The sequence below is a fragment of the Prorops nasuta genome, unplaced genomic scaffold (assembly GCF_024137725.1).
Source record: "Prorops nasuta isolate Cenicafe-Biocafe unplaced genomic scaffold, Cenicafe_Pnas_1.2 PNAS00004, whole genome shotgun sequence".
Taxonomy (NCBI): domain Eukaryota; kingdom Metazoa; phylum Arthropoda; class Insecta; order Hymenoptera; family Bethylidae; genus Prorops; species Prorops nasuta.
The window spans coordinates 4,259,569-4,400,716 of record NW_027116801.1 but is presented as its reverse complement, the minus strand read 5'-3'; the positions used below and the strand labels follow the sequence as shown (position 1 = coordinate 4,400,716).

Genomic DNA, 141,148 nt, shown 5'->3' with positions numbered 1-141,148 from the left:
GTAAAATCTTTAGCACTAATAATGTTAACATAATTTATTTTTAAAAACTTATAGAGTATAATGTACTTTTTTTAACTAAATATTATAATAATTTAATGCTTAAAATGTTCGTAGATCATCACGAAAAAACGGCATATGAAATTGTCAAACACCCACATCACAGTTACGTGCAATCGCATAGTACGAGCGTGGATTATGATTCTGGACACGGTGGCTGGGAAGGGCATCACAGGCGAAAAAGACGCAGTATAAAGCGAAAACTGTAACAATTATTGCTTGAATTATTTGTACAAAAAAAATCGATAAATGCGCTATACTCATAGTACAATTATACTTAGGATTGTTATTTATGTTTAAAGATAAAGACTGCACTTTGATACAACGTATAATTCTATATTTGTTTGAATTTAGCTGCTGCATAAGAAATAAAATCAATGCAAATAAGTCATGTACTAGATCACTGTTACCTAGCATAGAAGAAGTAACCTTGAAACGTGTCAATGCACCTGACTCCTAACAAAAAAAGGAGATTGATTTTAACAAGTTCTAGTTACACATTTAACCGTAGCAAATTCTGCATAGTTTGCATTCTGTTACAGCAGCATGCAGTATCTTCCTTCACTGTGATATTTTAGCAATAATGATCAAACAAAAGAATTAATCTCTAAAAAAAATCCTATACTAATATACAGTTACTAGTGTCCATTATATTTAATAGAAAATTATAATAATTTCATTTATTTATATTTTATTGGTAAATTACAAGTTTGAGCAAATAAATACTATACATGACTAAAGTATATGTAAATAAATACTGTTAAATACCGCCACACAATAATACAAAACAATTAATTTATTTCATTCATGCAGTTCATTAAAGAAGATTTAAAGCTTATTTGGTATAATAAATAAATAAATACTTTTATTGAGATGAGCATTAATAATTTATCCTTCCTTTCAAAATTTGCTCGAAAGATTTTACATGGAGCACCAAGAAAGTGATTTTGCTATTGACAAACTTTCGGTGATAAAGTAATAAACAAACCAGCCACCCCCTATTAAGTGGTCTAAGTATATCTACAAATTACAATACGATACATGTTTTAAAGGGGTAATGACACTTGTGGCTTAAATTGAAAATAAATTAAAGAGTTTAGTGTACAAAAATAATTTCAAATGGAGCAAAGTTTATGTAGCATCAATTTTGTCCAATTATCAAGTTGGCGGTATGCCATCAAGAGCACGTTGCCAGCCACCGCCATATCCACCGTGTTCAGAAGCTGTTGCATAAATTACTTCGTGGCCACCTCCCCCGCTTGACACGAGTTTCTTCAAGCCAATTATAGCACTCAAAACTAATGCTATTTTAGCTGTAAGTAACGCTGTTCCTGCTAAGAATGCAATTTTTCCATATGCCAATTGAGCCATCATTCCTAAAAACGAAACAAATATACTCCAATTAACTGTTTAAGAGTACCAGAGAAATTAAAGAATTCAAAAGAGAGACTCACCTGCAATAGCTAGTCCACCCAACATCAAGCCACCATATTTTTCCTTTTTCTTTCGACCTGTAACAGAGTTCGTTTAAAAATTTACAAAAAAAATCGATATAAGATAAAATACGACCACTGCAATAGGCTTTTGATCCATCTCTAGTGAATTGATTCTCTGATATACCATACTCGAGCTTCTACCATTGTTGAACTATTTTTTTCTAATTGTATTAATACAGGTAACATCTAGATATAATCAAAGAATATTGCAATATTTATTAACCATTGGAGAGTCAACACCTTTTCAGCTGTCAGAGTAAATTGTGTCTATTATCTTAAAAATGCTTATATTCAATAACATATAAATCCAGTCCCGTTACGCGCCTAGATGCAGTTCATGGAACGATAATGCATTGAGCCCACAAGCGATTTAACGGATACCACGATTTTACTGGAATCTAGGAAACTGTATTCTACAAAATACAGAAAGTGCTCGATCAAATAATTGTAAGAAACACAACACGCCATAACACTTTTTCAAGAGATTTCACGTAAAACTTGGAAAGGTTATTATTTAAAAACTCGAATCGAAATATATGACGTACGTAACCTTGAATGAGTTAGAGCAATAGCGACACGAGAAGGTGACGATCATTCAATCACAGAAAGGTTAATTCAATTAGTGCTATATTTTACCTTCGAAAGTATCTCCAGGTATAGTCAACTGTATGCTTCTCGATGACAGATATTCGTGAAGTTTTCTATCGAGTTGTTCGTCCAAGGTCGCGTTCGCGGTTGAGTTGGCAGGATCTACCGAGCCACCGAAGCTCCTGGCATTGACCGTAGGATCCTTTTTGATCGAGACGAAATCGTTGACCACGTAAACAGTCTCGTCGTCGATAGCATTATCCAGAATTTCCAAGGCACGTCTTTTCAAACAATCGAAAGCATTTTTTTGAGTGGCACATCTGTCGAACAATTTGGTATATTCGTTTTTGGCGTGCACAGCATTAGCCAGGACCAATAGGCAGGCAAGGATTTCGACGTAGGAAAGCGAGCGTGTTCCCTTCATGGTTTTGCCGAAGGACGAGAAAACTTGAACCTCTGCAGGGCGAGCCTGAACGGCGGTGGCTCTTGACTATTTCTCAGTCTACCGAAAACTCAGCTGTCGATCCGCAAACTAATTCGAGCAGTCCTGCAACAGCGGTCTTATATATAAGCGAACTCGCGTGGTATCCTCCTTCCCGTTGATGGAACAACACTCGCACTTGATCCACGCGCTGTTTAGCGCCTCGCCCAGGAGAAGCGCCTGTACCACCTGAACCAAAACAATGTCGTACAGCCCCGTAAGTAAGTATCCCTCTGACCTTCTTGCCAAACGAGCCTTAAATCTTCGTGCAAGAACTCTCCGACTAGAGCTAAATATTTTTTGCAATCTCGACACCTTGACCACAATTCCCTTCCTCGTTCATAAAGAAACAATAAAGTCAAATTACGAAACGATCGGTCCTGGATCTGGACTTTGCTCCAAGGAAACACTCTCGCTTTAAGAAATCCATCTTTCTTCACGATGAAAGTAAAATTTAGAGGACAAGATTATACGACTGGGATGCTTCGTTTGGCATCGAATATGCGGACGATCACGAATATCTCGTAAAACGTTATACCGAATACAAGCATGCCAAAGGATCTATGTGTGTGAGAGGCTTGGAGAGACAGTGTATAGTCGAGTGAGATACGTTGGCAAATAAGGAAGCTATACGTAAACATCGATTAAAGGATAACACAGCCAGATATCCTCGTATCAAGTGCTAATAAATAAGCATCAATTTACAGCCGGAGATACTGTTAATTCGACACTGATTACACTCCGTAACGCGCCACATTTGGAAAATGGCGCTGCAATTACATATACGTATATAAATCGTATTGAGGCTGCTCATGACGACTGCTTAAATTGTTCTAAATACCGCAAAAAATCCTTCCTTATTACACAGAGATATGCCTATTAAATACTAATAATTTTATGGTTATTGTTATACAGAAGACAGCTCAACAACATACGTAATTCTATATAATAATTTACTATTCGAATAAAATTTACACTTGTAACGTAGAAGAAAACACTGAATTCATTTGTATAAATGGAACTGTTAAGGATGACACGCATTACAATCAAATGGAATTTATTCGAACATTGTTCCATATAAGGATTGGATTAATTTTCAATAATGTTAGATTGTAATCGCTAAAAAAATATTTGGAGAGGCTATATGGCGAGGGTCAGAATGATTCTGCAAACGGTACTTCCACGTGTTGTGCTACTTGCGATTACACGATTATTAATCGAGCATTAAAAATCATGCCCGCATTATATTCTAACCTGCTAAACAACGGTACAGCTCTGGAATTAATCGATAAAGATTATCTACAATTAACGCGTGCAATGTGCTTTGCTAAACCATGAGGGCAGTATTCAAAGACACGGTTTTCGAAATTTAATATATACATATTCGCTTTAAATCGTAATAAACAATTAAGCGAGTAACAACCGCACAGTTCAAAAACTCTGGTATGCAGCATGATATTTAGGAGAAAACTTGATAGTTCACATTCATCAACATTCAACAAAAAGATGCTGTAAAGTTCCGGCAATTTCTGATTTTCTCAGACAATTGTGTCAGTCTACTCAGTCTGTGCGAGAAACATTCGCAATTAAGAGCGATAAACTTTTACCAAAGCTTTTACTTCAACGTCATATATCTTACAAGACTTTCCTAATGTGCTTTCTTTGTGGAATAAACTATAACCATTTTTACGAAATTTTGAATTATTTTAACAAATGTTTTTTAAGTGTAATTCTTTAGCTGTTGACTAGAAAAGTCAAAGGACAATACAGTGCACTGCAAATTCAAAAGCTTTATTTCGATGCAAATATTGCTAGTTAATTTGCACATATTATGAGACTTATTATGTACATTATAAATTTATGTAATTATACATGTAATTGTTCGAGAGCTTTGTGCATTTAACTGAACTCACTTTATAGTGTTTTCTATAACAACAATTTAGGAATATATTTATATTCGATAAACACGATTTATACGATAAAAAATTCATTTTAAAATATATTTAAAGTAATTACAAGTTCTCACACTTATTTCTGTTAAATAAAAACTTTTGGATTCGCAGTGTATGAAAGGAATTGTAATGACACAAATAATAGCTTAAATAATTACTTAATTTAAAGAAATTTCCAAAATGCTTGTGATCTTTTAGTCTAAGTTACAATTTCAAGAGGAAGAAGCTTGCTTTGAGAAAGGAAGAAAACTTTTATCAGAGCTTGTTACCTAGTTGTTACACTTGACATAAGAGGTTACGAGCGTAAGTGTACTCAAGAGTGCGCAGTAGGTATACACGCTTTGTTATTTTTCCTTTGTGTGCTAACGCGTTTCCCGGACATACTACATATGCTGGCGATGTAGCTTCCCCTCGCTAAAGGTACACTTGGTACAGTTACACGGCCAAAAGAAATGTCGGGACGATAATGGAATAAAGCTAATTGCCGGGTAGTGAAAACAATTGGGATCTGGTCATCTGCATGCATAGACGTGAAAGGGGTGCTTGAAACTGACAGTGAACGTGTAATAAGGTCGCGCAATGAGGTCGCAACAAATCACCAAGATGAGAGTTATTGACACCAAGTGACAGGGAGATCACTTTCTTGTGCGAAAATTTCTGTGGAAAATTGCACAGTGACATAAATTTCATGGATACAAATGGACTACATCCTACTAGTAATAAAGAGATCTTCCAAATAAGCATTGGCGAAGGAAAACAAATTTTTTATTCAGGGAAGCTTACATGTGTATTACTCAATGAATAAAAACAAAACTTATATTTATTGGCTATGCTAATACCACATTTGTCAAATCAATTTTATTACTTTTTATATTTCACCAAAGAAAAAAGTTTTATTAAACATTTAATTGGAACTATTATTTAATTATTCGTTGTTAGATTATTATTATAATACTGTCAAAAAATAAATAAATAATTTTGGAGTATCTATAAAAGAGATCTACAAGCTTACTTATTTTCTTAACCTACGTAGTTTAATGGTAACTTGTTATTATCAAATCACAAATAAGACATTATACATAATTAATGTTAAAACCTATTTTCTTAATGTTGTCCTTTCCTGTCTTTGGTAAGTTAAGTTTAAAGATTCATATTTACATCGAGCACTAACAATTTAACAATAATATCGTAATCTCCTTAAGAACATATAACGTCAAACAACTTTACAAAAACTTTAAGACTAATGTATGAAATGTATGAGTACATTGAAATAAAATTTAAAAAATGAAATATGTGCAAGAGGAAAACTAAATAATAGCTCTCTATAAAATCTAATCTTTGACATTGATTTCTCTTAATTTAATTGATTTACTTCATAATAAATACTTAGATTAAATTTGATAAAAAGTGATAAATTATTCATTGGTAGACCATGCGAAATTTTTCTGACTTCGCGCATCCTGGCGTGCATCCTGTTCTCCATCAGTTTCATAAACATTAACAACTTCGCGAATAACATGCTGGCCATATTGTTGGCCAAAGTCAAGGCCTGAATTAGCACGGAAAGGTCGATGAGGGAAATACTCGTGATGATGACCACCAGTAGAGCCATCGAATCCAGGACCAAAGTGGTTGAATCCATGATTTCCTGCATGATGTATCCCAGGTCCGCCAGAGAACAGGGAGCTCCATCCCAAAACTCCGCTGAGAAGCAGAGCAAATTTAGTGAGCAGCAGTGCTTTTTTAGAGATGACCAGAAGGACGCCAAATATCAATGGAATGAGCGAAGCCAAGTTGAATTTGAAGCCGAGCAAAAATGGTAGCAACAGGTGTCGTGTCAATGTCCTTCCTGAAGAGAGAAATGCTCGATAAGATAGCTTCAGCATTGGCCTTGACCGTGCTGCCTACTGGAGGACGTTCTTGAAACTCGTTGGTAAAAGGACGTCTTAGCTCAGACACGAACCTCTCCGGAAAGATGGTTCTGTTCCGTGCTAAACGAGCGAAGGTAAGTTTGCGTGTAACGAGTATCAATTTACCGAGGCAAACACTCCGGAATTCAATCGTTTATGTAACGCCAACCTCTTAAAGAAAATCATTTCTGTTGACACTCATTTATGACTCTTACGTGTACGAGATTTTATACATTTTATTATTATCTTAATTCTTCAAGAAACCTGAAAGTTTCGATATTCATTCACACTCGATTACAAATTTCTCGTACTTGAATCAACGAAAATCAAACATTTTGCATCGTCATGTATACATATACTCTTCGCGATAATCATAATAAATCACAATTGTTCTACTTTTACAATCCTTACTCTTTTTATTACAATAATGATATGAGAATAACCCCATTGTTATAATGATACATTATAATACATATATAAAAATTGATTCTTGCATGTATAAGGTCATATTTCATTATTTTATAGTTTGCTTTATTAACTTTTTCGCATTAAAAAGAAATTCGTTCGAGTTAGATCAGCTAAATTAGAATAGTAATTTAGGTTTATGATTAAAGTTATAAAGATTACTATAAAAAAATGTATGGAACGCGTACAAGAAATATAAATTAGCTGAACGTACCAGCAGCTCCACCTTGTCTATCGCTGTACGTGGCTGATCTTTCGTTGAGAACAAATTCCAGCACTCCATTTCCATTGAGCATTGGACCAACTCGCATCTGCAATCCAGGATAAACGTTGTCCATGTTCCATTTCATATTTCTGCGCTCCATCAACCTTGCGGCAGCCTGCACAACGTTGCCAAAATTTGATGGATCGTAATCCAAATCCAATAGCTCTCTGCCATAACCACCGGCTCGTTCCAAACGTACATCTCCGAAATCCAAATCGTCTTTTTCGTTGAGGGATTGGAGCGCGCTCAATGCCCCACGATTAACGCATTCGACTGTCCCATGCTCCTTTTTGGAAATGCAGACTCCAAAGGCCTCGCCAAAGCTGACGGACTCATCGTCCAATCCAGGATGATCTTTGGAGTCCATTATCACCGAAAACCCGAAAGAGACCGAGATCATCAGGAGCAAGCTGCGAAGCTCGCGCTTCATTCTATATATATATGTATTAATAATATTATACACACACGTGCACACAACAAACACGCACACAAGCTTCTTCTTACGAGCCTAAACTCGCACGTTATTTCGGAGAAAGTCCGTAAGATTAAAGGCAGTCCGTATTGCGAAGAAAGTTTCCCGCATTAAAGCGAGAATGTATAATTAATTCTCGACTCTGTAAACGAATAACGAGGATGAAGATTTCAAGAGCAAGAATAAGTTAGCAATTTTCACTGGGCCAATTTACTCGAAACCACCACTGCTTTTGAATACATGAGTCGATTATTCCCTGACACATATATTAACGAGAAAAGAATGCATAGTTATAACTATATATAATAAAAGAAATAATATGGGACAAATTCGATAACGACACAAATCTTTGTTAAAATAAACGTGTGCTTATAATTTTTCACTGTAACTAGCTTTAGAAATTTTTACACAAACGTTAGATCGTTATCGAGTATGAAATTAGTACAATTGTAGTAATCGTAATATATTGCACAAGAAGTATCTTGTTTTTTTTTGCAAACAAGGCTGTACGCTGTAGCCGAAAATTCTTCTCGGGTTCTCCGAGGGAACTGTTGATTTTTCATCTACGAACACCCAGCTATATAGGCGTCGGGGGGCGTTCACACACAACAGAACAATTGGTTTCACTCGGAGGATCTACAAGCAGCGAAAGTACTGCTCGTTTGTATTTCGTGCGCCCGACTTGCGCACATTGGCCGATACACCGGATGCACCTGAGGAGAGAATGCTTCCGTTGTCAAAGAAGAAAGAGACCCTACTAGGATCATTATTTCGTCAAAATGATGAGATGACAAAGATATGGTCACCACTCGCTCCTATCTAGCGAAATAATACTGCTAGGATACAAAGTAGCGCAAATAAAAACCGAATGTGCTTTGAACTAGACGCATATATACGTATTTGACAGTAGCGAATCAGTTAGCGAGAAGCGTGACGTATCAAGATTAAATTTGACTGTTGGTAGAAAATCTTGAGACTTCGGTTCGAAGCACAAAAGACTCGTTGAGAAAAGAAGGCATTGATTAGTTCTGCAGGTTTGTCATAAAACTCGGTCAAATCCTAGCTACGAGACTCAAAAAGACTCGCTGTCCGAGACCAGTCGACGAAGTGTTCTCCAGAATCTAAGCTTCCTCTTGTCAAAGTTTGGAACATCGGCTTAAATTAGCATATATGATTAGTCACGGTTTAACGGTAAAGTTAACGTTATTAGCGTAGGTGTCGTGAAGATACGGGATATGATGAAAAGAGACAGCTGTAGGATATGAATATAATCATAGAAAAGGAAAAAGGAGAAACAAAGTGAATATTGTATAGAAAATTACAATTTATTTATAAATAATGAGATAAGTTACATGATGGCCCGACTTCGTGGTCGGTAAATATATAAATTATAAATAATCATTGGATAAGGGTGTGTCCCATGCCAGTACTGACTACGGATCTTGGCGCTATCGTCGGATGATCCCGAGGGATAACCGGGAAGCACGGACCCCTGAATGATACCGCACGGATGAACGAGGGGCGCGACTACTAGCACTCCGACGACACTCTCTATGATAGTTTCAGTGAGGATTCTCACAAATACGTCTCTCAAGTCCGAGCTCCTGCAACGCGAGCACCGAAGAAGATGGCTCGCGCCGCGGAAGTCTGTATTTGAATCGGGTAAAACTCGTGTAGAGAAATGGCACTGTCCAATCTTAATATGTCAGGTCACAATAATAAATAAGCTCCTCCGGTTTATCGAGGAAACTCTCAAGTCCAGGTACTCGGGTGTGCACTATACGCAACGGTGTCGTTTCCGTTCTCGTGGTCGTTATCGTCATCGTTATCGTTATCGACATGGTCGCCGTCGTCGTCAAGATTCTTGTCGTCGTCGTAACGGTCAACTGTCAACTGTGAACGGTGAACGTTCGATGATGTATCGGTGCAGAACGGTCCATCAGGAATGTGTGTCAAGTTCGTCACTGGTCAGTCGTTCGGGTAATAATATATTGTTGATGTTCGTGTTGTTTATGCGAGGAGAAAGTCTTTTACTCAACACCACGACGCAATGAAGGAGGTAAGTTCGTCTCTAGTAGTTTGAACACAATGGTGTTTGTGAGGCCCTTAGAGCGGAGCCGCGCTACCCTGGGTCAGCCAGTGTATAGAAGATGATGGTTTGCCTGGCGACCGTTTGATGAATGAGGATGAAATCGTTGAAGGAAGAAAGAAGAATAAAGTTTGTACGACGCTAGGAGCCTTATTCTGCGGGCTTGTAAGCGTTGTAGGCAAGATCGGCACCGGATGACCTGGCCCATCCGTGGTGCTCGTGGTGCTCCTCGTGTCCGTGGACGGGGTGAGCAACAACCTCGTAGCTCTGGTGCTTGTTGGCCAACAGTTTCTGGAGACCGATGATCAAGCTGATGATCAGGGCGATCTTACCGATCACGAGGGCTTTGAAGGCTATCAGGGCAAGGGCACCAAGAGCGATTGGGATCAGGGCAGCGGCTTTCAATTTCAGGAGGAGGAGGATGGGCAGGAGAGATTTCACGATCTTCTTCTTCTTGCCACGAGCTGCGAAAAAAATTATTTCGTTAGAATAAATCTTTCGTTCTAACTGCTGACTGTACTTTTCTTTCTTTAACTCGCATCGTTCGTGCAAATTATTATTACCTTCGTCGAAGGAGCGGGAGACCTCTTCGGGGACGCTCAACTCAACTGTGTGGGTTGACAGGAATTTAGCAGCTCTGTCAACAAGGGCTTGGTCAATGGCTGCCTCTTTAGCTTCGACTTCGGTGGGAAGAGTGCTCTCGATGTCGTTCAAGGATCTGGCGTTGTCTGCACGGCTGTAAATAAAAAATCAGTCGATATGAAACATCTATTGCTACCAAAAATCCAATTATTAGCAACGTTCTAATTTCAGGAAAATTTATTAATATCAATCTTGACACTTTCACGAGAAAAACAGTTTTAACTTGTACATAATTGCATGGAGCATCGTGCAATTTATTGACAAATGATAAAAAAAAATGTTATCCATCCACCGGTTGTATTATCACACGTTCACGTCTGTATTCACTATAGATGTATACATTTAATAAGTCAGTCCGTCGGTGCATGGATGAGAATCCGCGATGTTCGTCGATCAGGGATGAGGCTTACCTGCTCTTGGCCTCGTCGGTCTGCACGATTTTCAGTCCATCGACAAGGTCGAATTCGGCGGAACGAGCGGCCCTGTCAACGAAGCGAAGAGCCTTGAGTTTCAGGCACACAGCCAGGTCGGATTCTCCTGAACAGGAGCTGTAGACGTCGAAGGCCTCCTCCAGCAAGGACGAGGGTTGCTCCTGACTCGTGGGGGCTGCGATAGCTCCAGCGATAAGCGCGATCAAAGCCACGTATCTCAGCATCTTCGATTATTGTCTTGGTTAACTTCACCGAAAAAAATCCTCTGAGAGATCGAAGGTACGTCCACGGTTATACACCGGTGTTGACTGGCTTTTTTCAAAGAGTGAGTGAAAAAAGTCGCGAAAGCGGTGCTGCTTGACCGACGACGGCGATCGTATCGACACTGCCTGAAAGAATCACGATTGCTGCCTTTTATCCTCGTCGCGAAAGGGGCCCGCGTACGTTTTTGAAATTTTGATGGCCCCCACCGCCCCACCCGCGGATTAACCACGAGCTATTGGTTCTCCTCGAGGCGGTCATTCTCAACGTGTGTCGTGTGCGCCTTGACGCGGCTCCACCAGCACGGGTACACCTTTGGTCCTCTCCCGTGTGTGCCTACTTACTTAGCCGTCTCCTTGTGTATACAACGGGTATTGCCTTCTCGGTCGATCCTCTCTTCGTACCCAGTCACCAACACACGGACACGCACTCGAACACGCGGACCACTCGCTCGGGAGAAAAGAAGAGATCGGAAAGAGAAACCGATAGGTATTAGGTCGAACCATGTGAACTTGCCGAATTCCATTCAATAACCGGCCCCGACAACGGTTTTTTTTTCAACTTTTACAAATCGCACATTACCACCGGCTAGTTCTCCTTACGCCTCGATCATCTTCTCGCTTATCAGTTGCACTCCAGATCGATAGATCGTTAGCACCACCGGCTGATGCAATCTTGTAGAAAGTATGACGCTTCGATCTTCATCGATATCGTCTGTCCTTTCATTCAGGATGACCTAATGCTGCGCAAAAAACCCTGACTTTCCAATATAACAATATTTCAAATATCTTTTTTTCACCTGAATCTGTTCGGCTGATCTGGTCCTATACTATACTAGTGACCAGATGGTGGACGTAAAATTTCTATTTTTTAGTTTTGTTTTATTGTTTTTTTTTTTTTTTTTTTACGTCAATTAGGAACAAATTTGAAATTATCGGAAAGAAAGCATTTGAAAGTAGGCAGGAGGATGGAATATCATCGTGGTTAACGAAGCTAGCAGCTATTTTCCTTGGAGTGAATTTCATTTTTTCAATAATGAACTTAATATTATCGATCGTATATAGCGAAGTTTTTAGCGGATATTGGTCGTATCTTTACGCGGTAAGACTTAATAATCCTGGCAGATTGACTCTGTCGTATATACTTGTTCGCATGAATTGACTCGTCTAACGGCTAATAAATATTAAGCTTGCTATTCGCGTTCCATACTATTGGATAAATTAATTAATTTGCTTCACAACACTCTCGGTACCTAATATGCGAGAGGCAGTAAACGAAGCTTGAAGATTTGTTTCTGTTCGAAACTGGACTTTCTTCTTACGCGTGTTACATTTACGTATACAAGTCACTTTCCTCCGAAACGTGATCAAACCAATCCATTTAAAGTAACGCGCCTATGTACCTCCGATCCAGTAATTATTTTTGCTCAAAACTTCTTATACTATAATTCCTATATTGAGAGGCGAAAAAAAAATAGTCGCTCAAAGCAATAAATTCATAAAGATATACATTTGTAGCTCAAGGTAAAATACAGGACGACTCCCTGTGGTAGATAAAGTACCGTAATCCTGATTCTGAATATTATAATTAGTCGCTTGTGGAAAAATCATTGTAATGAGCGTGCGTTAAAGATTACTCGTTATTTAATCGAATAGACCTACTTTCGTTTTGCTTGAATTTATTTCATGTTGCACGTGCACAATGAGGCTTGACCCATGAACAAGTGATTTTAGTAAATTTGAGAGAAACGAAGGGAAGAAAAATATAAATTATCCGAGCTGACCCCAAAAAATTGTATTGGCATTATGGAATATTTGTGAACGTTTTGCATACAGCCGTAGCCCAGAAGAAAAATACGAACGTGAGAAACTTTAATTTGCCGATCCATCGTGGTCTTAACGTGTCGAGATAAATGGACAGGGGTCAAAGGCATCGATAGATATATAAGGAGGATTAAAGAACGCGGATCTCTGCCCGCGGCGTTTCCGGTAAGAGCTCTCGCAGTGAGACCAGTAATGGCCTCTTCTCATACCAATTTAATAATACTCTCTCTGTACTCTCAATGGTTAGAGCTGTCCGAATGCTCGTTTCTAGCCATATACCACACCAATAATTATTCATAGGAACTTCCTATAGACCTAGTTCGATCAACGCGTTCGACAGGGTGCTTTTTAGAAATGGGATATAGGTTGACGGAATCGTGGCGTGAAGAATTCCGAGAACGTATATCGTGCAATATTTCACGCTTTTATGATTTGAACCCATCAACTCAAAGACCCCATCTTCGCATCTATCGAACATTATTCGTTTGTTCGAAATCCTTGCTTAACTGTATTCTACCCTTGTAAACGCGTATCACGATAAAAACTGGGTTAATTGTATTGGACAGTACCGTAGAGCGCATTATAATATTTAAATATAACTCTTGGACCACCGATAGATCTAAGATTCTTCTGTAGAATCCACCACCTACTTTCCGATCCAGTCCCGAATTTTCTCAATAACTGTATTCAGCGATTAAGCATCCCGTAGCGCGACATTCCCATCGTCCGATCCACGCCTCCTTTTCGACGCATAACCTCGACCTCTCCATTCATCGAATTACTCACGAACCTATATATTCTATAAATTTATCTCGATATACGTAAACATGACATCAAATTAATTATTGATAAACTTGTATATTCCGCAATATTCTCATTGGTTGTACATTTCAAAAATACAGTAAGAGTCTACATTCTAATCGTTTTAATTCTAAGACGCCTATTCGTAATAGCCTCATTATCTACTTCTCATCATCGTTTATTGAAACGGACCAGTAATAATACGTGAAAAATATTAACAAATAAATATTGTAGATTATAATTCTTGCCACGGGATAATGAAGATTAATTAACGTTTACTGAACGAATATATCAATCATATTCATAAAAATGATCCAGTTGTTGGTTAATTTAATCTTGCCCATTTTTCCATTCGTGTTAATTCTCACCAGTCGAGCTTCGTATGTAATTACCGGAAACAATCAAAAATCGATTTTAAAGCTTGTTTATTCTTCCCGACCATTTGCAAACGAAGTCGACTTTCGTCAATAACTGTTCATCGTAATTAAGCATACGGCGCATATTTTAGCTAAATGTTAATAAACTCAACATTTACTTCAGAATTTAAAGATATTGGATATCGCACAAGTAACAGATATGATAAATGCTCAAGAGTGGGATACTTAGAGATAAAACAATTTTACATCTGGTTAAAAATAAATAATAGGATACTTATGTGGTATATTTAAAAGAAGTGCAAGAGAAATGAAATTTTAGCGAAAGAACGTGACGCAAGGTAGGATACAGTTACACGGGATTTGGCACTAAATCAACAACTAGCAGTGCTAGCACGAGTAAGCTAGGAAAAAGATGGCTGAGAAACAAATGTAGTATATAAGTGATTTAAACAGTTGTAATTTTTTCATTTAAGCTCGATCGATCCACTATGAAACAATTGTTGGTAATGGAATATAAATTCTTAACCAATAAAAACATAATTTAATATTCTCAAACGGAAACGAAAAAAAACGAAGGAAACACTATAGTCGCTCTCTATACCTGAAAATTTTACATCCTTGCCTTATTGGGTAGTTGGGGAAAGCACAAACCGATCAGCGAGATATTTCGCAATTTTTGAGGAATTTTAGAGAAGGGTATAGAGCAATGGCAAGGGAGCTGACGTTTATAAAAATTAATGTATTCCGGTGGCTGTCGCGTGGAGCGCTTAACGGTTTTCACGGAATGCTTGATGTACTGCGCTGCGCTAAGTCTTCGTGTGCGAGTTGGATGTTCGCCAGACCTCCTCGAAGAGGATGGCCGCGCCTCGCGACTGGACTCGCCTCGACTCAATCGGCTCGCTCGCCGTGACCCCGATGGCTCCTTGTCCCTTGTCTAGAAGAAAGGAAGAGGAGGCAAAGAGCATGTCTCGCTCACATGGAAGCAACTTGAGAGTGTCCACGACCAGTTTCCATCGATGATGTCCATGTTCCTCGCGTGATACTCTTCGCTGCCGATAATATCAATTCCGATTCCAAGATGATGACCTCTGCGTACGCCTCTGAATCTCATATCTGACTTTCTCCATCTTCCCCCTTTGCTTCTTCCCTTGCTTGAATTTACCGCCCCGAGACACGTTCGGGACCAATCTTGGTGGTCCCACGCTCCAACATCATCGCTTTTACACGCGATTGCACGAAATTTATTTCTTGCTAATCCTGACATATCAATTTATTTCTACGTTCTTAAAACTCTATCAGCATTAAATTAATTTACCTTGAAAAAAAGAAGCCTACGTTTTTTTTTCATCAATTCATACTTATTTTATATATTTTCATACTAGTATATTTTTCATGAGGAATATTGGTGATTATGGTGTAATAATGCATGTATAGTTTTGAAATGATCCAATTGGACAAATTAATACTATTTCGTAACTGCGTACGTTCGATCGCTTTCAAAGTCTGTAAAAGGGAAACTAGAGTTCATTGACTATAACCTATTTTTAGAATGTGAAAAAAATCATATTTTTAAAGCAGTGATTAATCCGAAACGAAGGCGTGAAAGTTTAATGGGACGTAGTAATAGAATTCATTCATGAATTTCTTTCTTATATTACACCGGGAGAAATGCGAGAGGTTGACCACGTAGAATAGAAACCGTCCATTGATGGAGATGTTAATTTTTCTCGCTTGGTAAGAGCGGAGATTCGTGAAAGAGAGTATTTGCTCCTCTCTCCGTATCCACGTGTTCACAGGGAGCTCGGATGCGTCCGATCTCGTCTCTGACTTTCACCATAGGTCAAACGAGGATAATCAAACGAATCCCAGCCGTTTCATTTGATATCTCTCAGATCCTTTTCGTTTTCACAAGACACAGAAATAACTGCTTTGCATGCCTAAAATATATAGCATTTTAATAAGAAAGCATCGAAAGTAAGCTAAAGAAAGAATTCCCCGTTTATTTATAAAATATATTACAATATTACAGGTGACCTTTCGATATTTTAAGAAATTTTCGTATAGTGGATTCTACGCTGCCGAAACCTGATACCTTTTCACGACCCATAAAATTAATGAGTTATATATACCTTTATATATAACCCGATACTACATTTACAAAACTACAGACTCCGACAAAAAGAATAAGATAAGAAAATTTAATAGTTTCTTTGAAAATAATTTCTCTCTTGATCTAGTTTTGCGACTCTTCAAGGTCTACAACAAGATAGTTAAACAATCTGTGAATAGATGAAACAATGACATTGATATAATACAGTATATCTATGCATTTCCCTCATAGATCAAAACTTTAATTATTACTCTGATTTGAACAAAATCAAATCTTAAAATAATTCAATTATGGGAGACGAATGATTGAGCTTAGCTTTGAATTGCAAAATGATAAAAGCAAAAGTGTAATTTCTCTTTTATTCATATCGAGCATTGTGACCGAGGTAGTAGGTAGAGACAATTTTCATTGACGCGTGCACCTTACTCATCGTCGTCGTAATCCAAGCGCCCAAGTTCACGAATTCGCGTGCATTGGTATTCGTGGCGTCACCGGATTACGGACACGCTTGGTACAGTGCGTGCATGGACAATCGTACTACGACCAAAACGCTAATCCGAATGGTCAAAGGCACCGAGTGGTTGTGAAGCCGGGGTACATATACGAGCTCGCGCTCACTGGTAATGGAACACTTTCCTCTCGTCGACGCCGGTGAGAGTGAACTCACCGGAGGATCGAGGTCAGGTCAAGGCCCTCTTGGAACTCAGCGTACCAGTCTCTTCCCTCTTCTTCTACTCCCATTTATCCTCCTCATCCACATTAACAGCATCTCCTTTCCTTTCTTTCTCAACTCACCTTTTTATCGTCTCGTTATATTCTCTCGATCATCCTTTTCGTTTCCTTTTTTAACTTCTTCAGCCCCCCCCCCCTTTCTCTCGATCCCCACTACGCTACTCCTCACTCTTTCACCACTAGCACATAAATTCTCCATCTACCCAAAGGAAAAACTACGTCTCTCCACAGTCTTTGCTCTATTACGCTCGTCGAATTTCAAATGAACTGCTACAAAGTGGCAGAACGAATCGTTAATAAGCATGAGATAATAGCTACTCGTGATATCGAAAGTACAAGTAGGTACATTTTGCTATTACGTTTGCTCGCATTGTTTCAAACTTCGGTCATTTTTCTCCATTCGCTGATGGGAATGAGATGGCAGTAAAATTAATAAAATATTTCCTATATGGAGGAAAACAAATGTAAATGTAATAGTTAATATAGTCTAGAGATTTTTGAATGAGAATTATGACATTAGAAATTTATTTATTTAATCCATACAAATGGATTTTCTATTAAAATAATTTTTCTTTTGGGAAATAGCTGTAGGAGCACACTATATATCATAGGTTTGAGGATAGATTAATGAATGGAACATAGAACAGAGTAATTGATTCAACAGGAAACAATTACACAGACTCGACTAGAATGTTCAATGCTTCGGCGCTTTTTTCCTCTCGATTCGAAAATAGGAAAACTTAAATTACGCAAAAAAACTTATAACGATTAACATGAAAAGTAGAAAATTTTGGCATGAAGCAAGAGCCAGAGAAGCTGGCAGAAGCATTGCTTGGGTTTTGAGAAAGAATCCGGTCTGACCGGGTGTCCGCATTTCCCGATGAGTATAGGTAAATGTGTAAGACGAGAGTCATCAGGGTGAGAAACGAAAATGAGGTGAAGGATCGAACCATTTGAGCGATGCCACGTGAGATTCGGGGAACTCGGGCGGGAAGGGCCAAAGTGGAGTCCGAACGAGACCAGCAAGGTTCCATGAAAAATATTCGAGGATCGATGAACCTGTGAGAGAAAAGGTGAAAAAGAAATGAAGAAGAAAAAGAGGAGGATAGGTGTGTGTTCGTATGTGTGAGAAAGAGAGGTAGGGGGGGGGGGGGGGGTGAGAGAGGAAGAGGACCGCTTTTTCTTAAAGACGGTAGAGAGTGTTAGGCACACCTTGAAAAGCCTCAGCGCGGATGCTGAGACTGGCCTGGTCGGCCTGGTTTACTTCCTTTTCAGAATGTCTGTATATGTTTGCATGTAAGCTTCGAGCATATACTAGCCCGAAGAGATTCCACACGCATCTGTGTTGCGTGCTGGTGTGTGTATACGTCAGGTAGATCAACGGATGCTATTGGTCGTGGAGGTAGTGGGGTGGCGGTCGTGTGAACTCGATGCGTAAGGTGCGTTTCGGTTGCCCTGCCCCTCCATCTTTCTCAATCACACGCATGCAAGCGTGTACGCACGCACAACTACACACACCAACTGATTTATGTAGGTAACCTCTCTCGCCTCCTGCTTCTCTCCCGCATCGGATCGAAGCAAGCAACGAACCGGAAGTCATCGCGCTGTAAACGCGCTCCCGTGGCCTGCATCGAGATTCTAAATCCTTAGCCTTGAACGGGGTGTCACGAGTATTTCGATTGGCAGCTGACGCACGCTTGGTTGACAGTTTTGTGGCCGACCGAGCGCGCGTTCCTACTACTTTCGATCAAGAAAATATACACACAAAGATAACCTACTATCGGTCAGGCTCCAGTTCTCTCGTGTATCTCCCCTACATACCTCTGCCTCTCTCACTCCCTCCTCTCTCTCTCTCTCTCTCTCTCTCTCTCTCTTTACCTTCTCCATTACCTCCGTCGGTCAAAACCGAATTTCAACATTGTCAATAATATTACAGTCGAAACATAAGATACAGATTCCATATAGAGGATCATTCATGATGACAAGGACATCACTCTCTGAATCGAGAGGTGTAAAGAGGTTACAATGCAGCACACGTTTACTCGTGAAAAAATATTCTTAATTTATTATTGCGTATCTATAAATATACATGTCGCGTGTGAATGCGTGTGTAGTGTCCATGGTTACGGCAGTTGAACCGCATCGAAGATACACAGTTACGCGTGAATAATAAATACTGAGGATGATTGAGCGCTCGATAGTTGATTAAGATGAGATTTGTGCGGAGGTAGTAAGTGATAATGGACGGAGTAAGATTGTGGAGATGGAAAATGGAGGGGGGGGGGGGGTGAGAGAGATTTGAAAGAGATGGATGATAAGGGAGGAGGGGGGAGAAAGGAAACGAGGAATACGATTTTTGTTCCGCGATAGATGAGAAAAGTTTGATGAGGTCGCGAAATGTGAGAAATTGGTGCTCTCTTCTTTTTTAGGCTGACGCTGGCTTGTATGCGGAATACGCGAGATCGTGGCTCGACCTCGCCCATCCACCTGACCCGTGACCTCCGCCGCTGACCTGTACGACCTCGTGACCATGGTGATCGTGCGACGAGACCAGCTTCTTCAGTCCAATGATGGAGGCCAGCACGAGAGCGAGTTTGCTGACGATCAGTGCTTTACCAGCGAGAAGGGCCAATGCACCGAGAGCCAGTGGGACCAGGGTTCCACCAATCAGCAGTGGAATTGCCAGCAGACCACCCATCTTGCCCTTCTTTTTACGACCTACAATATACTAATATTAGAATACATCCTAACCTCGCTTCGCTACTTTCTTAATCTACTGATCCAATTCGCTACATCCTAGACTGCAATCCAGTGTCACGACAAGGTTTTTCAAGCAACAGCACCTAACCCATTGATGGAATTACAAATGAACCCGAAACCTCCACAACTCGGAATCTATTATAGCATAATTTATGCGCAGTCTATTCCAGTCCATAAATTAAAATAAATTATATACCGCTCCATCTCATTCTACATTGTCTCGGAGCTCTCGTTAAATGGACTTTGACGTTAATAGTGTTTTCACGGGCAATATATGTTTCTTGATTAGCAATTTTGGAAAATTTGTTGACTCACCTTCCTCCTGGAGACTGCGCGAAAGCTCCTCAACGTTTGGGAGCTTCAATTTTAGCGTATGGCTCTGGAAGAACTTGATGACCTTGTCAAAGATCATGGTATTGAGTGCATCTTCTTTGTCTTCGAGGGCTCTGGGCAAACTGGCTTCGATCTCCTGCACGGATTTCGGTGGTTCCTCGACAGTAGTCTCTGGACCGTCCTTGACAACTGTGACGCCTTCGGCAACGTTGAACGAGACGCTTCGCGATACCCTGTCCATGGCTGAGACGAGCTTCAATTTTAAGCATGGGCTCAGATCGGAGGCTGCGCATTCTTTGTAAATTTGATAAACGTAACGGAGATCCCCGATAATGCCGCTGCTACTCGACCTGGCCGTTTGCTCGTCGATGCTGTTGGCGTTTGCATTTGTGTCGGCCGACCTCGCCGAAGCCGTGGCCAAAAGTACGGCGACGCATGCATATACGATAAACTGTCTCATTTTGTATCAGGAAGAGTATATCTGCAATGAAATATCAACACACCAGTTATTAGAAGATGAAATGATCGTAGCATTGCCTAACATCTATATCAAAGCCTGTTTCCTCTTTTCTAAAAAATACATCCACAGATTGCAAACAACTCCTTGTAGTCAATATCATATATATATATATATATATACGCATATATTAATATAGAAGAAACGCGAACTAAGAAGATGACTGTTCCGTGCAGAAACGCGTGTATCGTGCATGCAATTAAACCGCTACTCCATGTTAATCATGATCACAAACGACGATGATAGTGATAATAACGATAAAATCCAAATCCAACCTAAGCAAGCACTCGTGTAACACCAAGATAGTTGCGATTCGATCAGACAATAGATACCGGATATGAAATACGATTGACGTCACGTGTCACAAGAGAAGAAAAATGTGGAAGGATCTTTTGTACAGTTGGAATGAATCCTTTCGCGTTGCTGAAGAGGCGTACCTTCCGAGCGAATATGATTCGATACGAATCAGCAAAGTGTCTCTTAATCTCGCGTCTGTTTCTTTTTCAGTGAGATTTTTCGCGACAGGCTACCGAAAATCTATACTTGTTGTGTATAATCACCCGCTGCCTTAGCCGCGAGATGCGTTCTTGAGAGCACTCTACGTAGACTGTATGTAACGGAAGCCCTGCCCTAGCTCTATATATCTGGTCAGGTGTACCTCGGTGCTCGGCGATATTCTCCCCACTCATGATGAAGGCCGCGCACCACCGCCACGAGTATTTTCATAGCCGGCATCATTCAGAGCGGTTTGCTTAGAGTCGAAGGAACGACGGAGAGCGAGACGCGGAGGTGCGCGAGGGGGGAGGGCCAGGGGAAAACACGAGACGAGACGAGACGAGACAGACGAGACGGTACGATTCAGGAATAGAGAGGATTGCCATACGTCTAGTATCATCCCTCTCCCTTCCCCACTCTTCCAGTATTTTCCACTCTACTCGGCCATACAAAACCGCAGCCGGCTTCTCCCGCAATTGCGACTGCTACTGCAATTCCAATTGCGACTCGCGCATCTTCCAGAACGCATCGCGTCGCCCTCACCTTCGACGCGCCACACCGGTCCACGCTGCACCGCGACCCTCCGCGCGCAACCTTCCCTCTTCCTCCTCTTCAGCAAAGCTTCACTGCACACACTTGGAACACGCTCCTTCCACATGCCCCACCCACTTCTTCCCACGAAACACGCTACACCGGTATATTCTCTTTCCATATAACATGCCTCGTCTTGTTTTGCCTTGCCTTATACCCATAGACTTACCTCAACTCGCTCCGTTTCTTTTATTTTCTCTCGAATTTTCTATGCCGCTCGCTTTATTCAACGATGCCACCCACGTCTACGACAGTCTCAATATTTTCCATACAAGCGAGCGATAGCCCAGTTCTTCGGAATTATATAGCTATATATATATATATGTATACCTGTTGCTCGACGTTCTTCCTCCTCTTTCAACGCGCGTTTCTCCCATTATAGGCAACTTCCGCCGGCTCCTGCGCGGATTCATCGAAAACGAAAGCCTCTTCAGGGGGGCAGCAGCAGAGAATGGTGCGAGACAATAACGATTTATGTGGGACGAAAGCTGAAAAGAATGAGCGTGCGATTCCGGCTTGTTTACGCGACTATAGTGCCTCGGCTTTGGTTTCTTTTGCTCTCTGTACCTGCGTCCATATTTACTCCGGTATGCACACTCACACACGAATGCGTAAAGGATACGTGTGCGGTGTCCGATTTTCTACGGGCCTCTCTCGATGTACGCGTGTCTATGCAGGACAGCTCGACTCTAGCGGACTTGATCCTTATCCAAGAAAGACGAAAAGCTGCGCGGACAACAAAGAAAATGAAAGCTGCTTGTTTGTAAGTAAGACAGATCCGTGTACGATCTTTGCGAACTTGGCGGGGCTCCAGTTTTCCCGCTATGCTGAGTCAGGAGGTTATATGGTGAAATGTTGGCGATGTCAACAAATTGCTGATGTTAATGAGATTAGCGTATCCTTTTTATTCGGAAAGTGGTACAACCAAATTTCATAGTAAAATTTATTCCTCGTAAAGTGTAATCTTTGTCAAAGAGGATCGTGATACCATCGAATTGTTCAAATGCCTTTGTAGTATTTTCTACAGTTCTTTCGAATACCTCCGAGCGAAATAGGATCTTTCTTTCATTTATTTCTTCTTTTTTATCACTGCTCCCACATTTTTGCAGAGATACACGTGGGACGAATCGCAGGGTAGGGTAATTATATGCAGGTTTTTTTTTCTATAGTATCGTTCTCCACCGGTATTACGATACGGAATAACAGAAAACGTCCGACTTTATTAAGTTAAAATCAGTGGAAAACATTGAAACTTCAACGACTGTACAATCACAATCGATCGATACTGCTGCTGAAATATTTGCTATATTTCTCTTATAGACATTGGCAAAAACAATGGCTGAACGAAATGGGTCATGAAGGAAAGAGAAAGTCCGCGTTCAATTAGGATCCACCGCGGAGAGTTTCGGTGAAACTTTGTTGTGGTAAATCCGGTGGATGAGCGAAAAAAGAGAACGAGAAGTGGGATGAGCAACAACGTTGCATCCGTGGCCATTTCATTGAGAGCTCTCGGGCTATCAGGCGGTTTTCATTAATCCGAATTCACGCACGGCTGAAGTTATGCAAAACGACGGAGAAAAAATACGGTAAATTAAGCGGCGCTAATTAACGTTTACCGTTATAGCCGCGGCCCAGTGATTCCTCGAGGTCTTGGATCGCGTTAATCGACAAAATCGCACGGCACGTACTTTTTCTCGAAGTTTATCTCCTCGTTGGAGTACATCGAGGGTTTTTGCTGGCTGGCGGCTGTGCAGCTCGCGGGAGCGCAGGCCCGGCCCACGAATGGTGGTATCGCAACTGGGTCACCCCAAGTGAAAACGCGCGTTAAACGTAGATACGCGTAGGCCACCGTGAACGGACGAGGGAGATGGAGAACGCGCTTGCCCCTCTCTTCGCTCGTTGCACGGCTCCTGCGCCTCTGTAAGGAGAGGGGGGGGGGGCAACAAGCGGAAGAGGACCGTACTTGATCGGACTTAACGCCCGAGTTCACGAACGCACTCGACCGTCAAAAGTTACTCGCGCGATTCTCCAGCCGAATTTCGGCCGGAATCGGTCAACCATTATTCTCCTTTCTCCACCTCTCTCTCTCTCTCTCTCGTGTTCTTTTCACCTCGTTGATCTTTTCTTTTCCACCTTTTTTTCCACTCCCCCCTACCCCTATCTCACCCGCCTCGAAATCTTCCTTATTATATTCCCCATTTTATTCCACGTCCCACCCGCTCGCGTTAACTGTACATTCTCTTCGCTATCCTTGTTTAAGTAAAGAGGGAAAAAAGACAGATTCTTTTTTTAAAACAAGCCTCTTTCAATATATCGATTCACAACAAGGAGAATCGAATTGATTTTTGATTAATTTCGATCGTTCTCCTCTTTCACGAGACATCGATATAGTTGCAGCGATTTTTCCCTTCATCTCGATTCGCTCGCTCGCGAGGTTTTCCAATGTTTTGGCCGCTACCGGATCTGGCTGGCGTGTTACCGATTTCTCGTGCTCGTACGTGCCGTGATAAAATGATCTCCCCGCGCGGCGAAAGCGACCATCTCGCGTGGCACCTGCTAATAGTTGTGTCCGACTGCTGGCTACTTCCGGTTCACGCAGCCGTTAGGCCAAGATCATCCTCGACTCCGACTCGCGCTGATTTTTTCTCGCCAACGTCCGATAGTCGCTCATCTATAGTCCCTTGCGCGTGACAAAAAAAATCAAATAACTTTTCAAGCCATAATCGTTATATAGCCATGCATCCCACGGAGAGTTTTTGGTTCTCCGTTATTCGCTGAGAGGAAGCAACGTTGATATTCCAGTTAATACTTTTTATACTTGCGCTACAGAAATTACCGATACATCGAACTCTATCAACGCTGTTTACGGATGGAACCTACTATCCGGCCTGAATATATATGATACCTCATGTAAAGTGAACGAAAAATGATGGCAATTGGAAATTTATTGTAAGAATACAGTGTTTCTAATATTGCTGTAAATAATAGCAATTGGGAAAGCGTGAAGTAATTGGTACAATAATTTCTTATACTTAACGTAGTGGCTGATGGATGTAATAGCGAGAAAACACCGCAAGAGCGCATAGAGTATCACATGGCCATATAGTGAAAAATGCACATACCGAAACGTCAAAGATTAATAATATGAGGAGCGATCTGAAACGATTCGGTGTATGTGGATATTGGGGTTAGTATTAGCGCGTTACGCTACTTATATCCGGTTAGGAAGGCGATCGCGTCCGTGAATATTTGCGATGTAGTTCGAGTCAATGGAAATGTATGAGGTATGGCGACCAACGATTTCTATATTCGATACGAACGTATTCTGTACCTTTACTGGCCATAAAGTCGTCGGAATTAGGTTAAATGTATTTAAACAGCTAAGGAGATTCCAGCGATTCTCCTTTTTGAGGTTATCGTTTCTTAAGCGATCCGTCGCTGGACGAAATCTTTCTCCATTCGAGCTTCTGCCACGCCACTGCTCGTGATTAACGCCGCGATATATCGCGCGACGTTCTCCAACGCGAACGTCGAAAAAATCTCACCCCTCTTCAATTTATGCCAGGATGAAGAGCGTCTAGCGTCCAGATGAGTTACGGGATATGCAGCGTTATAGATACATACGTATATACTCGCTAATCACTTTCTACAATGAGCAGAAAGCCTCTTTTTCACTTTTAACATAGTTGGCCGGCTCCGACAGCCGGAACTCTCCTGCTCCTATGATACGTTAATCTCAAGAAAACGAAGTCATACGGACCTTTCCGGTGCTCCAGTTATGCGCTCCTTCGAAAGTCATTGAAACGACCAAAAGCAATTAGAAGCAAAATTATAGTGATATCTCCTTCCGACCGAGAGTATTATTGATTTGTATATATATATATATATATATGCATGCATGCTTTTGTTTAAAAAAAAAAAAGAAGAACCCGCTTGATTTACTTTCACATCGACGAGCCGCGTCTTTTTGGAAAGTGCTCCAGTTACCGTTATAGTCTTCGGAGCACCACAACAATGCCCGATCATCGCACCCCCTACTCTATGTCCGTGTCTAACTGTATACAGGAGGATTTATTTAACCAAATTGGTCTATCCCGAATTCGAAGAGATACACGAAAATACCACAAAAATTACACCGATCTGGCTCCATTTGGATTTACCGTTCTTCCATAGAAGATCTTGATCGTTAAGCCGGCTCAGTTTGATTTTGAATAATCGATTCTTAGAAATCTTGATTGTATATCAGTGTTATGCATTTATAATAGACGGATATTTCTAGGCTAAGCCAGGGAATTATCGCATAATGTTTTATGACTTTCTCCTACGCCAATATTACCAGGAATATTACAGCGTTATTGCGCGGATGCTTACCCATCCATCCTGAAAACTACAGTCTATCCGCTGTTTATTTGGTCTCGATCGAGCGCGGCGTAAGTGCAAGTGCAGTCTGTATATATAGAAGCGTATCGCTTGGCCAACGCCACTCTTGCGGAAGTAAGAGGAATGATCAGTCGATCACAATCTTGAAAGCATGATCACTCGATCGTTTCCTTTGGGATAAGACGCACACATTCGCCTTCTCTCTTTATTACAAAGAAATAGAAACAAAAGCAGCACACACAGTCAAAAATAAATTACTACGCAACTTAATATAACGAATAAATAACAAATATCAAATATATATATATAGTATATGTATATATAACAACGAGTATTTCGCGATGGTACTGGATCATGATGAAGCTTTTCTTGTCAATAAGGTTCGGCAGTTTGCTTTCGAGCAGAGGAAGCGCGAAGAGTGGGAAAGGTAGGAGGAGCTGCAGGACTTTCTCTTCTTTCAAAATTAATGTTGGTGGAGGGGGGGGGGGGATGGGGGGTATAGTAAAAAATAGATGAAAGAGAAGCAGAGAGAGAGAGAGAAAGAGAGGACGTGTACAGTAGGAGAAATAGACAAGGAGCACAGATTCGAGAAATAGGTACAGTGGCAGTAATAGAAACTGTCGCTCCAAGTGGAGAAGAAAGGTTGACGAAGAGTCGAAGTTGATAAAACTTTCCACAAATAATACAGAGTTTCGATAAATAGAAAAAAGAAAGTCCCAATAGAGACGAGAATGAATTTACGTATAGACATCAAAGTCACCATATTAAATAAAATGAAACAAAAAAAATAGAGAGGAAAATAGAAGGAGTGAGATAAAAATAAATACAAGCCAAGAGAGTAGTAGGCTAGTGGATGAGAAAATAGTTGAAAGGATCGAGAATGAAGAATGGTAAGAGGGGTGAAAGGTGAAGAAGGTTAGAGATTAGAATTTGAAGGTGTGGGAATGAAGAATGAAAGTTTCTATGGCGAGAATTAAGCTTGTGGTTGGGGTTGATGAGCTCGATAAGCGAGATTCTGTGCGTCCTGAGGCAAACTCCTGGCCCAGCCATGACCGCCGCTTCCTCCGCCGGATGAGTAACCACCTGCATAATCGCTACTGGCTGCTGCGTAACCACCGTGGCCAGACTCCTCGTGAGCGACGTGGGTGCTGCCACCGTGGTGCGGATGAGCCACCACCTCGTACGTCACGTGTTTCTGTTGACCAAGCAGTTTCTTCAAACCGATTATAGCTGAGATGACCAAAGCGATCTTGCCGATTAACAAGGCCTTTCCTGCGATCAGAGCGATGCTTCCAAGTGCCAGAGGCAGTAGAGCCGCTGCTTTCAACGCTATAGCCATGATCAATGGTCCCAGAATCTTCTGTGCCTTCTCTGCGATTCAACAAAAAGCAACGCAACGTTTAAATCACCATCTTTATCATCACGAAACCAAATTCTGTCAAACGCATCGGTGAAAGATTATCTTTTTTTTTCGCACGTTATATGTGTGTATATATAGTAATGTCATTTATTCACGTATGTGTGGAGGCTGATTCGAGAAAAATACATCAATTTGTTCAAGAGACGAGGGAGATTCGCAGGATGTTGTCCATCCTCGCAGACTTACATTAAATGAGAATCAAGAGGATTAACGGTGCTTTTAACTGGAATAACAACTCGGAGCTGCGAGCAAGTGTCCTAATGTACTTTTATGAATGGTATTGGCTTATTAAGCGGGGCCTTGTATCATTTGCCAGAATATATTACTGTAACCGTAAATGTCTGTCTTTTTCGCGATAGGAGCTATCGATTCACGAATAAAATCTCAGCAGCACACAATTGCAATTTCAAGATTCTATATAATAACCAAGTGTTGACGATTGCACTCTCTTTCTTTTGTCACTTGATTCAATCAGAGCCTGTAACGTATTTAAATACCGATTTTAATCTCTTCTAATCGCTGTTACATTAATAAATGTATGAAATTATTTACTCGTACTACTAAGAAACATTATTATATACAAAGACGTAGATTTATCATTGATTTGACATGAGGGATGCTAGTTTTAGTGGAAAGAATAGTTGTCAGTGGTTACATTGTTACGTCCTTGGTGAGAATAATTCAACGGAACACAGGATAATTTGGTTTGAATAGACGGTGTATAGGGAGATGAGGCCAGGAGATGGCGGTCACAATCATCGTCCTTAGAATAAGTCGAGATACAGATAAGCTTGGTGTACTGTGAGCATATTTCCGGATTACTCTCGAATGAAGATTTTAAAGTGGAATAGGCGAAGGTCAAGGCGAAGTACCCTACCGACCAAGAAGGAAAGTATGTCAAAAATCTCGCATGTCGGGATCGTCGATCTTACTCCTGCTCTCTCGCTCCCACTATCATTTTCCATCTTTCTCTTGTCGTGTTCACCCTGCTCCGTTCCCCTTCCCACCGTATGATGCTGGTATTTCATGCGAGGTACTACTACAAGGGGAAGCGGAACCAGTTCCTCAGTGGGTCAACGTCTGCGACCAGCGCATTGGCTTCCTAGTCATTCTCTTCATCGCAGCGGTGAACCCTGGCTAACGCATATAATACAGCCGACACTCCAACGACAAATTCCACTTGCACATTTACATCCAATCCGTTGACGATATTGCCGCTGATAACACACCTGCACCTCTTCTTATCTCTCGAGGAATACTTTAAACTTCCGATAATGCATTAAGAATGCGGTTGCAGTTTTACGACACAATTACACAGTTCGTCGCTCTTCCTGCCCATTCAAGGCAATTCAATTTGTCCCACAATATAAAGTCTTCTTTTCTCTATTCCTCTCCTATAAACGATTATCATTCTCTAACTCGTACGCGAGAATCCTTGCTTTACCTTATTCATGCCGCTCAACCTGACTCGCACGTGCAATAATCTCTTCATTGCTCGTTACAATTGCCCTGTCACGTAAATTATGACAAACTAGATATTTATTTTTACCTCGAGCAGGCTCTCTCTCTGAGCTAGCAAAATTTTAGAGGAGAAAAAAATAGAATTACTGTTATAGTCGAGGGATCGAGCGTTTCTCCTATTGATCGGCGTAACCTTATTTTTTCACTCGTATATCAATTTTATATCAGCTTTTGTGCTGTTATTATTATTCGTAAATTAACATTTGTTTTGCTCTACATATCACAAACGGAAAAGTGCTCATTGAGGCTGAGAGCAGTTACTTCTGCGAACTAATCGTATGCTCGACTTATTTCTCAATGTGCATTATTTTCTTTTGTATGCCAATGATCCGCGACCGCGCTATTCCACAGTCAGTAAATTCACATGGACAATCACAAACAATGAAAATATAATATGAGAATTCGGATGCTCGTGGTTGTACAGCCCTGTTGTAAATGCACGATAAATCAGAAAAGATCGTATTAAATTACTAAGAGCAAAAGTCGTATTTTATCAGTCTGGCTATTCAAGGAGTTAGCACCTCTCGCGTCCTCTCCCGAGATTCTATAATAATTCAACGTAAAAGCTGTCGTAAATAATGAAGGAACAGTGGGCAAATACAGTAAAATAATCAGTGTCCCATCAAAATGTCAAATTGTAGTGCTAATAAATTTAAAATAGGATCAATAAAGCAAAACATAAATGTTGGCGTCCGATGACACAATGAAGCGAGTCAATGTTAATTAAAAAGTGAAACGAGAGGGAAATTCGGACGAAATGGCCAAATTTAAAATTCAAATCGCTGCGTAGTATACTCACTCTTTTTGCCACGGCTCTCGACAGCATTGTCGCTTGAGTCATCGAAGCTGCGTCCAGCTGATTCAATGGCACCTAAGATGTCGCTCCCCTTAAGGTCAACCTTGACGGAGTGAGTTCTCAAGAATCTTCCCAGTCGATCAAACAGTAGACTGTCCAGATCCGTGGATTCGATCGATCTGTTGATAAATGAAACAATAACGAAGCAGCATAAAAAAAGGATTCCTTTAAAAGATCTCCTATATAACGCTTTCGTGATCGTCCAACGACTCGTGGTGGTTGCGAGTGCACCGAGATGATAGCGAATGATCGTTAGAGCGTGGAGGACACGCGAATAAAGGATATAGAGCTTCGTATATATGTACAATTGACGTTAAGAAGGGAATAAACACGGACCTCGGTGCGCCTTCCTCAGCATTGGAAGTCTTAACGACGGTGATGCCCTCCGTGAGCATGATATCCTCCTTGTCGTTGAGCATCTTGTCAACGAAAGTGAAGACCTTGTACTTGATGCAGTTGACGGATTCCTTTTTAAGACAATCCGAGTAGATGCTGGCCATGAGGTCGTTCTCGTTGGTAGGTTTGTCGCTGGCCGGCAACGCCAGGACCACCGTCACGGCCATCAAGGCCCAGCATGCAGTTGCAAAGATCCTCGACATCCTCTCGTAGTCTCTAATCACTTTCCTCAGAGAGAATCTCGCTCGCGCGTTCCTGGCAACACGTGGCCAGTAATACAATCCCGATATGCTTGCTTCGTAACTCGTGGTGCGCTCCTCTTCACGGACTCGTGCGACGGACCACTGCTGGATGCGAGTTTCGCTTGTGTGTCACATCAAAAGAGCTTGCTTTGCTTTTATACCGAAGTATCGCACCGAGGAGGCTTCCCTGGAGGTTCGGGGCCTCGCGAGTTTCGCGTTCGCGGCCCGACGCCGGTCAGCATCCCCCCCACCTTCCCCCACCCAACACCCCCGTGGGACCGTCCCGACTCGCTGTTCCGAGTCCGAGGACCCCTCGTCTTTTCTCTCCTTACCGTGTATTCCTCTGTCTTCCAGCTCTTTTCTCCTTTCCTCCCTCTACTTCCACCACAATCTCCCACATTTCCTACTTCCACGCTCACTATTCTCTTCGCTTTAAACAAAAAATCCTCGCTCCTCTTCCAACAATTCCCACGATGCACTTATGTATATATTTATAATCCATCCTGTAGCTCCTAAACTATTTTCACGCAGAGACCTCTGATAGCCCCGGACAACCTCCGTTATCACTGCAAATCGTTTCTCGAATTCGTCGAAAGCGAAGATGCGACACGACGAGCGTGACAGTGAAACTCAAATTTGCATACCAGACTTTTTACTCCACCAAGCCAAGCGATATATTGATTACAAGTGGATGACCCCTGCGGTACTGCAATTATCCAACTAAAAAAACTTTGTTTCCCTCCCAAAATTCATCCCTAATACACACATACATATAATATTCAGAAAGAAGAAGCTATTTCGAGAGGAAAAACATCTAACATATATTCGAGGTCCGCTTTGTTAATCAGCGGTCGTTTGAATAATACCGAAACGAGAGCAGGTCTTACCACAGGAATATATTTCCATACGTGGACACGAGATTGTGCTGGCAGGTTATACTTTCACACACACAATGACAAAAGAGAATGACCGAGGGGGAGGAGACCGGGGCACGCGAGTCGGTGGAAGCGAGCCGAGGTATATCGCAGCCTCCCCGAGCATCTCTCTTCAACCGGTGCTCTCCATTCGTCCATTCTTTGGCAGCAACGTCGGAGACCTACTTCGGGCCTCCGTTGGCCTCCGTTAAGGACCACCGCGGCAACGGTGGGTGTTCCAACGCTCGTCACCGCCGCAGCCGCAGAATTATTCGACGTTTATTCGTTGCTGAGGAAGTGGAGAGAAGAAACGAGCGAAGAAATGGCCAACCAATAGAATTCGTCCAAAAGGTGCATCCGCGCTGGCCGAATGATTTCTCGCTCGAGTTGGCATGTCTCCATCGGCGCCCGAGCATTTTCTACGATCGTTGCGCACGGTGCATCGCAGAACCGCGACTGCCAATTGGCATATTGCACGTATAGGCGCCGGTCGGATACGTGGGGGGTGCTCGTTGCTCGCTGATGGAGAGAATCACGGTCAAAGCTGCGTTCGTTATTCCCGGGCCTCAATCGATCCTTTCGTACACCGCGAGATCTGCTACCGCGCGGACCTTATCGCTTATTATTCCACCCTTCCCCTTGTTTGCATCTCACTTTCCAGCGCTCGATTCATTCTCATTACCGCGACGGATCGAAAGTCACTCTCTTATTATTTCGCCCGAGTGCAAACATGCGTGGCCGAACTCGTCTCAGTCCAGTTTACTAGTCCGGAAAAAAGGCGTTGCTGAAAATCATCCTTTATACTATATACATATATATGTATGTGATATAAATGTGTATATATATATATATATATATGTGCATGGGGAAAGCGTTTTCTTCTCGACGCAGCCTTATTATTGCAGTCTCGCTTGATTCTTTATCGCCCAATTTCTATGATCGCTGTGCTCATGACCGTGTCCCGACAAATTACAAGTAAACGCTCGTTTGGCCGCGATGCGAGCAGGCCTCTCGCTGCCATAATCCCAATCAACCGCGCGATTTCCTATAATCGTAATGCTTATATCACGATTCGTTCGCTACACGTACACCGTTCGTGCGATTACGAAAGAGAAAGAGACTCGTCGGAAAATATTTACAGCTTTTTACTTCGAACGATCTATGCTAATTTCTGACGACTTTTTTTTTCGCGTCACTTCTCGTAATGACGAAGATTTCCATCATTATTATTATGAAAGTAACTTACGAAAGCGAGCTAGAGCGTAAGTTCTGGAAATCTTTGTAATAAAATCATCACTCGCCACTCTTAAAATTTTAATGCCCTGCGAAAGAAAAGTTGTAAAGCAAAGCATAATCACTGTCTTCCATGCGGAATGCGTTGGAGAAGTTGAAAGAGCGCGCCAGTGTTTCTAGGCTAGACAATCGTGTGACCACGCGAGAGCGAGATGAGTGCGCACGATGGAAAGTATTACGTATTATAGAGTAGCTGGATTGCTGACCAGCTGACTCTTGGAAGATCGAGACTCTGTACTTTTTAAACCTAATTAGGCCCATACTTTCTAATTGAAATCACTGCTTTTCAATCGATAAGTAGCTTCGGCTTTATTGTTAATTACATCTCTTTCAATTACCCCTATATATTATACACTATACCATTTCTTCTGTTGTCGTACTATTTTGATACTATCAACTCGCTTTGTAAAAACAATATCACTCTGTAAATCACTGTATTTACAATTAATTATCAAACTGTTTCTAATCCTTAACTCTACTACACTACATAGGATTAGAAACAACCTTGAAAAAACATTTTTTATAATAATACTATATTTTACGAACATCTCGACTGGGAGATAATTTTCGAGCAACGCTGTTCAATGCTTAATGTAGTGGGATTATCGATCGTCCCTTAATTGTAGGTTCCAAGCTTGTTAATTGCCGCAGGTGGTATCTCGCCTTGCCGAAATTCGTTGAGAGAGATGACGGACGCGAGATATTATGAAAAAGGAGGTCATTCAACGTTTCAGAACTGGGTCGACCCTCGATTCGACCAGCAAACGATTTCAATCCTGTCGGCTCTCTGGAATCGAAAGATACCGGCCACGGCGTCAGTGTTTTCCCTGTATTTGTATCGAGAGAGATACTCGCATACATACGAACGAAGGCAAAGACTTGTCTACGAGAGCGAACGTCAACGACTTGGCACAATCTCGCAGCTGATCGTATTTCAAAGCAAACGAAGGAAAGTGTCCAATATATAATTTGACTCGCACGCACGATGAGTTAAGAGAGCATTTTGTGCTCTCTTACCATCAAACTCTTCGTTTTATCTCGTTAATTAATAAGTATATTAACCACGTCTATTTGCTCATATCTAATAAAACTTCCTCCTTGCCAAGAAAGACACACAGTGTTCATTATCGTCGCTAAATAACACAGGAAAACAGTGCGCAACACGTCACGTTCTCTTTTGTAGATTTATCATCAAAATTGTAATATATATATATATATATAGTCAAGATTATTTACCTAATGAAATAATGAATAAGTGGGCAAAGAAACGAGTAACGGATAAGCTTTCATTATAACTGTCTTGATACCGGGATGCAAGAAAATTCCATTGTACTTTGCATAAAAGGGGATTTTTTCAGTGCTACAAAAGGAAGTACCAAGACGAGTCGGCAATTCTCATTCGCCTGAATCGTTCGAATTATCATTTATAGTTGGCTTTTGTACTATATAGGAATATATACAAATGCGCGGAAATTGTTCAAGTAATAAAAGTTGCACTCGTGATCGAATCGAAGGTGGAGCGATGGAGGAGCATCAAAAGAAGCGCTCTTGGAGCATTCCGGGACAGCGAGCGGAAGTGACGTTTGGTGCATGGCGCGCGAGCATGGATCGGGATTGGTTGTTTTCCGGTCCAAGAAAGTTACGGAAAGCCCGAACCAAGGTAGCTGGGACGAAGTACAGTGAATAGCAGAGGATATCGGACAACGGAAAGTTTCGAGTGGTTTCTAAGAATAATAGGGTGATGGGGGGAGGGGGGGGGCAGAGGGGAGCAATTAGACAGCTGGCAAGTGATTAGGCGTGCGGGACCAATTAGATTTCGACGTGAGGCAGATAACCCACTCTGGCAGCGCTGACCCTGGCCGGGCGTTGCTGGAAACGCGAGAAAGGTAACTGCGGTAACGGTTGGGTGATTCTTTCGAAACCAGCTAAGTTCAAGGCGCGAGGCGTGAGCGGCCACTGTCAAGGCGAAAGAGGGAAACCACCGCTCGACTCGACTCGTTCCAATGCCAAGAACACTATAATAATCAATATACAGAGCCACGGCGTGACCTTAACCAATATTAAAACTTATTCTTATATATACAAAGCTGATGATTGAAAATTCCAAGAATTTCTTTCCTATTTTCATACGTACGGAAAAACAGTTATCGACCCATTTCCCTTATTATCTCGTGGATAACGCATTAATTACGGTGGAAATAAAAATAGTTAATTGGCAAAACCTTGGCCGTGTCAATAAAGCAGCCACGCGTGCACGCGTCGTGTTTAAGAAATTGGTTGGAACGAGGGATTGATGTAATTAAGAGAAGAGAGATATGGGCTTTTTATACTTTATAAACCAGAACTAATATCAAATTTTTAGCTGGCCGATTCTGAGTTATCATCCGACTCGCTCGGACAGAACGCGGTGGCAGGTGGCCGGCCATTGGTAAATCTAGTAAGGCAGTGATGCATGGGAAATCGTAGAAAAGTACTAATACTCGTAGTGAGAAGTGTGTGGAGGATTTGGATATAGCATATAGAGTCAGGTGCACACATTCGAGTTAAAGTTTACGACTTGCCAGTAATGAGACATGGCTAGAACGCACTTGCCAGGTGAAATTCTGCTTTGTGCATCGGAAGAAAGACTCTATTAATCGAGCAACACATCCGTGAAGCGGCACCATGCTTCTATATGGTCAAGGTAGTTTTAGAACTAACTTCATAAAGAGTTTCGAGAGGCGTTAAGCGTCGCACGGATGACTTTACTGCAGCTGCTCAAATCCCACGGCACATTCGTAAAGTACGGCTATTTGAAAGATTTAATGGCTCTTTCCATATAAGATATTGCCTCAGGTGATATGTACTTTCCTGATGAATTAGAATTGCTTTACCGTATGGCGACTCTCCAATTGCCTAACAAGAAACAGAACTGTCCATTAAATTGCATTGGAAAAAAATTCTTCGAGAATTACAATGAGACTGTCGTGGGTGACGTTCGAACCCACGCGATTGTCATTGTAAATTTACTTTTTTCATTTAGCAATAATAATTCTCAAGTATTAACTATGAAATTGTAATTTTTACAGACGTATTTTATGTAGTATTGTTAAATTTTCAGGAGGTCCCATTTTAATTTTGTCACCTAATTATTTCGACAATAAATAAATTTTTGAAAAAATGTTTCAAGCGAAAATTTTGTGGCTTTGATAAAGATTGTAGAATTGGTTTTACATTGTAAAACGTCATTTAAAATTGACATCAAAGCGTCACTTTGAGAATCTTTTAAATTAAAAATTAAAAAAGAAACATGGTGACCTTCGTGTCATCTTCAAATTACGTTTCAAGGTTAAACCAATAATAATTATCATATATATCCCCTTCGAAGCTATAAAATATCCATTTCAGATATTTTTTTAAGACTTAGTTATTTTTTAAATAATTAGGTTACAAAATTAAAATAAAACATTCAGTATTATAGTTACCTTATCGTCAATTTTCTTGAAAAAATTCAATACTCTTATCGTATCCACGTGTAAAATTACCGTAAATGCTTAGTTCATCGCTATCGATTAGATTTATTACGAATCGAGCACTTCTCCTTTCACGCAATTGTAGGTTCAACCTTAGCGTCCTTTTTTTTCGTCTTGGTGGATTGACTCGTTCGTTGGCTGTACGCAATGAGACGTGACGTTTGTCTTTTTGCACGATCGACTCGCTCGTCGTTCGAGCACTCTTTTTTCTTATTAGAAAAATAATTCCACATTATTGCTCACTTTTCCAACGAACGACGCGAAATTATTTAACAAACTATAGAGAGAATCTCATCCTTTACTCTCACTTTGTATACTTTAAAGTTAAAAAGTGATCTAGTTTGCACGCAAAACTTTCGCTACGTTCAATGTCGTTCGATTATATGTTCATTGATGAGCAACCTATTTTTGCCAGTTTTTACTCTTTCAAAGAACTATATGGTTGCAATATAATAAACAACGTGTAAGACATTGCGTTACTAAGGTTTTGTCGGCTTTTTTATTAGAAGCTCTGCAGGAAGAGTCGTTAATATTTATTGGACGAAAATTGCGCATAGTCATCAAGCTCATTTGAAAACTAAAGATCAACGACGAGCCGTCATTGTCCTAGATAATGTTAGAGTCCAACGCACACCTATTGTCGAAGTAAAGGATTCTTTTTATTGCCCCTGGTTTTAACGCGACTCGCGAAGAAACGGCAATTTTGTTCAACCTCCTTTCTCGCTATTTATTTTTCTCTATGTAGGACTAAAGGACATCGCGGTCTTGGGAAGGATTTAGTGAATTGCCATGAATTTGCGACCCGCTTATGCATGACAAACGAGAACCATGACCTTTCGACTCCGGTCGAATTGGAAAACCGTATACAGACACGCTAAAACACTGTGTGCACTTTCTCCTCTGTTATATCGTTGCTACACGCGAACACGCATTCTTATTGCTAATCCTTTCAAAGAACCATTTCATGTCGCGATTTCATTAATTCGGCACTCCTTTATGTGGACGCAACCACACACGTACTATACATAAACCGCGAAATCACCGCGCTTCGCAAATTCCTGAGATTATTCACACGAATTTTTAATCAAACAAATATTTGACTCATTTATATCGGTATTAAAAATATAATGCCAGGTCGCACGAGAGTCACTCAAAACTGGAGAACTTGGGGCTTCGCACGTTTATACCGTATTACTGGAATCGCAGCTAGTATTCGAGTCATTTCTAAACTATATTTATAGAAACAACGTACCTTTTCCAATATTAAGGTTCGAATTGATTAATAAAATTGGTGAAATATGGTAATTTCAGTGAATTCCATCGACCGATTGACACTGTTATTGGGAGAAGGTATGAAAAAGGCATACCGATATCATAAGAATCCGTTACATCTCCAATGGAAAGAGCACGCATATAATAAATAGTGCTACGTGACGCAAACAGGTACCACGCATACCTGTTCCGAAAATTCAGCGCATGCAAAAATATTTCGTCTCTTCCAGGAAGACTCGCGAAAGTTGCTTGATTCCTGCTGTCCGAAATTTTCGGAGCGGAATGCGAATGATCGGGTTCAACTTTGCATTTCGGGGGTCAATGGGTTAATTTAAAAAATTCATTTATTTCAAACCAAATTTTACAAACATACGAGTCGATTTGTCGCAGATACAGATGATCTTTATCTTAGAGGGATATGTGCGAATTTGCGAAAGAGTGCGTTGGATTGATGCGAGACGGATGGCAGGTGGGGGGGGGGGGTGGGGGATGGGGTGTGAGGTAGTGGGGATTGGCTACAAATCGGAGGAGTGGGGGGAGGAAGAAGTTCTCGGCCAAGGTGGGAGGGTATGCTGCGATATTGCAAAGGTCCAAGGCCCCTGCTTTCCATAAGAGTCGAGTGTCATTGGTAGAATTACAATGGAGTGCACTACGAAATCAGGAGGATCCGGGAAAGTCGGTCAACTGAGCTCATAGGTACACGTTGTTGTTGGACTAGATGGTCTTCTGCGACGAAGCTGATCGGTTTTCACGGCTGTATATTGGAGGGGATGAGTCGGGGTTGCGCACTCCACACGAGTGCGAGTGCACAATTCGCATACTCGGTGTCCAATGATGAATTCCGTTTGGTACTTCCGGCACAGAACCGGAATCCTACGTCTCTCTTCCGGTGCTGCTGCTGCTGATGCTGTTTCCACCGTTCTCCACTAGTATGCGTTGCGACTAGCCTCTCTGTTTGATTCCACTTTATCTGGTCTACTCGTAATCGCGTATACACAGTTGAGTACAAAGATAGTTACAAGTATAAAATATTATATTATGTACATCGCGACGGAGCCAGGCTCCATAAATATGCTATTATTGATAAATAAAAATAAATATGCTCTCTCTCGGTTGGAGAGGCTTGAGACTCGTCGCGGTTCTCCATCCGCAGGGATGGAGGCTGGTGGCTTTTACCGAAACGCTCAAGGTCACCAGAGAAGACCGAGACTGGTCCCTCGTGCTTCCCTCGTGAGCTTGAGATATAAATTAGTGGTTAAAGTACGTTTGGGACAAGACGCGTGGTCTTTTCAGTGGTGGTAGCCACCGTATGCTTGGCTCTGGGCGTATCCGTGTGGATCTTCGAATCCAGATCCACCGGATGACCATCCACCTGTTGCGATTGGCGCGGACCATCCAGCACCCACGCTGGCTCCAGAGTTCCATCCACTATTGTACGCGGTGATGTCGTGACCTCCTGCGCCCTTAGAAGCCCAGAGGGACCTCAAACCGATGAAGGCTGAGATCGCGATGGAGATGAGGGAAGCGAAGATCGCCTTTTTAGCCAATAGAGCGATTCCGAAGTAAGCCAGGGTAGCGAGGGCACCGATCTTTACTTTGGCAGCGATCAACAGTGGCAGGATCGATTTCAACAGCTTCTTCTTGCCTCGGCCTAAAAATTGACAATCTCTATTCAACTCTTTGCTCTAATCGACGTAGATTTATAACTCGAACCTGAGTCCTATACTATAATAATCTCTAGGAAAATTCTCTCAATTACCTTCGACAACCTCATCGACGGCTTGACGAACTTCTTGGGGAACAGAGTCGCTGATGGCACGTGCGGATTGTCCAATCTTTTCAATAGTAGATCCAAGGTTGATCTGCAAGAATTTCAATCGGTTATTGAAATGCAAAATACTTCATGCACCAGCTATCGCTTTGTAATTTGGTGCAAGAAATAGAAAGAAGGATCTATCTATGCAACCATGAATGAATTACCCTGAGACTGCGTCCAGTAACGAAGCTAGAAACTTCCTCGCTGACAAAGTTCTCCAGTGCGTTTTGTCTGTCTGCAACATCAGCCGCGGCTTCCATTTCCTGGTCGTAGAGAACTTCCTTTCCGGACCTTGAGTTTCTACCCTGGCCACTCTTGACAAGACTGATTCCACTGACGAGCTCATAGCTATCCTTGTCGAAGAACTCCTTGGCCTTCCTGTACAGGCTCTTCTGCACGCAGGAGATGCTGTCTTGCTTGAGGCAGTCCTCGATGCTTTGGGCACTGGTCAGTGCCAGAAAGCCGGCGACCATCACGATAGCAAAGAACTTCATGTTGTTTTGTTTACCGTTTCTTTTTCACTCGTAGGAAAGAGCACTCGGGGTCGTCTATAGACGATTTGGCGAACCGATCGAAATATACTTGGGAGCACGCCCTTTTCCGAAACCCGTCCCGTACGTTAGTGAAATTTCGTGTGGTCCATCGGACAATCTCTTTAGCTTATATTTGGCGGGCCCCTCTACCTCGTGGCTCGCCAGGTCCCCACTTCTGCTTTTTTTCTTCCTATTTGCCGTGGCGTTCGGCCGCAGGTGTGTACTCGCGTACATACATGGGTGCGTGTGCGTGTGCGTGAGCGTGTTTGTGCCCGTATGTCGTCGTCCCGAGTCCGTCAGAGCCGTTTAAACTCGACGAGCACGAAAGTATTCGCCCAGCGGCCAATAGGTTTACCTTAGCTCGGACGCGACACCGCCTATCGCGACCTGCGACCTGCCTACGGTAGGCAAATAAGGACGACCAACCGGGAAACGCCTGAGGCTTTCTTCCACCACCACCCCCCCCCCCCTCCTCCACCCCTCCCCCCCTTCCCCTCTTCTTCCTTTCTCCTATCTCTCTCCTTATCTTTCCTTTTTCCGTCCTCTTCTTCCTTCTCTTCATCCTCTTCTTCGTTCTCTTCGCCCTCACCTATACTTTCAATGGTTATATCGATCGCCGTCGCCCCGTCCGTGCACTCACACAAATGCACACAGCTGAACGCCTTGACCAAAATTTTCATCCGCTTTTTCTCACGATTTCGCGACCGCCCCTTTCTCCTCCCTCCCTCCCTCTACCCTCCACCTCAACCCATCGTCAATACCATCTTCACGATCCTTCGTGACCGTCCTTACCTTCGCTTTTCGCTCAGGAATTCACCAGAAGTTTCGCGCCTGTACTGTTAATTCGCCAGAAATTTATGCGAGCACCGCCCCATATGCGCGACAATGAAACTTCCACCTGAGGAACCTTGTCTTCTTTGGCGCATGCTAATTGGACATCAGCAATTTCCCATGCATGCTTCATGGTTTTCTATTTCGCGTTACGCTCGCTTCGATTCTATCCTTTTTATTTCAGACACCGCGATGCTGATCGGAGAAAATACACGATTGCATCATGTTATATCAACGAAACCAATATACTTTATACTGTACTACTACACAGCTACTAATTTCAGTCGCTTATAATGCTCAGCCACTTTATACAATTGTGTACCGAATTTAAAGAAAACAAAAGTACACTTTCTAAACGCGAGGGGATAATAAAATGTGAAATTAAACAATATGCTGTCGTGCCTCTTTCACGGTGTAATTCGCTGTGTCTTGTCTCTTATTGGGTCGAATCGTTTATTACACCTTTGTATAAAGAAGTGCTAAGAACTAGTCTCAACGAGTAGAGCAGCGGCCAAAAAAAAGTTAATTCTTGGCCAGTCAAAGTCTTAGTAATACGCGCGCGTTTCGTCGGAGAAAGTGTTTATGCTTTACAATGGTAAGTAATTTAACAAATGAAAGATACTACCGCGATCAATGTATTACGATTTACCGTACGCGACACAGATTTATAAGTATATAGATATAATACTGATTCGGTTTACGTAAAAACTATAGCTGCCTGATGAGTATGCTGTTTTTCACATTTTTTTTCCATTCAAGAAAAATCGAAGGAATTTTACTTTGCCGTGTACGATCGGGGGTCGAGGGTGCTGCTTGTCACAGAAACTATCGGGACAGTGCAAAGAAAAAGTTGTAGTGGAAAAAAACACAGAGAGAGGTAAGATATGCAGGAAGCGAGCCTAGGTATTGTGTACTCTTGGTACTCGAAACAAAGTGCATCCCGTACATCGAATACATTGGAACGCGTACAGACTGGAGTGATAGTAAACGCCTACATAATGAACGTTAGACCAATGTAAGTGTCTTTCCTGACGGGCAACCTGGCATTTACGGGAAAATCTCCTTAAATTATCGTACTCTCTCCAACGAGGCGACCTCCGTGGGCCGCGTGCATCGTCTACGAGGCGGATGCGAAACCCGATCGGCATGAATGAAGGAAACTGGTATAGATCAGGTTCAAACATCCCGGATCCGACCTTCATCGTGCCGCACGCGGACACCACTTTCTACTCTGACCCTGCGAGACTCTCACGAGTCCGGCGATAAGGTCTCTTGTCGTTTTCATTTAGTTCCTATATACCAACCAGCCTACCAATTCTACAAAGCTTCTTTACTACTTCATTCGTTGCCCTTACTTTCCTCTTCAACTATTATTCTCCTTTTCTTATACCGTATTACGAAATATATTTTCTACTGTTTCTTTTAAACTCGTCACGTGTGGTAACCACTCGAAAACACACGAATGAACGAACCATTGAAATAAAAAGGATTTAATTATGGATTTGGAATTGAAATTGAACGTGCAATTATTTTATTTTATTGTTGTTCAATAATTCGTTATTTGTCAGAGGTAAGAGTTGTTGTAAATGTATTGCATTTGTTTTAAATACGAAAGTGAAATGTGTTTTGTATTTTTTTATATATTTTATGTCGTTTCAATTGAGTATGCGCGAACCTCGTGTCGAGAAGGGATTCAATGAAAAGGAAGTTCAACAGCACGAATATCTTCCCTGATCTTACGTCAGTATACTCATTCATCCTTTCTCGGTCGTGCTGTGTAGCTCTCAGAATCCTTTCGTCGATCCTTCTCTCTCGCCAAACAGCAACCTTAAAAAGTAAAACCAAAGTTTCTCCTTTACGCTCAACGATAACAGCGATCGTTAAAATATAGACACGCCCAGATCAGTAAAATTACTATACTTGGTTAGCATCAAAAGTATCTTATTGCTATATAGCTGTACATCCTATTCTAGCCTCAGAATGTCAATTAAAGTTTTTTTCAGCATTTCCATTTTCATCTCTATTGCGTAACACCGTTTATTAACGATAAACATCGCTAATGATAATTCCCTCATTTCTATATATTTAAAAAATTACACACTTTTTCTCCGATCTTATAAATATTCGTCATTTTGCCATATAGTTCGACATTTTACGATCACATCGAAAGTAAATTTCATTTCTTCGTGCAGCATATTTTTTAACACCTTCGATCAAATATTTGTCTCAGCTGTTTAATCATAAATTTAATAGTTTTTAATTATCCAAATAGCACCACAGCGTATACTACTGAAACTCTCTTGACTAAATTATTGGGTCGCTCCGCTGAACGGTATTTTCTGTTGTAAATCTTCTTGGAAATATGAGATGACCCAGTACTTTGACCAATCTTCCGCGTACTATAAAGTATCCAAACAGAGGCGGTAGATGCCCTTTTCATTTTTAGAAAACTCGTATCCATTAAATTTCCAAGGTCCCTTTCGGTATAGCAAATTTAAAAATGCATACCGTTAAACAACGTTTTAATATAGAGATAAAAATAAAATATATGAAATGAGAAACGGTATTCTCGATTAAGCTGTCGATGTATGTATTTTTATTCACATTACTATCGCGAAGGCTTAAAATATAAATTAAGCTTTCGTTTGCATAAACAGTTATATCCATTATGTCCCACGTCAACTTGCACAGACATCAACGTCACGCTTGAAACGATTCATTCAACACTTTTGTTATTATGATTTGTGTTTGACTTGTTTACACGATCTTAACTACCTTGCAACATTGAAATTTACCATCAAAGCAGTAAAATCATTTACGAATATTTATCCCTTCGTACAACAACAAAAACATTTCAGCACACGTTAAATGAATTAAATCTTATAAATATAATTGTCACAAGCGAGAGTCCTGTCTTAACTGCTCATTTGAAATAAAGAGGGATCCCTAACACGATCATTAAGTAGAATTAGTCAAGCATAAGTAAGGATGTATTGTCTGTGCGGGAAGAAAGTGACGACCGCACGCGCTCGTCCTATTATCATTATTCGTAAAACGAAGCAGGAGATGAGTGAAAAGTCGGTGAAGTAATTAAATGTCGTAGGTGGCAGATGTAGTCGGTACGCGATAATTGTGGTAGAGAGAGAAATTAGCGAGACCGGAGTATGTGCTATTAGGAATTCCGAAGGAAGGAGAAAAGAGGTCGTTTTGACGTTGAGTAAAATCGTGTGTGGTATCATAGCGATGGCATTAACGCTCGCGCGTCCGAGCAACGCCAGCGTATCGAGTTTGCCGAAGGCTCGTTCTTGGAGCAAATCGGAGAGAGCCAGCTCCTCGATATTCCGAAAGAGCTTGTACGAAGTAAACCGTCTAACGTCGGTAAAACGACTATGCCAGGAATTCCTGATGAAAAAGTTTGCCGATCTCGTCGACGTCTCTCGCTCGCTCGCTCACTCGCGGTGGCCATCGACACGCGTATACGACCTGAAAAATCGGCCAGTAAGCACTCGGATTTAAATTTTAAATTTCCTTCCATCCAGTATCGTAATGAGCAAGGAATGTAACGGACCCTCCTCCGGACGATCGAATCCTCTCGTCTACGACCCATAACTCGGCTGCTGCTCGGCTGCCGATGCTGCTGCTGCTGTGCCAGAAAACGCGATATTAATAGATGACCGCCGATCATCAGAATCTATACGCCCATACAGCTTGGGCTCCAACCTTAGAAACGAACATCTCACCTTAGAAATGGAGAAGGAGAGAACGATCCTGCCAAGTTATATCGCCACTAGGTGTTCTCTCCTATTACTTATCTTGTCCCTGTAACTCCTTACCAGTCATGTGAATCTTCGACATATCTTCGAACAATTAAATAGAATTTAATAATAGTAAGAGACTTTAAATCACATCTTTATTCGAACTTTGATACATTTTTACGTGGTGTAATTATACTTTTGCCACCTAAGAATGTTTTTAACAAAACCATCAATTACTGTTTTTTAAATAAAATTTTTTAGAATCCACTCGAAGCAGGGTAATCAATTTTTATGAAGAACGTAAATGTAGAAAATTAGTATATCTAACGAAATCCGGTTTGCAAGAAACTAAACTTGTTCTGCTTTAGATACCTGATAAATTATTCTGTTTTATATTACAAAAATATTTCTAACCAATTTCCAGTCAAAAACTATCAATGGAATCTGTAAAGAATACATTATCATAAATAAATTTAAATTAAGACGATAAGGTTGGTGAGAAAAATGATGAACTAGGTTGACAAAGGTAATAGAGCTTATTCTTAATTGGCGAAGGGCTTGCGAATCTGCATGTCTTCACACGAGGAATAAGTATTTGTAGATCGGATGCAGAGCTGGTCTGCGTTGCAGAAGCGTCATTGCCGTCTGAGTTGATTCCAGCGGGAGCTGCCAGGTTTTATGATATTCGAAACGTAAAAAAGGAAGCGTCCGGAATCCGTGTCAGTGGGTCTCGGTCTCCGTTGGCGGTCTTGCTTCTCCCTCCATGGCTGAGAGATGCGAGAGAAATGGCAGAGAGGGGATAACTCCGAAGTAAAGAGAGATAAAACCTCGAGAGGAAACGAGAGAGAGTTACCGAGAGTCTCTCCCCGTTTCTCTCACCAGAGCCAGCATTTCTCTCAGACGCGATCCATGCCTTTCTTCAGCCTCGACCTCTCCAATCCAGAAAGAAACGCATTAATGTGCGTCCGATAACACACACATGCGCACACACATCAATATCTGCACGCACTCGATGCGTGCTTCTTATAATTATCCGCATATTCCATTACCTTTTCGGTATAGACCACCCACCCGGGGTTCGTGTCTCGATAAATTATTTATATACAAAAATAACACCTTCCAACAGCAATAACTATCGCTGTATTGATTGCAGAAAAAATTGGAGAAACTGAATTTCATACCAATAAATCATAGCTCTTGATTTACCGTTTCCAAATGAAGGAAAATTGATATAAATATTTCCCAACGGAAAAGAATTTGGAAGCTTCCGAAGACTCAAAACCACCGATCTTTTATTCGCGTTTTAATTATTTTTGCCCAGGGAGCTTTGCGAAGGAACCGAATGCATTATTAAGAATAATTGTACGAAAGAAAGGCTTTCACCGAACGCGCGATGGATGAGATCGGTAATAAGATATTTGAAGGAATTATTGGAGCTCGTGGGTAAAGACGCGAAGTATGCGAAATAAGATGGCAGATGGCAGTGCTGCATTTTGAGCGCTGGAAGAGTCTCTTGGACTTTGGCTGGTTCGCTATCCTAGATTGCGGTATTTCGTCGTTGTTCAGCGTAGCGCGACGGACTGCCATTAATCCATTTAAAGCAGAGTGCGCCGGACCTCTACAACCACGTATTCAGGGGCAAATGTTAGACACCTGAGCAAACGCACATATGCAACGCACGAGGAACGACAGGTCGCTGGCACACTTTCCTCATTGACCGATCCGTGCCTCTTTCGCGTGCTTTTCTCGCTCGATTCCTTTCGATCATCAACCAACGAACCATCTCTATCGACTTATTCACCCGTCAGACTTATCTCGATAAAACCGTGCCAGCAAACTTCTCATGCTTTATCATCTCTTTACATTAATTCTCCTTGGTCCAGGCTTCGACAATAAACAACTTTTATTAAACGTCAGGTTTCACTTAACACCTATCCGAAACAAATTTGTTATCTCCTCTGATCTGCCAATAAATCATTCGATCTCCACTGCTAGTTAAAATGTCTAATAAATATTCAGAAAAGTCATTAAACAGTATTTCTTTTTTTCCATTCAGAAATTAACTCGATAGTGCACATCGTTTATTAAAACCCATTTATTCAAGCTTTAACACACGTTCATTTATATTATTAGCTTTAATAATTTATAATAAGAACAACACAGTTTTATAGTAAATAAGCCTCTTCCATAGCTATAGATTCTATATTTGTAATAAAATTAGGAATTTATCCTAACTGTCGTAAAAAATTAAAAATAAATAATTAATGTATTTAATTAATACTGGATAGCACGTATATCTGAACATGTTAAATAATAAATAAATACTGTCTGGACGAATAAAGAAGCAAAGTTTTTGCAAAAAGTAGTAAAACAGTTTTTGGTCGGACTGTTGAGAGTTTCAAAGCCATAAAGGAACAATCCTATTTATATCACATTTCTCACGAATAAATATTAGCATTATCACTTTCTATTCTGTCAATTCTACTCTGTTTCGTAGTCAATGTCACAGTCACAAAATGTAGGTCAGTCACACGTGAACACGCGACCATTTGCTCTTGTTTAAGTAACAAATGGCAATTCGATCAGCCTAAAATTGCGCAAAGAATGTTCTTTGCAACGAATTGCTCGAAAGAGATTATCAAGAAGCTCTCAGGGAGCTGTAGATTTCTGTGTAACCTCTGTAAGGAGATTGCTCGATGTCTTCGTGGTTGGTGGCGCTTCTCTTTCTGTGATGATGGCCGATTTCCTGCGCGTAGACCACGTGGTGCTCGCCACCACCATGATCCTCGTGTCCGCCAGATAATTTCTTTAGCGCAACGACCAGCGATAGTGTCAGGGCTAACGCAGAAACCATCAGTGCTTTCATTGCCAGCATTGCCAAAGCTCCAAATCCAAGGGCGGCCACCATCTTCCCTTTAAACGATACACGAGAAAATTAATTATTTACTGCTTCGTCATTAAGAAAAATATCAGTTAACATTTTGTACTTAATAATTCAATGTCAGTGGAAATGGTGAAATTTTCGCTCGATTTTGACCCAGATAAACACCTATGTCTAACGACTCCTTGCGCAAGTTTACTATAGCATGAGTATTTCCGCTTTTACTTTTTAAGTATCTGGAAGAATCTCGGTCAGACAGGTCAAGCCATTTAGAGGTCATTTCTTCTAAACTCGCTACGTTCCAGTCTCTATGAAAACTCTCACTTCACCTCTTATTCTACCTCCAGCCTCATCGGCGTATACCAACAAAGATTTATTCTCAACTCGAAGCCGAAGGGAAAATTACACGAATACTAATTGACTGTATATATACATATATATTTTTAACTCTGTAATTATTCTAATTTTTAATCTTCAAAATTTACCTCGTGAAAAAACTTTAAAAATAATTCCACGTTTTATAAAGTATATTATATAGAATATATATTTACCCATCATCATAGCCATGAGCAAATATCCACCACCTCCCTTACCGCCACCACCTTTGTCACCTCTGCTTCCTCGGCCTAGGAATAAAAAATTATTTCAACTCTTTCACTGATACAATTTATCAGTAATTATTATCCTTATTGTTATTTTTCTACGAACCTTGACTATTCGGTAAACTAGTCGCGATCAAAGACTCGAAATTGTATGGTAAAATATCAGTCAGCTTAACTTGCAATTGTCGATTTTCCAAAAAATCCATTATCGAACCACTGTGAATCAACCTGGCTTTACGATCAGTAGCACTAGATTTTTTCACCAAACTGATGCCATTAAAAATTTCGATACTCGGACGCGCGGCAGATCTTTCCAGAAATTCTTGCACAATTCTCCTGACTATCCGCACTCCGTGACAGGAGATCGAAGAATTTCCTGGATCCATCGAATCACACGTTCTTGTAAAACCTTTCCAAACGATATTCAAGCTCTTGATATCCTGGTCACACGCAGCAATACTGATTGACATGACAAAAATGAGTAAAATTGAAGGACTGTAGCCCATTCGTTTAAAAGTTAAATTCCCCATTTCTCTCAAGCAACGGAGCACTGAAACTGAATAAAATCTAAGATTAATATAATCCAGCACATATTTAACCAATAAAGTTACAACGTTCGGAATTAAAAATATTTATAATAGTAAATGTATCATTACGTAAATTGGAAGAATTGTTTGGAAGAGAGAAGAGCCTTCGGCGATGATCCGAATGCTGCAACGAATCTGGCAGTAAATCCCATTTATATAGATCTTTATAGTGGAGAGACTACAATAAGAAAAACGTGACAAGGGGACAACGGAAGACAGCGGTGGCTTCCTCACGGACGTTTTTCGTCCGCCCCAAACGGATCGTATCGGACTGGATCGGATCGCTCGTTTCATTTGACGCGAGATTAATTTCCTAGATCTTCATTTTTGTCGCCTTTCAGAGCGTTACAGGTCGATCACGACGCGAAGAGAAGGTGTTCCTTGTCATCACGGATGTTCGTCCGGAGGATGCCACGTACACTAACGTCCTTTTTGTCACTCTTATTCTCTCGGGTAGCATACAAAGGAACACGGTCTTCTGTACTGTTTATAATAACTTTCGCATTATTCTAGATCAGTAGATTCGTCTTGCCAACTGTCTTTCTTAGTCTATCTGACCGCTCTCCGCTTTTAGTGGAGCGGAAGAGAACGTACTGATTGCAAGCAGCATCATAATTTTAACGTGCAATTGGCAGTAGGTGTCATGCTGAAATTAACCTTCAATTTTAAGCACAGATTTTTAACGCTCCTTACATTAGTCTCGACTAATTACCCATATTATTATTTTACTCTAGAAACCTGATTATTTAATTAAAACTTCTAACGCTATAGTGACTCTTCAACCATATTTTTTTTCTATATTTATTATTCAATTATTGTACTATGTTTTTTCCCACTTTCGTCATCAACTTTATAACGGTTGGAAAAAGACCTTACAGCATAGCATTATTAAATTTATCATATATGAACAGCTCGATGAGATAAGATGTCATTTGGAGCATAATTGATCGAATATGGCAGTATAAAGCTAACTGTAAATCAATGTTAAACGTTTCTTCTTATTTTCTCGTTAAATTGAACAAACAGTTTGAAATTATATATAGATTTGAACCCTTGACACATGTCAAGTGGTATTGGGAATTAGATTGATGAAGGGTGAGTGAAAAAAGGTGATTTAATCGTGAGACTGATGCGCCATGGGAGATGATGCTCGCACAGCGACGTATAAAGAGAGTATAATAAAAAGAGCGAGATACGAAACGGAGAGCTTTGAGTCCAGCCGAAGAATGAAATAAGTGGGAAGGGAAAGATTTCTGTGTGTAGGGAGAAAGATGGTAAGATGTAAAAGGAAGGAGTGTTGAAGTGAAGGAAGAGTGAGGGAAGACGGAGAGAAGAGAAGACCAGCAGAATCTAGTTCATCTCTGCATGCCTTTCTCTTCTGTTCCACTTCCCTCCGCATGCTCAATTATATGCTATATACGTACAGAAGCTGATAGGTATAACTAGAGCCGGTTCGAAATCGCCTGCTCGTTCTTCGAGAGGACACGATCGCATACGGACGACCGTATAGTGTCGATTTTAAATATCACATTTACTCTCGAAGAAACTCCACCCTCATTCTATCTATATATGTATAATTTTTCGGACTGTTCTTATGGAAATTTTTGATATCCTTCTATTGTTGTTGTAAATATTCCAACCTTTTGTTTTCTACTTTAAATTATCTTACCAAATTATCTCCTCTGTTTCCTTCATCGATGTGTCCAATTTATTCAATGTCCATTTCTACAAATATATTCCAATTTAAGAAATGTTAATTACTAAAGTTACATCACTGTTATTCACTTGATGATTTTTGACTAGGCAATAAAATATTTATTCTTTTGTTCTTTCTTTTATAGAAACGTAGGCTTTTATACATGGAATAAAATTAACTTTTAGCAAAGTGTTCTTTTAAAATAAGCTGCATCTTAAAGAAAACTTAAAATATAGTAACGATATACATTTCTGATATAAGTACGTATATAGTCATACGTACATATAAAGAATTCCAAAACCTTTAAAGCTTTTCGTGGTTTTCTTGTTAATGTTTAAGAGATATTTTTGATATAAAATATAGTTAAGAAAAGTAATTTTGATTTTAAATACATACCACTGGCTGTTAATTTCAATAAATTCCGTACGAATTGAGAGACTAACAGTAGCTCGTAAGAACTAAGAAAAAAAAGTGCGATAAAACGTAGCGCAGCTGCCAATTTCTCCAGATAATTGCGTTTCAAAAAAAATCTAGGTTAACGTTGCCGGACATATCAGAAACCGAAAGTCGATTTCATGGAGTGGAGGACAGAGATAATTCTTTTCCCATCACCACTCTCTATCTCTCTATCTCCCTTGTACAAAATATCGTCCCTTATCGGATTGCTTCTGATTCTTCTGATCAGGATGGAGAAAGCGACCTCGCGAATTGAGGCCGACTTATTTGAATGACAGATTTTACGGATCACGTGATCAGTAGTTTTCCCTTCGTTGTATCTCATTTTTGGTACCTTCTTAAATCGTAGCAGGTTCCTTCAAACGAGTCGAACGAAAAAATAGAAATTATACATTCACTAACAATTAAAGTAACAAAAAAATATATAATAAAAAAATAGGACCTATAGCAAACTTGACGCTATAAAACTTATCTTTAATGGGATATTATTTTCTTTCCAATCAGATATGGTGAGATTCGAATTCTGTCGCTCACACCATATCTTTTCGGAGCTTGGATTTTTTCTTTAAAAACAAACGATTTGAGTTTATTGTTATGATATAGTTTAACGTCACTCTTTTTAACATCGTTCGCTTCGTAAAACTTGCATCGAAGAAGACCACCGGTCTTAAAATTACGTTTTTCCCGATAAACTATGTCAGGTGTTTCCGAATTAGAATTGGAGGGGTCTACGACTGTTAAAGGATAGACGGTTCTTGCGTAATTCCTCTCTTTAGAATTTGTTGGAAAATTGTTTTTCTGAATCTCATCCGATGACGCAAGGACCAACTGGGTAGCTGACGACTGTGTACGTACATTAGGTTCTTTTTCATTATTTGTCTTAATATTATCAAACTTATAATAATTTCTGCGAAATGCTTCTGCTATCGCCTCTTTTTTAAATTTCTTGCTGAAATCAATCGACGAATTATCAATGTCAAAATCTGTCGATGCATGGTCATTGAAGTTCGGTGAGTCATTTGGCATGAATTCATCATTGAATACAATGCTGTTTTTTATATTAACGGGATACGAGCTGTGAGTCAGGCTGAAATCGGAAGCGTTTACAGCGATCGGTGTGAAGCCTGTTGGTAAAAGAGAAGGATCGCTTTGAGTGTGGTAGTTTCGGAGTGGATCCTCGCCAGTTTCTTTTACCCAACGGCACTGGTACTTTCCCAAAGCGTTAGCATCCGAGTTTAGTCCGTCGTACACGAGGCTTTCCTGCTTCAGCTGGTTTTCAGGAACTTTGTACAGATGTCGTTCGTCGTTCTTCTTTTTACTTCTACTCGCAGATCCATAGATACCATCTCCTCGGCCCAAGCTTCCACTTTGAAGAAACCTGAAGACTCTCACAGTTACATTCGGTCATTCGAAGCTATTATAGATTCGTCTGCATTGTAACAGACAAATTTATTTTACTCGACAAATCCATTTCAAATCAAATGCACTAATTTTCCTTCGTTTATTACGAAAAGTTTATCCGATACAATGCAGAATAAAAAGATGCTTCGATCAACGACGAATAACGTACTCAAAATTTTGGCCCAGTTGGAGTGGTTCCGGATTCCAGTAGGTAAAATCTGCAAAACGATGGTCCTCGAACTGTGGAGCGGCCTGCCATTTCAGGTTGTCACCGGTGAGATAGTTTTTCATGCCCATAACAGCTGATATCAATAAACTGATATTCGAGCCCAAAAAATTCATGACACCCAGTAGGGCAATCTTCGACAGGAATACAGGAAGCAGTAAAAGAAATTTCAAGCCAATCGTAGCCAGGGTTGGAATCAGGAGCAGCTTGCTTACGATAAATGTTCCTGCCGGATAAAATGCACTTTTGATTATATGAAACATCATGAAATCACATAATTTGAATTAGAAACAGATATGTCAACAGCATTGATGAAAAAAGAGAAAGGAAATTTTCTGGCACATTGTTCTACTTGCTGGTAAATTTTTCTCATTCGTGGGATTGATAAATCGTATATGTTGTGTTTACCACTCCTGGTCAGCATACTACAAAATAACTTCACGCAAACTGCCACACCTGCCGCTAAAGTCCCGCTAAGTTCCGCAAAGCGGAGCATCAAGTTAACAGTACGAAAAAATATAATGTCTCAGTTTCAGCGTGTCTTTTGGCACGAAGGAACTCGCTCGGTTACATTAAATATATTTCAGGTTCTACGAATACCGTTCCTATCAAATCGCATATAAATAATCGTAATATTTCATAACGAGCAGGTTGCACTCGTATTTAAATGGATCTTATTACGCGTGGGTTTTGCAGCGGATTTTATCATCCGTTAAATTAACTCGATTCCACTAAATTATAATTATAATATCGGTAGAAAGAGTAGAGTTTTTTGCCTATCGATAAAAGGCCTTGAGACGTCGGTATTGTAACACTCTTCCGGGCGATGAATAGTCAAGGTCGTCTAAACGCCGCGGATATGGCGAACCCATCCGTCGATAGAGCAGTGCGCATCCTTTCCCGTTACGGTTTAATCCTGCATATAAATTACAACTCGTTTCTAAATTGATATTTCTTTTCCCCCTTTTTTCGAGACTGTTCACGATTATGATTTTTAGCAGTCGATAGGTATATAGGAATTGGGTTAACCTTGAGAGCAGGTAGAACAGGAAGAATATCCATCGAGACTTACGTTTACCTGGTCCTTCCGCGAGCGTGTCGGTTCTCGCATCTTTCCTCCCCACAGCCGCGCAAAATGCACCGCTTGTCAATACGAAGAGTAGAAAAATCGTCCTGAGTCTGATTCTTCCGCACATTTTTTTCGACTGTCCGCACTAAAGGATAGACGCGATGAAACTACACAGAGAGAATGCTGTAAGCGCTTTTTTCTTTGTTCGATGTTCGTTAAAAATGACATAATTGCAACGTTGCTTTGCCGTAACAAATAAAGATAAGTGGACACCCTGAGCGGAACGCACATTTGGTCACCTCGGACGCCTTCTTCAGTAATTATTCCTCGGGAAAGATGCATTTTACTGTTTTTCCAGATCGAAGTACCGTAATGCCACCTGAGAGTTGAAATATATTGCGAAATAAAATTCAAATTAGCGCGCGCAATATACTTTCGCACGGAACGTTCAAAGGCGTTCGAGTTAACCTTGCGAAGGACATTTTAAATTTAGCCTATCTGGGACAGGGCCCAACCCGCCTCGTTAATTTCATTCAACCATAACGACGCGATTAAATTACACATTATCTCTATTAAAGCGTCTCGATCATTTCCAATCTCGATATCTGCCTTATCAAAATATACTAGTTATCGTATAGCTGCGATGCTGCGATAATAAATTTCCTTTGCGTCACGTCTCCACTTTCCCAAACATTTTTACCTTTCGTGAAAATATATCCCGAGTATCACACTACTGGCCTACTTATGTACACTCGATACTTATCTATATAAACTTTTTTATAACCTCCACTTCGTCCGCATGCTCTTGTATAGGAAATACAGAGCATACGCCTATGTGCGTGCGATATAAACAAACGGAATCAAGGTTCGCTCAAATAAGTTTCTATCTTTTAAACAGAAAAGAGGGGTGGACAATGAGGGGTGATGGAAAAGACAACTGTTAAAAAAACAATAAATATTTATTCTTACAACAATAACATAAACGTAACGTTATTATACAGTTTGCACTCTTCGACGGTGAGGCGAAATAAGTTAATCGTAGAATAAGAGTAGGATGAGAGGGATATAGTTACACGTAGCAGCTTCTGCACTTGACCTGCACAGTTTCGGTTCCGTCTGTTAATTTTCGTCGAGCTGGATCGAAAGAGTCGGATGAGTTTCGCTTGAGAAAATGAGAAAAAGCTGATCTCGTCGGTCCGTCGTATAATGGGTTTCGACTACTTTTGAGCGTGGTGGTAACGGTGTGATGACAGATTTCTCATCGATCGATGCACGAGAAAGGTGACTGTGTTGCGGTGTGAAAGGTTGAACGATCAAACGAGCAAAACGAACGAAGGAAAAGGAAGCACGAGGGAAATTCAGAGCACTCGCGACGTCCGCGATCCTGCTAATTAACTCCACGAGTGGAATTTTCTTCGTACTAGTTTCGAGCGTGCAGTAATGGTGGAGATGTGTGAGGTGAACGTCGGTCCTGTAAATCGTCCGTGAGCAGCTTTAGTCTGGAAAGTAGGTAAGCCGTGCGAAGAGCGAGCAAAGCGTATAGTGCGTGGCGTGCTTGACCAACGCACCACTCGAAAGCTACGCTTGGCTTGCCTCTGCAGCACTAATCCGTAATCCGTAAATTGTAATCTGTTATCTGTAATCAGCGGTACTATGTAGTATATATCCGTTACACGTGCCCTACTGTATAGTACGAGAGAAAAAAGTCTATCGTTATTATAATGTCCCGTGTGTCGTATGTGAGGCGAGGTGAGAGAGATGGAGCGATGGGGATGGAGTAAAAATAGAGAAGTAGAGGGGGGAGAGAGAGAGAGATAGGGAGAGTAAGATAGATGTACATATACTGAGAGGGAGAGAGAGATAGAGAGAGAGAGAGGAGGGCAGAGAGGAGAAAGAAGAAGAGAGGAGGAGAGAACACAGAGGTAGAGAGAGAGAGAGAGTGAATCAGTGACGCGAGGCAAGATCAAGCTTAGCTTCAGGATCCGCATACATCGGTATAGCAACGAGAAACATGCGTGGATCTTGATGAGAGCCCAGCCTTAACATGATGAGGAACAGGGATGAGCGAGTGAGAATAAGAATCGTCGCATGGACGGAGTAGGAAGAAGAGAAGACGAAGAAGTGGAAGAGGTGAAAAGATGGCGAAGGTAGAGAGTAGAGATTGAAAAATTAGAATGAGCATGAAGAGAGTAATACATATAGAACGACGATGAAGGGGTCGAGAGAAGTGGTTGGAGGGAAGAGTGGGGGAATCTCGTCAATAAATAATGCTAAAAATTAAATCTATAACGGCAAGAACGTGCTCCGTGCGAGAGTCCAGGGTGCAAAAGGACTGAGATCGCGATTGATGCAGGATTCTGGAGAATCTCAAGGGGGTAGGGGTAGTGCCAGATCCTTCGCGATTCTCTCATGAAATGCTCACTGAGCGTGCGCTGAGTAAGCGAGATCGTGGGCGTCTTGTTGTCCTACGGTTGGTACTTGGCCGTGGAAGGTTCTTGCCCATCCGCTCGAGTAGCTGTCGCCACCACCGTGTCCGTGGTCGGAGCTGAAGGAATGACTGGCGGAGTGGTGTGGGTGAGCCACTACCTCGTAAGTCACGTGTTTCTGGTGAGAGAAGAGCTTCTTCAGGCCGATGATACCGGCGAGAAGAAGAGCGATCTTCGACAGCAGCAGAGCTTTTCCTACGAGCAGAGCCAGCCCCTTGAAGGCCAAACCACCGATCAGACCGATCTTCAGTACAGCTGCAGCCAACAGTGGTCCCATGTTGCCTCCCTTCTTCCCACGACCTACGAAAACAAACGTTATTTACCTTAAACTCTGTCTCCTCCTCCACTGCTCGTAAATACTGGCTAAGAAAGCTACTTTTTCATCGTTTATACTCCTCTGCAATTACCTTTTTCCGATCATCTAGCAGAAAGATCGATCGACCAAGCGTACGTACTACGCTCCCAACCTTATTTTAAACCGTTATCACTTTCGTTCGTATTTCTATGCGTCAGTAAACAACAGGGGTACTCTCGAAGGATTCCTCCAACTTTCTAATGGACGGGATAGCAGGTAAATCTAGCGACGTGTAACGGATAAGCACGAATGTACCGTATGTACTCTTGTAAATAAAACAATTAAATTGGAGATACAGCACTCCTGACTTACATTTGCAAACATGAACGTGGAGTACGAAACGACCTAGTCACCGTCCAAACTAGCCGATTAGGAAATAAAATGTCTTGAGCATACGGGGAACGTAGGACGATGATGCGAAAGAACGGAATATAAACTTATGCTAATCTAGCGTTATATATGCTATACGATATGCAATGTAATTGACTGTGAAAGAAAATAATTCAATCTCGTAGACTATGGGCAAAAGTAGTACAGCGGATTCTGAAATTTGAATATAATGCCGAATCGGGGTTTGTACCTTCCCACAGTGTTCGATCAATTCACAGGTAAAGCAGAATCAGTGATTGCTCGCGAGATTTTCTACTTTCGGAAAAATGGCAATTATACAGTAGAAATGCTCAAAGTTTCAAGCATCGTCTCCTCTAGCCGACCTTGTAAAAAGTTTGGATAGATTTTGTGGGTTAATTGGAAAAGTCTAATTAAAAAGGTGCTGATTTCATAGTTGAGTAAATTTACGAAGATTGCGCGCTGGATGCTTATATACCTGCAGTGTCAATTCGATCTTTGGAGGAACCGAGAGGAATGAAGCGCGAGGAAGAAATGAGATTATTTTTCACGATTTAATAAGGGTGTTGCTTTGAATAGAGTCATTAAGGCCTGTCTGGCCGATATCAAAAGAAAATATGTGGGTTAAAGCGAAAGGTGAAGAAAAAAAGGAGGGAACAACGTAGGCCTTGAAGATTAAACGGAGAAATATTTGAATTGCAGACGTTTAGCGGTACCGATTCGTAAGAATGAGAAAAACATAGTAGGTTAAAACGGGAAACTGTCGTTTTCACAGTTGATCGGGTTGACTAATGCTGAAAATGCGAAAGCTTGGGCATTAATGGAGAATTATGTAGGCTGATGGAGCTGGGTAGAGAGGAGAAGAGCGTCGGGAGGACGTTATTGGAGCAGGTGAGAAAAGAATAATAATAAAGAGGAGAGATTACCATCTTGCACTGCTACATTGTCTGCACGCTCGATGGAGAGACCCAGATTGAGGGAGCCGCTCTCATCCTCGGAAGCGGAAACGACAACGTCGTCCTCTGGAAGAATCCTCCACTTGATGCTTCTGGACTTGACAAAGGCGTAGACCTTGCTGGCCACGAGGTCAAGAACCTCCGATTCGTCGTCCTTGCTCCTGCCTGATTCGAAGGAGATGACTTCCTCGGTGGCTTGGCTCGTCTTGCGGATTTCAATGTCGTCTGTCAGCTCGATGGACGCCTTCTTCAACAGTTTGTTCATGTAGGTCACTAATTTTAGCATGACGCAACTGCTGATGTCATTCTGGGAGCATTTGTTGTTCAATTTGCGTAGAAGCTCTTCCTCGTATTTGGCCCGGTCCGACAGCGTGACGGTCTGCTGCTCGAGCACGCTGATCTTGTCGAGCTTCTCCAGGGGGCTGGCCAAGCACGTGCCAAGCACGAAGATGAAAAATAGTACCAAAGCTACCTTCATCCTGTCTTTTTCTGCAAAACACCCAAAACAGACATTTCCCTTTATTCGCCTACTCGACCCTCGACTCTCTATTGCACCTATATATGCATATAACCCGCGAAACGTTAATATAAGCGTTTACTTTGATATCTCGAAACCCGTGTAGTAGCTGCAGATACGTACGTGCGTGGGCACTGAAAGAATCTCAATTAAGTCGTTGCGTGTTACAGATGAACTTGATTGATAGTGAACAATTTTCGATTACTCGAATGTGCCCGATAGAGAAATGAAACTCAAGAGAAGATTTATATAAACTTGATATGCTACTGTATATATATATATATATATATATATATAATATAGTGTACAATAAAAGATCACTTGGAACAAAATGACGAATATCGGCACAGTTACAAATTACGATGGCACAAAGTAAGCAGACGTCGATCGTGCAATTATCCTGGACGAAAAATCGTTGTGAAAAATCGTTCTTCGTACCTGATTGGAAATCCGATAAAGCCGAACCTCAAACACCGGTGGCTAGGGGCACACTCGCTGTTACCTGCGTGGCTAGTCGACACACGGAGGAGGCCCTTTTTCGACGCGTGAACGAGCGGAGCAAGGCTTCTGAACCCGCGTCTCGCCCCGGCCACTTTATATACGTAGATCTCGGCTTGCTGGATACGAGGCATGCACGATCGAAGAAGAGGGACCACCTCCTGCAGGAGGTGTAGCAGAGTCTCTAGAAGCGTGGCGGTGGTCAGCAAGAGAGAAGGTGGTGGTTAGGTTGGAGTGGAGTGGTTGCCTTCGAAACTTCCTCCTTACCTTACCTTAGCTCGCTTTACCTTACCTTACTTACCTCACCTTGCTTTGCCTTGCCGTTGGGCCTCGACATTCCCCCCCCCCCTCCCCCTTCTCTCTCCCCTTTATATCCTTCCCACCGCCCAATGGTAGTGGGGCTGTGCACCAGAGATCTCGTGGGATCCGCACGGTACAGGAGACAGGAGAACACGAAGAGAAAGAGAGACCAAACTCACGAGATTCTTCTCCATCGCGTACGCAAACTGGTTCCCGCTCGTGATCCACGCTGCAAACACGACCTCGCACACAGTCACTCCTCGTACTACACGTACTCTTACCTCTGCAACCTGTATGCTCCGCCACGCACAATTCGATACGTTCCTTTTTAATATCGTGAGCCACTTTACATTTGACACAAACAAACTGCCTATCATTAATTCATTCCCATTCACCTTGCCATTTAATTAACAACTATACCCACGCTACCCAACAATGTGCCTATACCCAACTTCCAATCATTATTTACCGCTACTACATAATATATATATATATATATATATACTCTTATATTAGGGCTACAACACCTTTCATCCAGAATTCAACAGGAATATACATATATAGGACACTTCCCATATCATCAGCCACTTTGCAGCTTTATTTCTCATTCCCGGCTCTCTCGATTCTGACACACCGCTTCTTCGCGTTCCCTCGCTCAATTTAACGCGTTAACAACGGTGAAATTGATTTGAGCCTGATAAATTAATGTTAAACGCCAGGACTTGTATCGATGAGTTGACAAAGAAGGACTTTCCGCAACAGTTGAAACCCGAGTAGCCTTGTCGCAAATAATACAATAAGCCAAATTGAGAGTAAGCATCCAGCTCGTTGCGGATATATTTCATAAAGATAAAGCCTTGTAGGCGGGCAAAGGGGAGGGGTACGTCGAGTCGGATCAAGCGATCTCATTAGAAATTGAGTATTGGAAGTAGCAGGAAAGATTTAGGTTAGCGCGAAAGTATAAACTAGTTTCGAGACTGGAGATCCGTGGTGAATTTGGCGGAGAAATTGTTTGGAGCTGTGGGGCTATATAGAAGCTTATAAGGGGTCGTCGCACACGGGTACAAAGAACCAAGTGAGGAGTAAAAAAGGTATTGGCACAGGCTCTTTGGCGGGTCAGACTGCGCGAGTTTGTGAATAGCTGGTGATGGTGATGGTACCCAGTGTATACTTGAACTTGTGGCTGTAAGAGGGATTGTGCTAGTGCGGGTGCGTGTACATGTATGTATACACCGGGCCAGCCCGACCCACCACGAGAACCGTGTCACGGATGTGGAGCACGCACGCCATTTATCCCGCCTGAATCTATCTTGCGCCGTGAGCATCTCTTTGCCGGTTAGGCTTCCGTCATTGCCACACCAAGAAAACACGTACCATATATATACAAGATGCTTATAATATATATATATATATATATAGTATATCTAATCCGTCCAGATAAATTTGAGAAAATCGCTACGCGCACTTTGGCTTTTAGGCTAGAGAAAATACGATCGTGCGAGCTGACGATCCTAGCGGAAAAACAATCTCGTGGAAAAAGTCTCGTAGATGTACTAAAGCGGAACCGCATCCGCCTCAACGGTGCTCCAATAATACACGAATTCCATCAGCTTCTCCCTTTTCATATAAAATCTGATCGATAACCGATCTTTTTATTAGATTTTTCTTACTTTCCTCTTGATTCCGATATAACTGGGTCCCTCTCTCTCTCTCTCTCTCTCTCTCTCTCTCCTCTTTCTTGAAATTGATCGACCGACTTTGATCACAATGGAACTTTCATATCTCCATCCAAAATTCTTCCTCTTTAGAGTCGACTGATTTAGGATAATAGCGATACGTTATCGAACCTTATAATTTAAGGGAAACGCGCAATTTTCGCAGATCACTTTACCCACATCTAGCTCGACGGTATTTCGCAGGAAGGAGGCTTTCCGCATAGTGTCGAAGCGAAACAGGCTATAATGGCTGAACTGAAAGAATGCGTAACTATAACGACGCACTCAATGAGTTTCCCGCAGACTCCTCGCTGGCCTAGTAATGCAATTACGGAATATCGTTTAAGAATCGCCATACTTCAATGGTAGTTTATCAGTTACACGCTGTAATTACGACCTGATAACTTCTTCGTGAGATTGATTCGTTTAAAAAAGACCACCCTTTGGAACTAACGAGACGAGCAATGCGAGAACAAGTCCCTATATTAATCTAGCAAATGAATTATTTAAAAGGTTGACCGACCCTTTGAAGAAAATAAGCCCGATGAAGTAAATGTTCTGTAGGATATATTTTGCTCGCAGGTATATAGTCTCTCTCTCTCTCTCTCTCTCTCTCTCTCTCTCTCTCTCTCTCTCTCTGCGTCTGGATGAGGCTGTAATATGAACTTGGTTTATGAGACGCGTTGGGTGTTAAGTTGAAACAATTTGAAAATGACAGAAATTTGTACATCATTGGAAAGAAAATAGTGATAGTTTCTTGACGTTGCGAGGTTAGTCTTACGTCCATTCCCAGAATAAAATTGCAGGCTGCTTCGTCGCTCTGGTGCCACAGCTGTTCTGCAATCTGCAACAATTGGAATTCTAGTAACGCTATCGAAAGCTATCTGGGACGTCACAAGTTAACCAATACTGTTATGAAAATAACGACTGGCGAATAATGTGACACAGGATGAGGGGAGTATCGATATTGCAGGGTAAATCTTAATTTCATGTTATACGAGCTAGAATTGTTTTCTGATGAGTCAAACAGCGGTATTGGGATCTAGATCATAGCGCGAACACAACTTGGTGGTTAATTCGCACGTTGAACATGAGTGAACACGATCACGAAGAGCAGCGAGTTATGATGCCGGATTCTTAAAATTAACATACCTCGACGAGGTTGCAATGTGTATCTTCTATTAAAGGGGCGCCCCTCGTACTCCTTGCGCATACTCGCTGGGTGTAAAAGACGCGACAAAGTCTGCTTGGGATGGAGAAATCTTTGAAACCTGGTAAAGACTCAGTTGCAAGAAGCAAAAACTTGTTCACAACGTTCCGTGTCATTTTCAAATGGTTACGCTGGTCTTAAAAGGTTCCCTGCATCTACCAGATGTATATTCAGAGCTTTGATGCTACTTAAGAAATCTTTAATTCATTTGTCTCTTTATTTTTCTGTAATCCTTCGAATTACATACCTTATTTAATCCTTACCTAGTTTATACTACTTCCATTGTACAAAAGAAATCGGCGCTTCGCGTTTAACTCTTTTCAAACACATTTTCACTATCTCGGAAAGCCTGTTTTCTCCACTACTATTCGTAAAACAGTTATCATTGTATGAAATGATGTGGATTCGGAGAAATACATTTATTAAGTGCAAATCGTTTTTTCTTTCGATATCTACTATACTTACTTAATTGCGCACGATCAAGGTCTCTAAGTATAAGCACGACATTTCATGCTACTGTTATTTTCAATTTTTCCATTCACGTACATCGTTGCATGTATTTGCACGAAAGTGTAGAAAGAGTCATTTTCACAATGACAATCACTCCGTTGAACAAAATAATGTTTGCTCGAAGCGCATGTTTACCGATTGTTTTTAAGCTTTTCTTGAAAATTAATTAAAACTGATCGCTCGTAACGTAATGTTTATCATTAATCATTGCAGCAGAGAGTTGGTTAAGTCGTTGGGGATAAAAAGTTAATTGGCTAAATGACTATAAAATTGATTGGTCCAAGAGCGGCTTCGATGCATAAAAGATTTTTGCTACACGTAAAGTAATTCATCTTTCTTTATGCTAATTTTTTCCCCATGTTAATGGACTCGCGAGTAAAAATTTCCCGGCACAGAAACTGATTTATGCTAACGCGATTCCGATCGCCTCAATTATATCTTTCGTATGTAGCTGTGGCGTGCTGAAGAAAGAAGGCAATCTTTACACTTCGGTCATTTAGCAAATTCTTACAGCCTTTCGGTGTTTGTAATTTTAGGTTTGTAATTAAACTGCGATTTACCGACTGTTAAATCCGGTAATCTGTGCATTGATGTTCACCGAGCGAATAGAGAATATCTCTTTTAACGCGGAAGGGGGCTACAAAACGGCGCGTATAGTCTTCTACTTTGCTTTCTTTCACGCCAGTATAATCATAGATGGATACGTTGATTAGCTCAACTTAAGTAAGATGGAGCCATAAAAGCTTTTTACCATGAAATAGCATCGGTTAAGCCAAGTGATGCATAAACTGGAGCGAAAATTAGTGCTATATGTATAAAATAGTCACTATATATAGGGATAATAATAGCAATGCTCATATACGGCAGCAGCTGTATAAGCGTGTTGGATCGATGTGCGCCATCCGTAATGAAGAGAAGGTCATCGGTGATGACTGAATTCAAATAAGCTTCCCAATAAGTCATCCTTTAACGTCCCACCGCGCGTCTCTGTATAATGTTTGTGATACCTACTGACGTTGATTATTCGTGATACAATGGATATTAGATTTACACCTTTCTTCTATAAAAAGTGTATCGAGCGTTTCACCCACTAACAGTAAATTATCCCTCTTAATGAATAAAGTCATAATATTTATTCTGAGAGTCATAAGAGATAACGAGCGTGTAAAGCGACATGATGGACTACGTAAACACCGCGTATCGGCATCGGTTCTCAGGAAAGATTTGCATAAGAGCGTAGCACGCGCAAAGTATTACATCGCACAATGGATATTCTACACTCATAAGATTCTTGCGTAGATCATGGGAATATTGTAATATTAATTATTTTCCATCTAATATATTCCATATAGTATGGACGCTCACTGTTACTCTTATTAAATTGCGAGCATCCCCTATAATTTTTATAACGATAATAACAATAAACTTTTCGTATGGAGAACATTTTAGAATTGCAAGCATGGAAGTTGGTTAAACGGTTGGTTTTTTAGAGAAGCTGTATTATACACAGAAATACAGAGAAAATTCAACGGACATGTATCGAATATTAAGCACGAGCGCAGGTATATTAATCCGAGGCGTCCGTATGTACGCGAGCAGCAAACATAACGGCGCCTGCTGGAAGAAAAAGCTTGAGAGATATTACTTTAGCATGAAATCGCCAGCAGCAGTCTTCTTTGATTCTCGAGCATAGTTTTTCTTTTCCAAGCCATTTGCGCGGCTTTCGCGCAGAGTTCAGAGGTCAAGATCGGGACCTAGCCGCGAAAGCTCGCCTCTCATTCTTAACTGGTCGGCCAGAGCCAGGTTTCGTATATACTATGTATATAATGTAAGTATTATAGTGACCGTGTACAGTCAGCGCAAGTAGATACCGTGGGAGGTGTGTGTGTTTTCGTAGCCCACAGAACCGTTATGTTGAATTCCAATCGGACGTTTCGTCAGAGATCGCACAGCTTGGTCAATGCTGGACCAACACGATATATCGAGGTGTGGGTGTCGTGGGACCAAGCGATAACTATAACCCATCATGACTATATTATTCTATTTTTTCTATACCACTGAGATTTATACCCGATCCGTGAAAGACCGAGAGCCGGAACGATATCGCCTGCGTTTCGTTAACTTTCTCTCGGATAACCTTCTTTCCCAATTTTTTTGCTCCTTTCAACGCCACTGCATCTTCTTTTGTCCGCCACTATATACTGCACATTCATTAATCACACCTTCGAAAGAAACGACGTACCGAGTTTTTTCTACTCATCGATCTTAACGAGCTTAACACTCGATTGGAATATCAGGCTTAATTAATTATCCCAGTTGTACATGCTAATTTGTTCCCGCCCGAGAGTAATTGTTCGTAATCTTGATAAATAATGTCTTTTGATTTTTTTCTTATTATAGGTTGGGCATAATTAATCTTGGAAATCTGTTGCTCTTAATATTGCTTTATGGAGTTTAAGAACACGTATGGAACATCGATATCGAGGCCGCTAAATGGACCTCGCCTTGTCTGCTCTAGTACATTCCCTCTGCTATAGCATTACCTCTATAGGTATCTCTCGCATGGAGATATATCAAAAAGCCCATTACCGACCTTGATTTCGAGCTCCTAATGTCATCAAGATACCGAATCAGTGTCAGACTGTAATAATATGGAGCCTCGTGTAACACGGATGTACCCAAAAGTATCGTATTCCTAATTAAAATCATGGATGAAAGACTTCAGACACGTATCACTTTACCTCTCAAGAATTTTTAATATCAAGGGCCCTCCCATTGGTCATCGATCTGATTAATGAAAAAAGTTACGTGTATAATTATTATTTACTAAAAAATAGTAATTTAAAATAAAACGTATCGTATCTCTCTATATGTATACTCAATGGAAAATATCAACTCTGTTCGGAATGACTATGTACATTTGTGGAATCTTATAAGGACGATAAACATGCGAAAGCAAAGAATAGAATTCAGTTCTCTAATTAAAATCGCGCGAAGAACATTTGATGCAATGTTAATTCTCATTGTCATTTCTCTTTACAATTACAGGAAGACGTTCCAGTTACGGTTTAGATGGACGCTACAAAAGAATATTATGAATTTCAAGACAAAACTTCCTATTAAGTACAAAATAACCTAAGCCTGTAATTAGCGCGTAGAACGGGGAAAGAGAAAAAAAGAAATTTTGATCAAATCTGATAAGCGCTACGCGAGCGTTTTAAATTTCTCAAGGTCATATCGTGCACGCACGAGCACGAAATACTTCCGGTACACAGCTTCTGAAAGTATATGGGATACTCGAAAAGTCGAACGAACCAGTTTCCTTCGTGGATATTGCTTTCGCTACGCGTTATGCTAATATCTCGCAAGACCGTGTAGGAAACCGCTCTTACAGTTTACATTAGAAATATGGAAGAGTAAGTTACCGAAGGGGAACCCCCAACTTGAACATGGTCTCCTGCTTAAATATATAATTCCCAAACAAAAACATCAACGATAACGATACCCCTTTCGCATAATCTATCCAATTTTTGATAGTTCGAACGTCGAATACAGTCGTGAAGACTTTTCGCATAAACATCTCTTCATCGTAAATATAAGTCTCTTATTCCAATACACTCCTCCGACACTCGATTTTCTATATAGACAGAAGGCGAAGCGTACTCAATACAATAAACTCGTGATCATTTTCGTCGATATCAGTGGAAACGTTAGTAACGACCTAGATCAACAAGATGATCCTAGGATTTTTTGTCACTCCAATGCGAGAAAGTCAATCATTCTGGTGCCATAAATTCAATGTTCCAAGTTGCAAGAATATTTTCCACGTTATCAATCTACTTCTATACAGTACGTGTATGGAAAGAAAGGTAAGTGGTGCTTTTAACGACCCAATTCCATAAAATTAACGCTCGATATTTCTGCTAGTACGATATACGAGAAAGTCAATTTGTCTGGCATCGCGAACAGAGTCCTTTCTGGAGCCATAAATTTGAACAAAAGAAAGATTTCACTGCTCGAGAATGTCACAGTGAAAACACGATCGCTGCGGCGTCCCCCTCGTATCGCGCGGGTTCCTAAAATTACTTGCACTATTGACAATTGAATGTTGGCACGCGTGATATTTACGAGGCAGAAGTATAGTCATAAATCTGATGCTCGTATCTCGCGGCTGGCGAACCGATCGAGATGGAAGAAGAAGAGCTTACAAACGGCTACAGCAGTGCATATGCTACATGGAGACTTTCCGATGCTGCAGCGCGTTTTCCGTATATCGCCCTGACTGGCAACCGCTTCCGGTCTTCTCGAGGAATGAGGCCACTTGGTCAGCGGGTCCGCTCCATCCGATTCCCTGGATCGCGAGTGAGAACGTATCCGACCGGTTCGAACGCTCCTTCCCCTTATTGGAGCAAGAAGGACGCCCACGGATGAAGGGAGACAAGAAATTATCTACTACGTACGCTACGGATGGCGATGAGTTGATCATGCTTGTGAGATTTTCACGTTGCGCAGAGACTGCGTGATCCAGCCAAAACGGACAAGGGTCAATCGTGAATCATATTAAAATTCTCAACGTTCGTCGTGACCTTGATATAAGCTACATAAAATTCCACCGGCTGAATTTTAAAACGCGATATAAATTTCATGCAGCAGCTTCTTCGCGTCAGTCTTACCAAAGCAGCCGAGTGCTTTCGCGGATCTGCGAATGCACATTTGCCAAGCTGTATATGAATGATTGAAACACAATCACTGTGATGACCTCAATTAAGCAGGGCTTGGCTCAACTGGTAAGTCAATTAAACGCATTGCACTGTGGCTGATCGAGTCAAGCACAAACATACTTTTTAGATTAAAATTATTTCGTATCGTCTGAAACGTCGAAGAGTTTGGCCAGAGTCGTTACATCAAACTTCACGAACGGTTGATTGAAACTTTCAATGTACTAAATATATCATTATTGTTAATAAGTTGAATTATTCTATGATAGTATCTCATTAACGTTAAGTCAGTAATTTGTTCGTTTTAAATGAGTAATTGACAGAATGGTTTTACTGTATCAACAAGCAAGCGTATAATTTGCAGCTGAGTGGTTTCTTACATGTTAAATTGTCAATTGGATATATTTTTTACAAACAATTCATATAGCGCATGGAAGAAGCGGTATTTATTATTTTTCTAGTAGTGTGGTTTCTGTATATGCACGTGACAAGTTAATCGAGCGCATCGCAACTGTGTAGGATATCGAGTGGAAAGTCAGTGAATAGATGTCACTAATCGCAGGTGAATGCTATCGATATAAGAGCCGATGACGGCTAGAATGCGAATATTTGCATCGACTGAACTCGAATTAACCGGCAAAAGGCGTAAACATCCGTCAGCAAGACTCGAATCCGAATGGAGATGGCGAAGGAGCGTGCTTGACTATCAATGGTTTTATTGGTGCAACTATACGGCCGTGACCCAGTTTTTCTTCGGGCTTCCGGTTTCACAGATTACACCTGTACTCTCCCCTTGGCAATCGAATACAGAAATAATAGTGGTAAATGGAGGGCGAGTACCAAACACCCCATTATGGAGCAATCTCCAGGATAAGCTATTATAAACCTATTATGAAAGTAGTCTTAACTCAGCTGCTACAATTTTCTCTGATATATCAGCTAGCCTCTCTACTGGAATGGTGCTTTCAATTCCGTATTCACGTCCATGTGAATTCCTGGCTAAAAATTATTTCACGCTTAGTTTACATTCAAGGAGTGATGATTTTACCTCGCAAAAAATATTATTCTTTCTATTATGGTACTTTAAACGCGAGGCTTCTAAAATACCAAGTATATGGTAAGTAAGACTGATTACAAGTTTCCGCTGCTAAATATAGTACGCTCATATACTATAAATTATAGTAAAACTGCTGTAATAATTTTTCTCAATGATCTATACTCTCATGTTTCTCCACATATTAATAATTTATTTACATAATTACATCGCAGACAACTTGTATAGTAAACGGTTGATTGTTAGCTGTTTATAATAAAACCGTCAAAGAATATATCGAGCTATACAATAAGGCTGTTGTACCACAACTGTAAGAAATTTGGCACGGATGAACCAGTTAAGGAAGGCTAACAATATTCAACTTATGACTTTAATCACAGAATAGTTCCAGTGAATAGCGTCGTGATTAAATATTATATTTTAGTATTGGCCACACGATAATGAATGCTTATATTGAATAATAAAACTTTCGAAAAAAATTAAAAACATATAAACGATAATAATACATTATTTTATACATATAATTATGCACTACAAAAGCCTCTTACAATGATTCAATCTTTGAAAAAAGAAGAAAACAATAATAACTAATATAAAGTGTGTACATGCATACATAGTTTACGATATTTACACAATGTTTTATTTTGTTTCTGGAAAGATCTTGCTTTAAGAAATTATGATCTGTAAGAGACTTATAATTAAACGGGACATGCAGGTATTTGCTAAACGAACAATACGAGAGTACGCAATACATTGACTTAGGATGTCAGTTACTGGCCTACTGACTATCCAATAACTCGCGCAGTTCAATGTACACGTTAGATGCATCACGAACCGTCGACCAGTCAAGACGACAAATTAGCGAATTGATTTCAAAGTGTCTTCTGTACATTTTTTTTCCTCTGTCATTACGTTCATCTTTTCATTTTTTACCCAATTTCTATTCGTGTATCTATCAAGTCGTTGTCAACTAGTCGTCAGTTTGTTATGTAGAATCTAACCAAAATTCTTTTTGACACCACATGAATTCACACTCTTCTGATTAAATGGTAACTTTCGGAGGAACGATATTATGAATATAAATAATTAATATAAATACAGGAATATTCGCATTATGTGTTAGTGAGAATGATAATCTCTATAGCCTTGGTAAGCGAGGTCCTGACCAAAGGATACCGAATCACCGCGGTATCCACCGGAATATTCCTGACCGTGGTATCCTTCGGGACTTCCGTAATGATGACTACCGGGACCCTCTTTGTACAAAGGATAACCAACGCCACTTTGACTATAAACCGGTGGTTGATAATTTTGAGTCAGCGGTTTGCAAAGCTTAAAGAATCCTATTAGGCCAGGAATGACGATTGCCATGAAACCTAAAAACTTTTTGAAGGATGCAAGTCCAAGAATCAGAGGTAGGAACAGCAACAACTTCAATTTGAAAAGTTTTAGAACGATAAGCATTGGTATCAACATTTTCCTTAAGCGATGGCGAGCTGTAAAAAATAAATAAACATTAGTTTATTTACGAGATATAAATTAAATTAATCAAAAGTATATATATATATATATATATGTATGTATAGCTTACAGAACAGCGTGTCCTTTTTGTCTTCAAGCGTATCAATTTCATCAGCGATTTCGTCCAAAAATCTTGGAGCATACATATCATCTTCCCCTGTTTCTGAGGATGGCACAGATACTTCAAAGGCAACCGTTTTTACAAATTTTTCAGCTTTTCTCGCTGCGAATTTAACAAGTTGATCCCACTCAGATTCCTCTGCTCTGTAAATGGAAATTGATTTATAAATTATTGTTAAGAGAAAATAGTATATATGAAAGTGTTAAGGACATCCATAGAAAATCACTGAATCTGATAACATCATATGCGCATTATACAGTAAAATGTTTATTCCCACATGAAATCAATTCCAGCACTTGTTTATACAATGACTGAGCAAACATAGTAGTAAACTACTTTTCATGGTTCTTAGTCTCCATCGGGATGCCAATCTCGAAGCAAAAGCGTGACTAAACAACCGCCACTAAATTGCAAGAGAGTCAGCTACAAGCAGAGCAATGTCAATAGGCGCTTATAAAACCACGCTACAAAGAATTGAACTTAGAGATATTATTATTACAATCGATAAAAAATGTAATTATTGGACTAATGCTGAAGTGCTGCTACAATTTATTATAAAATTAATAGTTGCATCATTAAGTAGCATCGTCCATCGTAAAATTATAGTTATTCTTGCATTATAATATTGTAGGATCGTTTGTCATATCGAGATCGAACGTTTTTATAAGTTTATCGCATTAACCATATTGTTGCAAAATTATCGCTAGAATTTTTGTGCTAGCAAATTACCCCTACCTTGGAGCAGACGAATACTCGTACGGCTGACGATTAACTTCCTTTACCACTTCCCTGGGCATACGAATAACTTTGACGTGTTCGTTTAAATTGTATTCGGCTTGATCGAAAAAGTCTTCGAATGTATTGAGGGCTCGGGATTTAAAGCATTCTGCCAGATCACCATTCAAGCAACCTTGATTTGCTCTTGATAAGTAAGGATCTACGTTGTTCCCAGTTCCAAGTCCTATCCAATCGAACAAATCTTTCCCCTGACGAGTTTTGTTAAAATTGGGTGGTCCATTTTGATCCAAATTTATTTTTCCTAAAATATAAAAATTTATTTAAAAAAATAATACAAAAATCATTGCTCTCAATAAAAACCATGTCAGAAGATGAGTGGTGAAAAAAAGATGAATAAATCTACAAAAGGAATGGAAAGATTCGAGGTACACTGTAGTGGGAATGGGAAAACGAGGAAGTGACATTGGAAACTACTTACCTCGTTCTTCACCTTGACCTTCGGAAGCCCCATCTGCAAAGGTAACTCGTCCACCAGGCTCGGCGTGTACCAGCAGGCAGGACGATAAAGCGAGCACGCAGCTTACCAACAATCGAATCAGTCGCATTCTGCTTCTTTCAAGGTTGCGCCTGTACACATGTTCCTTTATCGATAAATATAATAAATTTTGACATTTTAATGTTACATTCAAATAAGCTGAGATTCACGCTGCACGAACCTCGTACCAACGAAAAATACTAACAATAATCATTATTCCTCCTCAAGAGGAAAAAAAATTTGTGTCAAATTTTGTAGAAAACTGTGTCACGCGTTATATCTCACTGGCGCTGTCTTCTTTTTACGATTTTCAAATGCACCGGTTGGATAAGGAAAAGACGCACGTTAGAACTGCCCAGCCAACACGTGTCTCGCGAGAGTTTTCTAATGGTAAAAACACACTTTGTCTGGGAAACATTTAGCAACGATTTGTATTTCGTGGAGAATCGAACGACATGGCGAGCGCAGTAAAGAAAAAGCTTCTCATCATTCACGTTGATTCACGTAGCGTGGCCGAACTTCTGAGGCCCATAGCAGTCGACGCGTTGTGGTTTACGAAGTTCCGTTAGCCCACGCACCAATCAGCTGCCTCGGATCAAAGGAAGCGGGACGAATATCTCGCATTCCGCTCGCGCAGGATTCTTACACGCCGAGCAGCCGCTCATTGTTTACACGACCTTTTTAAATAATTCTTCGACCAAACGCTCAATTTATTTTAATCGTTCTTTAAACAGTTGTTCCGGAACCTTCCTATTAACACTTTGGAGAGAAATTCCCACGCTATAGCACACCGAATGCTAAGATTTTTAAATTTTAACCCCAATATTTTCAAACTTGGCGAAATACGCGCTTTTCTCATCGGCTCTCCGAGAACGTGATAAAAGATATAATTTTTATCAACCTAAAGATTTAAATGAAATTTATGGACTTCTATATTAGGATCAGATTTAACGATTAGTTTCTGATGAGATTCGATGTATTATTAAATAAAAATGTTATTATCAAACAATTCAATTTTTGCGAGACTTTAAAAAGTTATTGAACTATATATACTAGCTTGAGGTCACAAAATTCAATTGTTCCAATCTTTTATAGAAATGTATGCAATTGCAACATCAAAGAATCTAATCTCGTCCACTTTCTGAAAGTCTACGAAAATGTATTCGAATAATAATAACATTTTTATTTAACAACACATTGTCTCATTCAAATTTGATTATTATATCTAATGTTTGTAGATTTCCCTTAACGAATTAAATAATTGCAACAAAACCTTTCTTTATCTTTTTAAAAGTATTCTTTTGCTTATTTTCTAGACGTTTATAACAAATTATTAATGGAGAACCTTTTTCAGATATTGTTCGGATTCTTTTGTTTTAACTTCAAGCAATTTTACCTTGATATTAAAATTTTAACATAGAAAAATATAAGGCAATTATGCGTATACAGATAATTTTGGTACTTGATAAATATAACGAGATCTAATTCTTATCATAAATATTATTATTTGAAATATCGCAAAAAATGAAAGTAAGTTACCAAAATTGATGCTTCTTTGTCCGAAAGTTACACTAGACTTAAGAACACAAAGATGTGTCCGCTGAATTTATATAAAGGAGTGTAAGTGACCATTGGAGAGGGTAGATCCGCGTGGGTTTTCACGGTGAGAGTAAAAAACAAACTTTAAAATTGAAAGTGAAAGTGATCTCGGAACACAGGACCGGAACTTGGGACAAAGATGAGAAAAGTTTAAGCGAGAGGAACTACAGAGTCAGTGGACTTTCGTTCGTGCGTTACGACTTGATATGCGTCATCAGTGCGTTAATACCGTTTTCTCCTTGTAAACCAAGAGCCCACGGTCCGCATTTTCGTTACTCATTCATCCTTTTCATCCAACATCGCGTAATGATCACGTACACCGTTGTCTTTCTATTCTTCCATATGTTTTCGTTCGAAATACTCATAAATCATTGACCATGTACAGTAATCTAGAAGCTGAATTCCATGCACGTAAAGTGAAGAAAATTCAATTTATATATAAGTATTTTGTATTGATATTTTTAACGTTATAGTTTCATTTTATACTGTCACATTCCCTAACATCGTAAACATGAAAATGTATACAAAATTTATTGTTATATAATAATATTTTCTGCGAATCGTCCTTTTACGTAACTTTCGAGTCTGCGCGTCAGAAACGTCAAAGTGTGTCAAATCCTCTTATGAGTCAGTCGACTTTCATCAATTGGCACATTCATTTCTTCGAACACGATTCGCCTTTAATAATTATAATAACCGTTCAGTTCGCAATAATAGACAAGCCTTTAGCAGGACAAATGCGACAAAAGCCGCAAAATTTTATTTACTGTACATTAATCTATCGACATTTCACTTATTGGTTAAAAATAAAAGTTTCGATTAAGAAGTAGTCTAAAAATAATTTAAATTAATCTAATCATACATCTCACTCGCAGAATAAATAATTCGCACTTGCACTTCACACAAATAAATATTATTACAACAGCTAGCAGACATTATCGATAATGATCGAGAGAAGCTTACTTACTCGGTGTGTGTGTGTGTACCACTAACTAGAAAGAATCTTAATTAATAATTACTGACAGACATTTTCCAATAGCAATCATCACGATCGACGTACTACATCAGTTTGTCGAGAGAGTACACATAAAGAATAACCGACTAAAAAGGAAGAGGAATATTTTTATCAGGCATTAAAAAGTCAACTCGCATATTATCAGGGCTAATATTCCTATTCGGAAAGAGTACAGTCACAGCTGTTGACAAAATATTAATCGTACAAGTGTATAAGTAGTTAGACGATCGACCGATGCCTGAGCAAAGTAAGTAAGTAAGCTATAACGACGAGCGCCGAAAATTCAAATCCGCTTGCAATAAGCCTGCTATTACAAGAGTGAAACGATGCAAAGAAGATTTCGCATTGGCTCGGGCAACGTTTTACCGTTAAGAAACAGGTATATATCGGTCAGGAAAAGAGTGCATCGAAAGCAATTGTTGTCCTTTCATCTCGATAATCCTTGCGTTCAACAGGTACGACGAGAATCAGATTTCCGGGACGCGACTGGGAAACATCCTCTCGACGAACGATCGAATTTCTGGCACAAAAAAGAAGAGGGCCAAAAATCGAGAGCGTCTTTCGAGCTCCTCGACTCGTGGGACCTTTTCGGACGCGTCCCACTTTCCGAAAGCCCGGTCGGCTAGGATTTTTCTTATTTACACAGATGAGTTTGGAGGGGGGAGCACGTGCGACGCATCGACTCATATTTTTCTAGCGTGGACCAATTTGTCGATGTCCTGATAAGTGGCTAGCATCGCTTGGTTCTGGCGAAGCGACTGGTCCTCTCGCGCAATCGCGCAACTCGCGTAGGCGTCCTCGCACTTGACGCCATCTTGCCCGTCCTTAGCCGCTTTCATGTAGCGGAAAAAGCGAAGCACGTCCGGGTTGTCGCTACTCGGCTTCCGCAGTTCGTTCAGCTCCCTCGAGAGCTGAGCGCTCACCAGATTCGAGTAGGGAGCGAAACGTGCCGGACTCCTGTACATGGCGCACACGGCGTACTCCCTGCATCCTTCGGTCGTATGGCCCAATCGCGAGAACACTGCGTCCAGTCGAGACAGCAAGGGTGAGTAGAAGGGATCGTAGTTCGTTAGGAGCAACGAGCTTGTCGGTATTTCGTGGAAAACCTGTGAAAATAATCAATTGTTAGTGCAACATCACGGACAAACGTTGAGGAATCAATTAATTTTAAAAAATCTCTCCAAGGTCTTGTAGTTTCAATAATAAATCATTTTTGAAGATGATAAAATTTAGCTTTCTTGTACAAAGCGGTCTATGGTGTTTCGGATAGTTAAAAGTATATTCGACGAGAAGCAATTAATGTACAGCAGTATGGCAGAGAAGCATAAAAGATCGAGCATCGCACAAGAAGGATATTTATAACGTTGATTGATTGATTACAGGTACGACGAGCTATTAAAATTCGCGGCGTGGACAAATGTATAGGCTTACTCTTTCACGCTTGCATATATTTTTCTGTCTTACCTTGAAGTCCTGTTTCTTGGAGAGACCATGCGTGGCTACGTGCCTCGTGTAGTATCGATCCGAAAGCGCGTTCGCCTGAGTTATCCTGGGATCCACGAAGGAATACCTGGACGCTATTTCCGGATTCTTCTGGACCTGCAGCATGCTCTCGTCGTACATGGCGGATGCTGGTAAGGTACCAACCGGTTGTCTCGTCATGTAGTCCTCGTTGTAAAAGTCCGAGTTATCCTTGAACTCGAAATTTTCCTCTGGCGCCGCCGTGGCACTCTGGGAGGACTGCGCGAACGAGGATACGCCTGGTAGAACATGGAAACTGGTTATGTTGTGTATGCTGAAGAAAGCACGCGGAATTAAACGGGACGCGAGTAACATTCTTCATCCGACATAACTATCTTTAAAGCCTGTTTCATTACTTCGAAACTATATGTACTCTACGACTCTATTCACACTTTTACAAAAGAAATGTTGCTTCAAACTCACTGGTCAGTCTACAATTTGCACTAATTCGTTCTTAGAACACTGCTTACCTTGTTAATTTCTCTTCGTCGAGCTGCAGTGAGTTTGAGTCGATTGTTTCAATTGTTTTTCTTACCTAGTATGTAACAGTCGATACTCGAGGTTAAGCTTACCTTTGCCGACGATTTTACCAATACTGCCTATAATGCTAGGCAAGAAAAGGGCGATCAGGATGCTCTTAATGATCTGAGCTCCGAGGATCAATGGCAGCAGCAGCTTCTTTAAACCGAACGCTAGAAAACCAAGTCCGAATCCTGTTAAAAAGGTACTCTTTCCTTGAAACATAGCTGAAAGCAAAAGTACCAGCTGGTTAAAGCCTTGCTGTAAGCCATGAAAAGCCATGCTGCAGTCAGCATTGTTCATCTGGAGAACACTGGAACTTGTTGCGGCGCATCAGCTGCAAAACTTCACTCGATTTTAATTACAAACCACAAATGCTATTAGTGCTGAACGATAAAAATAATTTAGCAACTTTTATCCAATACCCCCCGCAATACCAATTTAGCCAAAATTTAACAGCCAATCTAAATACCAATTTTAACATTTTCCATTGCGATATATATAAATGCCAATTTGACGAAACCCCCGATTTTAGTCTTCCAATTATACCCTGTCGACCAATTTAGCATAAAAAAGCCAATTTCTTTTGAGTTTAAGCACACACCAATGCGTCCACACGATTTTGAGTATATGAACATATCAGGATCATCGTGTTCCAACACTATTCGTCCCACTTGTACAATGCCAGCAGATTTGTGCGGTACACACGAGGAAACGATAAATTACAATTGCACGATTTCCAATGAATTTACACACTAATTTAGTAGGAAATAAAAACAAAAAATTTCAGTGAGTAAAGGAAGAAATTTTGTTATGTCGAATGCCATAGAAAGTTATATTTATATATTATATACTATAGCAAAATATCGTAGCCATGCGTTAGAGCGGTAGGAAAGGTTCACGATGATCCTAATGTGCACGCACACGTGAAATTCAACCAATCCACGCTGTAGACTCACCGCCGAAGAAAGTTCTCGCCTTCCTAGTGGATATCAAATTCTTGTCCAATCGTATTTTCACCTCGTGTTCCCTGGCATATCGATGTACCCTTTCCAACAGGCCAGGTTGCTCCCCATCGTGTTTCACAGCCTTAGTCGCATTCTCGCTTCGAATTATCTGCACAGAATCCGTTATGTTGTACGTGTCAACTTCTGACAACTTATCGAGGAACTGATTGAGGTCCTTCTGAATACAAGGAATGGTGACATCGTCATGGCAAACAGAAGATTCCGCTTCGGGACGAGCGGTGTGGTTCAACATGGTACTGGCTTCAATTTGATACATTTCCTTATCATCCGTCATGGTCAAAGAGCCAAGGTCCATGTCCAGTTTGCTGGGCTTGTCTGGCATCATGTGTGGATGATTCCGCATGCTCCCACTGCCCCCATCGAAGATCGGTACCTCATTGGTATTTGTATTTGGCGCATCCACGTCATTTAAGGCTAGGTCATTAAACTTATCTAAATGGATTTGGCTCGTATGGAGGTCAATGGTTGGGCTGGTTTGGTTCAACTGGTTCATCTTGCTACTCTCGCTGGCCTCATTCTTCTCGGTATCGCTTAGGAGTGGTCTCTCTTTCAAGGACGCTCCTGCGTCCACGTGGACCTTGACCGCCGTCACCCGCCAAAGGCACGTTATGGCCAAGACCACTAGTACCATTGATCTTCGGCCCCTTCCCACCCTTGCCATACTTCCAACTTTTCCAGCACTTTATTCTCTCTCTCTCTCTCTCTCTCTCACTCTTCTTACCTCTACCTTCTCTATGTATTTTTTATCTTTTTTTCTCTCTCACTCTCTCTCCCTCCCTCTGTCTATACTATCGGCTAGCTGATATTACTATCGATCATCAAAGGCATCTCGAACTCCTCCCTCAACGTTTCTCCTCCTCTGAAACAGATCGGTTTATTAACCTTTCTCTGCATCGCGAATACTGTAGCTTTAAAACGAGAGAAAATGTGCAGCTAGTGCGTGAAAAATGTTACGCTACGTTACAGACGAAACAATTGCTAATCTTAAGCACTATACCACTATAAAAATAAAATCTCCACACGATGTCAACAAGCAACAATATATTTCATCGTTTTAAAATTTTATGGTTTCTCGATCATTTATATAGTATATACTCACGTTCACTGCTTCATGTATTACCCGCTAGATATTCCAGGAACCAGCCTCCAGGAGTAAAGTAATAATTAAAAGGTCGAGTTTACGGTACATCAAACAACCAAAGTGATGTTATTTACGCCATAATGTCTTAAAAATGTGGAAATTTCAATCCATGACGTAATTATCGCTAGCATGCATAACAAAAAAAAGAAACAGAATTTCCCGCCATTCGCATTAGAGCTTTCAAATTTTACCATCAAAATAATTATCAAGTAGCAAATTGTTCTTAATTTACATTCACATCATTATTCAAACACGATTACTCCTGTAGTACACCATAAAACACCGAACGCTTCAGTATGAATAAATTTTTATAAGCCCTAATGAGATATTATCAGTCGTTTGACACGCGCAACAGTAATTAATTAACAGAGTGGAAAGTGCAAATTGAAAGAGTCGGACACACAAATTCAATAAGATTATCACTGATGAGATTGTATAAGATACGATCATAACCAACCACGTGACGTAAAGGAGAAGCGTTTAGGACAAGTAGTAAGATAATAGTATAGTTAAATAGTAAACTGTTTACTAATATTTTTATTTTTTATAGAAATAACATCTACAAATCCTGTAGCGTATTGTTGACACGTGTTTTCCGAAAATTAATTGATACAGGGTTGATCTTGATGGACATTTTTTGAGAGAGTTGCCATATTATATACCTACTGTCTTTGATAACACGTTGGGTGTCATCAACGCGTGGCCGGGCAGATCCTGGTCGTTGTCAACTAGCGTAATCGTGTAATCCTTGATGAAAAAAATGGTGAGAGAAGTACGGATAGACACACGGAGAGCGAGAATCGTTCGGAAAGTCGGGTCGTGCACGGCGGTCGGCACTATACTGACAAGCGGTCTCCGTACACGGTAGGATCGAGTGGACTAACCCGATCTGGGTTACCCGGCCATCCGTCTGTCCGTTTGTCCGTCCGTTCCTTCGTCGTCGTCTTCGTCGTCGTCGTCATTCACTCCACTTCTTTCCTTTCTACCTTCCTCTTCCACCTTTCTTCTTTCTGCCGCCCCTTCGTTCTCGTCGTATCTTCCGATTTCTCGGCCTTTCTCAGCCTCTCTCGCTCGTCTTCCATTCATCCGTCTCTCTCCTCCCGCGTCTCTATCTCCACTCTCTTTTCTCCTTCTCCCATCTCCGAAGACACTAACCTGGAACCGAGCGTCGCGACGCCCCGGCTGCGTATTCAAATCCGATCGAATTCGTCGACTAACGGCGCTTGCTCGCAACTTTTACAAAACCGATTTCACCTTTTTCTTATTCAGGAACCGGTAAGACTTTTCTGCGGAAACCCACACGACCGAAATTCCGAGATACGGTGGTGTGTCTCTGGATCGATCCAGGACACAGATATACTCGCGCTCTTTTTGTCATTCTTTTTTTTTTTTCGAAAAAGTTTGACGAATATATCATTATTAAACAATTTACCTACGTTTGTTTTTTAACGCTATCGAATCTCGGTGTAAGTGAAAAGATTGTCAAAAATTGAATTCACATCGCAAGTCACGTTAATGTTGGTGCTTTACATTCTGTCTACAATCCAAATTCAAGAGCAATTGCCTTTTTAGCATTTTACGAGTTATCGTACCTGAATGCAAATCAAGTAGTCGTTGCTTTGTAAATAAATCGTACGATTTTCCAAGAGAGTCTAAAGCTACGATTACATCAAGCTCGCGTTCACGTAATTTCGTTGACCCCGGAAATTTCACGACTGTATAACGCGAATTCAGGCTTCTTTCGCACGGCTCGGATGATTGGCTAGAACATAAATATTACGACCTGCCGTTTTAACCTCTGCCAGTAACCACGTGGTACAAGTCACCACCGAGAAATAAATTGGCGTTTAGTCTTTTGAAAAATTATTAGTCGCGAAACAATTATTATCTAAGGCGGTCGGTCGGTAAGCTGCATTTTAAGTCTCTAGCATAATGCTTGCATTTTGTCAATTTATACTTCTTCTTACGTGGGCTATGAAAGATTTCGGACTCTAGTAGAAAAAGCTCTCTTTAAAAATAAATGTAGCACAAGTTTATAGCAACATGCACATTCTTCCTAAGGAGAATCATTGAGTTTTTTTTTAAATGTCAAGCAAAATCCTATAAAAGGCTATATGCATATTACAGGAACTAATTATATATAAAGTTACATTTTATTATACATAGATTGTCACTCTTATCCGGATTAATGTTTAAGTAACTTAGACGAATCGTCACGATATCGTGTATTTAGCTCTAAGCAGAAGTAAAATCGATAGCTTCATCACTGCATAAATAAGTGGTAAATAAGAATCGTCGTTTGGAAAAATATTATTATCTGGTGATAATCCTTGTTTTAAACATTCTTAGTGTAAAAGTCCATAGCACACCTCGAAAACTGTCATATATATCACATTAAATTATAAAGTATTTATATAAAGTTCAATGGCACACTTTACATCAATTTCTTAGCTATCGCCAATAAATGGACAAATTAAAAAAAGCTTCCCTCATAAACAATGACAGAATTATTCTTCTTAATTTATAACGTATATACAAATTTTTTGGGTTACCTATATGTATATAAGTTCTGATGTACATATAATATTTTTGTTCGATAAATTCTCGAAAGAAGCATTCTCGATTAACGAAAAATTGTCATCGATGCTGCTTTATTAAAATTAATAGCTTCTCTCGTAAATATATAAAAGAGACGTAAACCAGTTAGGCCACGTGTTGCTATAAAATATTTCACGCAATGGGTAATCATAATTAATAGCACGCATCATAATTACGAGAGAGAGACTGTGACGTCATGTGGAAAAAAAGCTCTTATTAGCCTGGGAATAATTACAAACAAAGCGTGGCGTTACCTCGCTTACAACGCTGAAAGAATATCCAACTAGATACACTTTCGCATTCCAAATGTGAGCTAATCGCTGTCGCAGTAATTATACATGTTGAATCAGGGAAACAACCATATTGCAAGGAGAGAGTTGGCTCTGTCTCTACATAAAAGCAAGCCGACTCTAATTAATCGTATTTCATTCTCAGATGAAAATAGCAGGTGCTCTATTTAAAGCAATCATGTAACGTTATGACAGCAATAATTAAGTTAGCATGAGAAACTTTAGAGCTAAACAATTTTTTTTTAATCTTAAAAAGCAAAGTCGATTTTTGATTAACATCGAACAAGTAAATGAAGAGATGACTCGAAGTTAAAAGAACTGGAGGATGGTAGGACCAATACTGAGTCAGGCATGACACTGACAGTGATCCGTTATGTTAATGCGACTTTTTCGCTGTCGTATAACGTCAGTATGTAACGGTTGAGTTGTCGTGAGTGAGCGAGTGCACGTCACGTATCGTGTCGCATCATATCCGATTGAGCTTGGCTTCCGATTCTCGTGCCGTTTCCGTGCTCAAGATTATTATTATTAAACCCAAACTACCAAGCAGCGGAGTGCCGGACGGAACGACGAAGGTTCACCCTGGTCAGACTGTAAAATTCGACGAAGAAGCAAAACCATCGCATATCCTCCGGAGAGTCTATCAAAAATTGAACTTTCATTCATTTTCATTTCATTTAGGAAATTCGCCATAATTGTATAAGCTATTCTTTTATTAATATTTATATAGTTTTAATTGTTGTAGTTAAATTGCCTGTGTAATTGCTTATGCGATTGTTGAATTTAATGTAATATTACGAGAATAAAAAAATTTTAAATATTGTCGTAGTCTTTGACGAGAAATAATTATTTTTATTTGTTTTATTGTTAATGTTATTTAGGATTGAAAAGTGATGGGTATGTGTGTGTTTGAAAAATATGTTTGATAAATTTTATTATCAACCTAGTTAAATGCGGTTAACCCCAAATCTTCACACAGCTTTAGCAACATAAAATGTTAAACCGCTGCATATTAAAAGACTATTGCCATTTTTTTTTTTTTTTTTTAATTACCGAAAGCTATTACTGCATTTATAATAAGAATTGTTGAAGGCTTTAAAACCAAATTAATAAAATTAAAAGAAAATAATCAGGGACATCTGTATCTTACTTGCTATATGTCATCAGGCTAGCCTCACAAAAAGTATTTTATATTGATCAGTTTCTTCAGTTCCATTAGAAAAATAGAAATAATGATGAAAAGACACATTTATTTTTTGTTAAGCTATCAACTAGTTTTCCAACGATCGACTAACTCGTCTTACTCAGCCAATAGGTTAATTCGAACGTGATAAAACTGGATAGCCCATTTATTCAGAAGTTTTTCAATTACTCAAAGTTTCTCTCCAGTTTTATTATATTTTAAGAAGACGTGCTCAAAAAAAAAATTGTAGTGAATTATCATGCTCGAAACAAAACGTAATTGATTACAACGAGCGCGCGCTAGTTTCGAATAAAGCCATTGTTCCATGCTCGCCACCGAAAACTATGCCGATCGTCGTTATTTCATACTCGCATCGCTCAGTAGCGGAATTAGTGCCAGACATAACGAATGATTTGTCCGGTGAGCAGCGAGGCCTCGAAATATGTCGACGAAAACCGGCTTTTCGATCAACGTGTCCACGTCACGCGTTGTGATCGCTGCACATTTATATATGTATATGATGTATTATTGATAAAGACACTCGACATTTATCGGTATGTGCTATATACTCTCTTGAATTCTGAAATTTCACCAAACTCGACAACAACTACGTCACTGGAGTTAATGAACCGTCCACAATAAAATTCAAGAGCAACGGCCGGTTCCTGCAACTGCTTCGAACCGAACGTGTAAGCTCTTATTCCCATTCACTGGGTAGAATTTTGAAACCGTACCGAATCGTATTTTTTCAGGCTGTGGCTATAGACTTTCACTTGACTTACTTTAATATATATAAAATCAACGTGTTTACCAATTCTATAGTAAGTAAATATAATAATCTGTATATATTTAACAGTTCTCATAAGTAAATATTTTTAATAATTTCTTTAGTCAGCATAAAACCTACTCAGGATGTCGGTTTGACAGTTAGAAAAGATCAGCATGCAAATCAATGAGATACCATTCAAGCATGATTCGTCCTGGAGGAAACCAGGTAAAGTTTTTTCCAAGAAAGCTTCGTTACTTATTATTCATCCAATGCTGGCAGTTCCCTCCACTTTACAGTACTCTCACATTTACAATAGGTATTCACGTTGCTTGTTATAGTTTATCCAAAACTTATTCTATATTCCAGAATAATTTTACAAGTTAAAAATTCGATCAATTCCAGGCAAACTCTCCGTAGCTAAATTAGTACTCTTTGTAATTATTTAGCATTCCAGTTAAATGATACTGTTAATTAACTTTGTAGTCGTTAGTAGCAATGATCTAGAAGAGTTGTTGCGGATGGACCAATTTCTTCAAGGCGGGACTGAGCCTCGATATACGCAAATAGACATAATATTCGGGGAGCGAGTAGCCAATGGGCGCGCGTTCATCGATAACGGTCCCTCGATCGGTGCGTGGATGCGTACGTACGTGCGTGGGTCAACCGTGTAAAAGTATAGGAACGCTCTGGGAAATACGTGCGTAGCAGTGTGTGTTGGAAGAGAGGACTGTTTATCGTTGGGCGAGCACACACGGGCATGCGTCCAAATCTGTCAGTAGGTCAGTCGTTCCAGGGGCCAACGTACCTGTTCGACTTCTTCTCGTGGGTGACCTTGACCACGGAACCATCACTTCTTACGCGCTGCAGCAAGTCACACACGCTCTACAGAATTACTTGTCACCTCGACATAAAGCTTGCCATTAATCATTCTCGGATGCAGTTCGTTTACCAGTAAATAACTACGATGAGTTTGCATCGTAAGCAAATAAGGCACCAGATATATGCAACTTCTCGACATTTTTTAGCCTTTCAGATCATACAATTCGCAGTATGCAAAATGTTGTAGTGGTACCGTTAAATGATAATGCCAATTTGCTATGTAAAATTATTTCATTCAGTTTATTGTTTACAATACATGTAGGTCGTTTGTTCTATGGAACATTATTGTTTTCTTGAAGCTTTAGGTACAATATTGTTTTTATTATTACGAATAAGTATAAATTTGTATTTAGTTATGTTGTAAAATGCCCACTGTACAAAAATACGGATAATCCTTAAATAACAAAACTGAAAGTCTCCTTGAGCATTACAATCATATCTATATTAGTTTCTAGTAGTAGATTAAAATGGATTTGTACATAAGATATTGATCCTATAATTAAAATAAATAATCAACAATTATAAAAAAGTGTAAATAAGATCATACATCACCATCATTCTAAGCTCTTGTAATATTATTTTGCAGCGGGATAATCGATCATAGTCTATCTAAATTACTTAAATACTTTCCCTACCAATAAATTTCTTAACGCGTATAATCAAGTCTTTATGAAAAAAGAGAGAAAAGGGAGCGAATACAAAACTCATTACATAATTCTTTGGGAATATATTAGATGACGCAGCTTCTTAAATTAACACATTAACCGTTAATAAGGCTATCCAATACATGTACAAAGAGACTTTCAGTATTAATATGCGTAAAACGCCAGCATTCTACGCTTCTGTAGATCTATCTCTATCCAGAACACCCGATTCTCTTGAAACTTAAAGTAGAGAAGGAACACGAACTGTAATTCTTGGATTGCCTTAGGAACCCCGGAATCAATCAACGATTCAGGTTATTTTAGTTAACGTGTTAATTTACGCTTCAACTAAAACTGAAGATTTCATCCATAAGGATTACGATAACCATATCCCGGATATCCGTAGTGTCCTTGAATATCGTTTCGATGAGCCCAGCCAGCGTCGTCATTACCAAATCCTGTATTCAGAAAAATGTACAAAATTAGTACAAAAAACCTTGTTATTTTCGAATCAACGCAATAAACAAAATTACATATTTCCTGTGTAATATATTATTTGGCCCGCCCACCATAATTCTCTACGTTCATTTCCCTGACCCATAAATTCGTTGAATTAATGGTAAACGACATTAGTTTCGAATAATGTATCAACCGCTTTATAAACATAATGATTTTGCAAAATCTTGTAAATAGGAAAACCTGTTTTATGTTTTTTCTTATCTTACAATTTTTATTATACGACATTGGAACCAATGTTGAGAGGCTTTTAAAACACCGGAAATCATATTCTGTTGCTCTTTTTGTAGAGAGCTGTCATCTATCGGCGTTCAAGCGCACACTCTGAACGTCCGTGCTAGATGCCTCGAGACTTCGTATATGTGTTACCAAGATTCCTGATTAAGATGAACTTGTACTACATTCCTGCTTTACGTTCTACCTTATAGCGTTTAATTTTGCGGTATTTCCGATTTTTCGTGGTCTTATTACAAGTCCTTGCTACTATCTACTAGATAACTGCTTTACTACAAATACATGTCTTTACCAAATTATCAACCACTTTTCTTAACCCTTTTTGGTTTTTACATTATATCTGTAGTTCGTAATTATTAACGAATAGATGATATGATATATCGTAATTACCGGCTGGATAGTCTACGGGAACTTCATCTGCCGTTGCCCATGCCTGATAAGGATAGGTGGGTGGTGGTGGGACTTTGCATATTTTCAAATGAGCTAAAATCGATGGCAGGATGAACGAACCAAGAACAATCATTTTCTTGATAAAGTGGACTCCAAGGAAGATTGGTATCAGAAGTAACTTAAGTTTTAAGAGATTCAATAATATAAGAATAGGCAAAATCAGCATTTTTTTCTTCTTGAAAATTCTCCATTCACCTGAGAAAAACAATATTTCAAATGTTATAACTCAATTCAGAAAATAAAAGCACAAAGACTTGCTAATGTGAGAAACTTGCAAAGAGTCCTGCAAGACTTCCATCATTACTGGTATTTAATGGCAGTTAAACAAAATGCTATTAAACTCAATCAATATAGATGTTTTACATTATGCAATATAAATAATGTAATGTAACAGATTAGTATTTAATTTAAAAAAAGCTTGAGCCATCAATGAAATCAACGCTTAAGGGGGATACATCGAGCGAAAAAATCGTATTTCCAATAAATTTACAATCTTCGGAATATAAATTTTTTCATAAGGACCAAACTAGCTCCTCCCAATCTATTTAAATTAAGTAAAGCCTCGTTTTGCGACTTAAAAAAACAGTCGGATATTAATAATTATGTATTATTCCCTATCAATGATCTTACAAAAGGGAGGCTCTACTGAACTTTGGCAGAATTCAATTTGACACTAAAAAGAAGCAAATATTTCTATATTTATATAAAATATTTTTTGAATAAACTATAGCGCAACGAAGACAAATTTGGAACTCAGTGAATTCTGCCTATAAGCACAATAAAATCTTCTTTTTTTTTAAATCGAAAAAGAAGGCTTTACTTAATTTAAACAGATAAAAAGGAACTAGTTTAGTCCCTATGAAAAAATTCATATTCCTATAAACTTATAGATTTTTGGAAACACACAGTTTTTCCGCTCGATGCAGCCCCTTAAGAAAAATTGAAATATATGATAATTAAATAATAAATATATTTTTAAAAAAAATACCTTCACTCTTTCTTTCTATGTTATCAAGCTCGTCCGCATCGACGATCATTGGGGCAGTGGAGAATCCCCGTCCAGTAGTAGGATTCTCAATAGTGTAAACAATGGCACGTTTTGTTAGTAAATCCTCAGCCGCATCTCTCACAAAATTTAACGTTTCTACTATCCCACTTCGAAAAGCTCGAGTTCGAGGTAGCTTCGGTAAAAGTGTCTGATGGGGCATTGATGGTATTCTGATTATTCGAAAAGGCCCGTAAGTAAATTCCTAAGAAAAGTCATCTTTGGGATAAGATAGATTTTACAAAAATTTAACGTTTGCCAAAAAGTTTATAAACAAAATTAACACAGAAGTTTTCATAAATCCTAAAATCAACTGGATATACATATAAAATTAAGGAAATCTTACCTTTTCCCTCACAACATCGTTTAGCCATCTAACCACCCTATATTTTCCACAGCTTTGAAAATCCCCTTGCAGCGAGCAATCCATTCGGCAACGATCGACAAAGTTGCTGGTGACATTTTCGGAGATCTGAGTGTTCACAGTACGAAAGGAGAAAACAAACAGAAGAACGATCGAGGCGATCATTACTGAACGTCCTGGGACGCACGAGGACACGACGACCCGAACAAAGTCACACTTCATTACTACTGCTACCATTGTAGAGTCCAAGTGATCAACGTCCTTATGATAGAATCCAGACGTCAGAGCCAGTGCTAAAAGTCGACATCGTGAGCCGGCTTGAAACAAGCAAATGCGGAAGAATTTTTCCAAGGACGAACTTCCTGGAGAACATCAATTGTTCTTCACACGCTTGACATAGCACGAAAAACAGGTGTCGTTGTTGGTAAATCGCACGTAGTTTGAGAGACTGTAACACGGAAGAGGACAAGCTCACTAACAGTGCAGTGGTTAGAATGCGTCCTGATCATTTATACACGGTGCATTTAGGTCGGTGGGGGTAACGGTCCATACGGCTTAGACTTGGATAAAGCTATATTGAGATTGCAGTTACATACCGCGTGGGCTCTATGCAACACCTTGTAGGACCTTTTCCTTCATACCTGAAAACCATAAATTTTTTCCTTATCTCGTACTCTTGTCAGCTCGTGGTCGACTTGATGAACATTATCGAATTATAATTTTTCTACCCCAATTCTCTCGCTCGCTCATTCTTGACAGTCTTAAAAGTTTTGTGGCCGTTGGGTAATAATGAGGTACGGTTTTGTTTGCAAGGGCTATTATATTATTGCTATCTTAGTTCGTATGGAATAAAAGTGCGAACAATATATTAACGAAATCGCTTGTTTCATTAAGCGAGTAATAGTCGTTCGTTAGATTGAGCTGTCTTATAGTAAGCATAAACATTACTGGTTATGTTTGCCTTAGAAAATTACTATAATTTTTATAATTAACGTACAAACGATGGAATTATTGCCAATAAAGTCACGAACTTGGCAATTATTGCAATAATCGTCGAATATCTTAATTTTCCTCTTAAACTTTTTCCATCTAATGTTTCGATAGGATAACGCGAATTCCCGTAACTCGTACACAAAACTGCAGTTCTTCGCTTATTTGTAATAACGTTCGAGTGTATAATAGTTACGCAGGGTTCCTACTTAATAACAGTTATGATTATTATCGACACCTGAAACTATTTTCTAGACACAATGATAAATGATTGCAGCATTCCAGGACTAAATGAAGGTGTCAAGAGCTCGCGTATTTGGTGCAATAAAATCTTTAGGGTATAACATTAATTTCGCTCAGTCATTAGCACTCAGTCAGCGTATTCGTTTCACGATAGTTGCATAGCGGCTAATGATTTTCATCAAGGATTTGAGAAATTGCACTGGTGCAAGAATATAGCGGCGTGTCATACAACAAGCGAAAACGTTATACGTCCTCCTTACATCCTGCAACTTGACATACCAGAGAAAGCTGTTGAAATTAAAACAACAGAAAATTCCTGAAATCGGTCGATATCGATACTCCTTTGATCCTTTATCCTATCATATCTCTATCGAAACCTTGATGTAAAATAGTTTTATGCTAGATAAAATATATTGCTTTCTGCAAAAACAAATGTCAGCAGGTTGGTACATAAATTCCCACGTGAACATCTCTTAACACATCTAAAGGGAGCAGCAAAATGTAGGATTGATTTTATTTTCTTTCTTATTCGATAACAACCATAGAGTTACTGGACCAATATTTTACTGTCAATGTCCTGTTGCCGACGAGCTTACTTTGATTCTGCTGGTTAACATAAATCACGTTGAATAGAAACTTCAAACATTTGATTGCAGCAGGTAGTGATAGCACATAGAATATAGCGCATAGATTGTGGAGAGAAATTGATCGGGAAGAATGATTAATAAATTAGATGAAATTTATGAATTTACATTCGTATCATGCTTGCAGTGAAAGGTATTAAAGGAAAATAAGAAAAGCACGTTTTTCATTCATCACTGTCTACCGATCCGTAGAATCACGTCACGCGCAAACGGTGACTACGTCAATTACCGCAATTACAGCATTCATATGAAAGTAAAGTAATTCGATGTAGGAAGGGCGGGCTTGTGCAAATTTCAACCTGATTATAAATATTTATGCAGCTATGCCTCTACGTGTTTGATGAAAAATAAAGAAAATATTTGATCCACTTAACAGATCTTTCCCGAGCGATACATAAATATCGAATCAAATTATCGCTTTGTGTCGCGTATAACATTCTTGGAAGTGTCGACCAAGTGTCTTATAGTGTCCCGGTGAGACCGGTTTATAGGTTTGTCTTATTAACAGACATATGCCTTACTTTGGATGACCTTAGTTTTATTTTATTTGGGAAAGCCCCTCTACGAGTCCAGAAAACTCGCTCGACTCTCTGGAACTTGTTCCACAAACCCTTTCCACCGATGTCAGCTTAATTCTAATGCAAAACTTGGACAGCAAAATTGTTTAAAAACTAAGGTGTTATTTTTTCGCACTTTATGAATTAAATTTTGTCAAGGTTGCTTATTTGACAATCAAAAGCCTTTGTAGAACTCTATGTTAAAAAAGGTGTTACAGAACGATTAATAAAAGTAACATTTAGATATTTCATAAGATATTACTAAAAGCTTTCTAGTCCATTACTTAATTGGAGTAATCTATTTGATCATTAGCCAAATAGCAACCAATAAATAATTCATATTATCCTTAAAGTTGCAACCGATGGGTAGAATCATAAAAATAGCCATTGGACTTCTAATACATCATAAACCTAGATATCCGTAGACTGGAAGTTCGAATGAGCGAGAGGAAGAAAAATGTCATATTTATCCAAAAAACTGATCTAATTAGTGATAAAGTGTTTCTATAATGAAGCATACAAAATAACTATCCTGATGCTTAACTTTACAATACAAAAACGTAGAAACGTCTGTAACAGTTAATTGATTGGAAATCTTGTTAACCTAATTCGAAATCGACAGATTACCAATATCATTAGCAGCCCTTATATCAAATGACCTCATACTGCACATCAATTTTACATAAAATGTAGTATCTATGGAGTAAATTATTCAAGCTTTCACTTTGGGGATCCATTTATATTTAGGATAAGTCATAACAGCTTGTGGAAGCAGCAAAGAAAAGTCAAGAAACAAGTAGGAACTTAGGCTCGATCGTCGCATTAGCAAATAACCTGCTTGCTCATTTTTACCTCGTTCAATTCAAGTACGATCAAACGATATGAAAGGATAATCTCAATGCACCCGATTCCCGCTTTAAAGATATCTTAGCATACATTCGCGTCCGGACAAATCAATCGGGTCTTGCTTGATCTTGTGGAAGGAAATGAGTGCGACGTTCCTTGGAATAGAAGCTTAGAGTAAAGTTGTAATTTCTTCGGAAGTGGCATGGAGAAATTAATTAAATCGATGCAGCAAGATTAAAACTCGGACTAATTTAATTGCTGTAATAATAGACTTTTATTAACTGATCTATTTTCATTTGACCTCGCTTGTCCTCTCAGCTCTTCGGTGTCTCTAATCTCACGCTCATCATAATTTCTGGTACCGTTGACAAGCACCAAGCACTTCACAAGCAGCACTGCGAAACTAATCGTAGACTACTGTAAGAGATTTTCATCGTAAAATAAACAGAATACTGCCATTACGATCAAAGACAAATTATGGACCGATTGCGAACATCGAAACTCAAATAACTGTATTTCTTTTGTTAACTTGTTATATTGCCAAAAAATAACAGCAATAGAAAATGAAAGAAAATAACTATAAGAAACTTCAAGTTTCTGTTATAGCTGCAATAGTTCTTTAGCGTTAAGCTTACATTGTTTCAAAGTGTAATTATTCCTACTGTGCAGCATAGAACGTCAATACGAATAAATGGGAAGTATGACAACTGTTAACCGCAGAATCACTATTTCTACATTGTGACGTCGAGCATCCTTATTGAAATGTTATACAAAATCTCATTCTTATGAATTTTTCCAAAAATAAAGTTGCATTTTACTGGTAAAATAACCTTTTTTAAATAAACAACACGTGAATATAAAAATTAATCAGAACGTTTAGTATTAAAACGTTCGACAAGAAACGTTACACAACTAAAATATTAAAAATGGTTACAATTTAAAACCTTGCAATATTTATATTGTTTGTAGAGAGGAGAGTTCTTGTTACAGATTGTCAGATAAATAGGGTAACAAGTTTTTATAATTGTTATCCTATATTTCCTGAAAAATTGATTTAATTACATAGTGCTTATTTATAGCCGCGTTGTTCTTGCACGTGCCAATTCAATCATGTCGCAGATACATGTAAAAAATACTACATTAAAAAACTAAACAATGATAAACAAATAATTTTCATATTTGTTACCACTCATACACAATATGTATAGAGCAATATCATTTAAAAAGTAGATCTTTTACAACGAAGACAAACAGTAAATATATAAAATAACAAAAATACCATGAATATGTGCATGGGAATATTCGGTACAGCTTTTACCGATGGCTAAGCACAAATAAGCGAGAAATCCTCGTTACGGAATAACTTGAAATACCCGCAACAGGCTTTGATGCACATGGTAGAGGCTTATAATTACTTTGTGACTTAATCATATGCGTGTCGAGCAGGTATTTATTTGAAAGCTACGTCGCCCGTATCAAAAGGGACGAGGCGCGAAGCGTGCACGAGATAAATACTCGTCCTGACAAAAAGTGGTCACCACTGCAAGTTCTCGCAGTTATCCGAAGGTATAGCGAGGAACATAGACGTAGCACAGATTTATGGGCGGCGAACACGTATTAGTCCAGTTGAGTTTTCTCGGTTCGTGCCTTTCGTTTTCTGTCCCGATGTTAGAAGTAGGTCGCTGAACTGGCGAATCCTCCCTTTCAACTTAACGAGCTCGTTTATGGGTCCGGAAGCGATATCTCGGTACATTGACACATTGAACGCGAACTTTCAATGATACAACCTTTTAATCAAAATACCTCGCATATCCTAGAGATCTTATCGTATTCAATATGCAAATCTTACCCAATATGGAGCGTAATCTTAATACTCGTGCAAATAATAATCTATTTTACTATGGCAAATGATAACCTAAGAATTTTGTGTATCTCATTGAATAGTTGTAAAGATAAGAGAAAATACACTGTTTCAGAAAAGTGGTATTCAAAAAATTTAAATTAGAAGAAATCAAGTTCAAATGAACACCACTTGGTACATAATAAAAATTACAATGTTGTGAATAATCCAAGATGAAGCGTGAAACTTCTACTTTAAGGTACTTTAGTTGTATGTTATTTCTTGCTTCTTTATTTATGAGTTGCTGATGAAACAGTGGACTGATGCGATTTTGCTAAACGAACGATTCGTGCTTAAAACGGGGCGCAGTGCAAGGAGTTGCCGCAGAGACACAATGAAATGAAATGCAATTGAAAGTGTAGTTTCTTATGATTTAAATAGCCTCACGGAGAGATTGATAAATAATTTGTTTCTTTTAATTATATCATAATTTTGACTTTGAAATAATAATAAAAAAAAAAGTAATTGTACGATTGGAATTGTTTTAGAACTAAAAGAAAAAAGAAAAAATTTTTATAAAGTTGATATATGTAGCAGACTTAATTATAAAATGTTTATGATAACCAGAATACATTATAGGTATGGGCGATAGGATAATAAATTGTTACACAGAAATTACGTAAAAATTGAAGGTCATCATGCCCCTTCACGTGCACTAACTGGTCGTTGTCATCTAAACAAGATTCGTGAGAAATGAACATGTATTAAAGGTTATAACTTTGACCTTTCAATAAGAATCTGGGTAATAAAGCCATGTGCTATTTTCAGGCGTTCGTTCAATATGTTCATGGGTTTGATATTTGAGACAAATTTACTATTATAGAAAATATACAGATAATAAGTTATTGAGTATTGATAAATGAGAAAATGAAATATTCTACCCATGATTTCAAAGTATCTCTGATAGAAAGAGATTTAATGAAAACATTTTTATTTTTATAAAATGGTTTAACTACTAACCGTGTTTAATTAGTTATTTTATTAAAAGAACTTATAAAAAAATAAAAGCTCGTATAGTATAGCAATATTCTAGAAGCAGATAATTTTAAGAGTTTTTATTTCACATTCATTTTTGATTGGTAGGCCAATGTCGATAAAGACGAACGACGATATTTATCATTTCAGCTCTCATTAATTAAGATTCCCACCAGGATATAAATAGCCATTATATGCTTGGAAATATACGTTTGTCCTGGTGTCCGCATTTTGCATTTAGTGAAAAGGCACGTGACATACATAAATGTAATAAAGCTAAATAATTAAAGTTTTATAAAGCAGCCAACTTTCACATTTGAGTGTAAATGAAAATATTTTTAGCCTAAAGCACTTTTGCAAATCCATATTATGGAATAAGTTATTTGCATGTACTGTACATGTATGTCGTATTATAAAGCAAGGTTACGTGCACACTTAGTAAATATTTACTTGAGTCTTAAAGAAACATTATATGCTCGTATTCACAAGTGAAGATACCTTATTATCATATGGCAGAAGCAGGTTTAAATTACGTGGAATGCACTGCTGTAAGATAAATTTTTAAAGCTTAAAAGACCTACTGTTATTTTTGTTATATACTTTAACAAAATTTTCTACTTTTATCGTCAAGTCACCAGATTTTAAAGGCGGAAATACTTTATCTAGAATCTCATAAATAAAGTTTAAGATTCATAAGAAAAACTATAATATTGCTAGTATGAAAAATGTGCAAGCGTACAAGTGCCGTAATATCCGTTTAAGTATTTGCTCCAGATTTCGCGCAACCGGTTAAGCGACAAAATATCAGAATCATACGAATGGCAATATTTTAGTTTTTAAAAACAAAATTATTGAATATACCTTGTTAGAAATGCACATAAATCCGTCATACTATTTTTATAATATTTTTTCAATCCTTTGGGTATTACAAAAAATTAATTGCAAAGGTCCACGATATAATTGATTTATAGTCATACTACAATCAACCTCATGAATCGCGCTAAGTAGCATACGATTAATTAATAGACGCACAGTGACTATATTCTCACAAATATCTAAAAAAAACTTTCTAACGATAATTTGTTGTCTGTGTCATCAAATTAAAAATCTTTCGTCCTGATTCTAAGATAATTTATTACAGCAAGTTGAAATAAATAATTCTATTTTTAAAAAAATATACAAAATCATATTTTTCTTTGACGAACACCTGTTGCACATCCAGGTAACAATTTGTCCAAACAACGCATTATTTTTTAAAAATACTGAAAATATGGAAATAAAGGATAAATAGCTTTTCAAAGCATAAACTTACGTTTATACAATTTTACAGCTTCTCCTCCGTGCCATCACTACTACGACGACCGTGACAGAGTGTGACATCATATTAGAAAGAGAGAGCTATAGATTCTACACGCTCTGTCTTTATCGTAAACTTCGATCGGCTTTTTTTCCAAGCAGAATCGACGTAGGTCAGGCCGTTGCATATAAATAAATAAAGTAAGATAACATCAATTTTAGTAAAAAGAGGGAAACGAACAGTTTTAAGTTACAAATATCGTAGAAAATCGGTGTTTTGGATGAGAAATTTTCGGGAGAAACCCATGGATAATTAAGTGTGACTTTTTTTGGCGATTATACCGACTTTCAATGCGTTTCCATCTCTTGGTAAGAGGGAAACCTTTAGAGAACATATAGGCGTTGCTGCGCACGCAGCTGGTTTATCGATGAGCAAATTTGCGACCGGGGCTGGGACTGCTGTTGAGGGCGACGGGGACGGATAGATCGGAGGTGAATGAAGGAGAGCGAGAGAGAGAGAGAGAGAGAGAGAGAGAAGCGAGGAGGAAGAATGAAAGGTAGGAAGAGACGCGAGAGCGCGCGAGAGAGACGCAGCTGGGCTGTGGCAGAGAGGGCGGGCTACGTGTGGAAGCGGTGGCACAGGGGGCAGCGGGGGCAGTGTGGGGCAGCGGTCGAAGGGAAGGAAGGAGCAGGAAGGAGCGTGTCCGGACGCTGGACGATGGAATGAATCAGTCTGCGTTGAAAGTACAGTTGGCTGGCGCTTATGTCTCGTTCAACAATTACGTACCGCGAGACGGGAGTGTTTACCAAGACCGGAGACGATCATACGGCTTCGGGAGTCTCGTAGTGTTGTCGGCGACGACGCAAAACTCGCCGTTGACTCGCGAAAAAGTGGGCTGGTCGTCGCTTAGGAAGTGGGGTTCCGGTTCGCTAACGTCAACTCCGCAGGTAGGAAGAAGAGAGAGAGAGAGAGGGGAGGGGTGTGCCAGAGCTGAAACTGACTCTACTGCCAAGGCAAGCAAGGACATTCCAATTATTGTGTTTGAAAGGAAGCAATAGGAAACCATGGCCGGGAGCAAAAAGAATGCGAGACCCTCGGATGAGCCGAGGATCGATATCGAAAAGCCTATGTGGGATCAAAGCACATATCGTGGCAGAGCGCTACATTTTTTGACCTTAACCAATCCTCTGAACGTCTTCAAGTCGAACAACGAACTCGACCGAGCTAGAGAAGTCGTAAGCAAATACAGGTACTATAGGAATTGACACATGCTCCTGCTCTACACGTGTACTGCACGACATAGTCTTCTTTTACGCGTGACTGATTTGTAAAGCGATATCCACTAGCCACTTGCTGCGTAGGAAGAAGTTTTATTTTTATCCACGGTTCGATGAACTTCTTTCAATGTTACGCATGTATCAAAACCACGAAACGGACGCATTTTATCTCTTTTCTACCAGTGGACCCCACTCTAACCAGAATTCAAACCGTCTAAGTTGCTTCAATGAAAGATAATCATGCTTTTTTTCATACACTTAATCCCATTAATATACAGAGACGATGGACCCATAAGCGTTAAAATCTCTTATCGTCAACGACTCCCACTGTGTGTGTATTTAGTTGAATGTAATTTATAACTATCGTAGAAAGGGAGAGTCGCTAGCATCCCTGGGAGTTACGAAAGATGAGCTCTGGAACTACAAGTACCTGTATGATAGCGCCTACCATCCTGATACTGGCGAAAAGATGATACTCATAGGACGCATGAGTGCTCAAGTTCCTATGAATATGTTGATTACAGGATGTATGATGACATTTTACAAGTAGGTATTTCTAACTCCACATTATGCGTTATTACCAATTACCTAACGTCCAAGATCATGGTTCCGTTAACGGTTAACCAATAAGCGATAAGGAATGACCTTTACTACTTATTTTGTAGCCTTTGACTGAGCTACTTTCTGTATCAGATTTGATGGAGAGAACCCAGAAACTGCATTTAAATATAACGAGTATTAGATTTCTAGAATACTATTTCGAGTGATAAGCAGTTAATGAAACCATATAAGGGAGTCATTTCTATACATAGAATATGCTAAAAGTTCTGTAGCCAAGTATAATATAGGAGATTATATAAATTTAGTATTCACTATATTGATTCTAGAATACAATAGTGCAGTTTGGTATTTAAATTAGTCTTAACGCTTAAATATATGATTATTTATCTGTCGGATTGCTTTTAATGAATTGGATGAAATAATTATGATTATAAAGAGTTTCTTGGAAATGAAAATTCAGTCGATTTATATGACCATTTAAAGCTTTTGTAATGAAGCGTAATCAAACTAGCACATCATTTGCAATCTTTCAGGTCAACGCCAGCCGTAATATTCTGGCAATGGTTCAACCAGTCGTTCAATGCTATAGTCAATTATACCAATCGCAGTGGTTCCAGTCCAATTCCAACAGAGACATTGGTTCAAAGTTATATCGGCGCGACAGGCGGCGCGGTATTTACCGCACTCAGCCTAAACCATTTAGCACGCCGGGGTCCACCTTTGGCCGGGCGCCTGGTGCCCTTGGCAGCGGTTGCTGCTGCAAACTGCGTGAATATTCCATTAATGAGAATCACCGAACTTAAAAATGGTATAGAACTTCAGACCGAGGATGGCAACAAGGTCGGAAGCAGCAAACGAGCAGCGAAACAAGCCATTGCTTCCGTTACAGTCTCGCGAATTCTTATGGCTTCTCCCAGTATGGGTAAGATTTTGTAAACTAAATTTTAATTATGCTAATCTATACATATATTGATCTATAATATTTAATTATTTAAAAATAATGTTACAGTGCTCGCACCTATCATAATGAATTACTTAGACCGAAAGAAGCTTTTGCGCAACGCGAAATGGGCCGCGGCGCCAATACAGGTGTTGGTATGTGGTATATGTTTGACTTTCGCGACGCCGCTGTGTTGCGCGCTATTTGCTCAGCGCGTTCCTATCTCGGTTGATCATTTGGAGCCAGAAGTTCGGGATAAAGTCCTTACACGCAATTCGAATCTCCAAACGGTCTACTACAACAAAGGTCTTTGAAGGACTTTGCTGCAACAAGCGGTACTTAAACATATTCTCCGTATCAAGGAAAGCATCTCTGCTGAATTTCAGGAGAATCTCTATGACATTCCTCAGAGTGTATATTGACTACAAAGAGCAAAGCTACAAATTTGCCTTTCAATATTAAAGGCCAACGCAATTGCACAAATTACTAATGTTGATCAATAAATGTTTAAATTCAGTTACGAGATTTAGATTTTATTCAAGTTCCTCGTTGAAGGGTAATGCAGTCTTCAAGAGTTTTATGCAAATGAGTGAAAATATATATATCATTATATTATTCAATGATGAAGACAATAAAAAGACGATGCATTGATGTAGTAAATTGAATATTATTTTAATAGCTATCTCATAGTAATCCTTATCATACATGTAATGTCAGATTGATGGTCGGGTTGTTCTTTCTATTATCTGTAATATTAACGAACTTGACAGGACCAGGTCCTCTAATTTTACGACCACATCTTCCAGTTTTTCGCTGCCACAAGCCACTTCTTGGACGATTTCCTAGCTCTCTGTTTCTTTGAGCACTTCCTACTGGAGTCGATTCATGCAAAATATTTGATAGACGTCCAACTGTCGCCATACAAGTTGGATGTAAGCTAAATTTTTTTTTGCTAGGCATTTGAACGATTACATTATTATTCTTATCATTGCCTAAAATTTTGGCAAACGTTCCTGCAGCATGGACCAAAAATCCACCAAATCCAGGATAATGTTCGACACAATTGATAATTGTACCTTTCGGTAATGCCCCAAGAGGATATGCATCCCCTTCAAAAGCTCTCACTGCATTTTTAGGAACCCCTTTATGCGTACGTAGTATATCCCCTTCCTTCATATTTTCAGTTGCCAGAATATATTTCAATCGATCCCCACAACCAACAAGAGCCACATGAGCAGTTCGACAGCCATCTTCAAATACCTTTAAAACCTTTTCCTCTTTTGGTGGTATGTTTAGATCTTTTGGACCATCCCTGATCCAATCTATCCAATGATATTTATGTTTTATTCCTCCACCGATTCCTTTTGCGACTACTCGTCCTAAAAAATAAGTACTTTCATTAGCAAAGAAAGACTTAATTCAGAAGCAACTAGTCATAGATGAGCAAGTTTTATCAAGCAAGAAGCTGGAAACGTTTAAATTTAATACATCATGTTATGGTAGGGATCTACATTATCGTAAGGTAATAAGCTTTAAAGATACAGACAGTTTTTAGGTTATGTTTCTGATAGCATTTATCTTTGAAGTCATAAAGTTAGAGTTAAGGAATAATTCGAAGAACTCCTCATAATTTATGGTAATATTAGCCTGTAAGGAAAAGTTTTACCTGATACAGGATCTCTTCCGGCTAAATTTGTAACATTTAAAGGTTCCACAGTGTACTCATCTTTGAAGTGAACAATTCTCCTATAACTTTTTCCTTTAACACCAGGTTTGGGTAAATCAACAAATTTGAAGCGATTTCTACTTGGTTGTACCTGACATGAGACAGCTGCTGTCAGTTTAGTACAATTATTAACTAATGTTATTCTCAAAACACGACTCAATAAAGCAAACGTCGACATTTTAATTCGATCTTTAATTTAACACAAGTGCTGCTACCATCATGTGTGGCATGTGGTGAAAACATTTTATATTTGTTAAAATGTACCTTCACAAGGTAAACATAGTCAAATGAAACGCCGTCAGATGGCCTTAAAAATATTTCTTCATATCAATTTGCTATTTTTATCATTTTCAAACAAATAATTCCAGTAATTTATATTTAGAACATTCTTATAGTTAAATAAAACAAAAATATTATAAACCTACCCTCACCTCTACACATTATTATACCTTTTGTATCATACATATATTTACAGCTTTCCTATAAATATACTCGTGTATTTATATTAATTTTAAAATATGTTTATAATAAATCATAACGCTAAGTGCTTGATTATTGTCTTTTGAATTTTGAGCATAAATTACATGCGTGAACATTTCAATTGTTTGGTTAATTTTCAACGTATAATAGAGGATTTAGAGTTTATAGCTTACCGATTCTGCTTAATCTAATTTAAATAAATAAAGATACGCTGCATTCAACCGAGTATTGTATTTTAGCGATTATTATCAAGCACAATATGTAATATCGCAATCGGAATTCACAGTGACATATAAGCACGATAGCAAACGAGATTAATGGTTTAACGCTATAGAAATCGATATACAATTGCCAGCTAACCAAACTATCGAATAACTATTCCAGTAGACACTAAATTGGACGCTGAATATCTAAAAGTCAAAGCGCAGTATTAACGAAGGTAGATTTTATGATACGCGTCGTCTTGAGAGTATTAACGCACCAACTAATAGGAAATAAAGAGAGTATATACCGGTGGCAAAGGATATTAGCCAGCGAGACGGTATGCGAATTTAGAGATGGCGCGGAGCAGGAGGAGGGTAAGGGAAAGAGTGAAAAGTGAACGAGGGTGGAATGAGACCACCTAATTGGCCTAGGGTAATTATTTTATTAAGTGAGAAGATGGCGGATGGAATACTAAGAGCGAGCGAGACAGCGGGAGAGGAAGAGAGGGATGATAAGAGCGCGGTCGAGGGGGGGTGGGGGTGGCGGCAGGTAACGGTGTGAAGAGCGTTTAAATACCAGCGTAGCATGAACGAGAATACCATCAAGCGAGTTTTCCATATACGACAACGCGCGTTTATAAAGAGCAAGAGAGAGAGAGAGAGAGAGAGAGAGAGAGTACGAAGGTGAGTGCGAGGATGAGGAAGGGTTCGCAGCAACGTCAATTGTGTTGGTTGGCTTTCACGTGTGCAGGCTGATTCTCACCGTTAGACGCATGAGCGTGATTGCACCGCCACCACGAATGACAGAGATACCTCGGACAAAAGGAGAGAGAATTCGACGCGGAGAACTGCGAGCAATGAGAGAAGGACGGACGGGGATAAAAGCAGTCGGAGGACTGCTCGAGTTGCAGCAAGTTGGAGATGAAGGACGAGGATGGAGAACGTTGGCGCGAGAGAGAGAGAGAGAGAGAGAGTGCGCGCGCGCGCACACGCATTTCTCTCCGTTCTGAAGGAGGAACATCTATTACCCAGTACATAGGCCAACGAAGGAGGAATCGTCAAGGGAGGGTAGTGCGGGCAAGAGTAGTCGAGCGGCAAATTGTCCGCCATCTTACCCACCTTATACCTTATCTCACACCCTCACCGTAACCACCCTTCTCCCACTCCTCCCGCTCTTACTCTTACTCTTCCTCCTCTCAACCCCCTCCCTTTCCTTCCTCCCATTCTCCAGACAACCCTCGCAGTACCACCACCGCTCTACCGCCACCAAAGCTTTAGATTACCTACCCCTTATAAGCGCTCGTGTTGCCTATTTATTACCACGACTTATTCCACCCCTATCTACTACCCATCACCTTCCTTACGCTCTCTCTCTCTCTCTCTCTCTCTTCTTCATCTTTTTCTTTCTCTTTCTCCTCTCAGTATTATTTCATCTTAGCCACTCGCTCGCACCTCTTCATTTATTTCCTTTCGCTCCTTTTTTTCTGCACCACTTACGATCCTCCACTCATTGCCCTTAACGCTTCCGCCATGTACACCGAGTCCCGCAGCTATACAATATAGACACTCCAATAACACGATTAGACAGACTTACGGAGAATTATCTAACCAGCGACGACCGAAATTGCGTCGTCGCTTCGATTTAGATGGACGAACAAAGCGCAGCCTATTATAATTACCTCTTAGCAAGTTTTCTCTCTAATTACTCTCGACAAATGCATGCGGCACTTGAAATTTATCGCTCGAAACACTCATTGCATATTTCTGTTTACATTTATTTAAACGTTCGACCCCGGTAAGAAATTCAATTTAACCAGATGAAATCTTTACCGCCGAGTAAATATGTTCGCGAAATTCTTCGAAATCGTGTAATATGCTCGGCTCGCGTGATTTTTTTGCGCTTCGCTCGTCGCGTTTTTATCAGAGACATTGGAGAGCTTGTTATCGTTATTTAGCTGCGTAGTTGGCGATACGGAAGGAAGGATACGTAAATCGCGGAGGAAAAAAAACGGGGGAGAGAATGGAAGTGGTCGATGAAAGCTCGCTTCCGCGGTTAAGAGTGGTGGACGGATCGTTCGCGAGAATGATAAGGACGGGCGAGTGCAGGGCGAGTGCAGGGCGAGCGGGCGCGGTTGGATAAATGGAGAAACGGTGACACGGAGGGTGTTCGTCGTGGAACGCGTTGGAATATAGGAGGGGGGGGGGGTAGAAAGCGAAGGGACGGAGGGGCAACGGGGACGAAGATTGGAAGACGCGCGAGGCGAGGGGTTGTATTCGCGTTGTAAAGTTTCGCGAGTCACCGCAGGTTGGGTAGTTGACGGGTGGTTGCTTTCGGTTCTCGTTCGTTTCCTCTCGATTCGCTGGCCAGAGTGGTGGGGGAAAGAGGAAGCGGCGGCGGCGGCGGAGGAGGGTGGAGGTTCGATGAAAAAAAGTGGACGAGCGAAAGAAAGAGTGGGGGGAGGTTTCGCAAGCTCGCGCTGTAGGGAGGAAAAAAGTTATGCATAGGAGGATGGTCTAGGGGAAGAGGGAGAGGGGAAAAGAGGGAGGCAGAGAGAAACACACTATACGTGCGTGTGTGTGTGTCTGTAAAAAGGAGGGAGAAAGAGAATAGAGCGAAACTGAGACAAAAAGCAGAGGGAGAAAAAGACGGGTGGAGGGTTGAAAGTTGGATATGAAATGGAAAGAGTGGGACCATTGGTGAGAAAGAGACAGATATATAATATATATATATATATATGAGTGAGAGGAAGCGAGGAGGTGAGAAGGCGGGAGGCGGAGGATAGGCGGCTAAGCGACGAGAGTCAGGAGAATACGGTTGAAGGAGGGTGCAAATAATAACAATAATCATATTTCCCGGCAACATGGCCGCTGAAAAAGGGTGAGCGCGCAATCCTGTTTTGGAGGGAGATGGAGAGAGAGCGAGATGGGGCTGAGAGGAAGAGAGTGGCAGAGCCGGAGAGGGAATATAGGAAGGGAGGGTGGTTATCATAATATTACAAACCACCGCCACAGGGCCGTATCTATACAACCCCCTTTACACTTTCTCTCTCTCTCTCTCTCTCTCTTAATTACACAAACACGCAAACTTCAACACACTTACTCCATCTCTGCTCCTCTCCACCGTCCTGCAGCGCTGTATGTGTGTGCAGTGTACTGCAAAGTTTTCGCGTGCAATACGCGCGAATCACCACATCCAACAATTGTCGCGTATATCTATCAAGAAATTCCTTACCCTTCCCCTTCTACTCCTCTATTCCACTAGCTTCAACTACTCTTCGACTACAGCGCAACCCCTACTATCGCCAGCTTCGTTCCAGCTTTCATTCCCGTTACCACCCGTCGTTCAGGGATACCAGAGATCCCGTAGAAAATCTACACCCGCAACCAACACCGGCGACGCGATCTGGCCTTACTCTCCACGCCCAGTGACAGTCTTAACTCGTGACGTCACGAATTTTTAATATTCCACGTGTTTCAGTTTTTAGAACTTATTTATAGACTGTCAAAAATGATTTTTCAGTTATAAGATTCTTCTAAACTACATGATTCGACGAGGAATCGAAATCGTTGTATTGGTGTGTGCAGTCCCTATGAGCAATTAATTTTATTGCAGCTTATATATATATATAATTTCAGCATCATTCGTTTATACGATGCATATCGTTGACTCTATTTCACCGTTTGTTCTATTCAAATGGAGCAGTCGGCGTCTCTTGTTTAAGCCTCCTCCTCAATCTCCGTTCACGGTCGACGAAAATAATTGCCTATAAATTGGGAACGCAAATACGGCGGTATAGCTGAATATTTTTTGCCCTCGCACACCGCTTCCGGTATGACAATTCACCGGGTTTTGTTCGCCGTAATGCCGTAGAGTTTTTCCACCGCAGCCTCCCACATTGTCTTCCACCAGAGCTGCGAATATTTTTCGCAAACCGCCGGTATAATATTGATTTCGATACAGTCGATTCGTCGAATATCCAGATATTCTATAGAAGTATTTCACAGCGACGCGTCGCGTCTCTCCCATCTGAATTCGGATCATCTATCAACGAGGGGTGGATCACTGCTAAATTGTTTGCGAGCATTCAACAAACGGAACAACCATTTCGATCATTGAAGCTCCATCAATAAAATTAGAGAAGCTTTTTTTCCATTGACGAACCGATTGCTCTTCGAGAATAGTATAAGCTGCTTTCGGCCAAAGAGAAGAAAAGAAGCGTGGGGACCAAGAATATCGGAGTCGGATTGTCTGCGGAAGAGGCACGCGAGTTAATTTCATCCAGATGTTCAGGAACCTTCGAACGGTTCGTTGACTTTCTGCGGCAACCTTCAGCAGCGTCACCCTTTTAACGGTCTCCGGGATGTCCCATTCGTTTAGTCGAATGCCACATTTCGGAGTAAACGTGTATCTATATCTCTGATTAGATATTAATACTCGATTCATAATTCGCTCAAAGGAGCTACAGAGTTATTACCGAAGAATCTATCAGGCTACACGGATTGTAATTACGAAGAACAAGATAATAATAGAAAGTTTGCACTCTCTCAAAGTTAACGTTGCGGTGTAGTATCGTTTACCACGCCAAAGACCAACACATTTAAAAGTGTCGAAGAGGCGCGTTAGCATCGCATCTCATACAAATTTTAAGATACCGAGAAAGAAGCTAGGAAAAGTACAAGCAACCTGAGAGAAAAGAAGCTCGATCAAGGGTAGACAAACGATAAATAAGTAAACAGATTGGGTACTCGTGAAAATATTCGCATTGCCAACGTATCGCGACAGGTGAATGGAATCGGGTTTGAAATTGCTGAAAGCCTGGTTGCTCGTCGTCTCTTCTTGGGAAGAAGAAAGATGTTGAGTAGGGGGGGGGGGAGGATGAAATGCAAAGAGAAAGAGAGAGAGAGAGAGAGCCTGGAGTAGTACCGCGAGCACATTTGATGGGAGTCGAATTAAGAAGGGGCATAAAGTGACGGAGAGTAAGAAGAACCAGGAGGGGGGGGGGGGGGGGGGTTAGATCCGAGAATCGGTGCCAATGTAAGAGTAGAGGATAACTGAAGCTGTATGTAGCTACGGGAAAAGAGGAAAGCGTAGGGGTGGGGGTGGCGTAGGGTGGTGTGGGGTCGAAGGAAGCACTTAAAGAATTATCCGAACTCGCAGGAGGGATGGGATTCCTCGCCATCACGTGCTACAGTTCCCAGGCCAACACCTAATACCTACTAATACCGTAGCGTGTATCTATCTACCCTTTTACCGCTCTAACGCGAGTCCTACGAGCCAGTAGTACGGAAAGAGTAAGTAGGGTCGTGTTTATAAGTGGATACCTACGTAGTGGCGGCTCCGGGACGCCCTCGACAACCGAGAGGTCGGCCCCGAAGCTGGCCAGTCGACCTTAGTCGAGAAAAGGGATATTCCGCCAACTACTCCTGATCCGATCCGCGGAGAACGTTTGCCTCTTCACCTCCAAATCTCATCCTCCCCCCCCCCCCCCCCTCTTCTCTTTCTCTCTCTCTCTCTTACTCTAGTCGCGCGCTTGCTTTCGTTCACCAACCCTCGCCAGACCAATAGACTGGCAAGACTTCCCTCTGACGACCTCGTTTCTGCGGTTCCTACCAACGTTCTGGATTTAAAAAGTCGCACGATTTGCGAGAAAAAACCAACGGCTAGACTTATTCCTCGCCAAAACCTCTTCCTCCGACACTTGGTTCTCGCATTATTTATTTATCTTGTTTAATTCGGATCGCCTTGTTGCCAATTAGTCAGGTTTTACTATACCGGTGCAGCGTTATACCGTGCTCTTTATTTTTTACTCCCCTAAAATAGGACTCGCTGGAATACACTCGTGTATTTATTCTAAAGTGTCTTAGCAGGGGATTGTATTATTAATAGGAATGAAGCAAATTAGGATAATACAAAGTCTTCTTGGAGCTCGCTCGAGTTCTCGACTTCCCCGCATTTACATCGCATAGTTTTGCATAGAATACCTTCATCCATTAAACGTATTAACGCGCGATCCTGCGAGAGCAGCCAGATGGCTCCGATAAGTGTCTCGTTACCCCTGCACGTATATAGAATCGGCAATGCAACTGTGCCTGTAATTTCCACAACTCGTATAACCCTATTTATTTGTCAAGCAGCACCGTCGCGTCGCGCTGTGCCAAAATCCTATTGTCAAACTTTAACAAAACTAGTTTACTTTAATAAGAAAGCCACCTCCCTCTCCACCCCTCCCCCTTCTTCCTTCGCCCTTCTAACCCCAGCCTACGTCGTTTTCCTTCAATATTTACCACGACTGCACTCACCTTCGTAATTGTTTTAATTCTAATTAAAAGTTTTATTTTCGTCGCTCATTAACTTCGAAATAGTAATAATTTAATATGATAAACTCTTTTATAAAATGTATAAACTTTGGAACTTGTGGCAATTAAGGCGCTCAATCCTCTCTTCGCGGAAAGCTAATTATAAATTGTAACGAAGTGTTGCGCTTTCATCAAATTCTTCCAAGGATTCCTTGAACAAAAACGGATCATTCATTTCTCCCACCCTAATGTTCCCAGCTCTCCCTATATTCCAAAGAGACTGCTTGTCTATTCGCCTTCGGGCTAATTCTTTAAAATTTTACACCAGATAAATTCAAACTTCTGATCAATTTTCTTCACAATACTTATAACGCTATTGTTTTGCAGAATTTAATAATTACACGCTGAAGTAATTTATTTAGAAAAAGTTAACAAGTCTTTTTTTTTCAAACCTTTTACAGTGTCATTATTAGTATAGAAAAGCGGGTTAATACTCATAATGATAACGAATAATTATATCAACTCGTTTGAATGTTCTTAACCCTCTTGATCTTTCTGCGTTATCCACATAGTGGAGACTGTTTGTCTATAGCGAGCTGCTTTCCAGGAATTCTCTATCCCCGGGCGACTAATTGTCTGCTTGTCCGTGATATACCCTAAAAGACCCAGCAACCCCCTTCGGTGGATTCAGGAAATTCTGCAAAATCCCGTATGTAATTAATATAATACTGACTAGCAATTAGCACAACTATTAGAGCCCGGAAGAAATGATCTTACGAGTTAAACAAACGGAATCTCACCCTTCTGAATTTCTAAACTACCGATTTCAAGCGAAGAACAAAGAGAGCTTTTATTTTTCAAGTAGGTTATTTGACATAATAAGAACTGGAAGTAGGAAAGAGAGAGAGAGAGAGATAAAGGGAAAACTTAATCTTTGATAGTTTAATTCCATTAGCCATAAATCTTCTGGTAACAATAATAAATTACAATCACTTCTGGCGGAAGAATTTTTTATTGATAGAGCAACGCGAAGAACCGGGAGACTGCGAGTCTGGCAGGGTCGAGGAGAGTCCCCAAGCGGTTAATTGTCTGCTTTCTCGTGGTATTCGGTGGAAGTTCGAGGAAGTCTCGGTGACTTTGGGAGAAGGTTTTTCAGTGTGTGCTAGGTAGTGGGGGTAGTAGGCCGAATCTGTCAAGAGGAGCAAGAGCACATGTTGCTAACGCATTCCCCGACAAATTGACTTCAGACTGTTCAGACCTCGACGCGCTCCACGTCCGACCCAAACCTTCTTCCTTTTCGTTTTCGCTCCTTGCTCATCTCTTCAGCTACTTTCCTCCTCTCCCATCACCGATTCCGCCGTTCCTGGTCTTCCGCTCTTATCGGACAGAGAAAGATGGAAGTAAGAGGAGGGGAAGGGGGAGGGAGTAGGGGGATAACCCTGTGCGAAAACGATCCTCGCTAGCCCGGCCTCTTCGACCGCAACGACTGCGAAGACATCGACGAAGACAACAACGACGACGACGATGCCTTTATTATTAGCCGCGGCAAGCTAGTTAACCGAGTTAGTTAAGTGAGAATTATTATTTAGCTGCCGCACCCTGGCGTCCCCCAAGTCTCTTCGCCCGCTAAGCTCCCCTTCCTCCACCCCTACTCGCTCCTTCCTCAACCCCAATATGGTACCTCCATTCCTTATTTTCCTCCTAAGTCAATGCCACCGACGACGACGAAATCTTCTTCAGCCGTGAAATACACGGAAGAAAACTATTTTTGAATTTATTCCTCATCATCCTCTCTCCCATAACCAGTACTGCTCAGTTTTTGCGCAATCTTAACGAAACACGCGCTAATAAGCTTCCAATGACTCATAAGAATAAAGAGGAGCAAACAAGAATCAGATACGAGAAATTTCAACGTCCCGCTTAAATTTCAGTGCTTGTTTATGTTTACATTTTAATAACACCAACCTCTTCAATATTGACCTTAGGCGCGTTTTCAAGAAAATATCAAGGTTATTTAGTTGCTTTTTCAGGATTTCCGCTATTCCCCGTCTCGTTAACAAATATATATACACGTTTATAGGTTCTTGTCTGTTTTTCTTGTCGGTAAATTGTCCCAGTGTTAAAACACCGAACTGTTTTTATTTCTCCACAGTTTCTTGAAGGGACAGTCGATATTTCTTTCAACGCGAAAATCGTTATTTAAAGTTGGCTCGGCCAGTGATTTCTATTGTCCCGGAAAGCAAACCCTCCTGCTCGGTATGAAAACGTCGCGTCGGTTTTATTCAAGACGCGACACGTTAGGGTGTTATACGCAACAAGCGTTCTCGTTGACTGCGTCGTTGTCGCTCCTTGTCTCCCATTGGCGTCTATTTGTCCAGGAGGACCGAGGTGTCGAGCACTTTACGATTTCCGACTACTTTTCCGTGCCGTTTCTTTTCGTGTCTCGCGCAGCGTAACTCCCTCCCATTCAGCCACCGTACTCAGCTCCAACGGCCAACTTCAGATTGACGCTATACGAACCCGACGCGACGGAGACGGATATACAGCCCCAGTCTCCCCTCTCATTCCATCTCTCCCACAACTCTATTTATCTACGCGTAAATTTAAGAAGCTCCACGAATATGTTCGATGAAACGGATCATGCTCCAAGAAGCGTTCCCCACATTTTAGCGATTATTAGAATCACCAATCTCGGCTATTCCGAGAAACTACCTCGACAGATTTAATTCTCGTCCATCCAAACAATCTTCCATAATACTAAACACGTTTCTCTCTATTTTTCTTTCACCAATCTCCGTGCAGTATACTATATAGTGTATTCTTAGACGATAATCATTAATAATCTGAATGAGAAACAGCTGTGGGAGATACAGATAAGATAAAATTAATTAATCGGTCGACTATTATTTTTAGGCTAAAAATCCGTAGGCTATCTTATCGGTCGTTAAAGTAATTAGATAGCAAACGAGAGGATTAGGTTGAACGAAAATAATTTGGCAAGTGGTATCGAAATCCAGGCAATTAAGGGGGGTTTTGGTTTAGCAAGGAATACAGGTTAGAGCGGTGACCATTACGGTTCAGCGATGATGAGCCGGCATGCGGCAGTTTGGGTACACGAGGATCTTCCGTGAGGATAAGGCGACTCGAGAGAATTCTTCGAGGAGTGGTTTCCTGGACTAGTAGTGTGGATTCGAGGGAGGGATAGATCTGAGGAATGAGAGGATGCCACTGGCAAAGTGGGAGAGAGAGAGTGAGAGTTGGTTGGGGGGGGGGGGGGGAGGAAGGAAGATCGAGCAAAAGCAGTCGATGCTCTTATCTGTCTGTGGAACGTCGTAACGATTACTCGCTCGGTCTGTATTGGTATATAAAGGACGACGAGGGGATCGTTCTTACGCTTCGAGTTCGGGTTCGAGGGTCAGGATACACACTGCTTGGGAGACATTTTGCGCTTCCACTCGAGTCAGCTCTGCAAACCGGCATTGAACAGCATCTTAATTAGCTCTTAATAAAGTACTACGTAATCACGCTCGGGTAACTGTGCTAAGCATCCTAAAATTAACCTTTATCTACAGAATTATCTTATACTCTCTTCGCATTTTAAACTCCTTTCTCGTACAACTAGCTAATACACCAAAACATTCAATGATTCCTTGAATGACGTTCTAATAATCATGGCAAAGCTCTCTCTCCCTCTGTGATTCATATATATACATATATATATATATATATGGTTGAACATAAACCGAAGGCCAAAGTTTATCAAACGATTTCAAGCGCTTTCGTATAAAGTTTGACTTCTGATGAGATTATATCGCGATAATCTTTAGCCTTTGGCAGAGCTTTCCATGCTAATCGGTGGAAAGATTTTCCTCCAGCTGTCTGCAAAGACGTTTAATCACAGTGAGAGAGGCACTGTGTGTTAATTCGGCCTGGCTTGACACATAAGAACGAATAAAATTTCAGCGAGAATTTCGCTTTTTTACGATCATCGATTCTCGTGTCTTTTGTCGTTCGAGGGAGCAACGCTATATGATTTATAGTTTTCTTTGGTTTCACGAGGACGAGGGTTTAGGTCTCGGGAGAATCATACGCATCACCATAACATAATCTCGCGTGGTGTCGCGATGCATAATTCATGCTTGAATATCCTAGACAGTGATAATGATGACGTAAAAGTTATCCAGTAATATAGATTATCTAATAAATAACAGGGAGCTACTCATTAGCGCCCATCATCTAATGCACACCTCGTTTACTCTGATTTACAGACCAAAACTTGCACAAGTAAAACCACACCCCTATCTATTCATTTTATAAAATTCTCCGTGCACTCAAATAAATATTGCACATTACCCCTATCGATTATTTGAAATATGCATTGACAATAAACCTAATGGGAGTCGAATCCAACGAATTCTCATTAATCTACCATTGTTCATATACGTACGTTAGCTCAATATTTATGAAAAAATTAAATAAACGAGAGTAACGTAACCAATGATATTAAATAAATAATATGCCAAGCGCAGAATCAGTCAAATGAATGATTTATATCACGCGAGTGGGAAAAAATTAGCGAGAGGCATAAATCGGAGTTACAGAATAATTTTCCAAATTTTTAAATTGATAAAGTTGCTTATCGATCGTTCGGAGGGTTGGCAAGAACGGGTGGGAAATTATTGGAGGTTTGGCTAGGATGGCTGGTCTTCGAGGTCGAATCGGCGGATGAGCAGTGGAAGGCAGAATTGGCACGCGGAGTGGGCAGCGAAAAGGGGTGGTTTGGGGGGGGGGGGGGAAGTGGGAGTCAGCAGCGCAGCTCGGCGATGTGGCGGTGAAACGTGGAAGTTTGGAGGGAATAGGGATTCCATTATTTAACCGAGGTAGTTTAGGCGAGTATTAGGGGTTTGAGTTTATGACACCCCTCGGCTGCTCGGATTGCCTATTAATACGATATGAGCCTCGCTCGACGGTGCTCTCACCTCTCTCGTCCTTCCCCCCCCCCCCCCTTCTATGCCATTTCTCCGCGTACCCACCCCTCGGGCCCCCTACATACCCACCCTGCAGACCTCGAAGCAACGACCGCGTCGCAATAGCAAGCGCGCGCGCCAACGACATCTCCCACAACGCAAATTTTTCCACGGCAATTCTCGCGCGAATGCGGAAACTCGCGCTACGCCGGTCGAATTAAGTCTTTCCGCACGTCGTCTTCCACCAGCACCCTCTGCACATACATAGCTGCTACGGGAAACTACCAACTGGCCGTCTCGATCTCGCCTCTCCCACGCGATTCCTCCTCCGCTTTTATGGCAGATTCGACTAACTCCAACCGCCTACACCACCTGCAGCCCCTTCGCTCCGCAGCCACTGCCAAACACCGCACACTCGCTACATTCCTATCTTTCGTTATTACCCTAACTCAACTGAGAATAGAGACTCTCTTGATGCTTCGCGCACTCGTTACTCCAATCCACTGTTAAATGCCTCCTAAAATCCTTCGTTCAGCTCCTCTATAAAATATTCAAGCCTCTCGTTCTCTACTCCTACCCAATCAACCTTCCAATTTCCATAGATTTTTTCCTCGCGATGCTTTCATGAAAAACTTTACGACGGAATACTTTAATACGATACGATTTATCCAATTATAGCGTCCAATGGACTTTCATATTTCTTTTTTGCGGTTCTGCCTTTTAACGATAAATCGATAAACAGGGGGATTGACGATTTTCTTTCGTTGTGTTTATTTCGTATTAGTTCTCCATGAATTCTCTGCTTCTATTTTTATCCCTCGGTTCTACACTGCATGCTTTGCAATTAGAAAATCACTGTCGAAATTAAGGGCGAATTCCAGTTGAGTGATACGCCGTTGGTGTTTAAATATGTTCTGTAAGTCATGAAACAACCCCATGGGTTCCTGAAGTCTCCCTTGAGCTAGCCGGCCGTCGATCGTTTTCTAATTTGGCAAGCAAACACTCGTTGAGAGAGGAGAGCCGAATTCGAATAGGTTCGCCCGTACAATCAGAGGAGAGAGAGTGAGACGGTGGAGGGGGGGGGGGGCAAAGTTAGAGAACCGCCGGTTCACAAACAGGGGTGCTGCAGGGAGGGGGGGGGGGGTAAAACACCAAAGTAAGTACTACCAACCGTATCTTCCCTTCTTCATCCTTTTCTCCTCTCTTCTCCTCTTTTCCCTCCTCTAAGCTCATCCTTGACTTATCTATCCACAGCCAAAACAGTATCGTTATCGAATTATAAAGCCTGAAATCTGTTGCATAACTCTTAATACTCCCTTTTATCCCAAATCAATGATTCGTAAAAACTCGATGAATCATATTACTTATAAATATATATACATATACGAGACAAGTAGATCGCGAGGAAATCATCGATCACCGATCTACAGAATTGCATTACGTTATTAGGCTATATATATATAATATAGCGTTTTGCAGGCTGATCGTCCGCGAGTCAGTGGCTCGCTCGTACGATGCTGAAAGGTGTGCTCATGCATAGTCGGCAACGTGTTAGTATATATCCATGTGTATAAGTGTGTGTGTGTGTGTATCACCCCACCGCACGCTGCTAACAGAAGGCAGATCTCTCCCGGGAGACTCGACGCTTGTTTGCGCTGCTTATCATCAGTTCCCATTAATATTAAACCACATTCAACGAACGAACCAGCCCTGGCTGGCTATGGCTATGGCTATGGCTATGCTACCCCATCCCTGCTGCCCGCTTCGCACATAGCTGTAAGCGCGCGCGCGCGTGCGCTCTCTCTCTCTCTCTCTCTCTCTCTCTCTCTCTCTCTCGCACACACTCGCACTCACACAATGAAGCCCCGGTGCACCTTGTAGCCTCTAACACGCACACAATCGCACATCCAAAGACCAACTTGTAACACGCAAAGGCCACACCGCACACTCTCTGCCTGTCGGAAATTGCACAGCTCCAAAATACACCGTCGCGTACCTGTACACATGGGACTTCCACTTATACATGTATGTAACCTGCTCTGCCGTGCAGCCACCGCCACCGCTGCATATACATTGAAGTTTGCATGCGAAATTCTGAATATGAACCTATGCTTAAATGTCAAGTTCTTTTCGGATCGACGAAATATTTCAACGCGCCAGACACATATTTGTCCTTCGCCAAATCAATCGATATGCAGTTTTTTACATTTTCAAGCAACGAGAAATACTGTCCAAATACCCAGCCATAATTCATATTTCGCAGCGAAACGCCGAAACTTACGAGGGAATATCTGAATTTCGCGTAACGAGCAAGGGCAGATGGAATGTTAGCTGCTTTAATAATACAGAATTAAAATCAGTGTAAACAAAACTCTTTCGGCCCGAATGTTTCAATTTTCGAAGCGAAGAGCGAAGTATATGTATACGCCGAACGAAATTCTCCGCGTTATTGGCCGACCGCGCGAGGGTTACTTTGCGATCGCAATTGCAGCGGAAATGCCGCAGTGGCGTTACAGCTGCGCAAAGTACTGTCAAAGTGTACTATCACATATCACACGCGTCAGCCGTTTATGCAGAAACTTGGCCCATTGCGTGCAGAGAGCTTCAGCTTTGTTATCGCGAATCGCTCGGCTGTGTGTGTTAAAGCGCCAATGTGTTAACGCGAAAATGTATAAACTTTTGGTAAATTTGTCGGAGGGTGAGCGGAGAGTGGAGGGGGAGGTCCGTACCTACGGGGATGGCGGAGGAGGTTAGCGTTGAATCGGGACGATGGCTTCGTGTTGGTGACTGTGGTAGTGCAGCCGGGGGAGGGGGGAGGAGGGGGATAGGGGAGGCTTGCTCAATTTTCACCCTTTGTTTAATCGCCGCTACGGAGTCGACTACATTAATTTAATACCCACGCGTGCGCGGCAAGCCACTCAATTTGGAGGGGCGTCTTATGTACCGACCGCGACACGCGCCCGCAACATCATCTCCGCCTTCCGCAGGGATACTCGACCAACCTTGGGTTGCTCCCATTTTCCGCCACCTGTCCAATCACCGGGATTAACCGACCTGTGTTTGCCTACGAGCGTACCGCCTCATTGATCCAACCTAAATACAGATTACGATTACCTATTGATCGCCACAATTCCCTAATGACTACAACATCCTTTTTCGCCATGCTGTATTTACCATCGACATTAAGTTTGCTCCATGTTAAACCTTCCCCTTTTTACTCGTGCGGAAATAACCCTCTACTATATACACTTAATTAATATCACTCGTAAGGCTATAGCCTACTCCTTTCGACCATTCGCTCCAATCGTTCGCTTTAAACCAACCGATGATCCCTCTCTTCAGCTTCGCGTCGACCCGCTGCGAGATCCATTCCAACGTTTTAAAACCTAATTATCTCTATTATATATATGTTTCTAATTATTGTTCGCTTTTTCAAATACTTTTTACCTCATCGCGAACAAGACTGTTAAACATTCTTTATTTTCATATTTCTGTAGAGTTTTGTGGACAAATTTTTTAGTTTATCATTTTTAATAGCGAGAGTATTTTCAAGGAGAATCAAATTTATCAGAATCCACTTAGTGTATATAGATTACTGATAGAGAAGAGACGGGAGGCGAGGAGGCGAGTGTACTGTAATTAAATAGAGAAGAGATATTATCGAAACTCGTCGATTCTAACAACTGCGTGTAATAGAACCGAAGGGATCCGTGAGAATCGAACGTCTCACTCGTTAACAACAGTGGATAGAGCTGCGATCGCTTAGAGGCCAAAGGACGATTCAATTAGGATGGACCGGAGCAATCCTGTACTTCGACTGGTCCCATTGACCACCTCGCCTCACCCTACGTGCCACGTAACCTCGTTCGATCGAACTCTCAGCTTCTGTTTGCCCGATTAAAGTGATTTTCCAGAAGCGAAACCGATTGAAAAAATTAACGACCTCGTGTATGGGGAAAATATCTAGCGTGTACCGAATAAAGTCAATATACACGAGTGAGAAATTTTCAAACCAGTTGAAATGTTAAAAAAAAAAAAAGGAGAAGAGAATAATCGCAGAAAGCATCATCGAGCCTACCAACCGGAATCATACGAATGGATCGCTGTAATCAATCAGCTTCGAGGTATATTTTTGTAGAGCAGAGACGTTATATTTTGAAACTCGTGAGAGGAATAGAATTTTTCGAATGGTCCGGTTAATCGCATTTGTCAGGGTATTTGGCTCGATCGGACCCTTTGCGCTCACAGCCGGCTGCGCAGATTTAGAAGTGTAGCAAGAGGGCCAATAAACGTATAAAGATGTTCGACAGGAAAAGAAACGATGCAGGAGCCAATTTCAGGTCGATCGGTCCGTCCGCTTTCTTACTGACCAACGCGTTTCCCCACGTGTTTCCCGATAGGGTGACATCTCATTAGAGAGACAAATTGCTTCACCTCTCAACTTCGCTACGCGTGTGTATCTCTCCTTCCTTTTCTGCCCTTCCCTCCCATTTCTACACACAAGTAGATCGCGCGACTAAGCTATACATAGACTACCATTGTGTGGTATGCAACGTACAAAGTCCACATGGCTCGCACTAACGAATAATCGTGCATCTATAAATTCTCAACGTCGTCAAAATTTCCAACGTCGATAAATTACGACGAGCCTTTAAAAGTACATAAGTGTGCTTTGCAGCGTCTCCCTTTTCAATTCCTATAAGAATATGGATCGTAAACGATCGTTATAGTTCGGTGCTACGTATCAGCACAATTAAGCAGGGTTGCCATAGTTTCGAGCGTTTAAGCGTTGTGGCTGAAGAGACAACGCGAATGTCGCGAGTGTTGCCAGTGTCGTGCATCGTGCTTATAAACTATCTCTAATATCGTGGATATAGTAGGGGGTTGGAGAAAATGAGAGAGGGAGAGAAAGGGGTGGAGGGGGGAGAGGAGGGCAAAGGAGCGTGGTTAGAGCATACTAGGGTGGGATGTGTCGTGAGAGGGGGGTGAGGAGGAGAGCTGTACTGTACCGCCGGCGGCGTGGAAATGTATTAGGGCTCGCATAGCTAAACTAATTGGTTAAATCTGTTGGGCCGCATAACTGGGAGGCTAATTGGGTGATTTCCTGACAAATTATATCCACCCCGACGAGTACGCCTACTCGGTAGCGGGACCGTTTGTCACTTGACACTTTGAAGAGGCAAACGTCCAACGAGCCACTATAGAGACGCGAGCCACCAACGACAAGAGAGAGAGAGAGAGAGAAAAAAAACAATTCGAGTCGGGAAACCCGAACTGTCCGAGTTTATTCGCGCCTACCCCGCGAAACTGACGCTACCTTATAGACTCGTTCGTTCACGCTTCGTGTGTCTTCTTCTTCGTCTTTCTCTCTTTTCTCTTCTTCTTCTTCTTCTGCCTCCTCTTCCTCTGCTTCTTTGACGTCATCAAGAAGCAAATCTCTGAACAACGAACCGGCTTATTACCCGTGTTCCAATATCAAGCAAATCTAACGAGCTTTGCGGATTACGCTTCTTGGCCGACCAATGCGCAGTATAATCCCTCCTCGCTTCTTGCACAATAAAATAATTAATCACTGCGCGCTCTTGTAAAGCAAAATCATGTTATACAAAAAATTCTACATTTTTTATCAAATGCTTCTGTGCTAATCTCTTAAATCATTTCATAAGTCACAGTCATGTAGAGACTCATTGGAATAAACATTTGAAAGGAAGAAAATCACGATAAAGGAATTAAATGCGGAATTGCGCGAAAGGTTGAAGCATAATTGAAGCATAAGCGAGTTCCGTTGAGAAAATAAGAGTGGAAGAAGCTTCGGAGCAAATGGAGTCGCGTTGCTCTTGTTCGAAGCACGTCAGTCTTGCGCGAATTATTTTTACTAACGAGCAGCGATGCGCCTCGGCCGTAAGTCTCGTAGAAAATTGCCGAGGAGTCGCTTCGTAATCTGCTGGAGCTCGTTACGAATCCGGCGAGTTACGAGGCCGTAGAATATACGCGGCGAGGAAGCCGGGCCACTTTTACCTTACTTTGGATCTCCAAGTTTCTCGATCTTTGAGAGAATCTCTTTGGATCCTCGGGCATCTGGTGGCCGTTTCGGCCGTTTCGGTGGCCGACGGCGCGAGAAACTGCGACGTATACACCGCAGCTTGCCGCGTCTGTCAGTCGTCTCGCCTCGTCTAACGCGCAGAGCCTCGCGCCAGCCCAAAAACCCCCGCCTCACCAATCAACTTCAAAGAACTAAATTATTATTTCTTCGTAAATCCCATTCCACGATTATTTTTTTACCACGGCGCCTTCCAGTGTATATACCTCTGTGCAAGCACAAATGGCGTGCTTCGACAAAGACTCGACTATAAACAATGTTCTTTTCTCATTAGCTTGTAAATTTGTGAAATAGAAAATTCTCATTTTCTATTCTTCCTCTCTCTCTCTCTCTCTCTCATCTACTACACGAATTACGACGAAAGCAATTAGAGCATTCCGAGTGGAAACCGTAGCATAACTCGCAAACAAGTGCGTAAGCTTCTTTCTCGCTTTACCAACTAAATATAATTTATTCTCGCTCCTGAAAACAGGCTCTCGATAGTATAATATATGAAACATTTCGTCGGGGCGTTATTAAATAATATCGTTTATCGAGTATAATTGTACGATAAACGATAATATCTAATTAAGGAAAGTTGGTATAATTAGCAATCGTCCAACAAGGTGAATCGTTTAGCTGCATTGTCGGTGAAATTTGCTGGATAGGTGGAGAAACAGTCAATTATAGTGCAAACATAGCAACACATATACTACATCTATATAGGTTTTATTTCAAGTTATCGCGTTTATAGGCGGTCGTTAAATATGTCGAGAGTCGTGAGTTTCCGGACGATGTAGCATTCGCATAAGTCATTAGACGTGCCATTAGTTGGAAATTAAAGCCGCGAATCAGTCACGGGTATCTGGTCCAGCGTTTAGGCATTATGATGCATAGGGCATGCAGCGTTGATCTTGCAGATGCTCAAGACACACACACACACACACACATTTAACACATAGGAATAAGGGAAGAAACACATCCACACGCAGATCGGCCAGTGGATCAGATCGCAGTTAGGGAAAGCGAAGAAGGGAATCTTTTAATTTGACGCACCATAAAGCACGCCTAGCCGGTTTCCATGGGATCCCCATTTCAGCGCTGGTGTGACAGTTGGTAGCTACATTGTATATGATATCGTCGGCCAAACCCCATGGGAGGTCACGGCTGACACCATGGCGTGTCGTATCGCTGCAATAATAACGCGTAAGCGATACTGCCACCCCCCGCGTCTAATGCACTGTAATATATATGTATGTAAGTCTCCCCCTTTCTCTCACTCTCTCTTTCTCTATGGTCCACGTGCCTCGACAGAGCTACCATAATCACCTCCTCTTCGACACCCTAACCACTCACGATACTCTCACTCTTTCACACAACACTTCCTTCCACAAATCGTCCTCTCTCGCGTAGAATTATCCTTCGTGCAACGTCATCATTATTATCCTCATTACCTCCCGGACACGCCGTGAAACGCTCCTATTCGCTGCTGGATTCACCCCCTTGTGTCTATATATAAATCACTGATCTTCCGATAAACCTCGAAAAAGCCAATTTCGCACACAAGGATATGTATACGATTTAATTGTCATCGACCATGAAGGACACTCGATGCTCCGTGATGTATGGAAAATTGATTAATTATATAGAATATTGTTCTATGTATATAATATGTACATTAAATATACGTAGGGCGGTTGGTTCGAGCGTGTTTCGTTTTGTCGATAAATTTTTAGCGCGATGGAAGATGCAGGAAATAATCTGGGAAGCTTTCTACGTTGCTATACGCATCGATGATGTAATGTCGAAGCTCGTATAACTCGAACGATAAGACTTTGCTTTTTATCTCAATCGAGAATGCTCTGGTGGAGAAAATTATGGAGAGGATTAAAAGCAAATTTGGCGTACAATCATGTTATTTACACGAATCGATATTCGATAGGCTGCATTATAAATTGTAATTGTGGCCGAATGATCCATACAATCTAAATTAACAGAATTACGAATCGTATCATGATTATATAGTGGCCGTGTCGTGCTGCAAACTACGTTAACGAGGGAAGCCAACTGGGGGATAAATTATAAATGGAAATTAGTAGCATATTTATGCGGCTTAGCATGCTTGAATCTTGCCGTGTATATTATGCAAGCGAAACGTCATGAAAATCCTTAAACTTTCTCACTTATACATTTAAACGTTGGGAAGTGTGTTAACTCGGCGGAAAGTAATTACCAGCTGATTAGTGGGCCATTCAAATTTTCCTGCTTCTTCTATTTCAACAGACCGATTAAAAGCGCTTAATTGACAGAACTAATATACCCAGTGCACACATACATACTTAAACGCAGGCCCACACGCACGCGCACCCAAACTCACCGAGACTCGAGGATGCTATCGGTATTAACTTTCTGCTGCCTAAGAATCCAATTTCCGTCTCTGATGTCAAGCATCGTTTCTTTCATTTTTTCAGAAGATGCCGATCTCTAATTAGGGATAAACGATCAATCACTTGTCGGCCAAATAAATTAGAAGAAAATGCTCGACTTATATAACGAGAGACCGTGCGGGCGACCCGTCAATAGCGCATTTGTAAAAGGACACTGATTCTTCGTCCATTGCTTCCTCCACACCCAGTAAATCAAATTTCTGTAACGGATACCAACCCCCCTCTCGTAACAAGATACAGCTTTGCCTACTTTTTACGGCATCACAATGCTGTCAAATAAATTTCCAAGCGACCGTCTATTCTAGAATTAACAAATGCACAACCAATCAAGAAAAAATTCAAAGTATTCAGCTGGAAATGGAAAGATTCATCCATTACAGCATTAAACGTTCGAAGCTTGCGGTATTATCGTAGCTAGAGGTGCTTTTAACGCTAACGTCAAGGTAGGAAACCGACGCGGGTAAACACCGTGAAGGAAGGCAGGCAGGAGAGCCGAGGAATATTCCAGCCATGCGTCACGAGGTTAAGGAGAGGGCGTGCTGGCCGCATTGATTTACGTTGAGGAGAGTGAATGAGAGGTAGCGTGGAGTTTTGGAAGGAGAAGGATGGAAAGGGGCGCAGCCAAGAAAATCTCTCTTAGAGAGTGAAAGAGAGAGAGAGAGAGAGAGAGAGAGAGAGAGAGATTTTGGTACGAAAGGAACGAGGGATAAAAGGTAAGGGAAAAAAGAAGAGAAAGAGGAGGGAGGGGGGGGGGGGGAGAAAAGTAGTCGTAGAGTTGGAAGCCGCGTAATCGGAATAGTCGATTCCGCCCTGGAGAGGTAACCTCCCCCACTGGTGGCAGGCCAGGCAGAGTAATCCCCCCCCCCCCCTACACCCACGTAGAGTTTTCCAGGCAGCTCCACAGTGTAACCCCCCTCCCTCTCTCCCGCAACGTCATCGGTCGCATGGATACGTGGGCGAACCGCCGCGAAATACAGTATAATTATCGGATGCCAGGTAACTCGAACGATCCACCGTTTTAATTGGCCAATTATCGTGGCGCGAATAGGTGGTAGCCGGATTCAGATAGGCATGAAACTTTTGGGGTGGCCGGCTCATCGAGCGACACAGCGCGACTTCTGCGTGACAAATATCTTCTACGGGGGGTTCTCACCCTGGCAGTCGACCCACCAAGTGGATACCGGCTCTCACTTCTGCACAGGAATATCGGGATCAGGACTACGAACGGGCGCAAATTGGTCACGGCTGGTCTATTCGATCAACTCTCACCCTCTTGCATCTCCCACACACACACGCACGCACGCACACGAACTCGAACACAGACGCGCACGCCCGAAAGCCCTTTCGCCATTCAACCTCTACAGAGACTCCTCTCCGTTGCTTCAGAACTATTAGTAACGCCCGCCTAAACCCACAACGCTTTGCAAGCTAGCCTAATCCACCTGCCGATATTCACCTGTCAGAATTTACCTCGAGCCACTCCACTGACAAACTACACTTTTGGCAGCTTCTGATAGATGCGCCGTGCCAACCGCATCCTTCCAGGCTATAAACGGAATATCACGCAAAGTTATAGTGTTAGTTGTGGCGCGATTAGCAAAGTATCAGCGATTTCTATTCTTTTGGTCTTTGGAGAACCGTGTTGCTGCACATGTAATTTTGGTGGGAACGATTTAGAGAGGCGAGCAGATAAATATCGAAGCGACGAATCTTTTCCTCGAAAAAACTAAGAAAATAGAGTCCAGTCGTTTGTCAGAGGATAATTGACAATGAGACTGCTAAGACAGCTTGAAAAGTCTTTTAAAACTTTGCGGAGCAGAAGTCTTGAAAAGTGAAGAGATGGTATTTTAAAAATGATGATTTAAGCTACAGAATAATTAAAAACCATTGACATTTATTTATGAGACTTCTCTTTCGTGGAATAAACGCAGTCAGGAGAAAAAGCCATTTTGCGTGGATCCACTATGAAATATTTACATTGATGTTTGCGCAAATACCGAATTTTGAAAAATGTACAGGGAGTAGAAGCTTAATAATCAAATTGCAGTTTCCCCTCGAGCGTAAAGCATAAAATACGTAATTGTTAAATGAGAAAAACAAACATTTTCTTATCGCATACGGTTTTTTTTATTCAAAGCTTGTCGCAGTAGCTAACAATTTTTCTAATAGAGATGGCAATACTGGCGCTTTTACGTGTTTTTGTTTGTCATACACATTCCGTGTTCACATAGCGTTATTATACGTAGAAGCGCACGATTCTATAACAGCATTGTACGCAGCGAGCCAAGTTAAAAATTTTATTCCCCACTCGATTATTACCAGCATATTTTTCATATTTTTCTGCAGCAACAGCAACTTGTCGCAAAATGGAAGCAATGATTTAACACTACAATTTCTCCTATTCTACGGAGTTATGGGATACTTAGGCAGGGAATAAAAATATCTTCGCAAGAATCCTCCAGTGGTATAGAAACTTGTATATATATTGACCGGTGAAAATTGGAGAATTAAGACTGACTCCAACGTCCACTCCATAAAATCGATTAATTAACGAAGCTACGTCGTTTTTAGATTCGAGGGGATAGAAATTAATGAAGGAAATATATTGAAATCAGGGAGTACCTATATCTAGTGAAGGAATATAATTGGCCTCGGCTAATTCGAGGACGATGAATTACGCAAGCGTTGCAAGCTCATCCGGTGGTACGTTTGAAGGGCTGGTAGAACGGTAGGCCAGCAATTACCTAAATGGTCGGATAAACAGTATCCGCGCGTAGATTTAAGAACGCCAGAGCTCACCACGTCCCTCCTGTACCTCTCCCTCATCTGCGAGTCTCGCTTGGCCAACACGGAGTCGACAAGACAGAGATACCTGTATACGTCCATGCACCAACACAATTACTAATACACACAAGCAGCAACGCTGGAACATCCACCACCACCAAGATCATCGTCAATCCACCCCAACGCCACCACCAATGGCATCATCGCCTTCTCCACCACCAGTATCAACGCCACAAGTACCACCTGCACCACCAATACCACCATTACCATCACCATCAGTATAACGGTAGCGCCGCGATTTCCGGAGATCCGCCAGGTAGATGGGGGTGGCTGGTCGGTTATACCTAGATAGGTAGGTCGGTAGGTGGATATCGACGAACCGGCACGCGTTCTCGGTAGTGGTTAAATCAAAGACAAACCACTTTAGCGGAGTTGCAAAAGGGGGTTTGAATAGGTGTAAGAGGGGGGAGACGAAGATGCGAGCCGAATATCCGACGAAAGCTCGTACGGGGGCGGCAGGGGTGGGGGCAGCGAAGCTTCGGGTTTCGGCGTCGACGACTCCACGCGTTTTCCGCAGTAAGGTGGTGTGCGTGGAGATGCACATACGCGCGTCTCCGCATGACTCCGGTATGTGTGAGTCTCGGGCCGGGCCACGTGCACCCACACAACGCTCGATCGGCGCCCAGTTTGCACGCGCAACCCCCGCATCCGGCAGGTTCGAGCAGCATTGGTGGACTCCCGGAGCTTTCCGCCAACCACCACGGGGTTGGCCCCGCCCAGTCGAGGCGGAACAACCCCCGCTCGTGCCACCGTCCTTTCCTACAAAGCTCCTCGGACTAATAATACGCGATATACCACCTATTCTGCCACCATGGCTCTCTAGGAGCCACCGCAGCTCACCGACGCTCCCGCGCCGCGAGGATACACTCCGATCTACTCCGCTCCGTTTCGTTCTATACTCTATTCTCCGCTCTCTCGCGAAAACACACAGACACACACACGCGCGCGCACACGTACACTAATAAACGCGTGCACAAAAATCCCAACACTGAGCTCGTATGAAAAATCACACGTCGCGCGACCAGTGCAGAAGTCTTTCGAGCGAGGCTCCGAGGAAGCCCGACGGTCCCCGAAGGATTCGATCGGCAGTGATCAATTTTTTGTGTGAAGTTTTTTGGTTGTAACTGTGACAAGTGCTGTTGGCTCGCCTCGGCTTTGCTCTCTGGATGAAGTTGAGACTTGCAGAGGGGTAGTTTTGGGTGGTCGGAAGGGTGGAAAATTGTGAAAAATGAAGGGGCAGCGAGCGAGGTAAGCGCGATGTGGAGGATGCAAGAGAGCAGGACGGTGTCACCGCTGGGGCCGGTGGTGCTACCTCGCGAGGAGCCGGATGTGCGGGCTCTGTCGATACCGGGTCAGGAGCGGCGGCACGTGTTTCTGCACGTACGTAGTGCCGAGCCGTTCCTGCGGTACGACAACATGCGTCAGCCGATCCCGATACCAGCCAGTTCACCGATCCTGCGGGATGCTTCCCTCGAGAAGGAACCAGTGGAGGAGATGGACACGCGAGAGAGAGAGACGCGTTTGGAGGCCGTGGTGGACGCGGAGGACGAGGACCAGGAGGAGCAGGAGGATGACGAGGAGGAGGAGGGGGAGGCGGAGGAAGAAAGAACGCCGCTAGCCAGACCCGAGGAGGACGACGAGGATGACGAAGAGGAGGAGGAGGAGGAGGGGGAGGAGGAAGAGGAGGAGGACCTCGAGAGGAGGGAACGACGCAACGGACGCACCTTCCACGAGGACGAGGACGTCGAGGTTGACGTCTGCAGGAACGAAGTGGACGAGAGCAACCCCAGCAGCCCCGTCGACCTCACCGCACCCTCCTCTCGCGGTGCCTCCAGCACCGATCAATTCCTCCACTCCTTCGTCAACCGTGGCATTCCCGCTGCCACCGTCCATCCGTTCTCCTGTGTTCAAAGCGTCGCTGCTACCAACGGGACCGGACACAACGCGCCTATTTATATCTCCGGACACGCTTCCGCCGGCTCCACCACAGTCATGACAGTCTGCACTTCCGGTAACGCCACGAGGACTACCGGCCCGGCAACCGGAAGTATCACCACCACGGCCAACTCGGTTCAAGCGAACAAGAGATGTCTGGCCTTTTCCGTGGAAAACATTCTGGATCCCAACAAGTTTACCGGCGGCCGCGTGGTCCGCGGCCGAATTCAGCATCGGAGACACCGCCGGCCTGGCAGCGTGCACGAAGGTGAATATCTCGCGTTGCTTCTCTCCACTCGCATCTCGACATGCAACATCTGTCCCGAGTATTGGTCCTTGAACGCAGATGTTCGCTCGTTCTTTCGTTGCAACCTCACGGTTATGTCATTTCACTCGACGATCCTGACAAGCGTCGGCTTACAAACACTAATTTATTTGCTGTTAATGAATCCATTAACGGACCTTATTAACTCGACAGCACTGCGATCCTCGTTTTTCTCTCACCCCCCGTCACTCTCTTATTTATATTCCTCGTGCTCCTTCTTTTTCGTCCAATTATTATTTTCAAGTGGTTCGACGACGTTTATTGTTGGTAGAATTTAATGTTGCAAGGTTTTTCGAAAGTGAATATTGTTGTGGCTTTTGGTAAATTATTTTTAACAACTGGCACTTGTAGACAAAGGAACTGGGCTGCTTCGATCAGTCTTCATTCCCGGAGAGCTTCTTTCGTGCTTTTGAAAGAACGTCGCGCGTCTCGGTAGTTCAAGAACGTCATCTATTTCGTTCCAAGGTCATGTCAGGTCGGTTCGTCGAGTTAATTAACTTGCATCAAGCTTGACGCGTTATTTGCGCAAGAAATATCTTTAACGTCCCACCGAGCAAGCCTCGAGATCCCACAACAGTCACACAGCACGTTTATTCCTACTCGGCCTAGACACTCGATTATTTATACTGCTTCACAGAATAATATAGAAGATCCAAAGTTGGTGGAAATTTTACTCTCGGCTGCAACGTTGCAATCTCGCATGACACTCTTCTCGTCTCTCAGTCACCCATTCAGCTGATTGGCTAACGCCATCTTGCTTCTTCCTCGTTCTATGTTTAGCAGCTGGAAGGATGGTCTCTCCTCCAACGATCGTGCAAATTTTACGCACTCCGTGGCTATATTTGAGTGTGTAATATACGCGACAAACGGGAAGCGTACGATGCCAGACGCATTACTCGAAACGTGAAAATTAAATCTTTTGGATAACTCATTAGTGTCGCGCCTAATAACGCTTATTACGTTTTAACGTGACGGTCCCCACCTGACCAGCAGCCAATCTTAAGCAGGAAATTACGGAGTGTCAAATTATCCATAAATAAATCCTTGACTCGTTAGTCGTTAAGCCGTTTATTCTAATGCGAGCGGTCATTAATGAGAACCATGAGAATATATCCTTTCTTCATAAATTTCCTTTCTTTATTAACCTTTATATTCAGACGTTTAAACTATTCTTCAAATACACGTACACTGTAGCGCACGTCAAATATTGCAACGAAAATTCTTCCATTATACGATCCTCTGTCTCGTACATCCACGGACAATTAAGTATTATTTATACGAATCGTAAATTGTAGTGCGAAAGCGAGAGCATATAAAACCAATATAATTTAGAGCTATACCGTGCGTTAGATGGATGCTTTAGTTTATAATCTATGATTTGCGTAATCAATTATTCAACTCGTAACAGTGCAGGCCTCTGCTAATTAAGTTAATAGAGCACAAATATTAGTTAGACGATATCCACTAATTGACTGAACAAACGCTGGAAAACAGCGGATTATACGAAAGATGCACTGAAATTTCATAAGAATAAGCACGAGGGCTATTTTAAAAAAGATTGGAAGTTTTGAGCGATTCTGAATGTTCTCCCAAGGTATTCGGTAGCAATTTCACAGTAGACGATTGATTTACTGACTTTAATGGAGTATGGGCGAGGGATAGCGATAAAGGCAAAAGAAGCATCGAAGGAAGGGGGTGAAAGTGGGTAGGAGGGGGAGGCCTGTCGGATTGTGACAAATCGCTTCGCTAATCTGCGTTAACCAGTCCTCGAATCCCGTCATCATCGTCCCTTTTATTCCGTTACGGGACCAGCCAAAGTGCAAAATCTTAATGTCCATTTTCCATCGAGTTCTGTTTCCACGAACAAATTTCGAGCGAACAAGCACGCTGCTGATAGAGACGGATCACTGGGGACATTCCAAGGCGCGCGCGCGCTCGTCTGCATATTTGTGTGTACATGCATGTACGTGAATGTGTCTAGGAGAGAGAGAGAGAGAGAGAAAGAGAAACGGGGTCGAGAGTGTAAGCGAAGAATCGATTGGCCCGAGGAAATCGGGATTACAGTGCTCTTGGCTCATCCATCTTCCAGGGTGGTCAAAGGCTCCCATTAAAAGTGCATCAGGGCCGAACTGATCGGTAAAATCCGTTTCGACTGCTGCTTCCAACCCACGATATCAGCCAACGGAATAATATCGTCGGTTGTTATGATAATCGCACAGCATCGCACCGTATCAGGTCGCATCGAGCCAAGCCGCCCAGAAAATTGGCTCCTCTGCATCACAATGCTTTTCTCCTTGCTCCGCACATACACCCCCGCTCCCCCCTCCTTTCCCTTTATACCTCTCTCACTCTTACTCTCCTCCGCCGCTGTCCCTGCTCGTCTTAACATAAGCACATCTCTTCCTCTCTTATCCGAACCACTTCAATCCCCCTTCCATTAGCGGACCATCCTCTCTCTCCCTAATTTCTACAAATCCTCTGCCTAATTCGAAAATTATTTCCAATCTCAGTGTTATAATTTCCTTCGTCAAATGCTTCGATATAGTTATTCCGAATAAAGCGTTGATTAAATTTTATCCTTGTGTTCCGATGATTCTTTAAAGATTGCGACGTACGTTACGATTCGACTGTAATTATCTGTGTGTTTGGGAAAATATGGAAATCTTTGGTTAGGGTGATCAGTGTGGAAAAACGATTGTCATTGGATGTGTTATCGAGAATATAATGCAGTATAATATATGGATCAGCAGGAGGCGAAATACTGATGATCGCCATTATGTAGGATATCGATGATGCAACCCATTAAGGATACACTGTTGGTCGCCCTTGATCATTGCACTTGTCGTTAAATGCTGTCATTGTGTTTAATGAGCACGACCAAAATGAGATAAATATTCCCAACTGTTCGGGTGAGATGCTGCGTCAACGCATCCCCAATGTGCCTTTAACATATCCCTCGGGAGTGGGACGCGTACCGCCAATCGTTTCTCCCACTATAAGCAGTATGGAACTCTGTTCAATGAAGAAGATCTAACCGTGATAAATGCATTTGCACAGTCTAATGATTTTCCCAGACCCGAAAACTTTATTATTTGCATATAAATAAGTATATAAAAATATCAGAGAGAAATCGTCCACAAGTACAAGGGGATGTTTTGGAGCGACGTGACGATGCAGAGAAATAAAGGGAGGAAAAGAGCAGCTATAAGTATAGGTGTAGAAAAAGTGTGACAAAAGGAGAATTACTACATATATATATATATATATGAATTGCGTAATTCAATTAAGGTCGAGGAGCGTGGGCGATAACGAGGTACAAAGCCCATTAGAATGCAAGCACAACGAATAGGATTCCGGGAAGGGGTTGTTGGAAAGAAATCGATGCCGGATAGAGATGGGTTCTCTTTGGGAATAATGCTCAGGTCGTAGTCGGTCGAAATGATACTGCAGGTACGAATACTGATACGAACGAGAATGAGAAGGTTGGATAGGCAGGTACAGGTCGACTGTGGATAACAAGTGGCGGTCCGATGAAAAGATGGGTAGGGAGAAGGAAAAGGGGAAATGAGAGAATGAGAGAAAGGTACAATATAAATTACGCAATTCAATTAGACGCAATCAATCGGCACCGTACAGGTGTACGAGTATGGATGCATACTATATACAAAAGTGTACTTGTGTGTGTGCGTGGCGATGGAGACGAGGGGCAGGTTATTCGTGCGAGCGAAACAAAGAGGGTGGATGGAAGAGCGGAAGGAGCGAAGGAGAAGAAGAGTCAGGATGCCGAATGAAAGAGCGAGATGAAAAGAGAGATGGAACGAGACTAGGTTGGCGGCCTGTACGACGGGGCAAGAACGATCGCGCGTTAACGAGATACAAATCCCATTACGGCGTAAACCTTCTCGATCCGTCGCCCCTACGGACTTTCATCCCCTGGCCCTTCCCGTCGCTCGCACAGACTCCAGCACCAACACCGGATTCAACGCTAGAATGCTATGGCCCACGATCCACGCCAATTCGGATAAACCCCCACACTACCCCCCCCCCCTCCCTCCCTCCTCACCCTTTTACTCTGTCTCTCTTCTCTCTTCATCTTTCCACCGCGTTTATTCTCCCATTCCAGTCGACGCGCGTTTGTCCTCCTTTTCTTTCCTTCCTATACCAGGAATCCATCCTCCTGTGCTCTATCTTTCTAATCACGGGCCTTTTTATCAATCCATCCATCCTTCTCTCTCTCTCTCTCTCTTTAATTCTCCGTTAGTCCGTCCGTCTCTTTCCAACACACACATATACACACTTCCATGTACACTTTTTATACCGTTTTATTCCGGAACCCCATCCTCCCTGGGGTGCCCAACCCTCACGGGCCAGAGCCAGGGAATATCTGTCCCCGGGACATCTGCGTGCTGATTGAATCTCCAATCTCCTCTCTCATTGAGCGAACGATTGGCCGGCCGTACCATCTCTCTCCCTCTTTGTTTATACGCTTTTCTCTTGCAACCGCGCTCATTTCCCATCTCATTCGCTCATTTGTCCCCTCTCTCCGCGAAACTGCCCGGTAAACTCTTACACGGACCACGAAATCAACCGCGAATCGCCCGTTACCTTCCTAAATGTCGCGGGCAAACAAAAATTAAATTAAATGCAGCTGATACCCCGCCAAACGAATTTCCCAAAGTACTAAACAGTTGGACCGATTCCGCATCTTGCCTCGATTTACCGCCCGCCGGAATGTACCCCGACCGTTCCTACTGACGAACCCTGTAATACTCTTGTGATTTAATGTACTTTAAATGGGGAGATTTGGCCAACCATTCACACGCGAGTTTCAACGAAATTTTTCCAACATTAATCCCAGTCATTCGATCTACCGTTCACTTTTTCCTTTCGGGATTAACATTTTTAATTAGTCTACCCAAATTTATATATTCAACGAGCGTGTGTGTAAAAATCTCTAGCAAAACACAATATATATTTTAATGCTATATATCTATACGTTTATTGGTGAACGCTTAATTTACATTGGTTGTATAATTTTATGGATCGGAAAGACAATGAAGCGTAATATGAATTACAACTGAAAAACTCAATCTATATTTGCCGGCGGGAATGTCTTGGGGGCTGAAGGAATCCGAGAAGAAAAAACAGGTATCGAGCCATCGAGAGGAGTCTGGTTACTGATTTGCAGAAACGCGAAACCCAGCCAATTTCGCTCGTACTATAATAATCAATTTATGTCAGACGATACTCGGGGCTCGATATCGCGCACTATGATTAGCTTTATCGGAAGGACAGGAGAGTGATAGAGGATATTGTTTTCAGATGGGGACTCGCGGGGCGAGTTTGCCTGCGGTAGCGGCCAGGAGGACGAAGAGGGCACCCCGGATAACATCACTGAGGACATGGAGGAGGATCCGGATGAAGAAGAGGACGACGAGGATCTGGAAATGCGAGTCACCGAGGAGTCCTCCAACGTGGTCCGTGAGGGTGCAACGACAGGAGGCAGCGTGACCTCGAACAGTGCTAGTGGCAACTGCAAGAAGAGACAGTCATCGTCCTCATCATCGTCTTCCGGTAGCCTTCAGGTGTCCAACTGTCAGAACCAGGGTCAAAGTCAGAGTCAGAATGGCAGTGGAGGAGGAAACGGTACCGGAGGCGGCGGGGGTGGTGGAGGCAGTGGTACCACCGGAGGAAAACCTAGGAGAGCCAGAACAGCCTTCACGTACGAGCAGTTGGTGGCCTTGGAGAACAAATTCAAGACCACTCGGTATCTTTCGGTTTGCGAGAGATTGAACCTAGCGCTGTCCCTCTCGTTGACCGAGACGCAGGTGAAGATCTGGTTCCAGAACAGGAGGACCAAGTGGAAGAAGCAGAATCCAGGCTTGGACGTGAACAGTCCGACGGTTCCTACGACACCGCCACATCCATCGCCTTACGCGCCAGCCTTATTCTTCGCCACTCATCCTCACCAGCATCCTCTCCCCCACTCCCACACACATCCGCATCCTCACGCACACGTTCACCATCCCTCGCCGGTTCCTCCTCCGCCACCTGGCTACTATCATCATCCCGCGGCACCCCCTTATCCTCCCACGGGACCGGCCTTCTTCGGCCATCACCTGTCAACGACAGCGGCCACCGCCACGGGGCCACCACCCACCTCCACGCCATCCTCCACGGGCCTCGCTCTTTCGACTCACCCGCACCAACACCAGCACACGCATCCGCATGCGTAGCCGGCCCACTGACTACTCCACTCGTTTTCAATGTGATTCCTTCGTGCTACGCTCTCATCAATCACCAGAAAACGATCTTGAAATTTTCACGTCGGATTTATTGTACAGTACACTCGCTGTATGCAAACCTTGAGCATTCGTCGAGTTTCTCCTGCGACGCTGTCCAACAGAAAACTGATGACTCATCCAGTGAATCGTGTAAAAAGAATGTGGATATAGTGATTATTAGGTGGTTCGTGTAACCACTGTATAGTTTAGTGGCTCGACTATATTCTATAGTATCGGCAACAGTCCTAGTCGTTGAAACAGGCTTCGATCTCAATTTATCGTTTATTATATTCAGTATACTTTTATTCCTAAGCGAAAGTGTCTCTCTTTCTCTTTCAAGTATATCAAAGTTTGTACATATTTAAACGTTTTTGTTGATCTGTGACGGAGAATATGTTTCGCTCATCGTACACTATGCTTCTGGGATACGTTTCGATATATCGCTTCGGGAATCACGTCTGAAAAGATACAAGCTTCGTTTGATAATTAAATTTTTAAGTTGTATATATTTATAAAAATAAGAGGAACGTCGTAGACGACTTTATCGTCCAGTCTTCCGATTGTATGATAGCAAGATTGCCTCGGAAGAGATTAATCACGGGAGGGTAATCGATATTTTTATCCGTTGATCCAGAACACGTGATTGCGTGGGTACAGCGATCTATTCTGCAGCATTCGCGAAGGGGATTGTTGCGATGATGCCATAATCGATTCGCGTGGGCCAATACTCGCGAAATCTGCACTTCGTTGACATATCGCATTAGCGTTTAAATCTTGTTTGTACTTTAACGATTTGTTATACCATGTGCGAAAAAACAGTGCTCGAGTCCCTCGCGCTCTCGAGATGCCGGGATATTACAGATGGCGTCGTCACGCGCTAATACTGCGGCCAAGTGCAATTCTCCTGTGATCTAGCAAACTCGAAACACGGCCCGCGCTTCAACTTTCCCAATCGATCACTCGATCCTTTTCCCCTAAATTTTTCGCCATCTTTGTAAAATACGTGTACTCCATATGCGGCAGTATTCGCTTGAGGCCCATCTTGATTGGACGCAGCCCATTAGAAAAGAGAAACGACATAGATTTTTTTTTTCTCCCCTATATGAAATATTTATTAATGTAATACATCGACGTGCGATAAAAGTTTCTTTTTGCGTCCGATCGAAGTGTTTCCAGACAAGCATCACTCCCCGTATGCTACGCGATTTTATTTACACGAAAGTAGAGCATATGAAAATCGTTGGTAGTCTTAAGCCGTGTGATAATATGTTAGCGAGCTGATGAACGAGTGTTGATATGCGTGTGCGTGTGCGAGAGTGTGCGTGGATGTCGGCGTTGAGATTAGAGAACAATATTTCGGCTGGAAATGGAGCGGGCAGTGAACGCTCCTCTGTAAAATAAATATTGTACGTTATGCTCATAAAAATTGGGGAAAAATATATGCATTACAATTTCTGGTATTTATTTACGGACAAAGTAAAAGTCGATTTTGGCCTCTCAGGCAAGTAGATTAACGTGGCTGTAGAAGTTGGTTTGAAAATGATAATATTTTTTAAACATTTGCGAAAGCAGAAATATAAACTCGTGCAGCTTTTCTGAGATTAAAAATCGAAATCGATTTTAAACTTTTACTTAACCAGAGATTATAATTATTCTTGTTTTTGTTAATTTATTTTTGTTTTGCAGTGTACTATTATTATATACGTATGTTTTACCTCTTATCTTATCATAACGTTGATAAACATACAAATAATTTAATTTTCTTATCTTTGTGGACCGCATTGATCTACTTCTTTTTAAATAAATGAAAATCTTGTATATTAGCCATGAAAACAACGGATCCAGGAAAAATTCATTTTTTTCTTTAATCGGACTCTGGATTAATTTTGAATCCTGAACTTTTTATCTTACGTCTCAAGTGGGAATAATCGAAGTGTAAAATGCCTACGGAAAATCTTTATCCTTTATCACAACAGACGAGCTGCTGGCGCTGCATAAGATTAGGATCACGAGGCTTTCACGTACTTCACGATGCATACAAATTTTAATCACTTTTCTACTGCAGCTAAAAGGATTATAAACAGCCTGCCGCCCTTTCCCAAACATTGATCCGATTGACTAGAGCGACGAAGAGTCAGCACATACACTATATATATATATAGTATAGAATACACATACGTAAGAGTGCAATCAGGGTCAAAGATCAAAAGTAGCTGGCACTAAAATTGAAGGACGTGAAAGAAGAGAGTAAGAGGAGAATATATAAGGAAAAGGAGGCAAAGTTCGTACCTAGCGGTAAGAATAAATGGACGATGAAACGAAAAGAAATCCGCTAAGCGAATTCAGCCATTACACTGGCAAATGGTAACGAATATTCTACGCTTTGAGGGCGCATTCGTAAACGTTTCAGCCCTGTACGCTCGGTTCACTTCGCACAGAGCGACCTTGTCTCAAATCCCAAAGCAGCCATGTTCAATTGACGGAAAATCGTTCCCGTCTTGCTTTGATGCTTAAATTAGAAACTCCGTATACCATCTGCTGCTACACCATTCATACGGCATTTAGCTTTATGTACATATAAATGACAAATAATAGTAATCAACGCAAAACCTTGTCGGATCGAATTACGTTATTTCTTGCAAATTAAATCATTCTACTACATATACATATACATATATGAACACATGAATCTATATCCGCCGAATTCTTATAAAGTCGTAAATGGACGGTTAGAAGAATCGTTTATTCGATGAAATGTGTGTGATACGTGTAAGGTTCGATATATATAATGTATATCTCGATTGGGGAGCTCGCAGGACTAGAAGATTTTGAGGAGAAAGAATATAAACCTGTATATATATATATGGTGAGAGAAAAGGAGTTTCGCGGGAGGTAAAGATTTCTTTCTTTTATTTCTGCGAGGTTATTCTGGCGTAAAAACGGCGCGTTTTATCGGAGCAGGAGTCAGTGAAGAGGGGAAGTTAGATGAAGGTGAACGGAGATAGGAAGGAAGAGGCGAAAAGAAAGATTGGAGAGGATGATCCGAGGATCGGTAGAGTGGGATCCGTGGAGGGTGGGAGGGGGGATGTGGCTGTCTGTCTGTCGGTCGGTTGCTCGCTCGCTGGACGATTCTCTCGAATTAATTCTTAGGGGTGGATTTGGAAAGGGGCTGCTACCATCGCCTGTAAGGGGTGTGAGTGGAGCGAGTGGACCGTGAAATAACCAACCCCGCACCACTCACACCCCCCAGATTTCGAACCTTCGCAGTGGCGTAACCCCGCACAGAGGCTTATACCAATCTCTCTCCCAATATTCAAGTATTTTTTTAAAGACACCGCACACTCCGCTCACTTTCCTCCACTTAATCGAACTGTTGTTCCTAAACACCGATATTTCGCCCGTTAGACGGAGCCTCATCCCCCGTGATCCGTTTAATCGAGCGCGCTCGCTGCGAGATGAAGAGATTGCGCTTGTATAATTAAGCGACAAATGGGAGATTTGTAGAAAACGAAGAAAGAAAAATTCATCTATATAGCTATTGATGGCTTTTTGAATTTTCTACCCAAGGGGAGAATGAAATTTAAATAACAAACTCGAAGAACACCGAATATTTGCCTATATAGCATCGATGTTGCGCGTTTCTAGCTCTCGTAGGATAACGAGGAAGCCAGCAAGAATTTCCAAGACAAAGGTAATGCAAGGCGATTAGTGTTAATTCAGGAAGTCAACGTACGGCCGGTATAATCACGGTATAAACGGCGCGTGCGGTCAGAGTTAGGCGGAAACGCGTTCTGTCAACAGCACACTCTAATGCCACTTAAACAGTGTCGAGCGTGCGTCGACGGGGTTCTGATGAGAGTGGAGGAGGAGTAGGAAGGAGGAGAAGGGCGAGGAGGGGCAGGGGGGGGGGGTTAGGGGATGCTATTCTCAGCTTGGAACGGTGCGCGGATCAGTGTGTACCGCTCGAGGCTGCAAGAGGAACGCCAGCAACAGGACAGCGCTTGATGGTTCGTGATCGGCATCCAAGGCACGCCGTGCCACGCTGCGCCACGCCATGCCACGGCACGGCACGCCACTGCAGCCAAGCCAGCCTGCTGGCCTCCACTTAAGCGTATAATAGCTCAATAGCTGTCGCGCACTCGTGTCGTGTCTACGTGGCTGGGACCCCCAACCACCCCCCTTTTACACCCTCCTCAAAGCCCCATCAATGCTGCCTTCCTCCGCTCAAAACCTCACCCTTCTGTGAATCTGCGAGATGCGCAATTCACCACCCCCACCCGTGCAATGCCACGTTAACGATGTTGACCCACACGCGAAACCTCGTTTGACAGTTTTAACCTTCCGGTCTGTATGATTGTGTATATATATATATATATATTATATAATTAATATACAGTTACTCGAAATACCGATGCATGGAAAACTCGGAGCATCGCGATTTTCATAGTTGCAATAATCCATGCAAGTATTTTATCGAGTGGAAATTTCGTAGCCGGAGCTTTTGGTCCGTTTAACGTTAAATAGATAAAGAGAGAGGTTAAAAATCGCAATGGGAATATTATCGGGTATTGTCTGACATGTAATTTTCAGGAAAGCGGCACGGCACGCTAGCTGAAGCTCCCTCGTGCTCTCTCATCCGGTACCGATGTACTTTAGCTTAACCGAGAGATAAAGCCACTTCTTACCCGGGCCGGGCGTCTCGCTCACCTCCTTCCACAGCGGGCGGCCATAGTTAAATCGGATAGCGGGACGAAGACGAACAAAGAGCGCTGGATCGATCGATTGCCGCCGAGGCGTTATCTTTCGCGTCCGCGCCTTCCATCACCTCCCTTCTTCTTCCCTTTCTTCTCTCATTTCTCTTTTTGCCTAATTCCACTCGCGATCTCGCTCTTTGTCTCGAGCGACTCTCTCGATCGAACGCTCTTTATCCTATTAACAGCTTTCAGCCAACTTGTCCCTTTGTCCTCAATTATTGAATACCTCTCGCATCCGGAACATTGAACCCCTGATCCCTCGCTTATCGATAATGCTCAATAATAAATAAGTGTCCCTTCGAAAAAAATCTTACAAAGTTGGATTCTGGCGAAACTCAGCTGGGTAATAATAATGCAACGATATGTAAATTCGTTCAAAGTCTCGCGTGGCGATAAGTGGATGATGAATAAAAGTCTTGACTTTCTACAGAGAAATTATTCTTCTTTTGTACTTTGTCTTTGATATAATTAATCAAGTGTAGGGGAGAGACTTTAAACGTCCGATAGTCTGTGTGGCGCGAAGCTATAGGAATTAAAGGACGAAGGGTTCGCGTTGGTGGACGTTAACGTATATCTGCGTATACAGAGTCACACAGGGATACGGAGGTAGGAACGGAATTTCGTTCGACCTCAACAGTGCAAACAGAGGCATTGATTTCACCGCTTTCAAACACCCCCTAGCAAAGCGTCAGCCGTTCGGGTTGGTCCCGATTTCCTCCCTCTCTTCGTCTCTCCTTCTCCCTTACCACTCCATCCCTCTCCAATTCTACGTGTATATATACGTGCGTGAGAGAGCTGCGTATTCGAATGAATTCGCATGGCTGTGTGTACGTCGACGACGGCGCCGACGCTTCTTGTCGACGACGCGGCTCTAATAATAATGCTAATTGAAATCAGCACCGCTACGAAAATCGACAACGACGCCCTCCAGCTCGATCCTGCACGCTCGAGTTCATACCACTTCCGCAGCTTTCCACAAACCATTAAGTTATCCTAATCTTGATTAATTTCCAATTACTCTCTATTCCTACTAATATTTACAAGGTTCTGCAATTTTTCTATGCGCTCTTCTTATACGCAATTGAAAGGATTTAGCTTGGAAAAATTGTGAAATGAACAATTATTTGGTTAATTATTTAATCTGATTAGAATTTAACGGGTCGAGTGATTCCAGTTGGAGCGAGTCATCCACGGGTTAACACTCGGTGAGATCCTAAATTAAGACTCATTTAACTAGCCGCATTAAATAGTTCATTAAACTCATAAAAAAGTTTGTACAGTAATTAAACGCTCTCTACGTCGATGGCAAATGATATTCCTCATTGCATCGGGTCAGCGACGTGAATAACAAGGCGCACATATATTTCGTTGTAACGGAAAACAGAACGACGACCCTTAAAAAATAGTCGTTCTATCGTTCATCCAGCGCACTTTTAACGCGAGTCGTGCCAATTATTATTTTACCGTCTCGTCGCTTGAAAAACGAGCTTAATCACGATTCGTGACAAAAAGAGTTTTACAATCCTGTCAAACGGGACTTTGATAGAAGACGGAACCTTCCGGAGGAAAGAATAATAATGCATAATAATGAGAATCTCAACATAATGTGAAAAAAGTCTGCTGAGGGTGCGATGTGGTGAATGAAATTTTACAAAATAACATGAAAAATCTGTGGCAGCTGCAAGTGGCGGAAATTGAACGTTAGAAAGTTGAAAACACAAGCGGAAAGTGGAAAACAGTTGAATGTAAAAGGGGTGTAAGTTGGGAGGGAAAAAAGTTGGAACGTCGTCATTTGGAGAGCGGTTATCGCCGCAAGCGAAGCACGGAAAAGGTATACAGCGTCTCGCAGCCCGATAACTCTGGTCCTCGGAACAATGAGGCATGACGCGATTCTCCTACGCCCCCCACCACCCCTTTCCCCTCGTCCTCGAGCCAACACACCAGCAGAGTTCCGGCAAAGCCCAGGAAGGAAGCCCTTTTCCTACACACATATATATATATATATATATAGTATATACACAAGTCCTCCGTAAGTGAGGCCGCGAAGAAGAGAGCAGTCGTTACGGGAGAGGTCGAAGGGGTGGCAAGGGGGTTGAAGCGGAGGGAAGAAAGTGGCGGTGGTGGTGGTGGTAACGATAGTGGTAGTGGTGGTGGAGGACCAGAGGGGTTGGGAGGGTGGACGGATGGTTGGCGAAGCGAACGTTTAATAAAAGATGCGCAGAGATAGCGCCATTACCCCGGCCTGCATTATTTACTGCTGCGAGGCAACTCTCTGGCCGCGTTCCGCCGCAGTCGCGGGGTTAGGTAGGCGTGTCGTATCGTCCTACCAGGCCGCTACCTGCCAAACACTATCAGCCTGCCGCCCCAGCCGATTCGCCAGCGAGATGCTCTTTTGAATTGCCCAGCAATCGCCGAGAAAACTCATAATACGAATCATTCTTTCATGCGACAATCACAATCACAACCAACCCGACCCGACACCCCCACCCTGCATCTACGTATATACTTATATTCCCACTACTCTACTATATATATATATATATATATATATATAGACCATTGTTCCTCCTTTTTCCCCGTTTTCCTTTAAAACCACGCGAAACCATCAAAACACCCAATTACCACGATAACTTTTTCAAATTGCAATTTCTTTCCATCGTACAACTATTGTTACTGCGTTATATATATATATATATATATATATGTATATAGATATACTATGTACAGTTTCGACGATTGCAGAGTAGCGAGAACGTAACGAGACGATACGAGTATTAATTTTTATTTCTTTGAAGAATTCCGCGCAATAATGGTTGAAAGTTTTGCGTTATCGTTACTGGCGTAATTATAATTATCGGATAAAACGCGATGGGTACGCTCGTTAGTCGCGGTTGAAGAAAGGTGGCCCCGTTACTTCAGTCTCCGTCAGGATAGTCCCTGCGGTATTCTACGAGCAGGAGCCGTCGTAACGAGGAGCATTACTCCGGGGGATGGAAAACACCGTTAATTACCTCCCGCTGGGCCGTTCGTTATCCGCCGGACCTTCCTGGTGTCTGCGGTTCGCCCAAATTGCCTTCTCACTTCCTGGGCGAAGATCGCGCGATTACGCCAACTACCCCTCTCAATTTTCTCTCTTTACTCCCCCTATCTCTATCCACGCTCCTCGCCTGCACTTTGTTTGTTGTTTTGTCGGAATAGAAGTAGGGGGGGGGGGAGGGGGTGGAGTGGTGGAGAAGCCTCACAATGGAAGAGTGGAAGGCAAACGTCTGAAAGAGATGGAGGATTCTGAATTTGGGGTGAATTGGAGGTAGCTGAGATGAAAACCGAGACTCGAGCGAGAAAAGAGAGGGAAGAAGATGTCAATGAGGGAGACGAAAACAGAGAGCTTTCCCTGCCTCTCCTAAGAGCCGGAGAGACGACGAGTACACGAGAGCGAAAAGCCAAAGGACGAACTTTGACGTTTATATCAGGGATTCTCGGCTTTACACCGAAGAACCCTTTCGAGATGTTTCCCGAGAACAAGATCGAATGTTGGAGGGCACCCCTTTTTCCTTTATCACCGCTACGATTCAAAGTAAGCTTATTGCCAGATTATTGTTTCGTGAGAAAATTGCTGGAAAACTGTGTGTACTACACTAATTACCGAACGATTGCAATTGATTTTAATGATAATATTTGAGTTATTTATGTGTGAGTGTTACATATCTTATTCTTATTTTATTATTGACTGAAAAGTTACGAGGAAAATCCTGCCACAATGAATCTGTTTAAATTCTTATCGAATGCGTTCTGATTTCGAGGATAATTATCTCTAATAAGATTATTATTAATGAGCGGTTACATATGCGGCAAAACAATCTATAACTCAGTTAACTAATATTTTATGTACCCACTATACTGTATTTTGCTAATTATATGCATAAGCTATAGATAATAAACCCGGATTGTATCATTATTAATTATTATAATATTATATATTATGCTGCTTGATGAAATGGTCTATGGCAAAACTGAAGTAATAGCTTGTTATGACATTAAGGGATTAAGGGTAGGAGTGTAAGAAGGAGATTTTGGCGATCAAAGGGTTTTTAAGGGATAAACTTTACGTTTATAAGAGGGATTCACGACTTTACACCGACAACCCTTTTCCAGCTAGAATGACGCGAACATCCTGCCAAAGGGGTGGCTCACGAAGACGAAGAGAGCACCTAAACCTCACGACCTTCGCTCTCCCAGGGAATCGCCCATTTCATTCTCCACGGTATGTTTAAAAGTCTCGCAAATAAAGAAAGCTTGAGGTAAAACTTTATTTCTCTGCTTCAATCTGCGTTACCATAAATAAGTATATAAAAAATAATTTAATAGAATCAAACTTTTTAAAGATATGAAATATTTCACTTTGGAATAAAGACAAATATTTTTGTTCATGAATTATGTTAATGTTCCAAATTACAATTTTAATTAAAATTAAACTAAAGAAAAATTAATTAATATTGTTTAAGGGGGGTCTTAGAAAGATAGCCTACAAAAGGTAAATTCAGTCTAGTTGGTATTATTGATAAACGAAAAACTGTCTTTCGCCCTTCTTCAAGATAACTATGAACAATCTGTTGAAGGTAATTAACTACTTACCGTTTGGAGTTAAATTTAATGCTTTTCTGAATAAAGTCTGGACAGACGAATCTTCATGAGAGAATCCCTATTTTACCCCATAAGGGTTGGGTAGCATAGCCATCGGAGGGTGAATGTGCACAATACCAACTTATCTACTCTCACCACAGTTTTGCTCAGTCGGTAATATACCTTGCAAATTTCATATTGCAAATTAAAGTTATATGCTTATATAATTTATCTTACAAAGAAAAATTACATTTCTGCATAAAATTGTAAAAAATAATTATAATTCTTTAAATTTTTCTTTAAATACCAAATCAGTCGATAACTCATTGATCAGTGGTGTCTTCTCTCTTTCGGCACATATATTCAATATCAACACAAGCTCATTTTATTCAATGTTAGTTTATTAACAAATAAGTATAATTAAAAAAAATATCAGCTTTATACTAGTAGAAAAAAGCTTTATTTTTCAAAATATCTATACGTACATATAATAAGAAGGGCTTACTTGTGCATTCTTTAAATGGTACAAACGCTGTAGGACTTTTGTTCTCGACCTACTCAATTATGCATTTTTAAGTGTTATTCTGCAGCAGAAAAAGTACTGTAGAAATGTTTCATGGCTAAATTATACTCTCTTTCTATTCAAAAGCATTGCAATAATAGCGGTATTGTAAAAGTTTTAAATACTTTGTCGCCATTCGTTCTTTGGACGTACGATATTTGCGTTAATGCGAGGCGCAATATCGTCGAGTAGCGAAAGAACGAGAAAGAGGGATGGCAGGAAAATGAAAGATTAAAAGCTATAAAGAAATAAGAGGGAAAAACAGAAAAATTGTATAATATACTGGCGCTGCGTAACAAGAGCACACTATCATGGCGAATCACGAGCGGAGCGACGAATGCATTTGGCGTGTCTTCTAATGAGGTCGTTTAACGCGACTTCTCGCGACTCCCTGGAGAACCATATTAATGAATCGAGGGTGCAATTGGTACTAAGTAAGAGCACTCTCTGCGCGCTGCGTTTGCACGTGCAATTGGCTGTTGTATCTCCGATAAATCGATCCGCCCTATTAAATACCACAATTTTCGATTATCCTATTATTCTCGACTCCAATACCAAACGCACAAAACCAGCGAAATGCAGCAATATTTCATCCAAAGATCCCTCAGAAATTAGCTAAGTACTGATACGACTAATTATTATACTTCCATGTAATTATTCCTCAGAATAAAAGCAACACTGAATAGACGTTTAAACAATGGCCTTTCGTTT

At 41.3% G+C, this 141,148-nt stretch overlaps 16 protein-coding genes across 19 annotated transcripts in view; 3 read left to right on the top strand and 13 right to left on the bottom strand.

Annotated features, from left to right (window-relative positions):
- The window catches only part of LOC136772893 (uncharacterized), a 1,572-nt gene extending 1,203 nt beyond the window's left edge, over positions 1 to 369 (top strand). Inside the window, exon 3 of the mRNA XM_066726131.1 lies at positions 115 to 369. Coding sequence (XP_066582228.1) covers positions 115 to 266 — 152 coding nt within the window. The 3' untranslated portion in view covers positions 267 to 369. The remainder of the gene's footprint in view (positions 1 to 114) is intronic.
- A 599-nt stretch (positions 370 to 968) lies between these two features.
- LOC136772833 (uncharacterized) lies at positions 969 to 2,626 on the bottom strand. The gene is made up of 3 exons (XM_066725995.1): positions 2,190 to 2,626; positions 1,512 to 1,568; positions 969 to 1,433 (listed from the first exon to the last, which is right to left on the bottom strand). Exons 1-3 carry the CDS (start codon positions 2,563 to 2,565, stop codon positions 1,216 to 1,218), a joined length of 651 nt encoding a protein of 216 aa, XP_066582092.1. The 5' UTR covers positions 2,566 to 2,626; the 3' UTR covers positions 969 to 1,215.
- A 2,425-nt stretch (positions 2,627 to 5,051) lies between these two features.
- Osi10a (Osiris 10a) lies at positions 5,052 to 7,644 on the bottom strand. The gene is made up of 3 exons (XM_066725864.1): positions 7,164 to 7,644; positions 6,025 to 6,423; positions 5,052 to 5,284 (listed from the first exon to the last, which is right to left on the bottom strand). The coding sequence occupies exons 1-3, from the start codon at positions 7,642 to 7,644 to the stop codon at positions 5,052 to 5,054; spliced, it is 1,113 nt and encodes a 370-aa protein (XP_066581961.1).
- A 2,281-nt stretch (positions 7,645 to 9,925) lies between these two features.
- Osi9 (DUF1676 domain-containing protein Osi9) lies at positions 9,926 to 11,072 on the bottom strand. The gene is made up of 3 exons (XM_066725862.1): positions 10,828 to 11,072; positions 10,339 to 10,511; positions 9,926 to 10,239 (listed from the first exon to the last, which is right to left on the bottom strand). The coding sequence occupies exons 1-3, from the start codon at positions 11,070 to 11,072 to the stop codon at positions 9,926 to 9,928; spliced, it is 732 nt and encodes a 243-aa protein (XP_066581959.1).
- Positions 11,073 to 19,073: 8,001 nt separating this feature from the next.
- On the bottom strand, positions 19,074 to 21,046 carry Osi8 (Osiris 8). Its single transcript, XM_066725575.1, has 3 exons — positions 20,838 to 21,046; positions 20,028 to 20,526; positions 19,074 to 19,670 (listed from the first exon to the last, which is right to left on the bottom strand). The coding sequence occupies exons 2-3, from the start codon at positions 20,503 to 20,505 to the stop codon at positions 19,378 to 19,380; spliced, it is 771 nt and encodes a 256-aa protein (XP_066581672.1). The 5' UTR covers positions 20,506 to 20,526; positions 20,838 to 21,046; the 3' UTR covers positions 19,074 to 19,377.
- A 5,955-nt stretch (positions 21,047 to 27,001) lies between these two features.
- Positions 27,002 to 30,424, bottom strand: Osi7 (Osiris 7). The gene is made up of 3 exons (XM_066725574.1): positions 30,162 to 30,424; positions 29,769 to 29,944; positions 27,002 to 27,399 (listed from the first exon to the last, which is right to left on the bottom strand). The coding sequence occupies exons 1-3, from the start codon at positions 30,422 to 30,424 to the stop codon at positions 27,002 to 27,004; spliced, it is 837 nt and encodes a 278-aa protein (XP_066581671.1).
- Positions 30,425 to 38,743: 8,319 nt separating this feature from the next.
- Positions 38,744 to 39,764, bottom strand: Osi6 (DUF1676 domain-containing protein Osi6). The gene is made up of 3 exons (XM_066725977.1): positions 39,435 to 39,764; positions 39,214 to 39,316; positions 38,744 to 39,105 (listed from the first exon to the last, which is right to left on the bottom strand). Exons 1-3 carry the CDS (start codon positions 39,762 to 39,764, stop codon positions 38,744 to 38,746), a joined length of 795 nt encoding a protein of 264 aa, XP_066582074.1.
- Positions 39,765 to 47,027: 7,263 nt separating this feature from the next.
- On the bottom strand, positions 47,028 to 48,402 carry LOC136772736 (uncharacterized). Its single transcript, XM_066725863.1, has 3 exons — positions 47,979 to 48,402; positions 47,822 to 47,890; positions 47,028 to 47,302 (listed from the first exon to the last, which is right to left on the bottom strand). Exons 1-3 carry the CDS (start codon positions 48,400 to 48,402, stop codon positions 47,028 to 47,030), a joined length of 768 nt encoding a protein of 255 aa, XP_066581960.1.
- Positions 48,403 to 50,568: 2,166 nt separating this feature from the next.
- On the bottom strand, positions 50,569 to 53,826 carry LOC136772689 (uncharacterized). 2 transcript variants are annotated; one of them, XM_066725817.1, is made up of 4 exons: positions 53,597 to 53,826; positions 53,311 to 53,474; positions 52,182 to 52,464; positions 50,569 to 51,989 (listed from the first exon to the last, which is right to left on the bottom strand). In XM_066725817.1, exons 2-4 carry the CDS (start codon positions 53,432 to 53,434, stop codon positions 51,086 to 51,088), a joined length of 1,311 nt encoding a protein of 436 aa, XP_066581914.1. In that variant the 5' UTR covers positions 53,435 to 53,474; positions 53,597 to 53,826; the 3' UTR covers positions 50,569 to 51,085. The 2 variants fall into 2 exon arrangements, with proteins under 2 accessions (XP_066581914.1, XP_066581915.1); XM_066725818.1 differs by having other exon boundaries at positions 53,311 to 53,826.
- A 1,899-nt stretch (positions 53,827 to 55,725) lies between these two features.
- On the bottom strand, positions 55,726 to 58,525 carry LOC136772855 (uncharacterized). The gene is made up of 3 exons (XM_066726035.1): positions 58,408 to 58,525; positions 57,423 to 57,941; positions 55,726 to 56,093 (listed from the first exon to the last, which is right to left on the bottom strand). Exons 2-3 carry the CDS (start codon positions 57,928 to 57,930, stop codon positions 55,726 to 55,728), a joined length of 876 nt encoding a protein of 291 aa, XP_066582132.1. The 5' UTR covers positions 57,931 to 57,941; positions 58,408 to 58,525.
- Positions 58,526 to 68,862: 10,337 nt separating this feature from the next.
- Positions 68,863 to 71,180, bottom strand: Osi2 (DUF1676 domain-containing protein Osi2). Its single transcript, XM_066725802.1, has 5 exons — positions 71,095 to 71,180; positions 70,833 to 70,981; positions 70,352 to 70,655; positions 69,566 to 69,759; positions 68,863 to 69,470 (listed from the first exon to the last, which is right to left on the bottom strand). Exons 2-5 carry the CDS (start codon positions 70,957 to 70,959, stop codon positions 69,094 to 69,096), a joined length of 1,002 nt encoding a protein of 333 aa, XP_066581899.1. The 5' UTR covers positions 70,960 to 70,981; positions 71,095 to 71,180; the 3' UTR covers positions 68,863 to 69,093.
- Positions 71,181 to 73,274: 2,094 nt separating this feature from the next.
- Osi24 (Protein) lies at positions 73,275 to 77,232 on the bottom strand. 2 transcript variants are annotated; one of them, XM_066725688.1, is made up of 4 exons: positions 76,503 to 77,232; positions 75,597 to 75,770; positions 74,968 to 75,263; positions 73,275 to 74,609 (listed from the first exon to the last, which is right to left on the bottom strand). In XM_066725688.1, exons 1-4 carry the CDS (start codon positions 77,230 to 77,232, stop codon positions 74,187 to 74,189), a joined length of 1,623 nt encoding a protein of 540 aa, XP_066581785.1. In that variant the 3' UTR covers positions 73,275 to 74,186. The 2 variants fall into 2 exon arrangements, with proteins under 2 accessions (XP_066581785.1, XP_066581786.1); XM_066725689.1 differs by having other exon boundaries at positions 75,597 to 75,716.
- Positions 77,233 to 83,827: 6,595 nt separating this feature from the next.
- On the bottom strand, positions 83,828 to 121,885 carry LOC136772649 (uncharacterized). 2 transcript variants are annotated; one of them, XM_066725755.1, is made up of 5 exons: positions 121,858 to 121,885; positions 86,667 to 87,132; positions 86,264 to 86,525; positions 85,216 to 85,470; positions 83,828 to 84,533 (listed from the first exon to the last, which is right to left on the bottom strand). In XM_066725755.1, exons 2-5 carry the CDS (start codon positions 86,919 to 86,921, stop codon positions 84,439 to 84,441), a joined length of 867 nt encoding a protein of 288 aa, XP_066581852.1. In that variant the 5' UTR covers positions 86,922 to 87,132; positions 121,858 to 121,885; the 3' UTR covers positions 83,828 to 84,438. The 2 variants fall into 2 exon arrangements, with proteins under 2 accessions (XP_066581852.1, XP_066581853.1); XM_066725756.1 differs by lacking the exon at positions 121,858 to 121,885 and adding an exon at positions 94,152 to 94,174.
- Sfxn1-3 (Sideroflexin-1-3) lies at positions 94,795 to 97,434 on the top strand. The gene is made up of 4 exons (XM_066725109.1): positions 94,795 to 95,385; positions 95,783 to 95,959; positions 96,508 to 96,896; positions 96,984 to 97,434. The coding sequence occupies exons 1-4, from the start codon at positions 95,201 to 95,203 to the stop codon at positions 97,226 to 97,228; spliced, it is 996 nt and encodes a 331-aa protein (XP_066581206.1). The 5' UTR covers positions 94,795 to 95,200; the 3' UTR covers positions 97,229 to 97,434.
- Positions 97,562 to 98,828, bottom strand: mRpL2 (mitochondrial ribosomal protein L2). The gene is made up of 2 exons (XM_066725110.1): positions 98,581 to 98,828; positions 97,562 to 98,293 (listed from the first exon to the last, which is right to left on the bottom strand). Exons 1-2 carry the CDS (start codon positions 98,816 to 98,818, stop codon positions 97,614 to 97,616), a joined length of 918 nt encoding a protein of 305 aa, XP_066581207.1. The 5' UTR covers positions 98,819 to 98,828; the 3' UTR covers positions 97,562 to 97,613.
- Positions 121,886 to 123,145: 1,260 nt separating the features above from the next.
- slou (slouch) lies at positions 123,146 to 132,238 on the top strand. Its single transcript, XM_066725367.1, has 2 exons — positions 123,146 to 124,160; positions 129,540 to 132,238. Exons 1-2 carry the CDS (start codon positions 123,215 to 123,217, stop codon positions 130,451 to 130,453), a joined length of 1,860 nt encoding a protein of 619 aa, XP_066581464.1. The 5' UTR covers positions 123,146 to 123,214; the 3' UTR covers positions 130,454 to 132,238.
- Positions 132,239 to 141,148: the final 8,910 nt, after the last annotated feature.

Bases quoted from the DNA above. Each gene is read 5' to 3' on its own strand.
- LOC136772649 (XM_066725755.1), bottom strand. From the start codon at position 86,921: ATGGTAGCAGTAGTAATGAAGTGTGACTTTGTTCGGGTCGTCGTGTCC. The intron at 86,526-86,666 runs GTAAGATTTCCT...GACTTTTCTTAG, and splicing joins ACGATGTTGTGAGGGAAAAG to GAATTTACTTACGGGCCTTT. The intron at 85,471-86,263 runs GTATTTTTTTTA...TGTTTTTCTCAG, and splicing joins CATAGAAAGAAAGAGTGAAG to GTGAATGGAGAATTTTCAAG.
- Sfxn1-3 (XM_066725109.1), top strand. From the start codon at position 95,201: ATGGCCGGGAGCAAAAAGAATGCGAGACCCTCGGATGAGCCGAGGATC. The intron at 95,386-95,782 runs GTACTATAGGAA...TAACTATCGTAG, and splicing joins GAAGTCGTAAGCAAATACAG to AAAGGGAGAGTCGCTAGCAT. The intron at 95,960-96,507 runs GTAGGTATTTCT...GCAATCTTTCAG, and splicing joins TGTATGATGACATTTTACAA to GTCAACGCCAGCCGTAATAT.
- Osi8 (XM_066725575.1), bottom strand. From the start codon at position 20,505: ATGAGACAGTTTATCGTATATGCATGCGTCGCCGTACTTTTGGCCACG. The intron at 19,671-20,027 runs GTGAGTCAACAA...AGTATATTGTAG, and splicing joins GCGCAGTCTCCAGGAGGAAG to GTCGTAAAAAGAAGGGCAAG.
- LOC136772689 (XM_066725818.1), bottom strand. From the start codon at position 53,434: ATGTGCGGAAGAATCAGACTCAGGACGATTTTTCTACTCTTCGTATTG. The intron at 52,465-53,310 runs GTAAGTCTCGAT...TTTATCCGGCAG, and splicing joins CGCGGAAGGACCAGGTAAAC to GAACATTTATCGTAAGCAAG. The intron at 51,990-52,181 runs GTACGTTATTCG...GAGAGTCTTCAG, and splicing joins CAACTGGGCCAAAATTTTGA to GTTTCTTCAAAGTGGAAGCT.
- Osi7 (XM_066725574.1), bottom strand. From the start codon at position 30,424: ATGTCGAGGATCTTTGCAACTGCATGCTGGGCCTTGATGGCCGTGACG. The intron at 29,945-30,161 runs GTCCGTGTTTAT...ATTTATCAACAG, and splicing joins GCTGAGGAAGGCGCACCGAG to ATCGATCGAATCCACGGATC. The intron at 27,400-29,768 runs GTGAGTATACTA...GTTGAATCGCAG, and splicing joins CGAGAGCCGTGGCAAAAAGA to AGAAGGCACAGAAGATTCTG.
- Osi24 (XM_066725688.1), bottom strand. From the start codon at position 77,232: ATGGCAAGGGTGGGAAGGGGCCGAAGATCAATGGTACTAGTGGTCTTG. The intron at 75,771-76,502 runs GTGAGTCTACAG...TTTTGCTTTCAG, and splicing joins GGCGAGAACTTTCTTCGGCG to CTATGTTTCAAGGAAAGAGT. The intron at 74,610-74,967 runs GTAAGACAGAAA...TTATTTTCACAG, and splicing joins CCAAGAAACAGGACTTCAAG to GTTTTCCACGAAATACCGAC.
- Osi9 (XM_066725862.1), bottom strand. From the start codon at position 11,072: ATGCTGAGATACGTGGCTTTGATCGCGCTTATCGCTGGAGCTATCGCA. The intron at 10,512-10,827 runs GTAAGCCTCATC...TTTTATTTACAG, and splicing joins ACCGACGAGGCCAAGAGCAG to CCGTGCAGACAACGCCAGAT. The intron at 10,240-10,338 runs GTAATAATAATT...TTTTTTTCGCAG, and splicing joins CTCCCGCTCCTTCGACGAAG to CTCGTGGCAAGAAGAAGAAG.
- Osi10a (XM_066725864.1), bottom strand. From the start codon at position 7,644: ATGAAGCGCGAGCTTCGCAGCTTGCTCCTGATGATCTCGGTCTCTTTC. The intron at 6,424-7,163 runs GTACGTTCAGCT...TTCTCTCTTCAG, and splicing joins TAGACAAGGTGGAGCTGCTG to GAAGGACATTGACACGACAC. The intron at 5,285-6,024 runs GTCAGAAAAATT...TATTACTAGTAG, and splicing joins TGCACGCCAGGATGCGCGAA to GATGTAGTCCATTTGTATCC.
- LOC136772833 (XM_066725995.1), bottom strand. From the start codon at position 2,565: ATGAAGGGAACACGCTCGCTTTCCTACGTCGAAATCCTTGCCTGCCTA. The intron at 1,569-2,189 runs GTAAAATATAGC...ACTCTGTTACAG, and splicing joins ACCTGGAGATACTTTCGAAG to GTCGAAAGAAAAAGGAAAAA. The intron at 1,434-1,511 runs GTGAGTCTCTCT...TTTCGTTTTTAG, and splicing joins GGGTGGACTAGCTATTGCAG to GAATGATGGCTCAATTGGCA.
- slou (XM_066725367.1), top strand. From the start codon at position 123,215: ATGTGGAGGATGCAAGAGAGCAGGACGGTGTCACCGCTGGGGCCGGTG. The intron at 124,161-129,539 runs GTGAATATCTCG...TATTGTTTTCAG, and splicing joins GCCTGGCAGCGTGCACGAAG to ATGGGGACTCGCGGGGCGAG.
- mRpL2 (XM_066725110.1), bottom strand. From the start codon at position 98,818: ATGTCGACGTTTGCTTTATTGAGTCGTGTTTTGAGAATAACATTAGTT. The intron at 98,294-98,580 runs GTAAAACTTTTC...CTTATTTTTTAG, and splicing joins CGGAAGAGATCCTGTATCAG to GACGAGTAGTCGCAAAAGGA.
- LOC136772855 (XM_066726035.1), bottom strand. From the start codon at position 57,930: ATGAAGGTAGCTTTGGTACTATTTTTCATCTTCGTGCTTGGCACGTGC. The intron at 56,094-57,422 runs GTAATCTCTCCT...TTGTTTTCGTAG, and splicing joins CAATGTAGCAGTGCAAGATG to GTCGTGGGAAGAAGGGAGGC.
- Osi6 (XM_066725977.1), bottom strand. From the start codon at position 39,764: ATGAAGTTCTTTGCTATCGTGATGGTCGCCGGCTTTCTGGCACTGACC. The intron at 39,317-39,434 runs GTAATTCATTCA...AAATTCTTGCAG, and splicing joins TTACTGGACGCAGTCTCAGG to ATCAACCTTGGATCTACTAT. The intron at 39,106-39,213 runs GTAATTGAGAGA...GTCAATTTTTAG, and splicing joins CGTCGATGAGGTTGTCGAAG to GCCGAGGCAAGAAGAAGCTG.
- Osi2 (XM_066725802.1), bottom strand. From the start codon at position 70,959: ATGCGACTGATTCGATTGTTGGTAAGCTGCGTGCTCGCTTTATCGTCC. The intron at 70,656-70,832 runs GTAAGTAGTTTC...TTTATATTTTAG, and splicing joins AGGTCAAGGTGAAGAACGAG to GAAAAATAAATTTGGATCAA. The intron at 69,760-70,351 runs GTAGGGGTAATT...TTCCATTTACAG, and splicing joins GAGTATTCGTCTGCTCCAAG to AGCAGAGGAATCTGAGTGGG.
- LOC136772736 (XM_066725863.1), bottom strand. From the start codon at position 48,402: ATGGGGAATTTAACTTTTAAACGAATGGGCTACAGTCCTTCAATTTTA. The intron at 47,891-47,978 runs GTTCGTAGAAAA...TCCTAGGCCGAG, and splicing joins TAGTTTACCGAATAGTCAAG to GAAGCAGAGGTGACAAAGGT. The intron at 47,303-47,821 runs GTAAATATATAT...TATCGTTTAAAG, and splicing joins GCTCATGGCTATGATGATGG to GGAAGATGGTGGCCGCCCTT.